Source organism: Hydra viridissima, unplaced genomic scaffold (genome assembly GCF_058129835.1).
Source record: "Hydra viridissima isolate aposymbiotic clone 2 unplaced genomic scaffold, HvirCarnegie_v1 scaffold_10, whole genome shotgun sequence".
NCBI classification, from domain to species: domain Eukaryota; kingdom Metazoa; phylum Cnidaria; class Hydrozoa; order Anthoathecata; family Hydridae; genus Hydra; species Hydra viridissima.
This window is the reverse complement of record NW_028324309.1, coordinates 14,504,041-14,605,502: the sequence shown is the minus strand read 5'-3', so window position 1 is coordinate 14,605,502 and position 101,462 is coordinate 14,504,041. Positions and strand designations below refer to the sequence as shown.

Sequence of the window (101,462 nt, the reverse complement as noted above, 5' to 3'; positions counted from 1 at the left end):
ACACAGATATATATATATATATATATATATATATATATATATATATATATATATATATATATATATATATATATATATATATATATATATATATATATATATGTATATATACACATAGAGTCTAACGTGATTCTTCAGGTCAAACTATATAGGATGGAATTTTCTATAGACCCAATTGAAAAATTTTGATGCAAGATATTTCCTTTATCGTAATAACTTTGGTTTAACTAACGTTAAAAAATGTACTTTTTTTTAGGTAAAATATGCCGTAAAAAGTTTCGGTATGCCGTTTTACTCAAGTTCGATTTATTATACTTCCTGTCCTTATCTATATTTATTTACGACGCTATCTGTTCACTTTTCAATAAATTGTTTGTTTTACCGTTAATTTTGTTGATCTATTTTTGCGTCAAACTTCTTCGGTAGAATTTCTAACAAAATCCGTCAAAACTTATATCTAGTACCACGATAACTTCCATAATCTATTTTTGGTATTTTTGAAGGAAAAGTTGGTCTAGTATTTTCCCCTCTGCTATCCCATCTATTTCGCCACTTTTTCACAAAGAAATTTGGATGTTCTAAGTATTGAAACAGTTTTGTGTTGAATATAGGAATACTCCACTCATCAACGTAATTCAATTTACTTCTGGATTTTATAAAATGATTCTCCAGAAAACAATAAACTTTACATAATTTGCAAGTAAATAATAAATGTAACTCTCAACTACTTAAACGTTCGAGAAAAACAAAGTACAGGTAAAATATACTTTGATAAATATTGACTCACAAAAAAGATGAATTTACAAACCGGGAAGCTGTGGATAAAGAAAACAAATATTTTTTAACAAACCTGGAGAAATCTTCACGTTTTTAACTTAATGATGCTTAATTGGCTTTCGTAACATCGATTTGTTCAATCAATCTTTTTTTGTTTTGGAATAAATAATGTTTTATCTACTCAGTATTTTTAATGATGAGAAAATCATTAAAATAACATTTGAAATTGGAATTTGACTTGAAGTCTCCGTTTAGAAATCTATGATTACAGAGGGAGGAGCTTTTCTTCATCTCTATACCCCCAATAACTTACTGAAGAGCAAGTTTCCGATCCGTTTCCGATCCGATCTTGCATTGATAGACTTCTGATATATTCAACCGTTTAAAAATGAGAAAAGACAAATAGTACATATTTAGTATCAGGGTTCCAAAAGAACTTGTCGTGGGATAATTTTTTTTGCAGCGGAAAAAACTATTCCAGCGGAAGTCTTTTTTCAAATTTCATGAAATTGTTTACTTTTTTTGTTTATCTTTTAAAAATATCAAAAATATTTAATATTTAAAAGGGTTTTTACAAATTTGAAAAATGTTTGCAAAAGTTTGTAATTGAAACCATGATACAATAAGATTGGAATATCAACTTATTTAAAACAATTTCGGTTTAAATTTCGCTTTAAAATGCTGCTTCTAAATCAGAAGTCTTCTAAGTTAGAAGTCTTTCTAAGTTAGAAGTGTTCTGGTAACTGTACTCTAGTATAACAGATGCACTGGCTTTCCTATATAAGTATATCTACTTTGCTCTTTTAAAGCGTATCGTAAGTATATCGTTCTCGTTAAGAGCCCATCTAAAATCAGCAAGTTTTGAAAAAAATATGAAAAAATAAAATGAAATACTTCAGTGGAATACATTACGGCTACAATTACTATATAAACCTAGAGATTTTTTTTTTCTTTCTTTCTTTCTTTCAATATTAGAATAAATATTTATCTCCTCGTTAAAAACTTTTGAAATGACGTTATTGTTTTATGTGTGTTGTTGTTCGCTATTTGTATCGTTTTAAAATATAAGAGTTCTGACGCTTTTTTATGAATAAACGCAAATCTTTGCTTAGATAACGATTTTTGTCACAATCATATTCAACCCCTTAAAATCTTTATACGTCATAAAAATTATGATCTGTATTTTATTTTAAACATTTTGTAAAAATATTTTTCTCTATAATTTAGTTTTTAATATTTTCTTTTGATGATCAATTAGCTTGACGCAAAGACACGTAGTGTAAGTAAAATAAAAAAAGTAAATAGCTGTTTTAATGTCTCGATGGTTACAAGAATTAATGTGGAGAGTTTAAAGTTAGAGAGAAATGCAGTTATGGGCTAAGGAGATTTATAGCTTTTGACGTCACAAGGTCATTGAGACCTATGGCTTTTTTTTACATCAGAATTATTTTTTCCTCTAACTGCATTTCTCTTGTTCAGCCGTTTATTTTAATAACTTAAATATTTTTAATTCTCCGTTTGTAAACTGTCAATCTTCGTTGTTGTCTGTAACACTCCTTCTTTTATCTATACTGAGAGTAGAATGTTTGAATTTTGGAAATATGGAATGTTGGAGAGGTAGAATGGTGGAATGGTGAATGGAGGAGTTGTGAAAATTTAGGGAACTAAAGAAATGCAATGAATAAATGAATTTTGATCATCTTTAATCATCTTTAGAAAAATTGAACGCGGTTGACATGTAACTGATTGAATCTTTTCTCTCTCAACGTAATTTATGGTAAATCTTCATTCGTCGTGCAAAAATTAGAATATTTGGAGTGAATTTAACCCTTATCCGATCCTTAACTGCGCCCTTCTGAGAACTACGTCTCCTAAAATCATAAATTTTTAATTTTGTTCTATCGTAAACTAAATTAAATTTATCAAAAGATTTTAAATATCATCAAAAAATCTCATTTTGTTTAAAATTTATAATCATGTAAAGATTAGAACTCCTATCTTTGTATTTTAGACAAAAAGCGGTGTCGAATATTTTTTTGAAAAAGGCGATATTTTTTTTTTGCTGTAACATGGCTCTTTAACTTGAACTGATTGCACAAACGTCTTCTAATTTTATCCCTTTTTTTGGTGCAACACCAAAAAAACTTCAGATAAATGTTTAGAAGCACTAGCAAACGGATATGCTTTTGCATAACGGTAAATTCGATTATTGACCCTTGGGAGTAGTCACCTCAGGTCGTGCAATTCGCCGTTTGCATTTAACGTTTTTCAGATTATTTCACGTTATGAGCACGTTATTTCACGTTCTGAGTACGTTTTTCGATTATTAATTCGTTAGTTTTTCTCATAATTAATTTTTGAATTTTTGTTCATCTAAAAAAATATTTTTGAATAAACTTTTTAAACTTTCTGCAAATTTTTTTAAATGTTTTTAACTTTTGATTGTACTTTTTCAGCTTTGCCTGACCTTATCTCCTAACTTTCAGAAAGTTGACCAACTAAACTTTAGAATCTTCGGGCAAATTGTTTAACGATTGGATGGCTGATGGTGCAAAGTTAAAAAAAAAAGCAAAAACGTACACAAACGTTCATCCCTCTTTATTAACAAGGAACAAAAAAAAAATACCAGAAACCTGTAAAATTTCCTGGTCTACACATACTGTCAGATGTTGTTTACAAAATTTTAAAAGAGATTAAAAAAATCTTGTTTGAAAATAAGGAGTGTGGGTTGTTGCTTATCAACCGATATCTGTCTAAGATAAACATATGCGGAGTATTGCATCGTTGGAAAGGTAATGCTTGTAGTAAGTTGCTTAAAGACATATACAGCTTACAGCTGTTTTTTCAAGTGTCTAGACTTAGAGTTCTTGTTGAAGAATGCAAGAATGTGCTTAGAGATTTTTAAAAAATAGTTGTAGGCTGTTTTGGGAAATCATTAAACTCCACATATGTCAAAGATTTAGAGTAATTCTCTATTAGCTACAGAAATCTAAGGTCTACACTTTGAAGGTACACATTTTTGATAATCATATTATTGAGTTTATCGGAAAAATGGTTTAAATGAAAAGTGGAAACTTCAGTTTGATAGATAAATTTTAAATTTGATAAAAGATAAATTAGTAAAATGTAAAACTTGCATAAATTATGATGATTATTCATGAAACAAACGTGTTTTTCTTTTGTTTTTTCTTACATTCTGTTTGCTTAACTGAATAAATTCTCGAATCCGATCATCAGTTGGCAATCGAGAAAAGTTGGAGAGCACAATTCAAACTATATTGTAGCGCTAAAAAACGCAGTTGTTACTTACAACTAAAAGCACTTTTAAAGTAGCTTTTTATTTGCAGATATGTAGTTAATAAAAAGTAAAATACAACTATTCACAAAAGTTTAAACGATTACAGAATTTTAAGATCTAATCTTCAGTTTTTCTTGAATAAAAATATAACGGAAATAGATTTCAAAATAGTTTTTTTTTCTAATTTGGTATATAGGTTATTTGTTAATAAAATTAAAAAAATTAGGTTTCGACTCATCACTGTTTACTCAGAAATTTCATGAAAAGGTAAGTGATACAAATTAAGAGGTGTCAAAAGTTTTAAACGATTTTATTTAGGATCAATTATTTGCTAATTAATTGATAAATCCGGGGCGAAAATTTTTTTTATTTTTAAATAATGTCAAAAAATTTATCGCAACATCATCAGGCAGCTTTTAAATTTTAAAAAATCAACTTGAAATATTGTAAATTTCAAATTATTTTCAATTGCGTGCAAATGGGTTGCAAAGCAGTTTCTAGTGAGATCAAGTGGCAAGTTATTGATATGGCGAGGACAAATAATCACAAAAACGTTCAAATAGGCAAAATACTTCACGTTTCTGAATCTTGCGTTCGAAAAACCATCAAAACCTGGGAACTTACCAAGGGCATCTACGACATGCAGCGTACTGGGAGACCATCCAAACTCAGCAACCGTGACAAAAGTGGTATATTCAGAATGAGCAGAGAAAACCCCAGACTCAGCTACAAAAAGCTTGCACAAATCTTCAACGACTCAAAAAATAATCCAAATGTTAGCAGAGAGCTCGTGAGACGAACATTGTTGGACAAAGGTAATGGAACATAAACAGCTGGTAGAAAACCTATTCTTTCAATCACGGATAAACGTAAACGACGAGTGTGGTCCGAAGAAAGGCTGGACTGGTCTGTAGAACAGTGGGCAAATGTTATTTGGAGTGATGAAGCTAATTTTCAAGTCGTAAAACGCAAGCGAAGAATGTGAAAAGATTTGCAACTAAGAAATATTCAGACAGGTTTTTGCAACATCGTCGACAAGGCGGTGGAGGTTTGGTTGGCATCTGGGGATGTTTTTCTCACAAAGGTATAGGCTTCTGTGAGCTGTACAAAGGCCGAATTAATCAATACAACTATAAGAATACATTGGAAACTTTTTTAAATCCATCAATCAGACACTTGTATGGCAAAAGCAAGCAGTTCATCTTTCAACAAGACGGGGCTTTAGCTCTCACAGCTCACTCAATCAAAGAATATTTTTGAAAAAAAAGTTCAATGTGATGCCCAGGTGCCCTAGATCACTAGATCTCAACCCAATCAAAAATATTTGGTCTTGGATCAGCAATCAACTGACATACTATGAAGTTCAATCAGCTCAGCATTTGAAACAACTTTTGAATGAGTACTGGCTGAAGGTACCTCGCGTGATGTGCATGAAATTAGTTTAATCAATACATAAACGAGTTTATCTTTGCTATAAAAACAAAGGAGGACACTTTAAATATTAATTTTGCTTTTTTTTTTAATTTTTTGTTCGAATGTTGCAATTCGTTTAAACTTTTGTGCTTCTTATTTTTCCTAAAAGATTTTTTGTAATTGTTTTTTTCTAACTAAATATTAAAATTTTTATAATATGTTAATACTCATTTTAAAGCTAATTACTTTTTCTTTAATAAATAAAAAAAATTAAGTTGATATCATTTTACAGTTTTTTTTTATTAAACAAAAACCAAACATACTTGATAAAAATTCTGCAATCGTTTAAACTTTCGTGAATAGCTGTATTAAAGTTCCTTTGAACAAACATCCTCTTTCAACTTCAGTATCAACAGGCTAGACGTTTGAGTAAGCCACATGCCCTCTTAGTTACCAATCTTGAACTACAAAATTCATGGGTATTCCTCTATAATACATGACTTCTCCTTCGGTCCCCAGTGAAAAAAAAAAAAATTTTTGGAATGAAGACATGTTTTTCTGATAATAATAATAATAGTAATAGTAACAATAATAATAATAATAATAATAATAATAACAATAATAATAATAATAATAATAATAATAATAATAATAATAATAATAATAATAATAATAATAATAATAATAATAATAATAATAATAATAATAATAATAATAATAATAATAATAATAATAATAATAATAATAATAATAATAATAATAATAACAACAACAACAAATAATGATAATAAAAAAAATAATAATAATAGTAATAATAATAGTAACAATAACAATAATAATAACAATAATAATGATAAAAGAGAGATCTGGAAATATGTTGCATGGTCTTCGAGCGTGTTCTTGTGCCCCGCGAAATTTATAGAGACATTTTATTAGTGGAAAGCTCCTTCATTGAGCCCATTTCTTTCGGTAAAACGGGAAAAATGATTTTTTGATTATGTTTACTCCGATTTCACTTTCATTTTACTTTCAATATTTACAATATTTACAATATTTTAGCTCGTGACAAAATAAGCATAAACAATGTTGTTTCCTTTTATATTGAATTTAGAATTATTATATAATGCCTCATTGCATTTTACAAGGCGGTTATTTCAATAACACTTTGCGTTCTTGGCAATCAAGCTCATCAGGCCTTTCTGCTTATTCACTTATCTATCCAATTTTTATCAGGTTAAATTACACTTTATTGCTTTGTCTTGTGTGCATATATGTTTCTATATACTTAAGCGCACACGCACACAAACATAAACAAACAAACAAACAAACAAACAAACAAACAAACAAACAAACAAAAAAGCAAAAAGACAAAAAAACAGACACACTAAAACACACAAACAAACAAACAAACAAACAAACAAACAAACAAGAAAAAAACAAAAAAACAAATATACTTGCACACTAAAACAAACTAACAAACAAACAAACAAAAAAACACACTAAAAAAAACAAACACACACACTAAAAAAACAAACACACACACTAAAACAAACACACACACATATCTGCTGTGAATGTATTATCTTTTATGTTGCATTGTAGTACATCCTGTATTAAAATTATGGAAAGGAAATAGTTTTTAAAAATTACAAAAATTTTTATAAATATGATACAAATTAAAACAATTATTTGGTTAGGCTTCAATGTTTGTAAAATTTTAAGAATCATTATTAAAGTCTCTTAGTTTACAAAAAAATCCCTCTAAAATTATAAAAAATATTATTGTTTTTAGTTGAAAATTGTATACTTTTTGCTCCAAAAATAATTATTTATTATGCTCAAGTTTAGACATTTTAAGTTTTAAATTGTAGTGGGATAAAGTAAAAAAAATCCTGATTTATTGTTAGAAATACTCACACATTTTTATCTTAAACATTAAATTTACTCATAAAATTACAAAGTGTCAGGTTTCTGTTTCATGCTCTTTTAACTTGCTTTTCATATCTTTACTAAAGTTTTAAGTTTAATGCAAAGTACTTATTTATTAATAAAAGTGACTTTTACAGTTGTTTTTTTTCCATTTAGTCTGTTCCATCTACCTTTTTTGATAAAATTCATAAATATATCAGTTAAGATAGGTCATTAAGAATGGTTGGTTATGATATTTATTTTTTTTTTTTAGAAAATGGATGCATTTAAAAGTTAATATAACTTTTAGTCTAATTATTTTTCTAGTTATTTAGTTATATACCATTTAAATACAGCTCAATTTAGTATAAAAAAATGAAAAGTGGAGTTTGATAATTTTTTCTAAGTGGTCTTCATATCTTTTGCCATTCATACATACTCTGCTACCCAGCAAGCACACAACGTTGAAACAACATTGAAATAACGTTGATCGACGTTGATCAACGTTATTTCAACGTTGTTTCAACGTTGTGTGCTTGCTGGGTAATTTTGTGGGGTCATTCTGTGTCAAATCAGCAAGTCACCCTATGTTTTTGAATTTACTAGTTTTCACATATGTTAAAAACTTATGTAAGTTTGAAAAACTTGACTATCAATAAAACTTTGAGTATCTTCCTATGGCTCCTAAAATATTTAAATTTTTGCTAATATATGCTGAAAATTTTTTTTTAGACCAACCCTTATATTAAATAGCAATATTAAATGAATCAAATGAGGTATCAACATAAAACTAGCTACCTAGGCAGTTTTACTTGAGAATTTCCAATACACACTTAAATTTTCTGTATAACAATATAAATATATGTAAACTGATTAGCAAAAAAAAAAAGTGAGGTTTATGATTTAAGACACTTTTGATAGTCAAAATGATGATGTGACTTTAAAGATTTTCTTTTTTAGTGTTTTGCAAAAAACTAAGGTATCATGTTTTTTAAAGACGTTTTTTAGCTTCTTTGCAAGTGTGTGTGGTAGCTCCATGCTACTAAAACATGATTTTTGAGCACTTTATTTTGCTTTGCAAGTGTGTGTGGTAGCTCCATGCTACTAAAACATGATTTTTGAGTACTTTATTTTGCTTTCAACTTTTGATTAAGTGATTGATAAGTACTTTATGATAGCTGTCACTATTTATGTTGTCTTCAAAGAGGCTCCAAAAGGAATCCTGCTGTTATTCTTATTCCCATTATCAGTTTTAATATATGCATTTACTCACTTGGATTAGCTTTAACCTAAACCACACAATTGTGGACATTATTGGATCCATTAACGTAAAAATTTACTTCATCAGTGAACAAAATCCAATCTGAGCTTACATGGATAGAGTTTCAAATATTTATGCATAGACAGCATGGGTTTTTTTTTTCTTTTCCATTAGATTTTAATTGACTTCCTGAACAACTTCTTAGTAGTAACTTCAGGTTTCCAGAACCTGAGCATCTTGAACTGAGTCTGTTTACTCAAAATTTTAAATAATTTGCTGCTCTGTTAAGAGTTTTATGGGTTTCTTGTGCCAGCCTTTCAAAGTTTGGAATCTTATCACTATAGCAAAGCATGTTGACTTTTTTTCAGAACATTTATATAATAAATGTTCTGAAAAAATACAATAAACACGCTATATATAATAAACACACTGTATATAATAAAGTAATACATACATAAGTTATTTTTAAAGTTTATTTTAAATAACATACCAAAATAAAAATAACTATTCTATAGGATTTTGACTGGAACAATGTGAATACATGAATTTGATTTCATAACCTGCTTTGCTTCTCTTTTTTTGTTCCAACCTATCAAAAGTTATTGTATTTGCAAGTTACATAATCTATATGATAACAAACATGTCACACAACTAATTGATTTAGTATCTGTACAAGGTTAAATATCTGGACATCTGTTTGCTGATTATCTCTTAAAAAGAAATTGTATATTTGGTAATGAGAATTCTGGGGAAGATTCTTTCCCCAGAAAGCCTAGGTTCTCAAACTTTTCTTGATGTTGTTTTTAGAAGCATTACAAATTAATTGTTTATTATATTGGTGTCACAAAATTTACAAATCCTAAATGTGTTCACTTACTGCTCTTTTTTTTTAACTACCTAGTGCAGTTAATCTTTTGACTGTGCAGCCATCACAAGAAGATTTACCATAACTTTTAGCAAAAAATACCAATTCAACATCAATATTACAGTTTTATTTGTCATGGCAAATATTAATAAGGTTTTACTTTGTGCAGCACAGCCATCAGAAAAGTTTAAGTTGTCTTTATGTAATTAGTAACATGCTTTTGCTATTTACATACTAAGTACAAACTGTGCTCATTGTCCTCAGAAAGGAATCAAAATGATTAAGATATCAGTCCATCATTTGATTTATAGTATATAACATTAGCATGAAGCATACATTTAGCCTTGTTCCAATGATAGCTTTGCACCTCATCCTATATAAGAAATCAGAAGTTTACTGCAAAATTGCCCACAATTATAAAATACTGTGCATTCTGTATTATTCCTGTTGCAAATTATTATTACCATCAGATATTCATGGACTTAAGCAATTTTAAGAGCATCAATAACTTCCATAATGACTTTTGTCTTTCATCATAATGTTGATTTAAAAGACCTTGTTTTCTTGTTAAACCATCACATCATGGCTTGTATCAGCCAACATATTTTAATCCAATAAAACTTTTTTCCATTATTTAAAATTTTGCTAACTTTTTTTGATCTCCAAAAAATATCAGTTTTACTAAACATTTAAAAACAATGTTAATACACATCTTTTTTTATGTGTGTGATGTTTTGTGACTTCCTGTTACAAATTGCAACTAGTAATCTGATTAACAGGTACAGAAAAGTGAAAGCTACTATTGTGATGGTTGCCAAAATATACGTAAAAAGAATTTTTATGCCAAAACATTATTTAGAAGAGACATTTTTAAAGCATAAGGTCCAATAGGTTTCTTTTAAAATGTTTGATACCTTTTTATATAAAAGGGCCACAAAAAATACTTGAGGTGATATAATTTTTTCATCAAAAATCCTTTAAGTTAAATCTCAGTCTGTTTTTATTTATAGATTTACATATTTATCATATATACCATATATTTATAGTATAGCATATGTATACTATGGGATATCTAGGACCATAAGGAGTTTGGTACTCAAGTTTTAAAGTTTTCCATTCAAATGCCCTTTAGCATGTTAAAACTAGAATTTTCTAAAACATATTGTGATAATTTTTTGTATTTCTTGCTGTTATTATGTTATCCTTTACTGTTATTAGTATTGTTTATTATTTTATATTTATTCAGCCATAATGATGATGCATTGGATGAAATTAAGTCATTACCTGGTCAATTTAGGTAGATTTATTCATATATTATACAGTGTTTTATTTTTCCTTTTATGTATCAGTTATATAGATATAATGTTTATGTGTGGTATATTCATTTTAGGGTTGGTAAAAATAGGATTTTAAGTTACTTAAAGCCATTAATTGAAAATGGGCTAAAGACAGTTCTGCTATTTGGTGTTGTGAAAGATGAGCATAAGGTATTGAAAGCAATATATTACACAGATTTTTCATCCACATGTATCTATGTAAAGTCATACAAAATCTAAAAAAGAGGATATGCTTGTGGTGAAACTAACAAAACCCTTAATGCAATTTTTAGTTGCTCCACCTGAAAACAAATCAATTTTTATAAAATGAAATAAAAGTGAACAGGTAGCATAAATTAAATCTCACAAGTTTCTATTTTATATAAAGTATGTAAATTTTGTTGTCATTATGAAATGTAGAATGAGGTTCTAGTGCTATATATATATATATGTAAAGTTTCATAAAGTTATATCTTATATTAAACTCATGACTTTTTAAAGAATGGTAAGGGTGATGCTATCTATGATACACAGTTTAATCCTGTTATAAGCGCTATCAGCTTGCTAAAAGAATCATTTGACAGTTTGCTCATTGCATGTGATGTATGTCTTTGTGCTTACACTGATCATGGTCATTGTGGTAAAAATAACATTTTTTCTTTACTTTCTTGATTAATTCATATTTTGTGGTTTGTAATTTACATTTTTTTGAAAATATTTAGGCGTGCTGGATAATGAAGGTGCTATTAACAATAAAGCAAGTGTAAATGCTATTGCTCAAGCATCGCTTGTTTATGCTAAAGCAGGTGAAATTCATTTTAAAATACAGAATTTTATTGTTGTTCATTGAATTTTAGAATTATTATATTTATATAATTAGTTTGAATAGCTCTTATTAACATTTAGATTTTTTAAAATATTTTTATGACAGGTTGTCATATTATTGCTCCTTCAGATATGATGGATGGAAGGATTTTAGCAGTGGATCAAATCCTGAAAGAAAACTTCCTGAGAAATAAAGTAAAATTGCTTCGAATTTTTAGTTTTCGCTTCTTTTTCCTAATTTAAGATAAAATTGACATTAGTATTAGTTTAATGATTTACATAAATGTTTGATAATCAGTTTGTTTTAATAGTGTGCATAATAATTACTATTTTGCCTGAATGAAATAAACTTTTTTTTATTGAAATTAATCAAAAAGAACAAATGAGGATTAATTTTCTGAAAAAATTTAAAAAAAAACTTTTCATAAAGTTTTGATTTTTGTTTAATCCTTTTTTTTTTAATGTTTAAGATTTTTAGTTGTTCCACCTGAAAACAAATCAGTTTTTATAAAATGAAATAAAAATGAACATCAATTAAATCTCACAAATGTCCATTTTATATAAATTTTGTTATCATTATGAAATATAGAATGAGGTTCTAGTGAGGTTTTAGGCAGAATATATTTCTCATCATTCATTCTTATTGTTTAAATATTTGATAGGTTGCAATAATGAGCTACTCAGCCAAGTTTGCATCTTGTTTTTATGGTCCATTCAGGTATCATTTGAAGTAAAAAATAAATACTTAAGCTGTTAAAACCTTGTGTAACTATTTTTATCTTTGATTTTTCATCTGTTGTTTTGAAAAATCTGAAATTTTTATATGGTGCTTTTATTAAAGTCTAGTATTTTATATTTTATTATATAAATTTTTATATAATATTTTTTTAACATTTTCATGAACTTTTTAAAATGTAGCACAAAAACATTTAACTATTTTCTTTTAATTTATTTCATAATAAAATATTATAACAAAATATAATATACAATATAATTTAAAAAAATGAAAACTGTGTTACTGTTATCTATGTGATGTTTGTTTAACAAACTAATGTGTCTTAAGGGATGCAGCAGGTTCAGCTCCTGCATTTGGTGATCGTAGATGCTACCAACTGCCTCCTCAAGCTGCCGGACTAGCTAATAGAGCAGTGGCATGTTTTTTATTCTTTTTTTTTTTTTTAAATTGCATACATAATTGCATAGTCAGGGGGAAAATACAATAATTACAATAGTAGTATTGATAACAATAACCATGATAAAAATACTTCAAAGAGTAAGGAAGATTTTAAAAGGCTACCAGTGTTAATAGTAAAATTGTTACTTTCTAATTATAATATTTATGAAGGTGTGTTAAGAACTCTAATTTATTCTTCTTATTGTTGTTTAATTCTAAGATTTATTTGTCTGCTTAACTGACCACGTTGATGGAGGACAATTCACTTTTAATATTTTAGTCTCGTGATGTTGAGGAAGGAGCTGATATTTTGATGGTCAAGCCAGGAATGGCTTATCTTGATGTTGTAAAAGAAATAAAAAACAGAGTAATAATATGAAATGTTTTTGTTTTTTTAAGTTTTTTAATTTTTTTGTATTCTAGTGTTCAATAGGGTTTTTTTGCTTGATTTTAAATTTTTTTAGCATCCTGATTATCCTTTAGCTGTATATCAAGTAAGGATTGTTTCAACATTTCAACTGATCTTAATTTAAAAGCTATAGTCTTATAGCAGTAGTAGCTTGAACTAACAACTAATTATTGCAGTAAAAACTGTGCACATTTAGCAGAATTATCAGGTTTTTAAGTGGAATCTTTATTGAGACATGATCACTATTAAAAAACCATTTTGCGAAACCACTAATGCATAGCTTTTATAATGGCAAAATCTTTATGACCTCTAATTATTAATATCACTTAAAATATTACTCAAAAGAGCTGATATTCTTTGTGTAGTACCATAAGGTATTATAGTGAAACATTCTGGGGGGACTGCATAACAATATTAAAATTTTTAAAAATTTACTTTATACCCTGGTACACCCTAAAGCCGATGCATAAAATTTTTTTTACAATTTGCTTTTTGAACAAAAAAATTTTTTATTGTTTTGTTTTTGTTTTTTTTTTTGTTTATTTGTTGTTGTTTTTTTTGTTTGTTTTTTTTAACTCAATTACATGATTTTTATTTATAAAAAAAACGTTAAAACCAAAAAAGTTTGCCTCGAAGGTTAAAGAAAGTTCTGAATAAAAGCGGCAGCATAAAAAGAAATCAAAAACTACTGCCATGCTCTTGGTGCTCATTCACTACTACCGTCTGTTTATGCAGTTGAGATTCTAGTTCATCCAAAAATATTGCTTTTATAGACATATTTACTTCTATTTTATCCATTTTTTCAGGTATCAGGTGAATACGCCATGTTATATCATGCAAGTCAACAAGGTGCGTTTGACATGCAGCGTGCAGTTATGGAATCATTTGATTGCATGATGAGAGCCGGTAAAAAAAATAGAATTTAACTGTTGTTGTTGTTTTTAATAGACTCAGAATATAAGATTATTTTTTAAAATTAATTGTGCAACAATATTTTAATCTTGAGTTATAAATTTTTTCCCATTTTATGTTATATTCTTGACTTCCTATATTCATTTAGGTGCGACGATTTTAATTTCATATTTCACACCACAAGTATTAAAATGGTTAAAAGAATAGATAGTGAACTTTTATTATTTATTAAATATGATTTAAAATGTGTGCAAAAGTGGAAAATTGTGATAATAATGACATTTTAAATGAAAAATTGTGATAATTATGACCTTTCAAATGAAAAATTGTGATAATTATGACCTTTCAAATGGAAAATAGTGATAATTATGACCTTTCAAATGGAAAATAGTGATAATTATGACCTTTCAAATGAAAAATAGTGGTACAAGCTATTATTGCAGGTAAGTAAATTTAAATTTATTCAAGTATAAAACTTTTTACTTTTTTTTGCTATTTTTAAATTAGTCACACTTTATGTAAAAAAATATTCTTAGGTTCAGCAGAGTTAAAAAAGCCCATCAGGCTTGTCAGTAGTTTAACGCTTCCAAATTTGTCAAAATTACGAAAGGACCAAACAAAATTTATTTCTTTTCGATTAAAGTGATAACTTTATATGGATCTAAATCCTTTATACCAAACGCTCTACCTTCTTCAGGACCAATGAAGTTTTGGAAGAGATACAGACTAAGGGTCTGCGTATCGTTTCATTTCTGTATCGTTATCATTCCGATATGATAGCGGAAAAAAAAGTGTCATCGGATTGAAGAGAGTTTTGGTATATACCGAGATTTAAGCTAACTACATTACCGAATAAAATTTTTTTACAGATTTTTTGTCGTAATTATTCCGATGACACTTTTTTTTTCCGCTATCATATCGGCATGATAACAATACGGAATTGAAACGTTACGCAGACCCTTAACACAGACAACCTCAGTTAAAGATTTTGAGTGAAAATTTTAAACTTAAAAAAGGAGAATAGATAGACTGTTTATCTACTGTAAAGACATTCAAAGTTTAGTTGAAAAACTTGTAAGTAAATTAGGAGAAGTATTGATGCTGATTTCACTGTCAAGAGTATATTTGATAGAGGCTGCAACTGTCAGATAGGGACTGCAATTTTTTATTAAAGCATGAATGTCTTTTCATTTAATATAGTGAATCTGATTAGAAAGCAGATCAAAGTATTCAGACGCAGAAAACCCGTAACACTATTTTGTTAATGGTAGGGGTGCGGATTTTCTCTATCTTTCTCAACATGGTTAATCGAGCTGATTGACTTCAAGAGCCGAATTTAAAATCTTACGTGAGCCGAAGAGCCGCATTTTAAAAGCGCATCTTGAGAAGTTTTTATTAAGTCTCGTTTTTGTTGTAAAGGTTTACAAAAAAAAAAGTTGTTGAAAAAAAGAAAAAAAAAATGTACTTGAAACTTAAAAAGCTGCTTGGAGCATTTAAAAAATTAAGACTAGGCTAAACTATGCATATGAGACTTAGAATATTAGGTTGATGGTAAAAAAAACTTAGTATCACATATCGCATAGAGTGAATTTTAACAAATCATTTTTGCCTTCCTATAATTTATGACAAGAAAACAAACGAAAGTTTTTGTTTAAATTTATTTCTGTTTTGTTTCCAGCAAAAGATGTTTGTTTCAGTAGTAATATATTCTAGAGTACTTTTAATTGCAATGCACGTCAATTCAACAAATCTAGCCCACTTTGACAAAGAGCCATATAATGGAGAGCCATTTTTATATTTATTTAAAAAAAATTTGCTACAATAAATCTCAAAATCAAAATCTCAAACTTTGATAACAGGGGCCTAAGTTTAAGAAGATCAATCAGACCCTTTTTTCTTTTTTTCTTTTTCGTTATTTTGCTTCATCATTCTTTGTTTTCACTAACTTCATTCAGAAAATAAACATTAAAACAGTTGAGAAATTTTCAGTCATTTATAAATTATGAAATAAAGAAAGTTTAAAACTTTGTGTTTCTTGGCAATCAAAACAAGCTAATGTATATAATTAAAAATCTATCAAAATATGTTCTATCTCAATGTAGCAGTATGGCAGAAAATGAAACATTTTTGAAGGAAAATCCATTAAATTCATAACTGGAAATGTCGACAAACGACTTCATTATCCCAAGAAAATTGTGTGAAAACATTTAGTTAAAAGTATTCCGTTATATAAAATATTCCGTTATGCAAAATATATCGGATGGAACATTTATGGTAGTATGAGTGTGAATTGTTCACTGGTAAAATTTGGTACTATGAATTGACTAATTTCAATGTGAAAATAAAGATTCATATGTTAAACCAAAGCTGAAATTGTATTTTCTTCAGCCGGAGATTTTTAATTTCAGTCACATATTCGGCGTTTTGTACAACTGAGGCTACTGAGACTTAGTTTTCTACAATGAAGTTATTCTTATCAACTTTGCTTGTAGTTCCAAAGAAAGTGGTATAATGATCAAGTGATCCTCTGCAAAAATGGCGAGAAGATAGCTGTTTAACATTTAAATGTTTAATTGACTAGTTAATTATAGGTACCGAGTTTTTAATTAAAACGTTTTGACCAAAGTATTTTTTACCATCATCGTTTTCACACTATAAGAAAAATACCAAAATTCAGCACAAAATGAATGTGAACAAGAAAAAGTGATTTGATACTGGAAAGATCAGCTTTTTCTTTAGTCAATGTTTTGCAATTAACGTATATGGAGTAGAGACAAAAAAGGGCAATTAAGTTTGATAATGGGTATCTGTGTTAAAAATACCTATAAACTTTTACAAAAATAGCATCATTACTTTATGTATGAAATATTACAAACTCAAATTTTATTACTTTGATTCCTAAAATATGAATCTTTGACTTCTCATATTTTCATATTTTACTTCAGAAAATATGAATCTTTGAGAGAATATTTTACTTCAAACCAGAAAATCATTCAAAGTTGCAATTTTGAATTTCTCAACGATTTTTTCAACAGTTTGCTGCTTATAATGTGTCTTTAATTGGTAAAGTTTTGGTTTAGTAAGGGTTGTTAAAGTATGTTTCATAATCAACTGACGGAATGGATGGCCTGTTTTCTTTGTAACGAGTGCTATTTAAAAGATCAGTATCTGAATTAGCGGAATTAAAGAACGTCGGCACGGGACCACCGTTTGTTAAATGGACTTTTGAAAGATAATCGCCTGTATAGTTCTGTTTTAACATGTGAGGTAAGGGATTTACTTTAGTAATAGGGCCGTCGTTTATTCTGACATTATTTCTGGAGTTCGGAAAATCTGCAACGAAGTTTTCATTGTAACCCTAAACAAATTAACATTTAAAATTCTTTTAAGAAAAAAATGAAATGCAAAGCAAAATTTGATAACTATAAATAAACAGCTTTATAAACAGTTAGCAATTTTTTAAGAAAGTTTATAGCTCCTGTTACAAGAAAGTTACATTTAAAAATGATATATTAATACAAACTAACATCACGGTAGAACGATTCTGTTAATCAAGTGTAATAATTTTTTGCACTAAATGAGGGAAAAAAATTGTTACACTCAAGAACAAAAAAATGGAAAAGATGATAAAAGCTTCGATTGAAGGTATGAAGTCTGAGTTCTATAGTTGATAATATAATTTTTTTGATTAATTTGATTAATTAAATTTAGTTAATTTTTTAATTGAACTCAATAAATATTTTCATTAATTTAAAGAACTGAGCCTTCATAACTCAATCGAAGCAGTTCTTATCGTCTTTTCTATTTTTCGAATTTGCTACATAGAACTGTTTGCTACTCAGCCTTTAATGTTAATTATGCCATATTCAGCCTTTGATTAACTTCAGTTATGTTATATTCAGCCTTCCATTGAAATTATTAGGCATTTCTTTTTCTTAAAATGTTATTTTTCAGTAAGTCGTAACTGGATTGGATTCATTTCCAACCGACTCAACTCATGAAATCCTTCAATATTTAAGAAAATTATAATCATACTTACGTTATTACCTTCGTAACAAAAAAAAAGGTTAAACTTACTATGTTATTTTTCATTGGATGGTTATAGATTTGTCCGTTTGGTCCCAAGTAGTTCGGATTGACGCCGCTTGGTTCGTTAGGTTGTACTATAACTCGTTTATTTTGCTTATGTTTGTTTGGGCTATGGATAGATGTTTCAAGTCTATATAAGTCAGTTTGTTGGTTTATTGCATTCTCTTCTTGAAAAGCAGGATTTTTATACTCGTTTTGAATCCTGGAATCGTTTAAATGTTGAGTTTTTTTCTTTTTATCTCTTTTGTTTGATTCATAAAGATCCGTGTCGTAGTCGTCATTTATAAACAAAAGAACAGCCACGTGTATTAGCGCCATAAATAAACATGCTGCAGCAGCGCAAGCAACATAAAACATGATTGCATGATCTAGATTGCCAGTCAAAGGTGTGATCCACGCGGGAATGAGTGTACTAGGATCTCTGTTGTCAGATGCGTATGCGATTGTTAAGCCAAATACAATTGCTTCAAAAAAGAACAATAAAGCTGCATCAATTGTTTTTGATTACCAGAAATGCACAAAACGGTGGGTTATAAATTGTGTAAAAAATGTGCAATGTGATAAGGTTCTTATCAAAATTATTTCATAAAAATACTGTTTTTTCAGAAAACTCAATAATATTTGCAGACCAGATCAATAGAAATTATTTACCTGCTCCTAATGTAAAAATTCCACAAATGTAAATTAAAAATCTGACGACTCTCGGGTATTTCGTAAGTCCAAAACCAACGACAACAATAACTAATAACGCAGCTCCTGATGATGAGATGCCGGCAATCATGCAGTACTGTAGCACTTTGATATCTTAACAAAGTATTTTCATTTCTTTCATAAAATTTCAGTTTTTACATAAAAACATTGAAGTGAAACGAAAATTATTTTTTAAAAAACGTTTTACAAAGAAGAAAGGTGTTAGAGATGAAGAAAAAAGTTTTGAACGAGATCCATGAAATGTTTAATACAATTTGTATTCAGAGGGGAACGGTGCTCCCTTTTCTGAAGCCCTCTTCAAATTTTACAATTTTTTTTTTTTTTTTCACCATTTCATAATAGTGAAACTTTATGAGTTCCCTGATTTTACCGGAAGTCACAGTTTTAAGCAACCGTTTCCATCCACCGTTGAAGGTAAGCCTAATCATTTCGATTTATTTTTAAAAATTTATGTCATACCTTTATATCGGATTTCGTTTGTGGTATTTGAGTAAGTTCGGCACTCCCAACTTGTAGCTGGTGGGAAATTTGTGCATGTTTCCCATAATCCAACACTCAACAATTGAGTATTTTCTGCATATATAAATAAAATCAGTTGTCAATTTATTAAATGAACGAAATATTCACTTTTTCATTAAAATTGAAGCACGCAATTTAAGAATAACGTGCAGCTCTTTATTTCTCAACTCGAATAAAAAAATCCTCTGAAAATATTTCCTTAATCTTTGGAATTGTAAACTGGCATATAAATACCTGTTTTCGTCCACCAAGGCGCTTTAATACACGAAGCTATACCTGTTGCAATACCTCCACACAAAAAGATAATTTTAAAAACAATAATACAGAGCTTAGATTTATTTCTAGTTTTTGGTTGTGGTAAATCGGTTTTGCCAATATTATTATCATTGTAATCTACTCTATTGTTTGGGTTAATATCATAATGAACTTTCCTATTGTTGGGTTGTTCATATTTGTCAAAAGGTTGAATTTCTTCAGTAGAGTAGTTTCCAGTTGTCTGAAATATTAGTTGTCGTTGTAAAGGAGTGGATTGCTCATAGTTATCAAAAATGTCGTCATTCCGTCTCAGATCTCTTCGATTATGGCGATCATATGTAGAATCGCTAAATCTTCTTTGTCGAAACCGACGATCTTTAGGCGGCATATTTCTATGCCTATTGTGTGCCGGAGTTTCATATCTCTTATCTCTATACTCGTATCTTTCTTTCGACGATCTTTCATTACGGTGCTTTCTCCTTGTATGGTCATTTCTATAAAATTCCTGCGAAAAGTAGTTTGCATTTGGCTCCCTATAAAAAGCTTCGTTTCTTCCATTCACTGGATAACGATTTTGTACAATGCTGAACCCGTTATGAACAGGTGCCGAATCACTAAAATAAGGATGTTCATACATGTGATATTTGGACGAGTTACCATTCATATGATGATAGTTGCGGGGCATTAGATTTTCATGTCTACGGTTGTGTTTGGATATGTTTTCGCCGTAATAGCTTTCTTCATCTTCATAACTATACATTCTTATAGTTTTTATGCCTCTTTAGCACAAGATCAAGTTCTTTACTTCTCGGCCATCTCCGCAAATAGACTTCTTTCAAATTAAAAAACAGTAAAAAAAAAAAGTTTTGGTTCACCAATTTTGTTGTTTATATTATAATCCAACAAGCTATTGATTTAATTTTCTGAGAACAATTCTATGAGAGATTAACTTTGCATACTTCTATTATAAGCGATGTAAAGCCCATTTGTGGAGCTTATAGATTTCAATACTGTCATTGTACTGGTTTTATACGTATTTATATTAAGTTTTTTTTAGCCAATTGCAAGAGTAAAAAAAAGACTGGCGCTTTTTGAATTATGAGTAAAAAAAACTCGGGGAAATGAAAATATGAAAATTTCCGTATTTTTGTGACTACGTTTGTGTTATGAAACGTGTGCATATCTGCAACTAGTGAATTTGAAACAAATTTTATTCTGTTTATTTATCTCTTAGAATGAGAAAATAATTTTGGAACGTTTTTTCGTTTTTCATCTAACGTAAATGTATATATGTAAATTTAATGCATGACGTTTATATAAAGTATATAATATGCGTAACTTATATATATTAGAATGTACATGAGTTTTACTTCGATTTATACAACGAAGCGTAAATGTTGAACTTGGCTTATAAAAATTATTTCCAGATTTAATTTCTTCAATTTGATAAAATTTTATTACATATTGAGCCTCTTGAAAAGTTTTAAGAGGTTTATTTACGGTTTTCTTTTCTTTAAGAACTTTCTCTAAGAATTTAACTAAAGAAAAAAGTTGAAAATTATCACCTCAAAGAATAAAAGTAAAAACACTTCGAGTCCTATGAAAAAAACTATCGCTTAGTCTGATAAGAAAAAAAAATTCTATTATGAGAGCTCATCCCCAATTTACAACTCTCAAATACACAGCTTAACATGAAGTAATCAACCAAGCATTTTGGATTAATATATCAATTGTAGATTAATCCACTTTGCACAATGACTAATCGGCATAATAACTTTGTGTAATCGGAATGTTTAAATTAGAAGTGTAATTTGCTTATAAAAAGCCATTTATATTTTATTTCGAATGTTTTTTTAAGTGCTAGTTAAAAAAAAAAAATTTAAAAATTTAAGAACCAATAACCTGATTTATAATGAATGTAAATGTTTAGACGCGTTTTTAAACATTCCAGTATCATAATGAAATATAGTTTTAATGGGTTTTTAACGATTCCTGAATCATCCAATGAGTAATATTTTACTTAAACATGTTACCTGGCAACTAAATTTCTTCAAAAAATCCACGTGAATATTAGATATTTATATCCTTTTAAGGAGAGATAAAATGACACAAATGTTCAATTTTTTATACAATATAATAAATGAAAAATGGTAAAGATGCCCTCAATTGACCCTCTCATTAACCAAGTTAATTAACTTTATTAAACAAAAAGTGGAGAAATAAAATGACATGCATAGTTTTCATTTAAAATTCTCTTTAAAGTATAAAGTTAAAGAAGTATTTTTTTAGTGTTAGTTCATAAGCTCTCTAGTATTGTTAGAGAGTTGATAATGAATATTCAAATTTCCGAAAAACACTCAAATTAGAAGAAAAAATATTTCTGCTTGCCTTAAACCTTTAATCTTAAATTTTACATTCTTTTTTCACCCACTAAAAAGCCCCTTAATGTTAAGGAAAGACGCTGGCATGACGAAAACTGTGACGATATTAAAAAGATGAAGATAAATTTGACGAATTAATATTATAATGTGTATATAATGCACCTCTATACACCAAGGGGAATGAGCTTAAATTAAATACAAAAGTTACAAAAAAAAATAATTTGGTTTATTTTATTTTTATAGTACTTTAATTCGTTTTATATAAAAGAGAAAGAAAAGCAATTTTGCTAACGTAATATAAACAACTTCCGGCATCAATGAATAAACAACACGCTATTGCTATAGAAAAATGCTCAAAAAATTAAACGCTTCACCGTTTCTTGGAAAAAACAAAAGTAATAGCATTTCTTTTTTAATGTTTCAGTTTGCTATCTGATCCTTCAGATGTTTTTTCTTTAAAGACCTGGGCATGTTAATTTAGAATTACTAAAAAAAAGGCTGAAAAAAAACTTTTTTCGTATCAGTCAAAAGAATACCTATCTAAGAATTTTAAAGAATTCTAAACAAAAAGATATTTTACAAGCATATGGCTTATGGAAGCCAATCTGCTTTTGTTACACAGTGGGGCTATTACAAGCAATTAGGTGGTAGAAATTATTTATAAGGAGATTTATTTTTTTGTTTTCGACACAAGCAAAGAAAAAATGAACTTAATAGATGACGCCGAGGTTTAATTTTGGGAAGAGGAACCTGAATTGAATAGCCTCCCTTCCTTCTCCTTCCTTCATCCCCCTTTCTCTCCTGGATCATTAAGGATAACTGTCTCTAATTATTTAAAGTAATTTAGTTATAATATGTAAACATTATATATTATATAAATAATAAATAAAAGTTGTTTTTTGGGGGAGAGGGTCAGGGATTTTTTAGGGATGTCACCACCTCAATAAACCCCCAAAACCTTTTTTTGCTTTTTATTTTTCGTTTCGTTTTTTTGTTAATAGCGAATAATAACAAATAATAGCGTCAGTAAACAAATGACCAAATCTTCTACAGTTCAATTTACTAAAGTTTTAGGGTCACCAACCAGAGGCATCTTAATACCCAATCCAACAATAACAAAAAGTATACGCGTGCTTCAAAATTTGTCTTAAACGTTAATAAGCCCACTTTTAAGGTATTTAAACATAAGGCCAGAACAGATTTATCAAAAATATTTATTATTATTTGAAAATAATGCAGCTTTATAACTCCAATTTCCCAATAAAGAATATCATGTTTTATTTAAAAAAGAAATCGCATTTTTAAACAAAGTTTTTGAATTTTAGGGACCTTCAGATTCCAAAGTGTAAAATAATTAAGCTGAAATTTTGAATTACTTTGATAAAAGTGTTAAAAAAACTACGGCTTTCCGGATTTTTTTTTTTCCACCTTCTGAACTTTATTCCACCATTTCCCCAGTTGTGCGTTAAAACATTTAATGAAAACAATTTTTCTCATTGAAATATTCCTCATAACTCAGCAGGTTTTGAACTGGCAAAAAGTGAACTGGTAACTGGCAAAAAGTGAACTGGTAACTGGCAAAAAGTGAACTGGTAACTGGCAAAAAGTGAACTGGTAACTGGCAAAAAAAGAAAAAAATTAAATTTCAACTTTAACAGAAAAAAAAAAAAAAAAACTTTTAATAACAATTGACTTATATCAAAAACCATGTTTGTTTCCATTCCCCATGAAATTTTGTTCAGAAAGGAATAGTTTGTCAACGTCTGTCAATGACACCAACTAATGATCTGGAGGAGAAAATTAACACACTGGATAAGTATCGTAATTAGGTTGATAAAAATTTATTTTTAATCTTAATGTAAAATAATAGTTTCCAACAAAAAGTAAATTCCTTAAAATTAATATAATAAAATACTCCTTAAAATTAACGTAATAAAATATTCCGTAAGTGAAGGCTTGATAATGGAGTTAATAGTTCTAATGGCAAATGAACAATTTTAGTGTAAATTGTTACTGCTTTTATTGTAAATAGTATTAAAGAATATTAAACATTATGTCTAACAATAAATACGGCAAAATTATTTATTGGGTAAGACTTTATTTATTGTGTAAGGACTTTATTTGGAGCATTAGGTTGTTTTCATAAGGTAAGTAAAATTAAATAACAAAAATTAAAATTAAGTTAGGTTTATTTTAAACTTTTTGGGTGAAATAAACTGAACTTGATTATAATTAATTAAAAAAATTAATTATAAAAGTTATACAATTCTTAAGTTTTTATATATAATGCCTTTTAAAAAAAGTAGTAAATAATGAAAAAGCTCACATTAAATGAAATAATGAACAAAATTTGAATATTTTTAAAATTTTTATGTTAAAAAACTACAATAATTACCGGAAAATTTATTCAACTTTAAGCAATAAAAATCAGCTGTTTACTGTTTCATATAGAAGTGATTTTCTTAAACTGATCATGTTGAAAAAAATGGCGAAAAAAAGCGTTTCGGAAGGCTTCTTGTTTTTCTTTAACTTAAAATTAGAATGCTTTGCATTAGTCAAAGAACAAAGAGGATACCAATTATCTTTATTTTAAGCGATTAACTTTCATAATCTGCAACAATAAATAACAAAAAAAGATGTGGAAGTGTGTGGGTGTGTAGGGGGGGGGGGGGGAAGGGGAGGAGCATTAAAGTGTACTAAAGCCACTATAAATATACTTCACTTACATAAAACCTAAGCTTAACACCTTCATATCCTTCACCTTGTAAATTTTTACCAGTTTTATTTTCTTTCACCTTTTAATTTGTCACCAGTTTTATTTTACTGATAACAGGTCACAATAACTAGTTCTTCTTCCTACTTCAAGACATTTAGGATCCTTAAAGCTTACATGTTGCCTTAATGATCAAGGCTGACATGTTACCTTTAAAAACTCATTATTTTTGGATTATAATTTCAATTTTGCAGAAACAGTATTCTTTTTACCATTTTTTATTTGCTATGTTTAGGTCATAATACTTTCTAGATTATCCCCGCTTTAAAACGGTAATGAAAAAAATACGAAATAAAACGGTAATGAAAATAAAACGGTGAAATAAAAAAAAAATAAAACAAAATAAAACGGTAATGAAAGAAGTACTCCCGGTTAAGCAGGATAATTAAATTACATAGAAAAAAATTGTGCGGCCTCGCCTGGAAACTCGATTGTTCAAAAAAAAAAAAGAAAAGAAAAAGTAGTCCCGTTTGACCTGGACGGGTCTATTCTCTCATGTAATCAAAATATCTTCTAATAAGAAAGACAGCCCCATTCAAAACAATACCGTCCAGCATTAACGGGACTATTTCATTCACTTATTTAGATGTCATTGAAACTTACATTATCTTAACCCGTATGTACAAGAAAGGGTTCTTACATGCAGTACTTCTTTGGATCTACAACTAATTGGGAAGAAGGTTTGAAGGGATTTCCTTCAGTAAATTCTATTTTACAGATTTTTAAGGTTTTGGGGAGGCATAATCATTTTATAGATTTTTTTAATTAGATAACTCATACAAGTATTCGAGGAATGTCTTAGGTCATTATTTTCTAGAAAAAGGAATGGTAATCCAACTTCCCGAAGAAACAGCATGACTTTTAAAGTATCCAAATGTTTTAGTCTATTCATCTTATTTTAGTATATCACAAGCAATATTTCAGCTAAAAAAACCCGCACCATAAGAAAAAACTCGCTTTTTCAAGACTTTTTTTAAGGAAATAATTTTTTTTTCCTAGAGAAGTCTTATTCTGGCCCACTGTACAACATTTCATTAAAAAATTCGAATAAAACATAAACGATGTAAAAAGTAAACAGAGGAGATTCTTTAATCAACTTTCTAATGAGTGAGCTGATAAAACATGTTCGTTTTTATTTTACGGAGAAGGAAGACGAGAAAAAAACAAAACAATAAATTTAAAATAAATTAATTTAAAACCTCTATGGTATATATTACATTTTCAAATAACATATTAATATACAACACAAAAAATGATAAAATACAGTTACAAAAGGTGATTTATTTAAGACTTGGTTAGCAACTTGTTTGCTCCGTTAAGGTCGCACGCTGGTTGTGTTACTATAGCTGGATCTTTTTTATCGTAAAGTATTTTCTATAAATGAAAACGGAACAGATTACAACGATAACAGAAATTGTGATGGTTTATTTATCAACATTCTTACTTATACCGTTTATAGATTATATCATCCGCAGATAGATCGGTATATAGATTTCTATTTTACTAGCGATCGTAAGATAACATAAAAAATATGTGATTATCATTTAAAAAAGCAAGTTAATAACCTTTTTACACTGTGCATTTTTGCTTCCATTTAAGCCTAACTTATCAGCATTAGTAGTTTTACTTGCAGCAGGAACAAAACCGAGATCTCCTGCTCTGTAATGTGAAAATGAGGGAGGAGAATTTAAAGATGCGGTTGTTAGGGACGATAACATAATAAAACTGTTCGGTACGGAAGATTGCCGATAATTCAGCAATTAGTAATAAGCATATGTGATTAACTGCTATATACAACTGATTAATTGCTTAACGATTAATCAGTTGTTTATAGCATTTTTAACGATTAATTAGTTTTATGTAGCAATATTTTAAAAATAGATTCCTAAGCAACTTATCTGGTAATGTTTGATGATAAATTCAAAATTTAACCTGCAGCAAAGAAAATGTTAGAAGCTTGCATGAAAAAACTTATATACTGTTCATTGAAAAAAATAAACCTCCTCATAGATTGTGATGTAAAGAACTGTTTTGCTTTTATGCACTTTCTATTTTTAGACAGGTCAGGCAGCTCAAACCCAAACCCCAATTTAGCAGCTAAATTAAGAATCTCAATTAAGTTAAATAACACATTGGCTCTCAATTGTTCATCTGTTGTATAGGTACCATCTTCAAGTGAATCATGCTAGAAATTTATTAAGAGTAAAAGAAAAAATATTTTCAATTGATAAAATTAACAAGCATTTGATAAGTTGATATTTTTTTAAATTATAGAAAACAAAAGAAAAAAAAAAACAGACATCTGCTAAGTATTTTCTAACCTGAAGAGAATGCTTGATAACCTCACAAGCATTGGTCAGCACACCAACTAAATATTCTTTATCTTCAGTCAAACATTTGTTATCTGATTGTAACTTTTCTTGTTTTTCCATCAAAACTGTATTATCTTTGAGCAACAAAGTAAACTGATTCTTTTGATTCTCCAACTGCTCAATTAACTCCTTATATTTAGTTTTAAGTTCTATATGCTCTTTCTCTGTGAAGTCAAACTGTTGTAACAAAACATCTTGTTCTTTAGCTTTTTCAGTCAGTATACGAATAACCTGTAGCAGAGTACAATAGCAATCTAGCTTTATGTAGTAAATCTATACAAGCATACACATGCACATACATAGAAGAATAAAGTCCCAAAAAAGACCTTGTTATAAAAAAAAATGAAAAAGGTTTTTAAAAAAGAACACCTTTAAGTTTGAAATATTCTTTGTAATCAGCTCCTTCTCTGTATTCTCAAATATATTTAGCTGCTCTTTCTGCTTTTTTAATCTTAGTTTCAAATCATCATTTTCTGAAATAAGTTCTACAGCTTGATCTGACATTTTAACTAGCTGAGAATTTATTACCACATTCTCACGAATAGTTCGTTTTGTTGTGTCAGCCATTTGTTTGTTAGACACTTCACGAAACTCTGACGCAACATTGTTAACTCGTAAAACCATCTCTTTTTTTAACCTAGAAAGATTTGAAAAGAAAAAGAAAAAGAAAAAGAAACAATTATTTTTATCAACTTTTCAAAGAAATATTAACATCAATTTACAAGAACAAGCAACACAGATGCTGCTATGCTTTACAAAATGAATGGTGTATTGTACATAACAAACTTTGAATAAGCAGCTTTTTTGAGAGACAATAAGAATACACAAAAAAATGCAAAATATAAATTATTTTTTATAATATAGTATGATTACCTATCTTTATCCATAACTGCTTTTCGTTCAATTTGATATAATTCTTCGTTGTATTTTTGTTCTTGCATGCGAATTAATTCATCTTTTTCTGCAATGCTTTTAAGAATATCTTCTTTTTGCACTCTAAAATCATCTAAGGCAGCAAGCTTTCCAGTAAGAATCATGTTTTCTGAAATTAATTGATCCTTAACATCTTGCATAGTTTCTTTTAAATTCAACAAATTTTGCTCATAATTTTGTTTTTCTAAAACTGCCTGCTTTTCTAAGAATTCTATTTTTTTTTTAAAACCTTCTAGTTCTGCAGATTTTTCCTCTAGCTGTATTTTTAAGAAAGACACTATATCTTCTTTATCTTGAGTTTGTTTTACAAAATTTTCTTCAACTTCTTTATTGCGTAAATCTAAAGTATCACATTTTTCTTGGTAACGAGAAATCTTCTTTTCTAAATCACAAATCTGTACCAAAAAGAACTCCTTTGAAATATCACGGAAAACACTTTCAAGTTTGGCTGAGGATGGCTTAGGAACATTACTTGCTGCAATCTTTTTTGCATTTTTCTTTTTCTCACTACCTTTTTTTTTAACCATTTCGTATCAGTGAACTTTTAAATGTTCAATGTAACATTCAATATTATGTAAATGCATAATCTTGACCAATGCAGATACCAGTATTTTCTTTTAAAAGATAGGTATTATATATACATATATATATATATATATATATATATATATATATATATATACATATATATATATATATCTGTGTGTGTCACATCTATTACTTTAAGAAAGATAAAGGGAAGATATAGCTTAGCATTTAGATATTTTTACTATATATGCAGACATGTAAAGATTATTCTATTTCATAAATTACCATCCAAAATATCATAGAGAATTAGATATTTTAATAGTAGCAATCGTTAAATACAATTAAGTTATATCTGACTTTGGTTTTATGGCAAGAAAAAAGGTAAATGAGTAAAATGGAAAATTCAATAAACATTTCTTACAAATTATATTTTTAGATAAACAGTTTAATAAAATATTTCATCGAGTCATCAAGTTTTGTCTAATAAAATAAAACTGTTATAAACTGCCATCACATTTTGAACCATATTTATTTACAATCATCTCGCGGTCCCGCACAAAGGTTAGTCTCGCTGGCTCCTAAACTCAAGAGCGTTTTTTTGTGCATAAATCCTTACTTAATGTACAAATTCTTAGATAAAACGTGCTCCCAAGAATAATTATTAAAATATGATTAATTCGATTGTGAAATTATCGTTTACCAAAGATCTAAGAGAGCATTCTTATAAGGAAATAAGGATCGGAACGAAGTAAATGATTACACACACACACACACAAAAAAAGAAATTTAAAAACACTCATATTTAAAAAAATGATAATGATTAAAAAACCATATAAATTTAAGATCTCTGTAAAATTTCCCCGAAAAACTTCCTCATATTGATGATTGTACAAAAATATTTTTTAAGTCACAAAGAGTATTACCTCAAAACTTTATCTGATGTTAACGAATAGATAACATTGAGTTAATAGTTGTGGGCTACAGTGGGCCCCAGCAACGGACCAAACTGGAGAAAACAAATCGCGCTCAATCAGTCAAAAGATTTTCCGAAACATTCCCAATGTCCTAATTAACCGGATTTAAGGCATCTGATTTTTTTCAAATCTGCGTATAAAGAAACGCATGAAATTTTACATGGTTGATACTGTGCAAGATTTTAACAAACCAAAAATATCATTTTCTAAAACATCAAAAACTGGAAATAATCCAAGTTTTCTTAATTTTACGTCTTTAAAATTGTGTTTAACAATTGAAGTTCTAAAAAGTAAAAGACTGCCATTTTAGAGAACAACAATTAAATTGATAAAATTACCTTCAAAAGGTCTCTTGTAAATTTTACACGTGAAATGAGGTGTCCAGGGCTTCGCTTGATAGGCATTCCGAAATAAACTTTATAATTCACACGCGTTGACAGATGCGGCTACTAAATGTCACTGATCAGTGATAACAACACGGATATTTTGGTTTAAAGCAGCGATACTTTTATATCTCTATAGATAATAAGTAAATAGTTCAAAAAGATTCCAAAAAGTTCTAGAAAAATCTAGAACATTTTAAATGCTTTCGGAGAGTTCTCACAATTCCAAAAAATAATATGGAATTTTAATCAGCACTGCATTTGAATCACTAACATTTTAGAAAAAAAAAAAATTTCAAAATTTCTTTTTCAAAATCAAAGGGTTTTTTTGAACAGTGGTCTTTTTCTATTCACTTTAGGAATAAGCATGGCTGCCGAGAGGGGTGGGGGTGGGGTGGGTGGGTGGGATGGGTGGGTAAGGAAATAGGAAAACAACTTAAAACTAACGATGTAATTTGCTTCAGAAAACTGTAGAGAAATATTTTGCAGGTCTTCAATATGGTTTGCCTCAATTTCACTCTTGAATTAGAGTAATCGAGTACTGCTTGCATTCATCCTATAAGTTGAATGTAAGTTAAGTATTACTCATTATGAAAAAATGCATACAAGAGGAGATCAAAAATTGTTTTGGTGAATTTATCGATGAAATTAAGATTAAAGTACTAAATCTTGTAGTCCTGGTATTTTAAACGATGGTAAAACAACTTGCATATTTTAAACGATGGTAAAACAACTTGCATACTATTTTCAGTCTGAAATAATTATGGCTGAAATTTCAGCCACAACTATATCAGACCATTAGCTTTTGAAAAAAACAAGTTACTTTCCAAGCATTTTCTTCAATTAAAGCTGATGTTTTTGAAAAGTAGTTTTGAAGTAATATATTATTGTTCATTTTAATTTATTTTTAATTCATTTTTTACTGTGCGTGTAAAATCTCGAGAATTGAAAACTGTTCCTCTTACTTTGAAGAGATTCTTTGGAGAGACTATAGGCCGGGTGAATAAAAATGAGCAATTGCTTTTACTCAGTAATTGGTCAGCTTTACGTGAATAAAAACTTCAACAACTTTTCTTTAGTTTTTATTCACGTAAAATTGAGCAATTACTGAGTAAATTGCTTACCTTTACGCGAATAAAAGTATGAGGAAAACTGCTTAAGTGTTTTATTCACGTAAACCAGACCAATTACTGAGAAAAGTAATTGCTCATTTTTATTCATCCGGCCTTATATATTTAAACTTGTACAAAATAGAAGAGTAGTGCCTAATCTGCTCCACAAACAGAATATATAATATAAAAGAGGTCTGTGGAGAGCACGCATCAATAAGCTAACCATTAACAACAATAACAATAGTTAAGTTACAAATTAAGCATGGGAATTTCGGCCTTCGAAATCGACGAAATTAAACGAAATTCGTGTTTCAATTTCGGATCGAAATTGAGAACGAAATTTCGATTTTTTGGATTGTTTAATTTCGCGAAAAAATTTCGTATAATTTTGGGTCATTGAAAGTAACGAAATTGACACGAAATTAAACATAAGTTTTAATTTCGAAATTCGTGAATTTGTAATGTTTAAAAATTTCGTCTTTCGAAATTCAATATAAATTTCGATACGAAATTGAAACACGAATTTCGTTTAATTTCGTCGATTTCGAAGGCCGAAATTCCCATGCTTATTATAAATACCACATTTAACTGAACCCACTTACAATAATTAGATAATTATTGTCACTTTCAACATGCTCTTTTACAATAATCAAGTTATTACTGTCACTTTTAACAGTGCGAATTTCTAACAATAACTATGTTTGTTGAAGTTAGCTCATTTGCTTTTCAAATTTTTATCTGAGGCACTGCATGCCACATGTGGCATGCCACATGTATGCATAACCTTTTGGGCATCAGATTGTTGACATAACAACATCGCCCATCGGAACGCTTTCTGATAACTCACAAGAAACTTGCCAAAAAGATTTCAAACGTTATTGTGAAAATTTTACTCGTAAATGTAATCTTACCAAGTCGTATAAAATCATACAAAGTCGTACAAAGTCCAATTACGACTAACAATGTATAAATAATGCTTATTTGACCCAACTGTTGGTATATTGGGTAGATCAACAAGACCAATAACAAAAAAAAAAAAAAATTACTAGGTAATCATGAAATTCTCCAAGAATCAACAGAGCTGAAGATTAATATTACTATTTTCATAATTATTATCCTTGACTAAGATATATGTGCAATTTTCTAATTAATTTTTGTGAGGTATGAAACATCGCAGTACAACAGTTTATAACTGTACAAAATGCACTGCTGCTATACAATTCAGGTGTACCTAGCAACTGAAAAAAAAATCAGTTACACCGCTAGATGTGCAATAAGTCAGTAAAAAAAAGTGAAGCGATGGATAACGTTATAGCATTTGTAGTGTCCTCCAGGAACTTATTTGCGTAGACTATTTTTAAGACGGCCCGAATTTACGGCTTCTTGTTGTTAAGTGTAAATATGTCGAACAAGCTTATAATTATTTTGAGTAATAGCGTTGATAAGCATCGCATTTTATATTTTATAAAATCTTTAGCTAAATAAATCACTTTTAAGATTCTGTAGCGTTGTAAAAATTGAACAGAAGTTTTATTTTTATATGAAAACTGATGCTCTTGGAGTACGGCATAATTATGCCGTTAATAATTATAATTAATTATCATAATTATGCCTAAACGTTAATCTACAGTTAATTTACTCAAAGTTATAGTGGACCTCAAAATGTTTTTCATCATAAAAATAAAAAAGTAAAAAAAAAAAAAAAGCGCGTAGGTGTTTACACTTTTGAAGTTACTATCCAAGTAAAGATTGGATAGTAACTTTAAAAGTGTAAACACCTGTATTTCACAGTTGTTACGTTTTATCCAAGTAACCAAGCAACAACACGTGAAATCAAATTATGTAAATCAGGGAACGACAATTGACTGAAAAAAAGACTGCATGCAAAATGATTGCCAAAGCGTTTAACGTTTTTATTAACTATTTTTATTATTTTATTATAATAAGATAAGACACTTTCAGTTTTCTTTGTTTTTAAGTAGAAAACTAGTAACGAAATTCTCCGGTGTCCTTTTGATATAAATTGAAGAACGCATTTTCACGTCCACAAAAATGTCTACCTGGCTGTAAGCTTTCCGTTTGCTTCCCTTTTCGCTTCACGTATTTTTTTTTCTTTTGTCCCATAATCCTAAACTTAAGCAACTAGTTCTGGAATACTCCTCCTTCAAAAGACAAAACGTGTGAAAAAAGAAACACGTAGATCAATAAACATAAGATTAAATAATGAAGTTCCATAAAAAAAAAATATTAAAAAAATTCATAACTAGCGCAATAGAATTAAGTCAAATAAACATTTATCGTGAAAACTGAAGTTCATCATGTGATATTCTGAAGTAAAACAAGCATCTATCGGATTCACGTGTTTTTACATAGGAGAGAGAATGGTCTTAAGCTTGGTTTCCAATAGTTGTAGAAATGTCGTACAAAAGTCGTGCAGCGTTCGTTTGATTTGTTGTGCGGTAAATTGTTGTGCAACGCAATGTTTCCATTGCATTGAATTAACGCAAAAATCTTTAAAAAAAAACAGTGTAAACAAACAAAAAAAAGCCGTCATAAAAAAAAATCTCACTCTAAATTATCGACTTTTTCTTAAACTTTTAATTTTAAGACGCCGAAAAAGCGTAAAGAAAAGAAAGCAAAAGGTTTGGGTCAGAGAACTATCTAAAATTCGCGTTTAGTTATTTGGTGCAAGAAATGATGCTATTTGATTGGGAACTTTTTTATCGATACTTAAGAATGTCTCCTGACAGACTTGAACACCTTTACTCATTAATTGGATCTACATTAACGAAAAAGTATTGTCCCAGTGGAGAGTCTCTATGTCCATTGCAAAGATTAATTATTACAATTTGATACCTGGCTACAGGAGAATCACAACAAACTCAGTCCTTTTATTTTCGAGTTGGGAGAGCTACAGTTTGTAATATAATCTAAGAAACTTGTTGTGCTATATGGGAAGTTCTCAAAAAAATATTTCTAAGAGCCCCAAATGACATAAAAGAATGGCAAAACATCATTAAAGAGTTTAATCAGAATTGGAACTTTCCACAATGCATAGGAGCTATTGATGGAAAACATGTACGCATTGAGGCTCCTGCAAAATCAGGTTCTTTTTACAGCTACAAAGGATTTTACAGAATGTGTAGTTTTTCACATCAGTTGGTTAATGATAAGCTAGAATGTAATATTTACATTTTTTATTCACATTAGTAGGTTAAACAGAGAGGCTCGATTGTTTCATCTTTATCCGAAAACTCTAATTTGAGAAGAAGTGCTTGTATTTGAACTTCAGCCGAGGCTTTGGAATAGTTTTCTAATCGCTTTAGCTGTGGAATTAATGGTTTCATAAATAATCTTCATCCTGCTCTTCTTCAGTCGGATTTTCAATATTTGAGTAAATCATTTCTAATGTTTTCACTAAAGTTTTGTCAAGTAAATCATCAGAATCTAATTTTTTTCTTTTTCTTTTAGTTATGTTATTAGTATGAATTGTCAATTCACTTGATTCTATTTGCACACAAGAACTAACATAATCGTTTTTTTCAGTCACATCTTCAGATAAATGATTATTTAGCTCCTTGTTCAATGGATGATGAATATTTTCAACTTGCTCACAAACCACCTCAACGTTTTTTCTTCAAATTCGTTGTTTCTAATCTAGAATCATAAGGTGAACAAATATTCGATGTTCTATAAAAGTATTTAGTCAATCGAGCTGAAGAAACTGAGGTGGAACTGAATTCCTTCCAGAACCTGATGGGATATTTCATTTTGATTTCAGCCACCTTTCATAACTACTTCGAATGCTTTTATACTTTTCTTCTGCTTGATTAGCAGAGAAGTTTGACAGACGACCAATTTCCTCCCATGTATTTTTCATTTTCCATTTGTCTTTAAATTCCTTATCAAACTTGTCATACAAAACTGGAAACTTTTGAACTTCATTCATAAATTCTGCATTAGAGATTTTTTTGAACACACAAGATGGAGCCGTCGCCATGCTTTGTAAATTATGGTGTTGTGAATAACGTCTTCAAGATGCAATTAGCGTGTGTGTAGGTGTTAATGTATGTAGTTGTTAATGCATGTATGGTTTTAATGTATTCAATGTGTTAAAATAAGGCGGTTGTACTACTGTGTAAAAGGGGAGTGGGGTTTGTAAATTGTATGATTCGCAGTCGGATGGGAAAAATATTGTCAAGTTCATAAAGAAAGTAATGACTCATTAGTGTCTCAGGGGAGGTTAAAATAATTCCTCACAATGGCGATATTTTGTAAACTTTATTGTTGTACGACAGTTATTGTGTGGTTTCCATTAAAAAATAAGCTGCGCGTTTTAATGGATACCGCAGTGTAAGTTGTAAACATTTTCTAGTGTAAGTTGCGTTGTGCAACTTACACTAGAAAATGTTTCCATTATAAAACAAAGTTGTTGTGCAACTGTTGTACGACATTCCTACAACTATTGGAAACCAAGCTTTAGAATAAGTGGAATCCAAATATATTATTTGTAAATGAAAAACTAGTTCAAATTCATTACATCTTTATTATTTATTGAACATAATACCGTTTATACCGACAGAGACAATTTGAAAATTTTAAGTGACTTTTTAATTGTTTGATCGATTTGATGCTTTTTTTTTTTAAATTATGATAACGACGCATTTCCCTAAATAAACAAATAATTGATAAAAATTTTAGCAACAATTTTAAAATAGCCTGTAGAAGTTTTCCCACGCAGAACGTTAGAGATAACAGTTAATTTCTTCCGGAAACTATATTATATTTTGCCACAAAAATGGCAATTGCGTTTTTTACAAACTTCAATCCACACCTTTGTAGTGGATAAAAATTCTGTGCAGCAATGAGAGCAGATTATTGTTTGTAGGAACTAATGCGGTTAAGTTTGACGATCCGTTTTCAAAAGCAAAAAAATCTGACTTTTATAATGGAAGTCTTAAAGTCCTAACCTGATTGACAAACTAAAATCCGAAAACCCAAGAATAACGACGAACTTTTTGCATAAACTTAACGTTGCTTAGTCCAACATCACTCCGGACGTTATTTTAATTCATGTCAACCGCAATCTCTTACATTTTGCTAAAAGGACTACAACTTAGAGCCACCCAACAAACAAAAAGTATTCACTTCAAGTTAAGATCAAAAATTTATTCCTAAGTTACTAAGTAATTGATAAGAAATACATCATCAAAGAAAAATATTTAACATTTGATATATTCATTTTTCAAAATTATTCGTTTTACACATATATAATTTACATCGCTAAAGTCTCCAAAGGAGTCATGAAGCATATATGGCAACATTGATGTAACAAAAAATAAAAAATAAAAAAATTACGCTCAAAATTAGGCTGACAATCTTACAGATTTTTTGAACATCATAACCGCAATGGAAATTCCCACTCAGCACAATCCATAATATTAATTTAATAATATTACATTATGAACACTCTATCCATAATAGTAGCTAATTCATGGTTAATTCAGAGTATTTGAAAGGTATTATAAAAAATATTAAAAAGTTAAAATTGATCAACTAGAAGATTTGTAAGGATATCAGCTACACCATCACGAGAGGATCGTATAGTTATTCGGTACATCTAAACATCAATTTTATACTTGGCTCAAAAGAAATGCAATTTAATGAAAAAAAAAAAAGAAAATATTTGAAGTTATATTTGTAGTCTCACCTTCGCCTGAATATTTGGTTCTAAACGTAATAAATAACCAATCTGTGCGTTCCTAGTGTTCAATATTCCGGCCGTAACAAAGTTGTCTGGATTAGGATCAACCCCCTCCAGCAGTCCCATATTACACCCCAGAAGCTGAAACATTTTAAAACAAAAATTTATCTATGCAGTGACTAAAAAACGATTTGTTAATTGAAAATCTACCACAAAATACCTTTAACTTTGAGGATTCTGTATCGATAGGATAGTTTGCACTAAAGACCTTTTGACTTTCTTGCCCAGGGCTAAATACCATAAATACCAAAGATCATAATACTAAATCATCTTCGTCTTAGTGGCAGCATTATAAGAACCCCCAAAAGCAACTGAATGAGTATAAACTAGTTATAGAAAATACCTGGACAGACTTTTCCATCTCGTAAAGAAATCAGCAACTGACATCTCCGCAGGAGTAGAGAACTTTATTAAGAAAACTGGCAGTTTAACTTGAAGCAGCTCTGGGTGACCGTTAATACTGTAAACGAAAGAACTCGATAATAATACAGAGAAAAAAAAATTAAAGTAAAGCATTCAGGCGATACAAATATGCGTCCTTACACAAATGAAAAGTCGAGAGTCGGGACACACGAGAAATCTTGTATAACTTCGATTTTTATCACTTGCTGAATTTGTGCTCCACCGTCAATCACGTTACTTATTGGCTGCAACTCAATTATTAAACCTAATAAAACGACTCAAGGAAAATTAAATTGTGTAATGCTACAAAGATTTATTAAAAAATTAAAATAAGATGCGAAATAAATATATTTAGCTTGTGCATATTTACTTTAACTTGTAAAATTTTTGTACCGAGCGCTACTTTAACTTGTAAAATTTTTGTACCAACATGCTATTTTACAGAACAATTGCAATATCTTAAAAACATTTATCAATGAGGATGACTTTTTTAACATTCTTGTAAAAATATTGCTTTCAGATAAAACCACAAATATATTACATTCCATATATATATATATATATATATATATATATATATATATATATATATATATATATATATATATATATATATATATATGCATAAAAAAGATACGTTCCTTTTGTTCTTCCATATTAACTTTAGCACTAAAGTTGGTCATTGGGAAAGAAGTCTTGTTGCCATAAAATACACTTAGACGCCCTTAAAATACAAACTTTGTTAATAAATTCTATGAACCATTATTCTTATTGCTTATCCTTACAAACATAAAAAGAGGTAATCCTCCTCCTTATTGTCATTGTAATCATCTTCATCATCATCATCATCATCAAAAACAATAGAAAAAATAGTGGTTGTATATATATGTACAACTTACCAACATTTAACCGATATTCTGACTTAACACCAACTTGCAAGATATCATTTTCAAACAAAATCCCATTATTTTTGCAAACAAATCTGTTAACAAAATGTTATTTATATTTATAATATAAACAAAATAACCAAAGTAACTTTTTTTCAAAAGTCCACCTAAAATTTTGTTTCGATGTTTGAATTTAAGGGGTTAAAATCAACACAAGATTTTTTTATTTTTTAAAAAAATAAAACTTAAATGAGATTTTTTTTTACCTTTACACATTTTCATTAGTTTTTACGCATTTTCATTAGTTTTTACACATTTTCATTAGCTTTTTACACATTTTCATTAGCTTTTTATTGCAAAATGGAAAGAGTTTGGTGAACACAATTCTGGAAATTTACATCAGACTAGCAAAACTTTATCTAACTAAATTTTAAGCGATCAAAGGTACATTTATAACAGCTAAATTTGATTGTGGGAAATTAAAAGCAACAATTTCTTAAGTAGCCTATTTCAAAAGAGATTAGCAGAGAATAGTAGAGAATGTTAATTTAAAAAAAGTTAAAACAACTTTAACTGCAGGCAAGAACTACAAAAAAAAAATTTTTCTTTTTTTTTTCAATTTAAAATTATTTTTAAAAAAGATATTAAAATTCTTAAAACATACTTGTCTAAATTATTTGTAATTGGTGATGTGGAAGGGAAGCTTAAAGATACTTCATGATTAGGATCAGAAATATCCAATAGTGTAGCAGTTGATGATGGGGATACTGCTGATAATCTACTGATAGTACCTATTTATGTATAAAAAAAAAAAAAAAAAAAAAAAAAAAAAAAAAATTAAAAAACTGAGCAAAAAGATAATGACAAATTTGGTAAAAAGTAGAAAGATTCTTGTAAAAACAAAAACCAACCAAGTAATAATAATGATCCTTACTCTGAGGAGGTGTAATTGACATTGTTACTGGTGGAGGTTCTGAGACCTACAGAAAATATTAAGATTAAACATAAAAAAAAACAGAATAATCAAAAACTTAAAAGATAAACTGCGCTAATTGAAAAAAAAAGCCAAGAAATATATATTAGTAATTAATAATTAAACTTAATGCCATCGAATGATTTGCTGTAGTTGTTAAAGGTTGCTCAATATCTTCTTTTTCAACACCACCCTTCTTCTTTTTCAATTTTGCTAATAGAGATGATTCACGTTCTGGAAAAGGAGGCATCTCCTCAAGTACTAAAAGAAAATATAATTAAAGCAAAAGGATTGAAACCAACGATACAACAAGCAGCATAAAATGATCAAATTTTATTATTACAATTTATCAACTTCTGATGAAACTTTAAAAGATTTAAACTGATTTACTTTTAAAGTAACATGTCAAAAAAGTTATTACATAACTATAAACAAGCCTAGTAATACTTTTTTAAATATAAGTTTATAAAACTGGAGAGCACCTGTAATAATAACTGAGTCATATTTAGAAAGATATTTAAGCAATGACTAAAAACACAATTATTTTTAGCCCTATAAAGATGGGGATTGTTTTATGAAATTAAAAATCTTAAAATTTAAACAAAAAAGAGTTTGCCTCAGTTATATTTTAATTTAGTCATTTGATTTTAACTTTTTAAGTTAAACTTTTTAAGCTTTATGTTTTTTTTTTTTGTTTTTTTTTTAATTGTTTAAGTTATTAAAATTTTTTGTCAAGATATTCTGAGACAAAAACTTTAATCTATAGAGCATTAGTAGCAGATTAACTCTAAACTATGAAATGTAAACTGGGTTTATGATTAAATTTCACACTAAAATCTTTATCCGTGCTTAGTTTAATATAAAAAAAAAAGTTGACATAAAATGAAGCTTACCTGTTGCTAAAACATCCTGTGATGCAATACTACTTAGCTGCAAGTATTCTACTGCTCGCTGTTGGAGCTCAGTGTCTGCATTGCACACATTAACATTAGAACCCAATACCTAAAAACAGATGTTGAACAATTTTTTGTCATAATCATACTACAATATGAAATAGACAAACTTACAAGTCAAACTTGATGTTGCACCCTTATTTTAGAAATATATTTACATCTGTAATTTTAAAGATTTAGCCACAATTATTTCTTAAGACTAAGGAAATATTATGTGTTGAAATTTTGTGAACACAAAAATGTGCAGTTGTGTGGAAAAACTTAAAGTGATACCAAAGCATGAAAACAAAAGAGGCTTGATTTGTAGATTCTAAAAGAGTATAAATAATTTTTATTTCATAAAAAAAATCTTTTGCGTTTTAAAGATACACAATACTCAAGGTAAGTATTTAAGTCCAAAATTTGAAAGTATAAAACTTGTTTGTATTTTTAATGATGGTCTTCAAAAATTATGACACCACAAACGAATATTATAACATCCCATTGTCATATTGTAAACTTTATTTTCTTTAAGAAGGAACATGATCTAAAACTTTTTCAACTTTCTCTCATTGTTTTGAGTTTTGATGGAACTTACGATAAAAATATCACATCAAATATACTATACAAAAACTTATATGAAAAAATAAATACTTCTTGAATAGTTGCTTTAATCTCAGGAAACAAATTGATAAGCTTAATGTAGGCTGACAAAAGCAGTGCTTTAGTTGACACAGATGAAAGGGGGAACTTGCGATGAAGTAGTTGAAACTGAACAATTGGACTTAAAAATAAGCAAAAAAAAGTTTAATGAGAAAACAAGGTCTATAATCATTAAAAAAGAGAAAACATAAAAATGCAACTAAAAAAAGATTTCCATTTTCAATAAGTATTTTACAAAGAAAAATTAATGCTAAAAAAAATGGATAATAGACAAAGATTGACAAGCAAAAACCAACTTATTACAATAGTAATTTTTTAAAAAACTTATTTATATGCTTATTTATAAGTAGAAGCACATCTTGTATTTGACTTTATTTTTTTGTATTGCAACAATATAAAACTATCAGTGACTGGTTTATTAGCATTTAAATTTATAACAACAAATAAATTATAAACATTTAAAAACAAGATTAAAAAAAAAAAAAGTTAAATTTTTAACTAACGATGATCTAGGATCGCCTGCTATTAAGTTTCCAAATTCTCCTAATATATAACCTCCCACTTTTATCATATTTTCATGACAGTCTTGTGCTTGAATTGCTTCAAAAACAGTTTTGGCAGCATAACCTTGGATATCATCACGATTTATAATGACTTGTATTACACGATACCAAACCTTTACAAAAACACCAATTCCAAAAAATTTGCAAATCATTTATGAAAGATATAAAAGTTAAGTTAATGTTATAGCAAAATATAGAAAGAATAAATAGTACAAACCTCCTCTCCCACAAAATCACCTCCAATACGGATTAGCTCTAATATTGTGTCAACATACCATGAATAATCAGTTGCATACTTCTCAGCAAGGATAGCAATTTTTAAAACCTGTAAAGCATTATATTAAAAAAGATGTAATCATAAATTGGATAGAACCTTAAGACTAACTTTTTACATCTGAAGAAGACAGCTTTGTAAACAACATCAATCTTACCAACTCTTCACGAATGGAAAAATCAGCTTGTTTTAAGTAGGTTAACATTTCAGAAACAACTTCAGATGCATTACTGCTGTCGCACATTACATATAACAGATCAACAGCTCTCTGACGAACACTTACATCACGCTCAGTCTAAAGAAAAAAAATAGATATACTTTGAATAACTTCTTTCTTCTTTGAAAAAGCTATAAATGAGTTACAAGATAATTAAGATCGAATTATTTCACTAAGTGCTTTAAATTGAACTGAATAAAATACATTTACCCTTTGTTCTACATACAATTAAGTGTGATGTAGAGGAGAAAATTGAAAATCAGAAAATGAGTTTAGTAAGCAAAATATATTATCAAATTCAGAAAATGGCAAAAAAAAATTGCATAATTAGTTATAGATTGATTAAAACCTGTCTTCCATTTTATAGGAAATTTATTTTCAAAAATGTTAAATTTACACCTTTAGTGCAGTTATAACTGTTTCTTGATGTTTCCTTACTGCTTCTGCAGAAGACTCAGAGTTTGCCATGGTGCATAAACTTTCTAATGCAAGATATCTATAGACAATGAAACATTTTATTAATGAGAATAAAAAACGAATTTGAATATGCGTGTGTGCGTGTATTTGGTGCAATAAACTAAGATAAGAGATTATTTTCAGGCTAATAATGATTATCAGAATTTATTATTGAATGTATAGAAAATGATTAAATAATGGCCAAAATATGATGTAAATTATATCAATATCATCAAAATGTCATATACAACATTAACCCCCTAAAATGTTTTTCCTTTTTTACACCGACTTAAAATGTTATTACTATTCTAGTAACTTTCATTTTGAAAAAAAAAACAAGAATTCTATATAGGTCAATTACTTTCATAAATGTTTGTGCAGAAACAACCTTGGTGCAAAAGTTTTTGTTTTTTTTTAAACAATAACAAAGATTTTAGGATGTTGCAAACTCTAGTAAAGCAAAAAATTGAATTTTAAAGTTCCAGCTATAAAAAAAAAAATAATAACTTTTAATTTAACCTGAGTAAAAATAAATGAATGTAATTAGATAAATGCAATCAAATGAAAATATTTAGATGAATATAAGACATATGACCATTAAAATTATATTCTTTCTTTTTTCAAGAGTACAAAACAAATATATATTTAGTTTTTTTGTGGTCAACAACTTGATTCTTTAAAGTCATGTTTTCAGTAGCTGCCATGTTTTCAGTAGCTACCATGCTGAACTTTTCTATTCTCTTCACCAACCTTTTCATTCTATTTTTATATCTTTTGTATGAATAGTTATATCAACATCTTCTGAATAAATTATATAATGTAATACTATGGTATATACTTCTATACTATAGTAGGTAAAGTGGCAAATATAGGCTTTTTCAATAAAGTTGTTAACAGAGATTTATACTTATTAAAAAAGTTACTCTAACTGCTCAACTCACAAAATTAGAACTGGAAAGTGTGAACATTACATAATTCATGTTTAAACTTTACTATATTTGCATGCTAACATTAACTTAAAAAAAAGGTATATATTAAGTGGAATTACTAAAAAAATTACTGTAAATAAGCTACATGCCATAGCAAAGTATATTTCAAGCCTTCAAAAATACAAGTACCTTAAATTAGTCTCACGATGTGTTAAGTACAATCCGAGCTGGTTGCATGCTCTGATTAATAAATGTTGGTCACTAAATAATTTAAAAGGAAATTTTGGTTAACACAGTTAATGCAATTATACTCATGTTAAAAAAAACAAATGAATACCTGTCCAAGTGAATAATAAGGTTGATAGCTTCAAACAAAATAGCGTTCTTTGAATTTGGATGTTGAACTTTTTTAGACTTTGGTGGCTCCTGAAAAAACAAGACATAAAGTCATATAAACCAATGCTAAAGATAGACAATAGATTTTGTACTTTATTAAATAAAAATACTTTATTAACTATTAGTGAGAAAAATTAAAAAAATAAGTGTTAGTAATTTAAATATAAATTTTTCTCAATATTGCTTAAAAAATTATTTTTCAAAAACAAAACCACAAAAGATTGCAAAATACTCACTTGAGCTTTATTTAAAATTGTCTCTAGACAATCGGTGAGTTTTCCTAACTGCGTAGCATCATCTAAAATAAAATATCACAAAATTAATGTTGAAAAAGTGAGTGATGTTGCAAATTTTTATGCTATATTTTTATTTGGATAAATTTAAAAGTCTAAGTGATAACTTAAGTTTAAAGTGATACAGGGTGATTCAGGTAAATTTATACCAGCTAATATGTTAACCACAAGAAAATGACAAGAAACAAAAATCTATTAATAATAAAAGATTTCTGCATAATGCATGGATAATTTACAGAAAATTTTCAATCAAAACACCTTTCTCTTTAATCAATAAAGTCAGGCTTTTTGAAAATGAGCCTACATTGACATTTTGATCAAGGTTTTGCCACGCATATAGCAGTCTTTAATAGCTCACTGATAGATAGTTTTTGAAGCACACAATCTGCTCTGACCAAATCACAATAGAAAAAAATCACTAAGGCTGTTGTCTGGAAACACAGCTTGCCACTTTTCCTTAGGAATCAAATCATGGAAATTTTCCCTGCAGAGAGCCTGGGTACTCCTTGCAGTATTCCTGGTTGCACCATCCTGCTGGAAGAAATATGGTTCACCTCCAAATGTTGCTTTTGCTTTAAGCAGGACTATAATACAACTCCCAAACACACAGTGGTTTTGGGAGTTAAATTATTCCTCAACCATAAAAAGCTTCTATCTCTAATAATGATATTCTTCTGATTGAATCTTGTGTGTCAATAAAGCTTATTCTTTTGACATTTGAATGCATTTTTAATGAGATGAATGGTAGTTAGTGACAAATTATGATTATGGGCTAGTATTTATCTGAAATAAGTTGGATTTCAACAAATTTTCTCCCTAATCAACTTAGATTCATTCTTTTAAGTTTCTGATATAGAAGTTCCCCTCTATATTCTTTCGATAGATCCAGTCTAGAGGAACCTATCTTTCGATAGATACAGTCTAGTAGAATCTGTGGTAATCTGTGGTAGGCTGTACACAGTCTTGTGTGTGTTTTTTTGTGAGCCCAAGCTTCTGTATAACAGTTGAAGGTTGATCTCCTTGTTAAAACAAAGCAACAATTGTGATACAACAGTCACTCTAATTCATCCCTGCAGTCTGAGGAAAAGAGAATAAAGAAAATATGGCTGCAAATAATCAATTTATCTTTAACAGACATTTAAATCATTATATAAAAGCAATTGGTACATATGCAGTACCTATAAATAACATCTTAGGCTGGTGTAAATTAAACTGAACCAACTTGTAAAAGTAAAATGTCAGTGCAGAGATTAGATAACACTAGATGGTTTTAGGTCAGCAGTCAGAAAGGCGCAAGTAGCACATTGCCAAGAAAAAAATCCACATCAAAGATGCTGGATGGAAAACAAATATATAAAACATAAAACTAAAATGTTTACCAGGAGCTGGGTAAACTTGGAGTAATCTTAACAATTTAACAGTAAGCCATGGAGCAGGTACAAAATAATATGTATAGTCTTTCAAATCATTAGAAGTAACAATCTAAAAATGTATAAAAAAAAAATAATAATAAGATAAATTAAAAAGATCAATAAGTAATCTTTTTACACCTTAAAATATGGAAAATCCAGATTTTATAGCAAAAACAATTATCGCTTATGAAATACAGTATAGCTACTTAAGATATTTGATACTGCCAACTACCAAAATACTTAGATTCTGCAGAACAGCCTAAAATTTAACTCAAAATTGTTGGTGGTTAGCCTCTGAATATAATCAATCGTTGCCCATCAATAATTTTTTTCAATTAAACAATTATATATAATTTTGTGATATTAATATGAAAGCACATAAATGTTCATAATGGTGTTAATAAATAATATAGGTGTTAATGGATACATGATAACTATCATCAATGCACCTGATTGGATAGTAATTAAAGGTTACACAATGTATTATTTAATTATTTTTACATTAACATTTTTTTAATTTATCATGTTTTACATTTAAAAACTACTCTATTATAACTAGAATGGAAAGACATTAAAATCAAATTAATATTTCATGTGGTGAAGTGTATGCTATCATTTAAAATCTGTTTCTGTGATGATGTTTGTAAACAATAATGTTAGTATTTTCATGATAGTATTATCTTTTATTATAATTAGGTACTTGCTTTGAACAAATATTCAAGCTGTGATTTAAATAAAATTGTGTTTTGATTAAATCTATGTAGAATGGCTTAGTAGTAGTAGTATACTCACTGGGTAAAAGAATGAATATACTTATTGAATGGTTTATATTCAAACTAATCTGTTGTAACATTATACTTCATTTAATTTAAAAAAATAGAAACTAAACCAAGTACATTTTAAGAATGCCTAAGTGATTTGATAACTTGGTAATGACAATTTATGTTATTTTCTAATCTTTTTTTACCAACAATAACTGAGATTACTCAGCAATTAAAAATGATCACTGATGAATAACTGAGACCTTTCAGCAATGAAGAATATTTAAAAAATTCTAAAGGATTAAGTAATTGAATATAAAAAACCTTTGACAATCTGTTAATTGCCAAGCTAACACATCCTTTATAGTCATCAGGAGACTTCTGTACTATCTCTAAAATTAGGCTTACAGCTGAAGTAACCACACCCTTAAAAACAAAATTGTTTTCTGTAAAGAAAAACTTATGTAACCAATATATACATTATTCATTATAAAGAAAATTGATTACCACTGCACTTTCAAAAGAAAAAACTTACCAAATTTGCATCATTTATCATTTGACAAATCCTGGAAGCCATTTCTGGAGTACATGGTAGAACAGAAGAATTGATACGAAATAATTTTACTAAACACAAAGCTGCAGATTGTTTCACACTTTCAGTTGTTTCCCTTTGAAATAGAAAATTGCACTCATTTCGTACATTTAAATTATCAAATAGCAATTAGCTATCAGATGACAAATTAGCTATCAGATGATATATAAGCTGATCATAAATTAATCAACTCTCAAATTATACCCTGAAATAAGTATTTTAGGAATATCTTGTCCAACCCCCTCCACCATTTCTTGACTACCAATATTTGCAATACATTGAAGGGCGAGAGAAACAAAGATTGGATTACTGCTATTTAAGTCATTCTTTATATTTTGGATGATTAGTTTAATTAATTCACTATTTGCACCAATAAGCACTGAGATAAACAGATAACCCTAGAAATCAACAACAACTAAAACAATAGAAGAAAGTTATAATAATTAACTAGAAACAACTAAAAAAATATTAACATCAAAAAACTAAAAAGAAATTAAAATTAAAATCTCACATCTAATACTGACAACATTTTGAAAACTATTCTCTTTAATTGCAACAGAAATTAAATCATTTTTAAATATGACATAATTATGCTGTTTTTTTTTATATATATGGGTCAGATCATTATATTTCAACCAATTTTAAGAAAACTTTTAGGGGTACCATCTCTGATTTTCCTGGTTTTTACATATCATTATCTACACAATGTAAATAGGTTAAATGTGCAATTTCAGAGTTCCAAGTGCAACGGTTTAGAAATTATAGCCTTACAAACACTCTCAGGTAGCCCCCCTCGGCTCCTCGAATGGTAAAAATAGACAACTTTAAGGCCTTATAACTTTTTTCTAGCTTTCAACAAGTGGCTCATTTTTTCTAGAACTATTTTCTAGATAGTTCTGTCTTAAAAATAATGATTTTCATTAGCTTGTATCATGTTAGAAAAAAACTACAGCCTCCTCAACTTTTGTAAAATTCTGAAAAATGCTAAAAAAAGGCAAAATGAAGTTAACCGTAGTATTTTTCTATTCATCAACAAGTCCTTACATGTTAGTTTTCTGATTAGCTACAATTGTCTGCAACAAGTGGGCAAAATATAAGCAGCTTGTTACACTTTAGAAATCAGTTTTTATCTAAAAATATATAGTCCACTTTACTAAAAAGTCCCATTTTCAGCCATTTGGGGATAGCTCGTTAATTTTTCTAACACTTTGTATTGATCTGATATTAACAGCAATTAAGGCCATTAGATCTAACTATATAAAAATGTAAACATCACAAACTTGTCATGTTCACAACAAAAATGGCAGCATTTTTTAATAACCCTATTTTTCAATTATCAGGGTTGAATAGCGTTTTTGGAAACCAGTGCCCCTTCAACCTGCCTCCCGGCCCATGTGAGAGATGTAACCCACTGTCTGTTATTTGTTTTAAAAAATTCTATATAATTGTTATAAAAAACATTTCTAGCCCAACATTGTTATTTATGTCAAAAGCATAGTTATCTTTTTTTCAAAATTCTTGTATACTCCCTTAATAATGGCAATACATAATAATGTAGTTGAAAACAATTATATGTGATAATTCATTTCATCTTTTTTTTAATAAGATAAGAGTAAAACCCTTTAGTGATTTTGAGCTCAGGCTCATGTAATTTGGCAATAATGTCACTAACTGGATACTAATGCATATATGTGGTTGTTGGATACTTGAAATAATTGCCTGCTTTTTGTAAACAGCTAACACAAACTGTGTCACCTTTAAGATCAGTTATCTTACTAGGAAAAAATTCACCAAAATAATTCACTAATACCCAATCAGTAATATTAATATCAGTATTTATCGATTTTTGTGTGTTAACCCAAGTATCTTCCAGCATGTGAAAAGAGTCAAATGTACTGCTCATTGATGTTACATAAGCTTTTATACAGCATGATTGAGGTGAAAAATAATATGAGCAAGTTCCTTTAATAGCAGGAACATTCTCAAATCGTTTAGCAAGCACTTCTTGTGTAATAGCAGCTGTTTCGGCTTCAGAAATGTAGATAAATCTGAAAAAAAGTTAACATAAATCATAATACTTTTTCCAATTACCTATTCTAAACAAACTGAAAACAGTTTGTTTAGAATAGGTAATTGTTATCAAATTTTTTTTTAAATATTCATTTGGGTTCATGTTTTCTTTGAGCTGCTTTGAAAAGCATGTTTGGGATTTGCTGACATAATGATGTTTCGTGAGGTTATATAACTTGTTTGTTAACTCTTCTAAAAACTCATCAGGACTTTTAACTATAGTTTCTAAGGAGCATCTATCAGTTTTCAACCCATTGCTTATAAGTTATTTCATTTGCTGAATCCCCTAACAGTTCATTTAACTTTTTTTCAATTCTCTCTTTTCCAGGACACTTCTCACACTCATGAAACATACATGGTTTATTTTCTATTGAACATACAGCTAAGGTCATTAGATCTTTTGACTTTAATTCTTTTTTTAATAATTTAACCATAAGATTTGGATTTTGATGGTCAATACAAACACAGACTGTGTGCGTGCCAGATTTTCCTGCAACAATACAATGTTGTGGCCTTAAAAGAGCAAATGATGTCAGTCCCACCTTTACTATACCATTGGATTTTGATTCTTCTAACCAATTCTGGTAAAGTTCTGAAAGATTGCATAGTATGAGTCGCTTTTGAATGTGCTGTCTACCATCGACTGACTTTATGCTAATGCAATTCTTTGCTCCTGGCAATAACCTGCTGTTACTATCATCCTCATAAAAGTTGACAATTTGATTTACAACTTTAGTAGTCAATTTTTTATGATTTTTTATGTCTGTTGATCTCTCACCAAGGATTCCTTTAACATCCTGCAAAGCTCTTGCTTGCTTCACCATATATTGTGTTGTTTTAAATTCATTTGTTTCCTGAATAGTCCAATGGACTGGAACTAAAGTGAGCAATTTTATTTTTTGTGAAATGTTGATCTCATTATGAAACTTTTGTTTAAGCTGTTCTACAATGAAATCTAAAGAGGAACTTTTGAGCATACTAATTTGTAGTTCATCTTGTTCAGATGCATTTAAAGATTCATTTAGCAACTTAACTTTCTTTTTTATTTTATTGTCTATTTGTAGCATTCTCATGCTGGATGATCTTTTAATAGGAGACACACCAAATTTAATAAGACAAGGATTTATAGTATCAATTTGGATGACAGAGTTATCAGGTGATATATAATCTGGGTCATGTCTCTTGTCAACTTCTTCAACACTCTTGATTTTTCTTACACAACCAAAACATATCTTTTTCCCAGGAATTAAATTAGAATTCAGTTGATTATGTTCCAGAGTGACGGTTGTCAAGTTTCCTTTAACAATCTTTGAATGAATTGAGAAAGGGTCACAACATGATTTATGGTATGTTAAATAGTAATTAATAAATTGTAGCCTGTGGTGAGTGCAAATTGGATGCAGATAAATATTTTTTATTCCAGTTCTTAAGGTCAGCAAGTATGTATCTTGATTTAATATTTCTGAAATTTCAGACTGAGTGCAGTATGTATTTTTATGACAATCTAACTTTAGCTCAATACCAATAGAACAAGTATTCATGTTTATCTAATAAGTTTAATCAAGATGAAATATTATTGAACCTTCTTCTGTATAAATTTAAATGAAGTTATATAGGAGAAGTAGGTTCAATAATGAATTGATTCTACATACATACATACATACATACATACATACATACATACATACATACATACATACATACATACATACATACATACATACATAAGATCCAACAATTAATAACAAAGTTTATAAAACAGAAAAATATCAAGGTAAGTAATTTTGAGTTATAAATGATTATATATTTACATTTGCAAAAGGGTATATTATATAGAATCATTGGATTTTTAGATAAATAGTTAAAATTAACTAATAAAATTGAAACTCATACTTTGTAAAAAAAATTTATTTATTTAAACAAAACATCAAATCAATATTATAATGGCTTGATTAGTCTTGTTCTGCTTCTTATTGTCAGTAATGTATGAACCCACTGTCCTACTTTTGCCTTAAGTTATTAGCAATTCAATCAACTGTAAAAAAATCAACATAATAAAGATTAAATTGCAATTTTATGATTAACTAAATTTTTTGTTGAGTATCACCTTTGAACAATAATGCAGGCTCTATATAGTTATTACCCCTTTAGTTGTGCTCCTATCCAGTATAAAGTCCAGATTAGGAAGAAAGTAACCAACCATATCTTTTTTTTTTAGGAAATGACTTATGATAGGTTATATCTCTCATGGGCCAGGAGGCAAGTTGAAAGGGCACTGGTTTCCAAAAAGGCTATTCAACCCTGATAATTGAAAAATAGGGCTATTAAAAAATGCTGCCATTTTTGTTGTGAACATGACAAGTTTGTGATGTTTACATTTTTAGCATTTTTCAGAATTTTACAAAAGTTGAGGAGGCTGTAGTTTTTTTCTAACATGATACAAGCTAATGAAAATCATTATTTTTAAGACAGAACTATCTAGAAAATAGTTCTAGAAAAAATGAGCCACTTGTTGAAAGCTAGAAAAAAGTTATAAGGCCTTAAAGTTGTCTATTTTTACCATTCGAGGAGCCGAGGGGGGCTACCTGAGAGTGTTTGTAAGGCTATAATTTCTAAACCGTTGCACTTGGAACTCTGAAATTGCACATTTAACCTATTTACATTGTGTAGATAATGATATGTAAAAACCAGGAAAATCACCCATATATGACACAATTTCTTCACTTTTCACTCTTGTTGACAATATTCCAGTCACTATATATGTCATCTTTCTGCTTCCATAATTTTCCTTACATATTTTCTGTATGACAAAGTTTTGAAATCTAAATCTTTATATTTAAGGATTAAATAACTGCTAAAAATGTTTCAGTCGCAAAAAATGAATTTCTAAATGCTCACTATTTGTTTCTCTGAATACTTGTTGGAAGAAAGAAGATTGACAGCTTCCATATGACCAAAATCAATGTCATTTCCCAGCAGAAAAATAAACAGCAGTTTACAGACATACTTCTTTTTCTGGTACCCATCCATTTGTTTGTCTCCTACATAGAGCAAAACTTTATTTAAAAGTTACTTTAAGGAATACAGAGACTTTACTCTTATAAATATCTGCATATAAATGTCTTATAAATTCCAAATATATAATTTCAAAGTTAAAACTAAAAAATTATGTAACCTTTAAATTTGGACCTAATATTTGCTAACTCTTTGTTTATTCGCTTCATCTCTGCTTCCTTGGATTTACCTGAAAGTAAAAAAACAAGTCTAAATAAATCAAATCTTAAGGAAAGTGTCATTTAATCAGAAATATTTTTTGATAACACAAGCAAGAAAAATGAAAATTCTGAATTCTGCATGAATAACCATTAAAGGCCCATAGGAACCAGGTAGAGTGGGGTGGTAAAACACTTAAAAGCATTAAAATATGGCCACTCATAACTATTAAGATGTAAATATATAAATATGGATAAAAATAAAAACTTTTTTAAGCTTAATATACTATGGCATTTTAAATGAAACAGTTTTAAAAACACTTAAGATAAGAATCTTGATTTTGTTTAATGTAAGGAAGAGAGGAAGGGGAGGGGGTGTGACCAAAAGTCTTAGGATCTTTTAGTTAACTTAAATAACTTCTAAGCGTTAGATCAAAAGATCTAGATATATTTGTTTTATATTTTTAACTTGAATGGGCGAATCACAAGCACAAAAACTCGTACAAAAAACCTTAGGTTTATCAGACATTTTCTGTAAGATTTTAGGAAAGTAAATTTGAAGATATTAACACTTACAAGCTCTAATATCTGAGATAAATACTTGAAGCCCTCTCATTCCTTCACCTTTAACAGCCGGCATTTTGATCTATGGAACAAACCTATGTACAAAATAAATAAGGAATCCTCAAACTTGTGATACAAATACGCACTAATCGGAATTCATCGCCTAATAGATAAACTTATCGCCATTTATAATTGTATATTTGATCACGTGATAATTTTTAAAAAAGGTCTGGAAATATAAACATTTTATTGGCGCGAAAATTCGAAAAGTGAACTTTAAAGATATATTTCTGTTTTTTGGTTTGTTTACACTCTCCGTTAGGTAGAATTAACCGAAACATAAACCGCTGTTTCATGATTAAACATTGTTTGCAACACTTTCAATATCTTTAGGTTGCAATAGACGTATTCCATGGAAAACCAAGAAGTAAACGTTGAAAACAAGTCAAAAAGACAGAGATTGTGTAAGAATTCTTTTGTAAATAAGTTGTAAAGTGTACAGGCACCTGTAAAATTTAAAGTTATTTTAAATTGATGGTAATCAAATAATTTTTTTTCCCTTTGATTTAGCTAAAAAATATAAAGACCTGGAAGAAAATGTTTATAGTCTCAGGTCATCAATATGTCGTTATATGAAATGTCGTAAACGCACAGCTAAGCCATGTGTTGAAGGTAAACAGCTCAACCATTTACCAGAAACATCATCGAAGAGAGGTTCATTTGCACCACTTCCTTTGGAGGTAATGACTATAATGAGCTGTTTAGATCACTAAAATGCTACTTTTTTTTAAATAATGCTGATATTTTTAAAATAGTCTTTAAGAGTTTTAAAAAACGTTTTAAGATAACATTTTTAGAATCTTATCAGTTTTATTTGAATATAAATCTCAAAGTCATCAATTTTGTTACAGAGTTTACCTTTTACAGTTTTTATTTAACATAGCTTCATGCTTGCTTGAGGTAACATACAATATTTTTATATTTATATTCAGTATAATAGATTAAACCATCTATTTACTATCTAATATACTCTTGAATTTTTTTGTCCAGGTCATTTTGCGAATTATGAGCTACACATCATTAAACTCTCTTGGCATATTAACACTTTCATCAAAAGAAATGCGAAATTTAGTATTGATGTATGTTTACAGTAAAGAAGGTTATAGAAGGGTTGTGCCTTCTATTACCACTGCAGCAGATGCTGAAGAACTTAATTCTCAAGAGTTTAAAGAAGAATCAAAGCAATGCCAAAAACACTACTGTCTACTTGGTATTTAACTTTCTCTAATTATTTATCTTGTTAAAAGTATATGAATTATTAATATTTGATAATAATATAATGTAATAATAGATAATATAAATGTAAAATATTCATTTTTCACCTAAAATATCGATTAACTTATATTTTCAAATAATCTGAATTTAAGTAACTAAAAAGTTATTTTTAAAATAAGAGTCTTTTTTAACTAAGATTTATATGTACTTATGAATTACTTTTTAATTTGTATTATGTTGCTCTTCAAGGTATCATGTTAAAAAGATCTACTTGTTTATTTTCTACTCGAGAGAGACTTTCCCAAGTAGGAAAAATTCTTGACCAGGTATATTCTTAACAATTTTTCTCAATGATAAAAAAAACTATTATAAATTTCTTATCCCATTTGCTTTATTGATATGCTTAAATAAAATATTAGAGGGTTACTGAAAAACTAACTTTGTAAAAAAATTTTCCCTTTTAATCAATAACTTGATTTAAAAAGTTTACACTTGATTATCGATTTTGTGTAAAATAACAACATAGAATTTGTCATCAAAATTAGTTGTATTTTATAGTTATAAACTGTTGTGCACTCTATGAAATTATTTTTTAGCTTCGTGATTCACATGTAAAAATATGCACTGAACTTGGAAGTGATCTTGCATACAGTTGTTATGGCATTTTTTTACATGCTTTTATTGCTGGCTGGGAGGATGATGAAAAGGTGAAAGCATTTCAAGCCATAAAAGGTTGTTTGTTCTAAGATAAATTTTTTTGTTTTCACAATAAAATTTTTTTATTTTCACAATAATCTTTTTTCCGTTTCTTTTTCTAATCATGATCATTATTATGAAAATTCTTAGCCTAAATAAACTCTTCTGTTAATCTATGTTTATGCTTGTGAACAGGTGCATCTCTTCTTGAAGAAAGAATTGGACATGTTATGAAAGCAAAACCAGCAAGTTTATCAGGATATGAACGGTAATTAAAATATAGTTTTAAACTTTTGCAGACACTATGATCTTTGGTATTCTTACTTAATGTGCAATTTTAGATATGTTAGAGTCTTTTGTAAGGAGATATTTCTTAACAAGTCACCTGTTGTAGACAAGTCATTTTGGTTGGCACAGATATTAAAACCATACCCAATTTGTTATCAAGCCAGGCTTATGTTTATCTTATTTGGACCAACAGAACCTGATGGAGGTAAGAAGCTTATGTCTTGTCACATGCAACTTTTTAATAAACTTTTTTCAGAATGTTTTTATATGTTAAATTGGTATTTTTTATAATGTTTTTAATTTTTAAAAAGCAAAAACAAGAACTTGCAGTCCAAGTTAGTAAGACTGCATTTGCAATTCCTCAAATAAGGTTTAATAAAAATGTTTGAGGCTTTATTCACTTTGTTTTTTTGTAGAAAACATTATGTGGAGTCAAATGGCAATGACTTCAACTTCAGTATCTCAAGATTTAATGGAACTTTCTAATGCATTTCAAATTTTTCAATCTGATACTAGAGGACTTTGGAGTTCTGATGATATAATTAGTATTTTTGATGAAATCACTGGTAAAGGATATTTATTCTGATTTTTTTTTTAAATATTCAACCTTGTTAAAAAATTTTTTAAGGTTCTATATATTCTTTAGCATTTGTTTAGTTTTTGTTAAATTCAAGCAATTTATTTTAAATGTCAATTACTTTCTTAGTCATATCAACCGAGTGGGACATTGAGAATGTTGCAGTATTTTTAAAACTCTGTGGAGACTCTATGTGTTGTGAGGTTTTAGGGAATAAAGCAATAAATGGAAGGCTATCAGAGCTCTCTTATATTATGTACTACATGTGGCAGGTAAATGTTATAAACATATATATATTATTTTTTACTTTTTTTAATTTTCGATGTATATTTTTTTACAATAAAATGTTTGTTTTTTTTACTAATGCAACTTTAAGATGTTTGTTTTTATTTTGTTAATGTAACTATATATGTTAATTTAGATCAGGTAGTAAATATTTTTCCTCTTTAGTATTGCAGCCGGACAAATTTAACTGCAGTTCAGTTAAAAAAAGAGCAAGAGTGGTTTGTTGCTCTAATGCAACACCTTGGAAAACTTCTTCCACGTTGTAAGGATCATAGGGACTTTGTTCAGCAAATTTTTGCAATATGGGAAGATTACATGATGGAGACATTGGAAGATCATGGGGATAATGGTATCTTAAGATTTGTGTATTTTTTCATCTTCATTTTCAATGGAAAATAATTAATTTTGTGAAATTTCATTTTATTGAATTTAACATTTTATATCTCAAGTAATGATGCAATAAAATCTATGAATTTATTGATTATTGTTCATTTAGTATTACTTTTAAAAACTGATTACTAAGTTTTAGGTTTTTAATGACTAGTTTAGAATATTTTGATTATTTTACAAAACTTTTAAAGTCAAAGGTATTACAATAATTTCACAAAATTACTCTATAGGGCTTGCTATTCCAGAAGTATTTTTCAATCTTGGGATTTCAGAATTGATAATCTGAAATCCCAAGATTAAAAAATACTTCTGGAATAGCAAGCCCTATAGAGTAATAAATTTTAAGTAAGTAAATTTTAACAAACAATAGATGTAGGTGTTGTATGGTTCATTCTAACCAATCACATTTTGTGTATCTCAATATTTCGGGTTTTTGGGGATTTATAAGCCATTTTGTGAGCAAAAAGCTTTTGGAGTTAGTTGGCACAATGATCGCGTGGCTAGTTGGCAACATGTACCAACTTACAACTTTTCGCATTAGCCATAAATTCACTTAAATTATATAACACTACAGATCTACAGACATGATAATCCACATAAATGAGCTATGATAAAATATACTTTTTAGATAATAACAAACTTTACTTACTATTTTAAAGGAAATAAGAAAATACATTATTTTTGTTGTGTTTTGAAACATGATTTTAAGGAGCACAAGACACCCTAGATTTACAGTCATTAAAAGTAAATGAGCTCTGTAATTATAGGTAGCAAGTTTTAACTTGCTATCATATTATTGGTAAGTTTCTCAGTAAAAAGGTATTGCAATTCAAATAATTCATAAACTAAATTATGGCTTTATAATATAAATAATTTTAAAAAAATTCAATAAATATCAGTTTTTCAAGTAGTCGCATTAAAAATAATGGTAAAAGTTGAATGAACTGTCTTATTCTGTCTGTATACAACTGTCTTTTCTGTCTATATTAAGTTATAAAAATTATTAGATAGATCTTCTCAGAATTTATTTTTAACTTTTTTCCTGTCAAAACCTTAAAAAAGTTTTTAACAAAACAATAGATTTTTTAAAAAATGGCTTCTTCTTGTACATCAACTTATAGTTCAAGCATCTCTTAATCTTTCTCTCATTCATAGATTCGCAAGTTTCGCTGCAAGATGATGAAAGGACTCGTTTCAAAGAGAGCTTGCAGTCAATTACATCTTTAACAACAACTTTGTTAACAAGAGAGATGAGGCTTAAGTGAAGTTTTTGAAATTGGATGAAAAATGAAAAGCACATTTACAGAAAGTATCAACCAGCCAACTTTACTATCTGTAGATGTTGAACCTTTTGGTATATTGCAACTATTTATTCCAGATTAATGGCATTATGGCATACTTAAATGGTACTAAGTTTTAGGTAAAGTAAGTTGAAGCAAAATTAAAAAGATCCGTTAATTTTCTAGATGAAGTTTCAACTTTTTGAAGTTAGTGAACTGGGATGTTAATCTTCTTTCTAAGTTAAATATTGTTACTGTTGGCTGAGTTGAGTCTTAAATTGTTTAGCTAAATCATAAATTAATTTAAAAAGGTGCATTTTTAGGAATATTATTATCAAAATATTTAACATAGTGTTTCTATTGCGTTTATTTATTCATTTTTTTTATTCATGCCATTTTATTTATGACTTTCATAAATCGTTGTAAATATTTGTTTTAGTGTAAATATTTTATTGAATAATTTTAATTATATATTTTTATGCCAGCATATTTATTTAGATATAGAGAAAGTTACGTTTCTTGTTATTCAGTTGTACACTTAGATTAACTATGTAACTGAAACATATGAAGGGGGGAATTATGGGAAAAGAGGGGGGAACGTAGAACAACTATCGAAGGGTTATATACTAATTGCATTTATATAGCCAATTGCTGTTCTATTTCTTTTTTATTTTATTATTGCCATCATTAATTTAATGATTACTTTCCTTGAATCAAATATTGCAGTTTTTATTGTGCAATTGTTTGAAGGCCATTTAATCTGCTTGTAAATTGTTGAGTTTTTATAGCGTTGAAATAAATGTAAAAGTGCATGCTTAATTTCTCCGTTTTTTATTCATATTCTACTTTTAAGACTTTAGTTCTCCTAAAAACTGAGGGTGCGTATTGAGTATTTAACTCTTAAACAATTTAAGAAAGCCATTAAATTTTTTATTCTTAACGATTGATGTTTGCAGGAAAAAAGACTGAAAAGCAAGCGAGTTGCTGCTCTAATAGGAGCTTTGGTATTGTTTCTTTATCCAGACGGTTAAGCTCAAGTGGTTCGATTGCATTAAAATCTTAATGGAGTAGATAAAAACTTATCTTAAAAGTTACTTTTGTGTTCACTTTTGTTATACAAGCCTCTACGATGGTTATTTAATATTCTGATGCTTCCTCAGTTGTATTCTTCTGTGTTTTTTGTAACTTTAAATGGAATAAATTTGTAGGGGAGACCCGGGCTAGTTGGCTACAGGGTATGTTGACACACTGTGTTTAACTTTGGAGTTTTCCACCAGAATTTTCCGAAATTCACATAGAAACTTCCCTCTTAACTAATTCATCTTTTAAGGTAGTATCATGGCTATATTCGCATGCGCATAAAAGTTATAGCGAATTTTGTGTTTTTTTACTAATCTTGTAACTTTTGTGACTATATTACCTTTTCAATTTTAACAAAAAATAGATGTAGGTGTTGTATGGTTCATTCTAACCAATCACATTTTGTGTATCTCAATATTTCGGGTTTTTGGGGATTTATAAGCCCTTTTGTGAGCAAAAAGCTTTTGGAGTTAGTTGGCACAATGATCGCGTGGCTAGTTGGCAACATGTACCAACTTACAACTTTTCGCATTAGCCATAAATTCACTTAAATTATATAACACTACAGATCTACAGACATGAGAATTATAAAAGAAAAGTAAACAGACCTGTAAATTCTAAAAATGCTGTTGATGCAGTTTTTATAGAAGAAAAGTATATTCGGTTGACTGAAAGGGAATAAAAGTTAATGTCAAAAAATATTGTTGGATAAAAGTTATCAAGAGTTTTCATGAAAAAGATGCGCTTGAAATATATGCTTAATGTTGCCAAACTTGTCTCTTTTTATATGGTGTGCCAACTTACCCTGAGAGTATAGGCAACTTACCCCGGGCTTACAACTTACCCGGAGTTAGTTGGCACATATTTTTTTCTTTTTTGGAGGCCTTTTTTGAGCCACCAGTTATTTTTTTTCTAATGTTTGACACTTGAACGTGCTTGCCAAAATCATATTTTTTTGAAGTTGATCTCCTCGAAAAAGTTCACGCAGAAATGCACAGAGTGAGTAAACTAAAATTGTAGCCAAATAGCTCCGGTCTCCCGTAAGTGTTTAAACATATTCTGCTATAAATTGGGAAACTAAGTTATTAATAATTAGCAGCAGGTCAACGCAAGCATTTCAACAAACGTATAATCGTGCCTACTTTGAAATTAGGCTAAGAGATTTGGACAAAATTTGAACAATACGCAAAGTGTGTTGTACTGGTGTTGAGATAACGTAAACGGTAAGAAAGTCACTAAATATCCACGGCTTTTATCAACTATGCAAATAGCATGAATGTGTAAGAGATGGACGTGCAACGCTTTTTTTTTTGCAAACCATACTTGTTGTGCATTGTTACAAACAGGGCTGTGGAGTCGGAGTCGTGGAGTCGGAGTCGGAGCTCATTTTGGCTGGAGTCGGAGTCGGAGTAGGAGTCGGAGTCGGAGTCGGAAAAATTGTACCCACTCCGACTCCGGTTTAAAAAAAATCTTTCAAAGTTTCATAATTTTCATAAGGATTTTATAGATATAACAAAACTACAAGTCCCAGGATGCTCTGAAAGCTGTAGGATATCCAGACACAATGGGAATTGTAGTTTGCAACAACTGGAGGACAAGGAGTTTTTACATGTTATTTATAAGGCCTTTAAAACAGTGATAAGCAATAGGGTATTTTGCTGCTTATCACTGAGAATCATATATCGCCTCCTTTGCGCTCTCCTCTACCTTCTCTTAAACTATATAACTTCATGATCCCCTAACTCCCGACTTAAATTGTCTGGCACTGTGCTACATATTCTTAGTAGAAAGCTAGGCGTGCCACCACAAAGCACCAAAGAGTTGCTCCACAAACAGAAAGACTGTGAGTATTCAATTAACTTTGTTACTCTGGAGAGAGAGTATTAGAAAATAAGTGATTGAAGAAGCTGTTAAACAAAAAGAAGAACTTAATGAATGTCTCAAGGGACGCTTTGTGTTTCTTAACAGAGTGAACTATTTTGCAATCAATGTTTAATTCTTTTTTGAAAAAAATGAAGCAGTTTCCAAGACATTGGCAGTAAAAGACGCCAAAACTAATCACATAAGCGAATTTCTCCAGGTCTTAGTAGAAAAGATTCTTAAAGAATATGAACTTAAAGAAGAACAAGTTCTTTCTGTCCAACTGACAATATTTCAAACATAATTTTGACAAATTCATAATGTTATTAGCGACTGCAGAGTTTATTGCATAACAAGTTGTTTGTTCAGAAATTGTTTTCTTATAAATATTGTTTAAAGCACTAAGTGGTTGGATTATTTGTATCATAGTGATGAAATAGCCAATGTTAACATTTTACAACAGTTATTTGTTGTTACAAACAAATAACTGTAGTAAAACAAACAACTATTTGTTGTTACAAATTGGTTACTTATAAAGGAGTCGGAGTCGGAGTCGGGAGTCGGGAGTCGGAGTCTGTCCATGATAAAATCAAGGAGTCGGAGTCGGAGTCGGAACAGCAGCTTACCGACTCCACAGCCCTGGTTACAAATCTTTTGTTTTAAACAATAGAAGTTAAATTGAATTAAAGTTTGTCGGATTCGTCGAAAATTTTTGGTCTCTTCTTACCAGTCACATCAACTTCCTTTTAGTTATTAAAGATAACAGCAATAGAACCAAGTTTTAAGCTTAACTTTCTAGACTTTATAAATATTTTAAGAAATGACGCTGATGATGATAAAGAAATTGTGAGCATTTACTTGACTACTTTATAACTAGAAACATAATGAATAATACAAAATATCAACTAGTTTTGTAGCTACCGAAAGCACAATGGTTTCATGTCCAGGGAACTACTCCATCTGCTACATTGCTTCCAAAATTCTATAATATTCATAAACTTCCAGTTTATGAATATTATAGAATTTTCTTCTTTTATACTTAACAACAGAATTATATACAGTTAAGGATAAATAACTTATACATAAAATGAATGTAAATACAATAAAGAAAAAAATAATCTGTCACAGTTTTAAAGAATTTAGCAAAGCCAATTTATGGCAAACCACAAGAATAACTAAGTATTTAATATTAACATAACATGATTTACCAGCTATATATAAACTAATTTTTATTTGACAAAAAAAAAAAGAGTTATTATGTGCTTTTTATGATAAATTGAATAATATATGAGATATGAAAAACGAAAACATGAAATATCTGGCCGCATTTTGCAAAATAATTATAAATTTTAATAACTTTTTAAAAGGTTTTGTTTTATCAAATGAATTACCGTGGTGTGACCTAACAAAGTCCTATGCTTTAAGAAAGTCCTAATTTAAGAAAGTCCTAATTTAAGAAATGACAAACTTCGTATACATAAAAAAAACATTAAGAAAAAAAAATTTAGTTTTTTTATCTAACTAGATATCTAGTTAAAACAAGAAAGTTATTTTCCGCAAATGTTTCTTTTATATATACGAATTTTGTCATTTTATAAATTAGGACATTCTTAAAGCATAGGACTTTGTTAGGTCACACCACGGTATAAAAAAGCCCATTAAAAAATACACCTTCTAAAAAAGTAATACGTAGTGGAATATATATTATGGAGCCTATAGAGTGGTCGAGGCAAAAAATGGCGACATCGGAAAAAATACTAAAAAAAAATACAAAAAATTAAGGCTGGTGAATGAAGGACCAAGGAATTGATTGAAACCAGATCATGACAAAAAATTTTATTCAAGCTTTTTTATATTTCGCTATACTTTTTTTAGTCATTTAAAAATTATTCTTACAGATCTATTTTATCATCGACAGACTTTGTTTACACGAAAAAAGTCCCCAAATTTACAAATGTTTATCTTGGAAAAATGATAAAAATCCATGGTAAATAGCTATTCAATTTGCATAACGAAGAAAAATGCATTTGGTAGGTTATTGAGCATTTTAACATTCTACCTGTAATTACGTTTTCGTTCATGCTCAAACTTTAATCTTTAAGATGGCTTTCATCAATTCTTTAAGATTATTTACTAATTGCTAGCTCTGATAACTAAACAAGAAATATGAATAACATTGATGATTTACAGTGATTTGAAAGTGACTGGTAAGTCTAAAAATCCAGTTTTATATTTGTAATTAAATTTATTATTTTGAAAATATGGGTTTAATTGTAACGACAATAATAATAACAATAATGATAATAATAGTAATAAAGATAATAATAATGTGTGACATGCAGAGTTGTTACGGCATATTATGTCTGGCAGATCTGTCGACATATTTTTAGACATATTTTACACAGACATAAAATATGTCAGAATTATTTTTCTGTCCTCTTACTTTGACATAACTTTATGTCTGAAACATTTTCTGCCGACATAAAATATGTCAGAAATATTTTTCTGTCCACTTACTTTGACATAACTTTATGTCTGAAACATTTTCTGCCGACATAAAATATGTCAGAATTATTTTTCTGTCCTCTTACTTTGACATAACTTTATGTCTGAAACATTTTCTGCCGACATAAAATATGTCCAAAATATTTTTCTGCCTACCAACTATGACATAATTTTATGTCTAAAACATTTTCTGCCGACATAAAATATGTCAGAGACATTTTTCTGTCCACTTACTTTGACATAATTTTATGTCAGAGACATTTTCTGCCGACATAAATTATGTCAGAAACATTTTTCTGTCCACTTACTTTGACATAATTTTATGTCAGAGACATTTTCTGCCGACATAAATTATGTCAGAAACATTTTTCTGTCCACTTACTTTGACATAACTTTATGTCTGAAACATTTTCTGCCGACATAAAATATGTCAGAATTATTTTTCTGTCCTCTTACTTTGACATAACTTTATGTCTGAAACATTTTCTGCCGACATAAAATATGTCCAAAATATTTTTCTGCCTACCAACTATGACATAATTTTATGTCTAAAACATTTTCTGCCGACATAAAATATGTCAGAGACATTTTTCTGTCCACTTACTTTGACATAATTTTATGTCAGAGACATTTTCTGCCGACATAAATTATGTCAGAAACATTTTTCTGTCCACTTACTTTGACATAATTTTATGTCAGAGACATTTTCTGCCGACATAAATTATGTCAGAAACATTTTTCTGTCCACTTATTTTGACATAATTTTATGTCTAAAACATTTTCTGCCGACATAAAATATGTCCAAAATATTTTTCTGCCTACCAACTATGACATAATTTTATGTCTAAAACATTTTCTGCCGACATAAAATATGTCAGAGACATTTTTCTGTCCACTTACTTTGACATAATTTTATGTCAGAGACATTTTCTGCCGACATAAATTATGTCAGAAACATTTTTCTGTCCACTTACTTTGACATAATTTTATGTCAGAGACATTTTCTGCCGACATAAATTATGTCAGAAACATTTTTCTGTCCACTTACTTTGACATAATTTTAGGCCTGAGACCTTTTCCGCCCGACAAATTATGTCAGAAATATTTTCTATCCACATATTTTAACATAATTTTATGTCTGAGACATTTGCTGTTTCTTATTTTAGAAGAAAAAATCGTACAACTTTATTGCTCATTTTAGATTAATTTGACGAGTAAAACAAAAGTTTCGATTTCCCCTTGTTAGAATGTAAAAACTTAGTCTCAAACTTAGTTTTTATTATTGAATGTGGTTTTTATTATATGGCGTCCTGTGCCGCACTAGAAATTATGTTAAGTAGAAAGGAAAGTAGAACTTTTAAAGGGTCGAACCATTTACAGCACAAAATTCTACGATCTAATCGTCTGCAACATAATAAAAATAGAAAATAATTCTTTTTCAGAATATTTATATCCGTTCCATGATAGGTCGAATAATTTATGGTCGAAGCAAACCTTATTAAAAATATAGTTTTTCACCAGCGCAGCGTTTCAGGTTAAAATAGATTAACCACAGGACGAACGACAATTTAAAGCAGCGGTTAGAATACAATTTTAGCCGTAAGAAAATATCTGGCCAACGTTTATCTTTTAATTTAATCGAACCGTCAGAATCGTGGAGTCCTTTGACCCAAATGCAATTCAGTTGTAGATTTTTATATCACGGCCGTTTAATCTATTCTCAAAATTAACTTTGACTTTTTGTGCTAGAATTTTGTCAAGTACTTTGCTAACACAAAATCTAAAAGAACTTTATTACGTTATAAAAAAATTTTTTTTTTGTTTCGACTCTAAAAAGGTTTTCAGAACTCGATTCTTGCACTGGGGCGCCATAAAAAATTGACTAATAGAAAATGTGAAACGTTTAGTTTTTTAAACAAATTTTATTTTATCAATCAAATCTAGATTATTTTTTACCACCATGATGGAGTCTAAGAAATCATTTGAAATGCGAGTACGTAGATGGCTATAAACCAAAGCGAATCCAGAGAAATCACGTTCAACTTTTACGCTGGAGAACGCTGCACCGTAAACTACTTGCGAGATTTCATAAAGCCGATTCCATTTTGTTTTCTGGTTTTTCTTCCAGTACGCAAGAATGTTGAATTCAACGTCTAATGACACTCGCGGTTCATTAAGAGTCCATTTTAAAATTAATTGACGAATATCTTGATCTGACTCTAAAGCTGCATTAGCAACATCTTGTCTGGTTCCTCCTCCAGTATATTCAATAAAACGGCGTACTTTTTCAGCATAAATTTCTTCTGAGTTCATAGGAATCATCTCTTCAGAAGTATTTGAGGAATATGACGCATTTAATTGTATGGATTCTTCTGTTGATGAAAAACTTGATTGTTCTCGTTGAGTACAAAGTTTTTGATGAACTTTGATTAGCTGTATAATTCTTCTATTCAACATTTCTGTATTAAACAGTTGATGACCCGATGTAAAGCAAAATCTAGGATCCATAACTAAAGCAGCAATAAATGCTTCACATTTAAAAAAAACTTGTTCTCGTGTATTGATTGCGTTGGTCAGTAGCATTTTTAATCCCAAATCACCTGCTGGAACGTCCTCAATTCCTATTTTCATTTGAATCCATCGAACGTAGAATTCACTAATTGATAATTTTGCGGATTGAAAATCCATCATAGCCGAATGTATTGGTAAAAATGCATCGAAATATTCATCTATTAAACTCCATGAAGCATCATTTAATTTTAATTGGTCGTGTCTTAGCCTTTGATATGCTTCTGCGTTGGTATGGAAATCTTCTATCATCAAAAACGTGGAATCCCAGCGTGGTTCAATGTCTACACGAGGTTTTTTTAGATTTTTAAATGTTTGAATATATGCTACTTTCTTGGATTCGATAGCAACTTTTCTGATGTTATTTAATGCATCTTCAAACATTGATGTCACGTCCTTAGCAGCTAGCTGACACACATGTGCGCCACAAAACATGGCTGAACAGAACGATCCAACTGATTTTTCAACACAAACAGTTTGGGCTTCACTATAATTCCCTTCTTCATTCTCTAAAGCGCCAATATCAATTTCCTCGTCTTCGAAATCTATAAATTCGTCACCATAAATTTCAAGGATCACTTTCATTTGAACTTGTGCATTTTGAAGAATTTTTGAAGCCTTCGTCATGTTTTTTCCTTGATCTGTGCAAGTTGCGTAGATATCATTAGCACATTTTCCAATTTTTCCAATTACATTTTCTAACTGAGCAGCTAAAATTTCGCCAAACTGTCGACTTTCTTGAGTAAGTATGCCTAAGGTTCTGTCAGCTATTTGCCCGTCCTTCACATATCTACAGCTAACTCCAAACACGTTTCTTCCATATCGCGACGCACTATCAAACATCAACGAGACAAGAACATTTTCAGTTTCTTCTCTTATGAGCGAAAAAATATTTTCACACGCAAGTTGAATGTAGCGTTTCATGCTGTGACGATTTATAACAATTTTGAATTCTTTGAGTGCATTTTTCACTAAAGACAATTGTCCGATTTCATCAGCTGACGCGAAAGACAAGTTACGGTTCATCATTAACTTAATCATTTCTCTAATTAATTGATTTACATCAACATCCAGCTTGATTCGTTTAATTAATTGAATCTCATCGTTATTTCGATTCCTTGTAGCCGAAGTAGTTTCAACTAAGTCAATTTCGCCAGCTTTTTCTTTGTGTTTTCGAAGAAGGTGATCTTTGAGGTTACTTAACTTGCCTTTGTAAAATTTTTTGCACATTTTACACTTTCCTCCTTCTTTACTAATTTCAAATTGACTTTTCACTTGTTTGTGCAATAAATTATTCTCCATATTTGTCTTTAAATCTTAAGGAAAACAAAAACAGTGACAAGAAAATAGTTATTCCAAGATCTATTTATACCACAGGACAATCGTTTAAACCGCGAAAAATGAATAATTAGATTAATAATCGTTTTTTAATGCGGCTGGGAAAATCGTTTTAATGTCTCAAACGTAGAAGCGAGCATTCCAAGTCGTCATATTTTAGTCGTTTTAATTGACAATTAAATTCAGAGTTGCCAACATTTTTTACATGTGAAATGCCAGAAGCGTGAATGTAAAATGCCATAATAATGCCCTTTTTCATATCGCGGCTGTTTCAAAATGATTCCGTCACTTTATTTTGAACAAATTTCATCAATGAAATCAACTAGTTAATCTTCGGATCGGAAGTCAAAAGTTGTTTTTAATTATCCTTAAAAATTCTTGAGGGGCAAAAATTAATTTCAACTTTTTTTCCAAAATAAATTCTTTTTCGAGAACTTAAATTTTTCTGTGTCAAAATGCCAAAATAAAGGTAAATGGCCATAAAGTACCATTGGATAAAAAAAAAATGCCAATTTTCCAAATATTAGCAACCTATAATGCCATGTGGTTTGATTGAGGAGAGCAGACACATAAATATTTGATTCTAAGGCATTTAATTGCCATTTAATTTGTTTGAGTTGTATCATTTACAATCTGAAAAGGGATATTTTCTCTTTAAAAAACGTGCAAGAGAAAAAAAAATTTTAACAACCAAACATTATCATTGATATTTGTTTTATTTGGAATAAATTTTCGGTTAAGATCACTACTCTTCAAAAAACGATTCTGACGGTTCGGTTAAATTAAAAGATAAATTTTGGCCAGAATTTATGCTGTAAATGGTTCGATCCTTTACAAGTTCTACTTTTCTTTCTACTTAACATAATTTCTAATGTGGCACAGGACGCCATATAATAAAAACCACATTCAGTAATAAAAACTAAGTTTGAGACTAAGTTTTTACATTCTAATAAGGGGAAATCGAGACTTTTGTTTTACTCGTTAAATTAATCTGAAATGAGCAATAAAGTTGTACAATTTTTTCTTCTAAAATAAGAAACAGCAAATGTCTCAGACATGAAATTATGTCAAAATATGTGGATTGAAAATATTTCTGACATAATTTATGTCGGCAGAAAATGTCTCAGATATAAAGTTATGTCAAAATATGTGGACAGAAAAATGTTTCTGACATAATTTATGTCGGCAGAAAATGTCTCAGATATAAAGTTATGTCAAAATATGTGGACAGAAAAATGTTTCTGACATAATTTATGTCGACAGAAAATGTCTCAGACATAAAATTATGTCAAAATATGTGGACAGAAAAATGTTTCTGACATAATTTATGTCGACAGAAAATGTCTCAGACATAAAATTATGTCAAAGTAAGTTCGCAGAAAAATATTTCGGAAATATTTTATGTCGGCAGAAAATGTTTTAGACATAAAATTATGTCATAGTTGGTAGGCAGAAAAATATTTTGGACATATTTTATGTCGGAAGAAAATGTTTTAGACATAAAATTATGTCAAAGTAAGTGGACAGAAAAATGTTTCTGACATTTTTATGTCGGCAGAAAATGTCTCAGACATAAAATTATGTCAAAGTAAGTTCGCAGAAAAATATTTCGGACATATTTTATGTCGGCAGAAAATGTTTTAGACATAATATTATGTCATAGTTGGTAGGCAGAAAAATATTTCGGACATATTTTATGTCGGCAGAAAATTTGTCTTGGACATATTGGACAGATAACAACTCTGGTGACATGTATATATGTCTGTGTATATACACATACAGACTTACATAATTAAAGATATATAATGACATGTATTTTTTACAAAATTCTAAAACCCTGTACTAAACAATACAATATTATACTTATTCTATTATATCTGTTGTTGCTACAAAGACTATTTCGATCTTCAATCAAGTTGAAGATCGAAATAGGACTAGGAAAAAAGGACAAAAAGTGGGCTTTATATACTGTGTGCTAACTTTTACAATACCATGGCAACAACAGACCATGCAACTGACTACTATTTGTCACTACTAATTATAAGGCTCCTTTTATCTGTTAGATCAATTCCAAATTTTGAAGAGATTGTGTTCCAAACTTTTAAGGTTTCTTTCCTCAGACGAATGCTTTAAATCTGTTACTGAAGAGATAACATCACCTTATAAATATTCTTTATTTAAAAAACATTCAAAAGATCCTCAGAGATTATCAGATGGAACTGAATGACTTAGTACATTTACTAAGTCATTTGGCACTTTACAAGAAACCATCAACAACTGGATCATGTTCTTTGCTAAAACTGGGTAAAATTTCTATATTTTGCAGCAGTATAAAATATAAAATTGCGAAAAATCTGTAGCATGGCAAAAAAAAAACCTGAATGCAAGTTTGAATTCAGCATGGCTAAATATGAAAAATAACAAGTTCCAGAAACAATGTAACACAGAAATGTTACACAAGGGAAAAAATCCTTAGTGTAACCTGTTTGAACTTATTAACTAAAAAAAACAGCAATAACTTCATAACTTGAAGTTCATGATTGAGAACCATAGCAAAAATTTTACTTACCAAAAACACACAGTTTCAAAGTTATTTTTTGAGCATATTATCAAAGAGGATTCTCCAATATTAGGCTAAATTGTTAAAAATGGACAAAAGTCTTAAATTTCTAGAGCCCATTATGTAAAGAGAAAATTGCAGCTTTAAAGATTTTCAGGAAAAATTAATGATAAACTTCTTTAAAAAATATTAAGTCTTCTTTAATTTTTCAGAACCTATTTTTTATATATTATTAGAATTATTATATATGAAGCAATATCATAAAAGATGATAGATGCATGAAGCTTTCATACAGAACATGAGGTATGAAAAAATTTAAGTTCAGAAAGATAAAATTAATTGTAAATTACTGATCATCTGCTTTATAATTCCTTTTTAAACATGTTTCTTTTAAAAAATTTTGAATAACTGATAGCATAAATATTTCTAGTAAAACAGGATTTGCCTTAAAAATTGTATACCATTTACTTCATTTGAGAAAGACAACTTTGAATTGACCATGTCAAAATGCATAATTTAAAATCAAAATAACAAAATTTCTATAGAATATACATTTATTAACATCATATTGCTAAACTAAGCACCAGAATTCTATTACAAAAAGTTTCTTGAAATTATAATTGGGAAAAGAAAAAAAAAGTCAAACTATAAGTTAAAAATACTATTTATCTTTTAATACAGTTCCTTTAACTTCACCATTATGTCTCATTTCATCAAGATCTTTTTTTGTTTGTTCTTCAAGAACACGAATATCTTCAATTGTCATACCATGCCATTTATCAATCCAACAAAAGACCTGGCGATGAAAATTAAACAACAAATTTCTTACTGATTTCATAATTATACTTTCAACATGTGTTTGAAGTCCCATCCATTTAAACTTCACATCATATAACTTATAACAACACATCACAGGATTTTGTTTTTTTTCCCAACCAACTCCAATAAGTGGGCCTCGTCCAGTTTTGACAGATTTTATTTTAGATGGATCTTCTTCTGCTTTATAATCATTAGGTCGGCAAGGATCATTCACAATATCAATTACATCAACAGTTCTTTTATCTAGCTTTTTTTTCGATAAATGGTGCACATTTTCTATCTCCCCTGTGCCAGGTTCATGACGTGACTCAATTACAATAAAGAAATTATCAGCCATATAATCATTTGTGTACACAGTCCTGCAGTATGGATAAGCATTCCAAGCTCTTTCTATAATTTCTAAGCTCCCTTTTGGTGCTAACGCCCGAATAATCCTTGGAACCTTTTGTGACAAATGGATTACTTTGTGAGTATATTGTCCTTTAAAAACTTGACCACTGCATTCACCTTCAATTACTGACTCAAATGGTTCGTTCTTTAAAACTTCTATACCTTCCCCACCGCCCGTTTCATTTTTACTTGCTTCAGCAACTCCATAAAGCTGCCCAACCTGATACTCTTCAACAGATATGGGTAAAATTACTCTATATTCCCTAACAATATTACCAATTATTTCATTACCCTCCGCCATTAAATAGTACTTTTGTAGCGGCTTCCGCTCAGAAGGATGCTTTAAAAAAAGTCATCAATTTTTTTAAGTTACAGAACGTGAACTGCTAACGGCATTCTGGTCACACGTCTTATTTTGAAAATCAAGAAGCCCATATAGTGTAGTTATTAGTGTATTGGACCAGTTATATAAATGACGTCAGGACACTCCTTCGCAACAAATTTAAAATAGTCAGCTGATATCGAAATTCAATGCTCTCCTTGTAATCTTTTAGTGACCTGTAGCTTATAAATATATAGCAATATTTAAAAGAAACATGTCATGATTATATCATGTAAATCAGTCCTCATAAGATCATTTCCTTCAAAAAAAAAGTTTTTTATTTCTTCAAAGAATAAGTTAATGATGAGTATTTTTTTTTTTACATCATAATTAATTTTACATAAAAATTCAGTACAAGAAACTAGAAAGCAAAAAGCGGGAAAATATACCGCAATTTGACTTGTAAGTGGCAAAATTGCGCAAAATTTTGATTTTAGATTTAAATTTTTTGATTTTACTTATTCATTTCAATTTAAATTTTTTTTTTTCTTTATTAACACATGCACTTCAATAGAATATTTCATTTCCTTAATGTTTGGTTCTAAAAAAGGTAATCTTGATATATTATTCGCATGAGTTTAGTGGATGATGGACCTTTTCTTTTTAAGTATTTATATAAAAGTTTCTTGCTGTAAGTTTGAATATAAATACTTCGTACAAATATGTTAATTGATTGAGTCGTGTTTATCAAAAGGATCAACAAGGCCTGGGCAACTTACTCCGGTCGGCTTCACAAGTCCAGTGACGGCTGGAGAAGGAGGGGGGGAGGTTCAGTCGCCACCCCTCCTGCAGAAAGATAGGTCATATGTAAAGTCATTATATAGTTCTTTATCATATTTTTAAAAAGTTTAGAATTTTATCTACAAAAATACTCAAAGCTCTTGTAAAAATAAAATGCTTGAAAATCATCCTCACCTAGCATGAGTTCTAGAGCGAAATTCCCCCCAGTCCAACCCAACCTTCACCCCCCCCTTCCCTCCCACCCTCTCGACGATCCGTATGAATGGTTACCATTTTTTAATATAGCTTTTATATCTATTAAAGTGATGATGATTTCCGTTTATTATTAAATGTGGCATTTTTTTCATTTGGAAATTTTACAGTGGCAGCGGGGGAGAGGGTGAGGCTAAACTTTCTTTCTGAACACGTTTATGTGGTAATAAAGACATTGGGCAATGATATAATGCGTTGTGTGTAATGCTAAAAAAGACGTTAAGACTTTACAGGAACTGGAGCCAATTCCCGTCAATAAAGCAGTTTTCTTTCCGCCCACTCCCCAAATCTTGTTCATTTAATGATTAAATTTTAATCTTTCTTTTCAAGATCAGAAATGAAAACACGAAAATTTGTTATTCTCGTTACGAACTGTCATAATTAACATAATTAACATAGAGTAAAAATATATTCTGTCAACTGGGGTGGCTTTGGCCACGAATTGTAATTTATTTTGAAAAAAAAGATTTGAAATATTTGAACTTAAAAGTAAAATGATTTCTTTTGTTATAGTGATTAGTTCTTTTAGTTAACTCCTAATGCAACAATCGAACTTGAAAGTTCAAACCTGAAGTTCGGTTTCAAAATAGGTTAGTACTAGCCTTGAGTCCAAAAAACAAGTTTGAAGTATGAGTTGCGCTTTATAGTTTGATTATTGCACTCAGCTTTAATTTAGCTTCCTAAAATTAATTTTGTTTACCAAAGTTAATTTAGTTTACAAAAATTAGTTTAATTTACTAAAATTCATTGCAATTGAGTTAGACAGTAAAACCTCTGAATGTTGTTATTGAAATTTATTTACATACTTGCAAATATTTGCACTGTATTTATATGGTATATTCTTTCAAAGAAGTGTTTAAATCAAAATTGAGTCAGCAATATTGAAAGGAAGGGGAAGAAAAACAAACTTAATAAAATTGTTCATCAAAAATTCTTCACAAAGAGCAGTTTAAATTATATAAATGACCTTAATGAGTACACTAAAAGAAAACGCACCGACGTGTTCTCTCTAGGTTTGTTGAAGACAAAAGTATTGATGACCCAACGCATTTGTGTAAAGAAGATTGTGAGAAACATAGCCTCTTATTGAAGCAAAAAAAAAAAAATCAGATTACAGCGATGCATTATAAAATTAGCTTATGTTTTTATCCCGGAAACACGATAAGAAAACTCAGCAACCAAAAACAATGCGCTTTGTAAATTTAATATACTCTCCTTGCTTTATTTATTTAAACTACTTTGAATAACGTTGAAGATAAAAAATCTATCCATGGCTCACCTTACCTCGCTTCACCCTACCTACAGCCACCCAACCATCCACCTACACATATGCGTTCATGCATAACGAGGTCCTATCTATGACCGGATGGCCAGATTATTCTCACATGCCACAATTTGTTTAAAAATAGAAAAAAACAATTTATTAACATTCATAACATAGACAAAAAATTAAATTCGACATTTTAACACATTTACATTGCATGCCTAACTAATTAAATTCGATTTTTCAAAAACGTTCGTGGGTGTTGCATTGTTGTCTAAGTACTTTTTTCATATCAGACATTTTAAATTGTACATTCGTATGCACAAAACTGTTAATTGGAGAACTTTTTTTCTTGGTAAGCAATTATGTTTAAGTGACTATTGACGTCACGAAACTGCCACGACTGATGATGTTGGGTCCTTGCTTTTTTTTTTTTCACTTCTACCAAATATAATTCAGTGCATAAAAATAGTCTTTATATTAAGAAATTTGTTAACACTCTGTTAAGATTTGATTCTTTAATGCCCCCTAGATCTTTGCGAATCACACTATAGAACTGCTCTATTGTACGATCAAACATTATTTATCTGGGCGATCGAATAAACAAAAGGAATAAAGAAATATATATTTTATATCATGTACGATAGAAATTACTGCTATCATATGCAGTAGAAACTAAAAGCTGTATATAAACTATCGGTGCTGTTTTTTTGCGGTGATTCCCAAAAATAATTAAACTGGTCAGACACGTATTTGACGGAGGATTTAATCGGAATGTATATAGAATGTTAAAAATGCACGGTGGCTTCGAATATGTTTGTATTTAAAAAATTGCAAAGCATGATTTCCATTGATAATTTCCCCAAGGCTTCAAATCAAAGAAAACCTAATGCGAATACGTTACTAAAAAAAAAAATAAAAGCATCGCGTGAGTTATGAAATTGTAAGTATGCACGATTATTATTATTCATATGTTGGCTCAAATTATAGATTAAGAAGCTTTTTTTTTTTAAAATGAACACTTTTTGAAGGAAAAAGGTTGCGTTGAGAATTTTTAACATTGTTTCTTAGATACAAATAGACACAAACTTTGTTTTTTCAGTTACTTGTGAAAGTAAATGCTGTAAACAGCTTCTGAACAGAAATCGCAAAATAAAATTTTTTTCTTTATGAAAATCACTTTCGAAGTGGTTAAAAATTTTTTACAACTTTATTGCACCTGATAAAAAATAAGAAATAAAAATAAAAGTGAAAAACACAAACGCCTGAAAGTTTACATTTTAAAAACCACAAAAAGTGCGGTTTTAAGTACGGTGTCTAATTAAGTAAAGCGATCGCTACATTTTATAATAGTTAGATAGTTGGTTAACAGGAACATATAATCTAATTCACATTCTTTCGATAGCCGAAAATGTATCTATAATTGAAAATAGTTTCTCTGTAGTTGCTAATTTAACTGACGCTGGTTCAATTCCTATTAGTTGTTAAGGGGAATATATTTCATTCCTAAAAAACAATTTGTTCCAGAAATTAATGTAAAAACGTCGAAGAAAAGTAATTTAGTTAAAAAAAAGGTTGGCAATTTTTAAAGTGGGTTTTTAAGTAAATTTTTCTTTTTTTATATCAAATTGTTAATTTAAAATGTTGGTTTTTTTAGTCGGTCATAGTTTATAAAAAGATATCGTGGAAATAATACAAAATTTCAAAATATTTACCTAGATTATTAATAGATTTATTTTTTCATTCTTAATAAATACGAAGTTGATTCGTTCGTTAAATAATGGCTTTATTTGTTTAATCGTAGCGACAGGCCGCTGTTTTTATACGAAAAAATGGATTAAAATTTAGGTTATAATTCTCATGAAAAGACTTCAGTCCCAGCTAGTTGAAATCCTTCTGCTAATATACCCAATTTTCTTCTCTTAGTTTATTTGTGGGATTGTTTTTCTTTGGAAGTATGCCGCTAAACTTTGTGGGTCCAAACTTCGTTGGTCCAAACATCAGATTAGAAATTTGATTACTGAGATTGTTTCAGCGGATAAACATTGAGGTTAACAAGATGAAAGGTTCAATCGTTCTAATATGTCTAAGAGCATTTTAACTTTCTTCTTTTTTGTTTTAAAAGAACTCTAAGCTTGTTTGAGATCAGGCCAGCTTCTGTTGTCACTTATAACATTAATAAATTACTAATCAACAGGCTTTCATGTAGCCAGCGCATTAAGCAAATAAAGTTGATGCTGTTGTAAAATCGTAACTCTGGTATTGACAATAAGTTTCTTAAATTTGTTTGTCACGCTTAAATTTTAAAAAGTTTAAAAAATTCGAACGGAGTGGTTAAAAAAATTTTTTTTAAGTATTTATTCGAACAACAGTGTTTTCAAATTTTTTGAATGAAGGTTTCTGCGCAGACGCCGTTATTATGCTTTTGCGCCGGCATCACGTGAGGTTCGTCGCTAGGCTTTTTTTTATTTTTTAGTTCTAATAAACCTTTTATCAATATTTTCGTTTCCTTTGAGACATTTTTACAAGAGCAAAAAATATAAAATGAATTTCAGCAAAAGTTAAACTTAGTTGTTTTCTTTTCCTCGCCATCTTCTACCAACACAAATTATATGTAAAATAGTAAGAAAAAAGCAAAGTTGTGCAAAGAATATCCTTAACTACAGTAAACAAAATGCAGTTGGATAAGAAGAAAAGTAACGCAAAGAACTACGAGAATAAAAATACTTCTAACTGGATGAAATTGTTATGAAAAAATTACTTTCGTTTTTTTGTAAACTTTAAAACGTGTTATACGAGTATAGAAAATTCACTAGCGTCATTTTTTAATTGTTTTTTTTTTCAAGATTTTTTAATTTAATGTCTGTTTTAGTTGTGTCTTGAATCGTTTTACATGAATTGTTTTAAATTATTGAATTGTTATTCTTAACTTTCCACTATTATTCTTAACTTTCTGTTTCTTTGTTAAGTTTTTTTAGAAAACGGTTTTTGAAAATTTTTTCTTACAACCATTTTGATAGTTCTAACTTTTTAATTAGATTAATCTTTGTATAACTGCAATAGTTATATTCTACTATAGGAATAATTAAAGTTCCCTGCAAATATCACGATCAAATTTTGTTCTATTTAAACGCTGTCTTTCATTAAAAGCAAAACAATAAACTTTGTGGAAACTAAAAATGGTTTGCGACAGAATTTCGGCATTTTCATAACCATTCTTCCTGATTTTGTAACAAAGGACTCGGGTGAAATTTAGGGGAAAAGGGATTTTTGTAAAAATTTAAAAAACTAAATTTTCTACCTGTTTATGTAACTAAAAAATAAAAAGCGAAGAATTCGGAGTAATAAACTTGACTTCTATTTTCTTATAAAATATGTAATAGCTTACTAAATATGTAATGCAGTTGTTTGTGTGTGTGTGTTTGTGTAAAGTGTTTTTCGAACTGGATTTTCCGTTTATGTGTCAATTTTCAAAACCGTTTTCATAAATTATATTAGCAGTGTGGTGTATTCACATTCATTGCATTCATCTCCTTTTAGAAAGCTTAAAAATTTATAAAAGAAGTTGAATCGTACAATGAATAATACAAAATCAATGAAAGTTTCGGTGAATGGAAAAAAGTATTTTATATCGGGAATTCAGAAATATACTTCGCACAAAGAAATATTGTGTGCGATAGCCAAAGTTACTCGATCAGCTTACAATAATACTGAAAGGGCGGAAGGAAAGTCTTCTAAAAATCTCTATAGTGCGAACACCATTCAAAACGATGTTAATACAAATAAGCTTAATCAATTAAAACGCGATTGCAAAACTAATCGAAATAAACCTATTGAATTTTTTAATACCTCTACAACAGATACGCGCATTATATCAAAAGAATGCAAGAAAAAGCGATACAAGGAAAGTTCGATTAAAAGCAGTCAAAATAAACACCTAAAGACAGAAGAAAAACATTCGAGGCTAAACAACCAAACCGAAAACGATAACAAACCTGCTGGAGAACGAAAACATAAAAAATCAAAAAATAAAAGTGGGGAAAACTCCAACTCAGTGTATATTGTAAAAGTAGCTGATAATTTCCAAAACAAAAATTTGAAGCGTAACAAGCTGCGACGTAGACGTAAACTTCGTAAAAAGTCTCTTGAGAAAAACGAAGAAAATTATACTCCAATTCTATCTGCGATTGACCACTCTCAGAAGTGCGACCCATCAAAAGCTTGCTTAAAACCGAAAAAGAAGACAGATTGGATGAACGATTTCATAAACTCGACGCACGTTTATTACGTTGATGGAAAAGATTACCTGGAAGGAGAACAAACTATGACAGCCGACGCTTTTTTAAACGGTGGAACAGAAAAAGACAGTGGTTTACCGTCGCCTGATTTTAATTCCTCTGAATCACAAGATACAGATAATGTAAAACGAAAAAGTTTAGTCGTGTCTCATATCAACATTGAACAATTATTTTTAGATCAACTAGCTAGAATTGAAAAAGAGCTGATTAAATCTACGGACATCGACAAACAGAACTCCAATCAAAACAAAACGTTTCTTAAAAATACCAACGGCGATGAAAAAACAGAAAGTTTACAAAATGTTAACTCCGAGCAGAATGTTAATCAAACGAACTTTGTAGAGTTAGGTTCACAGATTAACACTGATAATACTTTTGATCAGAGGAATCAAAGAGAGAGAGCAAACATTTCAAGCAAATATCAAAGTTTTGAACAATCGGTGGCCAGAGATTCTTTGGTAGATGATCCGTGTGAAGACTACTTGTCAAATATAGAACCTTCGTTTAATTTGCAGAAAAGTTTAGATAATTTATTAGACTTTAATAAAAACATTGTTGGCCACACTGACCAAACCAAAAACACATTAATTAACAGCCAACCTTTTTCAGAAAAAATAACATTAACGGAGAAACATAAAAATTACGATCGAAAAAGGATTATTAAGACAGATATATCACCGCCAATTTTAATGAGCCCTGGAGCAATCCGAAAACAAAAAAGCCTGAGGAAGCTTCAAGCTGTCCTTGGAGAAGATGTAGCGAGTATGGTATTTCAAACGGCTGATACGTCAAGGTTAAAAGATACAAAAAACAACGAAAAAACAAACAAGAAAAAGTTAAAAGAAAAACGAGTCAAAAAATCAAAACCAGCAAAAGAGAAATGCAACGAGCCTGAGTATATATCTAAAGATTTATTTTTTGAAAAACCTACAGAACTTTTAGAGTACAACGTTTTTCGAAAGAAAGAAAAACCAAAGAAACTCTTAATAAATAAAATATCCAAGCCTCAAATTGTGGCTAAACTTAAAAAAGATTTCATAAAAGTGGAATCAACAAAGGAACTTTCAATCGCTAGTAAAGACGTCGAAGGTGTTAGCGATTGTTTAGATAACGCAAAAGAGCATTTTTTGACGTCTCAAACTCATCAAAACCAAACATCCGACGAACGCAAAGAAAATATTATTTTTGACACCTGTTCAAATAAAAGCGAAGAAAACGCGAGCGCAAGCAAAAGCGAAGAAATGTGCGTAGAAAGTAATTGCAGTAACGCAAACGATTCTGATAAACCATCGATCGGTATAGATAATCCTGTTTCAATGTCATTTGAAGAATCTATAGATGAAAGAAGTATTCTTGAACAACAGTTTATAGAAATTAGTTTTTCTTTGCTTTACATCGAAGAGCAAAATTTAGATTTAAATTTGATAATATCCCACCTTACGGAAGAGTTAGAATTGATAAACGAAATCGAAGAACAAAATCTAGATGAAATAGAAGGAACCATTCTTAAAGAGTTAAAAGACGTAATAAGTTTGCTCAGGTCTGTCACTGATTTAACAACTTATCAACGACAAGAAATGGTCAACAACATAAACTTATTAGACCAGTTAGACCAAGATCTAAAGACAAAAAAAGCAGCTCTTGAGAACTTGAAAAGTGGTAGCTGGAGGACTAACGCCTACTGCGCTCCTAGATCGCTGATTAAGCGTTCAAAGCAAAAAATGGGGCCAGGATTATACGACAAAAAATTTAGCTTTGTTTAAAGTTGATGGTTATTTTTTAGAAAGTTTTGAATTTTTATCTTGCCTCTGTTTGACAGATTTTATATTTATACTTTAAGTTTGTTCATATCTTTCCATTTTTTTAACAAAATTTTCTTAACCTTTGATTTACTTGCTTGTGCTTTCTGAAGAAACCATTCTAATGAATCGCGCATTGCAACGTCTTTTTATATTTCGGTTCTTTTAAAAAGTTTTTGCTATTAAAATCTTTTTTTCAGTACGAAAAATGAAATAAGAACTTATTTTATAGCTAGAATTGCATATATTCTTTACAAAGTATCGCAAAGCGATTTCATATGATTTTTTTTAAGTCCCAAATTTGTGCATTTTCCAAAAAAGATAAATATTCAGTATGATATTTTAAATTGTGAAACGTTATTTATGAGAAAGTTATTTGTAAATGGTGTATATATTTCATACAAAAGCATTTTTATTCTAGAAAACATAAATGAAACATCTACGCTGGAATTGCAGCGTTGTAATTCAACTTGAGACGAAAAGTAGCAAAATAAAAAAAGGATGTCTTTTTTTTTTCTGTTTTAAATACGTTGTCTGTTTTCAATTGATGAAGAATTTAGTTTCGATATAGGTCTTCTTGCGCACCGATCTTGAAACTAAACTAGATGAGTTGAATTCGAATTTAGGATTGGTGGTGATAGTGGTGGTAGTGATGGTAGTGGTGGGGGAAGGGGGGGGGACTTTAACCCAATGATTAAACAAAACTTGAACTCCTTAAATATTTTTATGATAACATCATAAAATGAAACAATCATACTTAAGCCTACAAAACTTTTACAACATAGTAACTTTATAATACCATCAACCCACTATTTTGCAAAAATGTTGCTTCAAAGGTTGATAAGCTGTTTCTTAATTTAATAGGCAAGGATTTTTCATCATAGCATAAGCTAAACATGATTTTAAATAGAAACACTTTAAAAGTTAGCTACAGCTACATGCCGGACTTGAAATCTATAGTAAACTAAAACAGCCACAAAAATTATCAAGTTGCCGACCCAAATAAGAAATCCTGCTGTTGTATCAATATTCAGCAATACCCCCTTAACCGACTTTTCCTAATTAAAAGCACTCTATGCAAAGCCATTATTTCTTCCAACCTTCCGATCTTTATAGAATCACCATTTAAGCTCCGTTAAGAGAACCACTTCAAGACTTTTAACATAACGACATACAAAAATGATACCGAGTTCTCTAAGGAAGAGTGGCGTGTAAAAAAAAAAAGGAAAACCATCCTTTATCAACTAAACCGTTTAACATCAACATCAGCAATTACCACCCATAGAGACACTAGTTTATCGAATAAAGAATAAGAGCTGGAAGTGTAGACATAAACAAGTACATGGTTGCGTCGTTCAACAGTAAGACTGAATTAATGAGTTGGGCCAAGAAAAATAGAAAGAAAGAGATTCTAAATGCTATAAATCTTTTCACTGACAGTAAACATACTTTAGATAATAGTATTTATTATTCTATGTAATATCTCTTATAAGCAATACTTTCATTTAAAAAGTTAATCATTATTTTATGAATGTCGAAGAGTAAAAAAGCCAGCTTGGTAAGAGCGAAATAATATCTGGTGATGAATATTGTATTCTTGGCAGTAGACTATGCATCACACCAGGGGCGTGTCTAGGGGATGTCTGCTACGTCGCTGGACATACCCAAAATATGTATATATACATATTTTTTCACAACTTCAATATTTCGTTAAGTAAATATGATGCGTCGGTAGATAAAAGCAAACAGAGCGAATAATTATAATAAACTAAAGCAATAATTAAGCAAACTATACAAGGTTAACTGTTCGAACGGATGGTAAGAAGTTATTAATCCGGGATAACAGTTAGATTTACGGTTTAGTATTTTATTATACGCCAAGTTAGAATTATTTTGTTCTATCTCCAAGTTTAAATGTTGGGAGAAAGTTTTTGATTTTTTTCTTAAAGTAATAATTATTTAAAAACTTAGTCTTAATTTTTAAAGAAATAATAACTTATGCTTTAAATAATTTATGTTTAAACAAATTAGAAAAAAACTTGTAAAATAGAGCGCATTTTAGAAGTAATCATTACTTACTAAAATTAATAACTCATTTTCTCCCAACTTTTAAAATAGGAGATAGAATTAAATAATTCTAACCTCGCGCATAGTGCTTGTCAAATCGAGAACGGTCTAAAGTTTATTAAAAAAAAAAAAAAACGATTTATATATTTAAACGGAGGTTGTTTTAATTTTTGACTTAAACAAATTAATAAGAAACTTGAATGGACATACCTTTTTTTATTAAGTTATAAGGTACTTCATTTTTTAAATATTTTCTTTTGTTAATTTAAAAAAAATAAAAGTAATTATTTCTTAGAGAACAAATTCCGGACTTCCCTTTTCAATTACACCCTGAGTAAAGTTTTAGTCAAATTCTATTGATATTTATCATCAGGAGGAGAAGACTGTAATTAACAACAAGCATATATTAAAATATATCAATGGACATCCCCAACTATTTTATACAAAGCTGTGTATCTTTTTAATTACTTGCATTTTAAAAAATATAAAAAGAAAGAAAGGGTTTTAAACATTAAAAATAAAATTTGGACTTCCCTTGGTACATACACCCTGTTTAGTGAGTATTTATTAAACATTTCTTAAACATAAAGTTTAGACTGTTTTTCAACAATTTTTTTTTGCTTCATATAAGAATAGGTCGTGTGCAATTGTTAAGCGTTGGTGCTGACTATGGTTATCATCATTTTCTTCTAAAAATAGATAGCGTGCGAAGCGATGATGTTTGATAATGGTTAGCATCATGTGCGATAAAATATCGGGCGATTGCTAAGCCGTCTTACCTCATATATGCGTTTGTGAATGAGGAAGGGGAGGGGGATGCTAAAATTTAACTTTTTTTTTTTTTTTTTTGGGGGGGGGGGGGGTTAAAACTGCGACTTACCCAAAAAAATTCCTGTACACGCCCCTGCATCACACACTTGTCCGAAAATGAGAATAACTACTCTGAAAAGCACCGGAAAAACTCTTTGGTGGGAACAATATACACACCTTCCTGATAAGAAAAATCCAAAAATTGAAATCTTTTATGACCGTCCGAGAAAAAAAATTCAATTTGAATTTTTCGGCATTGTCCAAAAGTTTGCAAAATGGTACAATATGTATCTTTGGAATAAAAATCATAAAAATAACTCAGAAATTGTATTAAAAACATTCTGTTATTATTACAAAGCCCTAGTGAGTAATATTTTATTCTAAGCAAGTTTTTGTAATTTTAGGAAAAAACAGTTTTTATCAAGTGTTAAATTCTGCATGACAATTTTTTTTTAACTTCAAAGCAAAAATGCCAAATTCTGTTAAAAAACATGATGACTGTAGGAAAACAGTTTGTTTCCTATGTTTGAACAAATGTACTCGAGAATTGACCATTTAGACCAATTGAGAATTTAAAAGTTTTTTGATTGAACAAATCAAGAAATCAGTTTCATTCACACTTGACTTTTCTGACTCACGAGTTCCAAGTGGAATGTGCAATACCTGCAGGGTTCTTTTAGGAAAAAAGTGCAAAGGTGAAAATGTGGCTTTCCCAAAACTTTATGATTTCACAAAAGTCCTGGTTAGACCAGAGACACGTGGTCAGCCTTGTGATTGCATTATTTATCGAATTGGTCATTTAAAAGCACCTCAAAAGCACCCTTTGGACAAATCAGAATTTTCAGGAGCTTCACAAAATCAAAGAAGATGTTCAGACTGTCTCACACTTGTTGCAAGAGGAGTGTCACATTAGTGCAATCAATACACCTTCAGAGAAAATCTTAAAGAACTTGCTTCAAAGGATCCATAAGCCAGTGAACAGATTGCAACAACTATTATCTCAGCAAAACAGTCCTCACCTCATGGAACTGTCAGAATTGTGCAAAGTGGTGGAGGCCGTCCCATGCCAATTACTCCTGGTAAAGGGAATCTTGTTTAATACTTCAACAGTAAAAGTACTACATAAAACGTTTTGCATTTTAATAAGGCTACTGCTTTTTAAGTATCTCAAGTTGGTGCTTTTCAAATTTCTTTCCTAAAGGTCCTTCAAACCCCAAGAGACTATTTGGTGATGTGCCACTTCTACGAGCTCAAGATCTTGTCTGCATACAAAACAACACTGAACTGTCAAACAACAACATCAAAAAACTTTACATTAACGTCTACATTAAACCAACTCACAAATACAAAAATTGTCGAGCCAAGATTTAAAGAAAAGTTTCTTGATATTGGAAAGCAATTGGCAGACCACTTCTCACACATATACATATCCTTTTCAAATGACAAGCAGCAGTCCAGAAAATAACTTGTGGTTCACTGCAAAAATCTGTCTGAGCTACTTAATGATGTCTTGTTGCAACGTCATGTTCAAGGTGACTGCTTGGTGAAGTTGGGCATTGATGGTGGAGGTGGTTTCCTTAAAGTCAGTCTTGGTATTCAAGAAGAAGAAACAAGACTTCCATCCATTTCACCACCAGGCAAAAAGGCTGTGTTATTTCAAACACTCAGAGACAGTGGAGTTAAGCGCCAACTTCTCGTTGCAGTTGCTAAGGATGTTCCTGAAAATTATGATAACCTCAAAAGCATCTTGTCTTTAATTTGTCCAAGTGGAGTAGATTTTTCTTTCTCCTGTGCATGAAGTTAGCAAACCTTGTTTGCGGGCTTTAATCCAATGCCAGCTCTCATCCATGTACTTGGTGTGATGCGGATCACCATAACTTGTCACAATGTGGAAAACTCCACACTTTTGGCTCAAAAGGAAGTGCTTTGCTTCATTTAAAGATTCAGGTCTGGACCACAAGAAGGCCAAGCAGTTTCAAAATGTTGTTCATGATCCACTTTTAGATGTGCATGACTCTACTTTTGTTCTTGACAAGATCCCACCCATGGAACTTCATCTTTTACTTGGTGTGGTGAACTATTTGTTTAAAACACTGAAAGAAACCTGGGATAAAGCTGATGAATGGCCAAAAGCACTTCACATCAAGTTTCAGCCGTTTCATGGAGGCCAGTTTGCTGGCAATGAGTGCCGAAAACTTTTTAAACATGTTGATCTTCTTCAAAGACTTGCTGAAGAAGACTCAGCATTCCAAGTTTTTCCATGGATTAATACACTCAGAAAGTTTGATGCAGTTGTGTCCTCTTGTTTTCGAAATCAGTTGCAGAGTAACTATGTTGAAAAAATCACACAGTTCAAAAATTCCTTCCTTTCTTTGCCAAAGGCAAGTGTGACCTCTAAAGTCCACGCCGTTTTCTTTCATGTCAAGGAATTCATTGATTGCAGGAAGGAATCTCTTGGCAAGTACAGTGAGCATGCCACAGAGGCATTGCATCACAACTTCAGGACACATTGGGAAAGATACAAGAGGCCAATAGACCATCCAGAATATTTGCGAAACCTACAAAATTGTCTTGATTTCAACAGCAAGAACTTGTGAAAGCACTGGCTCCTCTTGAAAACCTGTTGAAACTTTTCAAGAAAATCATCATTTTGAATTTAAAATTTTGAATAAAATTAAAGGAATGCACTGTTTGTTTTTTGAATTTAATATGTGGAAAGTGCTGTGAAGAAATTTTTGATTACATAAGAAAAAATAACCTTGCATTTATTAAGAAAAAAATGTTCAGAAAAGCAAAAACTGTTTTATTATGATTCTCTAAGCAGACAACATACAACTTCTGACTTATTGATATGTTTTTTATTACAAAGATAAAAAATGTTACATTTCCAGCATTTTTCAACTTTTTTGACTATGCCGAAAACTTCAAAGTGAATTTTTTTTCTCGGACGGTCATAAAAGATATCAATTTTTGGATTTTTCATATCAGGAAAGTGTGTATATTGTTCCCACCAAATGGTTTTTCCGGTGCTTTTCGGAGTAATTATTCTCATTTTCGGACAAGTGTGATCAGTCCTTGACTAAATTTTATGACGTGGATAAAATTTTGTGCATTATATTTTGAAAAAAAAAAAGGAAAAAAAGAAAAGAGAATGCAAGACTCAAAAAAAAAAAAAAAAAAAATTCATTGAATCATACAAGAAAGCATGATTCTTAGTAAAAGAGCGCAGCCACATTAACAAAATAACTGAAGATTAAAAAAAAAACAACTTTTCTTTTTAGATTTTAAATGAGATCAAACCTGAGACGAAAAAAAGGAAAGAACGTTCATTCTACAATGCTACTACAGATAAGTGTCGCGCCCAAGTCGGTTTTGGAAGTGCATTTCAATTGTTGTGAACAAAATCATTTATTGGTTCTGAAATTTTTAGATTTGCATAAACAAATTGAAAAAGAGATGGGTAAACATTTACAAAATTAATTCCCTTTGCTTCAGATAAGTAATACGAGTACCCAATAAATACAACCGTCATAATGTGCCGAGGTTTTTTTAACACAAGATTTTTATAAAATATTAATCCATGCGTCAAAGAAGGTAAAAAAACGTTTAAGATGGGGCTTTGCAAAACGCGGAAATAGTTTAGCAATCTAATTAGAAGTTCAAACAAAAAAGCAAAACCTAATTAACAATAATTTTACTATGCTTTTGGGAAGAAGAGATAAGTTTATTTAAAGGTGTTTCAATAGAGAATATCTATCGTTGGTTTAGAGGTTGCAGATTTTTTTACAAACTAAACAAATTTACTAAAAACTTCATGGGGTTTGTTCAGGATATTAAATATTAAAAAAACAACAACAACAACTGCTGACATTTACATATTATGGTCGTGCAAGACCAAAGACAGAATATCCTTCTTGTGGCAAGTAGATTTTTATTCTTTTAAGAATAAACTTAGTATTTAAAAAGAAGTTCTCAGAAGAAGAAGAAAAAACAAGGAACAAATCTTTAAAAAAATGTCGTGCAAAGAGACAACTTTTGTTAAACAACTTTATAGAAAAGATGGCGGAAAACTATAACAAACGCATGAGTAAATTTATTAACACTAATTCAATTTTGTCTGTGACTTTTTTTATGAAAACATAAAGAAAAAACAATGTTATAAATAATTTCAAGCGACGAAGCATTTTTTCATTGATCTTTTTTTATTGTTGAAAAAAAAAAAAAAAACCTTTAAGTTAAAGAGGGGGTCTGATCAATTTTTAGGAACCTCCTCTTTAATTAAATCAACAATTCGTAGAACCTTTTGCACGTTTTTTTTTTTTCGTGCGAAACTATTTTCAGTAAATAGATCGGTTACAACTACGTTTAGTTTGAAAATATTTTTCTAAATTGACAATGTTTTTAACCTTTTAGTTTATCAACCTTTTTTTATGTTTTTAAATCTTTTTTTTTTAATTATGTTTACTACATAGGGAAAATACTTTTCAATTTCTTTATTAATATTGCTCTCGAGTAATTTATCTGAGATTTAATGGGAAAATAAAAAAATCATCAAAAATTGGTTTAAAAGAGCGTAACACGCGTTAGAACGATTGATTTAACACGTGTTTCAGGAAGATGAACAAAATCCCTTTCAATAAAAATTGATTTAAAAAAAAAATTGAATTAACGGAAGTTCTTCTATTTTTTGATGATTAAATGAGAGGCAAAAGCATGTTGAATTAGAGAAGTTTGTCAGCGATTATCTCTTTATATTTTTTTTTTTTAAAAAAAACTTAGCTCATTTACTATAGTTTGAGTTTTTTTTTAAAAAAAAAAAAACGTGTTCAACTGGCGCTAATTTGTATTGCAATCCATAAAAAATCGTTAAAAAGAAAAAAGTCCGAAGAAAAATCTTTCAAAAGAAATCTTAATCATTTTAAGTTTCAGACTTCGTCAAGTAAAATTTTGAAGAAGTTTTTTTTTTCAGTCTTTTTTTTTCGACAGGTGCTTCGAGAAGTGGTTGTACTTTTTTTATTGATATAACATAAACGCATAACAAACTTCTAGGTATAGTTCTTGAGATTAAGTATGATTATGGTGACGTACTTTCTTTATGATTGCTTACAAATTATTTTGATACATAGACGCTCAATACAATTCACAATAAAATATGAAAACAAGTATTTAAAGGTTTCATCTCCTTTTTACTATTCGGGGTGATACTAACAAATAAACGAAAAAAATTGAATTTCAATTCACTGCTCTTTTTAAACTAAAAGTTAGCTTTCTAACAATTAAACTTAGCAAAGTGTAAACTTTTTAAAACCAAAATTGCAAACGTCGAATGGTTTTTGTGAATATTTTTTCATCTGTTTTTAATTTTAACCGATTTTTTTTAATTTGCAGCTCTTTAAGATTGTTTAAGATGAACATTACCGTAATCGCATCGAATGTACATTCAAACCATGTAAGCTTTCAGTCCTTTTACAAAATTGGAAGTATTACTGTGGTTGCAATAATTTCAGTTTTAGTATGTTTTGCGAACTTCATACAGTTTAAAAGGCTACGGAAAGAACGTTTTTCAAGTTCAAGCCGAAGATACTACTACTCTTCATACCTTCTGAACTTGAACATAGTTGCTCTGGTGTGTTCTGTTATTTTGGCACCTGGAACAGTTACCTTTAAATTAGTCTTGAATAATGCAGAATTTACGATTGGACTTCGAAAATTATTTTCATCCATACAAACGCTGTTAACTGGAGTCTGCGTATGGACTATTGTCTTCATGATTCGAAACTTAAAGCAAAATATGTACAAAAAGATTCCTCTACATAGAATTAAGTACAGCTTATATTTTATCTGGTTGTTTTGTTTAATTTTATCAATACCAAGATTGTCATTCGATCAACACGTGTACTGGTTGGATGTGTTGAATTGCAGTCCTAGCCTCCCTTTCAAGATTTATTTTGCAGCAACATTTGTCATGCTCTTCAAGTTACCCTTGGCAATTGTAGCTTACAGCAAATTTAAAATATCGAGACAAGCTTCAGGCTCAGCGCTGTTGCTGCACCAAAGGAGAATGTATGCCACTATTACGTCATTTACAGTATGGATTCTTTTCGTATACTTGATTTGTAACTTACCTATTTTTTTAACGGAATCAGTTCACTCGCTTTTTTTGGCTGATAGAAAAGTAAATAATCTTGAAAAACTGTACGAGCCGTTGCTATATTTTTCATGGATTGGACATTTGATGTTTCCGCTAATATACCACCTGATGTTCTCAAGAAAGAGAAAACGGTTGGATATTCATCAAAAACAACATTGTCAGAATCGAATGTCAAACTCGAACTTATTTAAAAGAGAAGATGATTTAATATTATTTTTCAAATCTTATTGCAATCATTTGCTGATTGACACAAACTATCCCTCTGAGAATGTAAGCACAAAATATCCAGAGGTTTTTAAAGACAATGTCATCGAACAGACGCAGAAAGCAGGCGCTGCAGTTCTGCCATACAACGGTGCTGGTGCAAAAGTTGAAAGAATTGATGTCATCAATGCGTCATTAAAAAAAAAGATTTTTCATATGACGTTTAAAAATACTAGTAGGAAGGAAAGAAATACGTTGCAACTTGGAGTGGCTCTCATTTGAGCTTAAAAATGAGCGTTAAAATAAATTCTTTTTCACTAAATTTGAGAAAATTTTTAAATATTGTTAACATATTAGTAACAATAAAATAACATATTTTAGTTAATGCAAATATTTTGCAAATAGAGAATCATTCTGACAAACTCATTGGTTATTTGCTAACCAGCAGTATTCTGTTTTACCAGATAATTGCCGGTTAGCAAATAGCCGATAGATTTAAAAAAGTCCATTAGACAAACAAAAAATGAGAAACATTTATTTTGGAAGTATCTATTTAACGCAAAAAATACAACATTTTTTAAAAAGGTATTCGCTTTAATTTACTAAGATAACGTTGCTGGCGCGGAAACAGGAGTTTGTAACTGTGTGGCGAAATTTTATTTTCATGGTTGAAATTTCGATAAAAGATCGATATTTTAATAATTTTTCACAGCATTTATTGATTGAATAAAACTTCGGTAACGTATGATAAGAACGTTGTTGCCATGCAGGAATCTCTATAGCCGAAATCCGTAAATTAGGGCAGACAAATTTAAATTGTTAGAGATATTCCTTAAAACCCAAACAATCCGTGGCCATTTAAACTATGTGGCGATTGCCACAATGGCCACCCCTTATCCGCAACAGCGTTGCGCTCTATAGCTGTACAGAGATTTTCACTTTGCAAAAAAAAAAAAAAAAAAAAAAGAAATATTTCAGACTAATTTACCATCTCACATGTGTCACATAGTTTATCACGTGTCGAGCCTGTGATAAACTATGCTTAATACTAAAAACATTTTCCATTATAACGTCGATATTCATAAGTTCGATGTTGTATCGATACACGTTTTCATAACTTAGATTCGATAATTTTTAACAGCAAAATAAAGTCATGCTAAGATAACCGGTAGTAAGAAGCAAAACGTGGTTGCGAAAGCAGTCAAACAAAAGACCACAGCGGTAATCGAAACTCGATGTATTAAAGAATAGACAGGTGTTGTAGAGTTGTAGTCGATGTATCAAGATTAGAAAGGCGTTATGTACGTATAAAAAATACTTTTAAAGAAAAGATTTTTCATAAAAACACAATCTGATAAACGGCATGCTGAAATAATACAAACTTATTAGAGGAGACTGGAGCACAGCGGGAAACAGGTACTGTTTAATATATGCTGCTTTTGGGGTACACTTCATTTATTTTATGTTCTAAAGATGATTCCTTTTTACTATATCTTAAAAAACATTTTTCAAGTAGAAAAATCATGTCTCACGATTATAAAAATAATAAATCAGAATAAAAATTTTTCGGGAGTTTGTAAAATCTTCACTTTTTCTCTTTTTTTTTAAATTAAAAAAGTCACAAAAGTTCACTTTTTATTTTAAATTTATTAAACTTTTATTATCTTCTTTAAAATCTCATTCACTTAACAGTTTGAGAATATAACAAAATAAACAGTTTGAGTGTATAAATACTGTTTCGATCACCATGAAGTCGCGAATTTGATGCAAAAAATTTTTCGACCAAATATGCATATTTACGTTATTAGTTTTACTCCAATTTGATAAGATATTTATAGGAGATGAATTATAGATTCACGACTATAAACAATGTGAAACGTCATTTGCAAAAATTATATTTTTACTCAAAATCTTTATTTCTGTGCATTATCATAAAATTGTATCATGGTAATGAGAGCCAACGTGAAATTTCAAGAATAGTTTCCAAACTGCCAATTAACAAAAATTAATTCTTTCAACACTTTTAAATAACTGCTTCAGTACTCACCAAAAAAGATCAGACTGACCATCATAGGTTAACTAGCTGGGTTAAAAAAAACCATAACTTCAAAGTCAAAGTAAATCCGTATTTCTGCAACGAAAACCGAAGTGAATAGTCAAGTCAAAGAATACAAACTTTCGAAATGTTTTGAAAACAGTGGTTATCATAGCCATAAAAAACTTTGTTCGGTCAGATTATACGAAGTGAATCGAATCATGCAAATAAACCACGATCGTTTTTGAATAAAGTAAATAGTCATATAAAAGCGAACCCGAAGGATTTATGAAAAAATATTGAGTCCATGTGTGGTGCACGCCAGATACAGCGCTTAAGCCAAGAGATTAACGGCGACACTAAAAATCACAATTAAAATTTCAGGGAGTTCCGTGATAGTATGGGTATATGGGGGTATACAATGGTATATTATATATAGTCAAAAGGCGGTTCCAGGACATCGACCCTTCCCATACTTCAGGATGCATAAAAAATGGTGAACACTTCATATCATGTTCTTGGACAAAACCAATACTTAAGAGTCGTCTTTAAAAATCAAGAAGAAGTATAAAAATAATCATGTTATTTCTATACCAGTTCTTCAAGATGCCTGTTCTTCTTTATTGCCTTGTTTTGTAATGTCCGATGGCCAAGGTGTGAATTCCGTCTTCTAAGATGAATCTTTTGTCGTCGTTAGCGCTGAGTGCTACTTTGTTGATTTCTTCGGTGTAGACATCGTGATGACGTGATCGGAAGACGTTCATGGTGGTGAGTTTTTCTGTCTTGTTCATTAAGCAGTCGTAGTAGTCTTGATGAGTGATGTGATTTTTAACAATGCACTTCTTAACACCTTTGCATTTTTTATGTTCTTGATCATCTATTTCTTCAGGGATGTAGTAAGAGTAGAGTTTAGGTCGAAGACCAACAAACTGCGTGATTTGCTTTCCACCGGTTTCATCTTTGAACTTGCCAATGATCTTTTTATTTTCGCCTACTTTGAATCCAACGTTTTGAATGGCAGGATGATCTTTAGGAAAGTCGCTCGTGTCAAATTTTTCAAGTACATCGTCAGCAATGTCCTGATAAAAATCATCCGTTTTGATTTCGTAAATGAGCGAGTCAGTATCAGTCATGAGTAGTTTTGCACGATCGTCGTATTTAGGCTTGATGTAGTCATAGTGGTGTTCAAACATGAGTGTTTTGCTGATGTCAAGGATGCTCATTCCCAAGTAAACGGGTTTGTCGTAAAAGCATTGTGTTTTCTTCATATGAATTGCGATGAGTTTTTCATCAAAAATGGCGTACCGATCATATCGAGGGCTTTTGGATAATTTTAAGGCTTCTTTTTTAGAGGTGACCAGTTTAATATCGACATGCTTTAGAATATTCTCCATGGTTTTTCCAAAGACGGAGTTGTTCATGAGTTTAAAGAATTCTTTTTCAAAGTCGTTTTTAGCGACTTTTCTTTTATTGGTGTTGAGGTCAATGTATTTTTTCATGAAGGGTTCTTCTTCAAAGGTGATTCCTCGATGAATTTTGGTGATGACTAAACCCAATCGTTCATAGAGTTTTAGGTTTTCGTGATGAACGACGTATTTTTCTTTGTTGTTTAAATTGGGAACGAGCTTATCCACTTTTCCAATGGTTAGTCTTTCAGGAGCTAAAGGGTAATCGTTATGTGTATCGTGAAGCTCTTCAGGATAATCTAAATCAACTTCGAGAATACAAGGCATGGATTTCCAATTTAAAAGTTCCTCTTCAGTCATCCATCTAAATCCTCTAACAGGAAGAGGTTTGCTCATTGCCCAACCATAAAGATTATTAGCGTCTAAGTACTGAATGAATTTGGATGGTTGTGAAGGATCATAGTTTTTCATGTATTTGTTATTAGCGTTTCCAAGTCGGTTTGAGATCATGCATATTCCACCGCGTATCCCTCTTTGAACCATGAGAAGCATATCAATATCGGTTATTAAGTCCAATTTAATTTTAGTTTCCTTTAACATAGCGTCCCAAGCCAAACCAGGAGAGGTGTAATACCAAAGAGGGTCTAGACCGTAATTTTCTATGCAAGTGTCTCTGAAATTTTCAAAGACATCAGCTAAAATGAGCACGTCTGAGATGTTGTACAGCTCGTGGTAATCTTTAAACGTTTTGCATCCAAATACGTTCCAAACGTTTTGCGCATGCGCGTAGTCTTCATCGCTGATGTGTTTATCGTCTAGTTTAGAGAAAAAGGCTTCAATAGGAGGTAATTGTGTTTCAGAGAATTTTTCAATGGAGTCGACCCAATCGTAGGGGTAAACACCTTTTCTTAATAGCAAATCTCGTTTTGCTCCGCTGTGGAATGAATCTAAGTTTTTGCACATGTCTCCTTTTTTAGATCTTCTATGAGCGCAATCTTCACAATTGTCTTTACATTTGCATTTTTTACCTTTCTTAACCATACAGTCCTTTTTGCATGTTTTTGGATCTAATTTTGAGCACTCCTCACACAAATCTTTAACAAGGTTGTCAGTTAAATCTTTTAAAGGGCTTGACATAAACCTGTAGCTGTCAACGAACCGTAAATCTCTATACACTATTTTTGGTTTACCTTTCTTATCAATAGAATCTCTCACTTTGATGCTTTTTGAGAAGCTGATGTATTTTTCTTCGTTATTAGGTATACAAGTGATCTTTCCTTTTTTTCCACCTAATCTCTTGATGAACAAATGGCTGTCATAGCCAGACAAGTTATGAAAGACAACGGGAATAAATTTTGGAATTTTATAATCCAAGTTGCATTTCTTATGAGCAGCACCACGGTACTTTCCAGTCAAATGGCAGTGATCCCATACTTTATCACCGTTAAGATCTTTTTTGCAAATATGACATTGGGTAGCAGCCTCAAAATTCTTTTCATCCTCATCAGTCTCTATTCTCTTATTTTTCCATTGTTTTTGTAGTAAATCGCTATCGTTCCAAATCTTTATAAAGTTAGCTTCAAGCATGGTAACAAATTTTTGAGCAACGTCGTCATCATCACTTTCTGCTGTATACGTTTCAAGCTTTCCCTTGTAAATGGTTTCGTCGTAGCATTTGATATAATAGCAGAAGGAGCTTGGAACATTATTTTGACATTTTTTGGTATATGACTCTTTATTATTATACTCAGTGTTGTCATCGATAGGTTTGATGAAACTTTCAAAGTCGGCATAGACGCATTACGGAACTCTCATACTATTGTTGTAGTTTTTAAACTCAAGGGTCGACCCTTCTTTTGGAAGATCGATTCTCATAGGCGCGTTATCATAGCAGTATTTTCGATGAATTTGAAGCTTTTCTTCTTGGTCATAGCCATACATGCACCTTCTGCAAAAATATTGTTTGTGTTGATTCTTTGATGATGAAGAACGAGCAAACCGACTGAAATTTTTAATGAGGCAATAATGGCTGTTTTCTTCGTTTGAAATATACAACAAATCAACACAGTGCTTTCGATCATGAAATTCAGATATTTGCATAGGTTGAGGTTTATTCATTTCGTAGTGAAAGACGTTCACGCTGATGTCAGGATTATTTTTCTCAAACTTTTCGACTTGAGTCACCTTTAAAGGAAACTCCATTCCTTCCCAATGGAGCTCTTCTGATTTTAGAATCAAGTCATCATCAATTCGTTCGTTATGAGTATTTTTCATGTTAAGCGCTCTGGTGACGCACCACTTGAAACATTGATCGTCATCGTTTTTCATGTTGATGATGGCATTTTTGCCTTTTAGCTTTTTAGACAGCTCCATGTAGGAAGAACCCTTGAAAGGTTCATAATCGATAAATCCGATATCCATTTTTAAAATCTTAGACAAGACGCAATTGGATCCCATCTTGTTGTAATTAGCGCTTCGCTCCAAGATTTTTTCTTCCATTTGACTCACAACCGTTCTTACATCTGTACCCTCCAATATAATTTTCAAGTTGGATGAAAAGTGAGCCATCTGAGTAGTCTCTTCACCTGTTAAGATGCTTACGCGAGTCATTTCACAGATTAAAACAATTCTTACCTTTGTGTTTCTTTCTCCTTCCATGGTTTGAATGACCGACTCTCTCACCAAGTTTAAAAAAGGAACAATGTCTTGGTATCGAGAAGAAGGTGTGTAAGAAAATAGTCTAGCAGCACGCTCTGCTGAATGTTCATTCAACTTGAATTCTATTTTATAAGGTTTTGACACTGGCTGTTTATACACTGTTTTTAATACAAGTGATTTGATAGACTTTACCTTTTCATTGATTTGTTCCACTGATTCGCTTACCTTATTCTTGACTACTTCAGGAACGTAAGGATCTATCCATTCTTTAATATCATTAAACTTATTTGCAACATAGGACGTCACACTTTTTGCAACTGCCTCCAGTCTTGAAAATAAAGGTCTTGGTGCTGGAACCGGTCTAGGTGTAATGACGCTTGTTGAATCGATAACTGGTGTGTTAAGAATAGAGGGCTCATCTCTTGTCACCCGATTTTGCAAGAGAGCAGAAGGTTCGAATGAAATCAAGTCGTCAGACCTTGGTCTTGGAGCAGGTACAGGTCTTTGAATATTAGGATTTTGCAAATGAATTGGTTTCGGAGCAATAGGAGGTTTTACCACAGGTCTTGGTGGAATGAACAATGGTTTAGGAGCAGTAGGAGGTTTCGGAGCGATGGGTGGTTTTATCGCTGCGGAAGGTTTGACAACAAACTGCACTTTTGTCGGCTTTATTGAAACTTTTGTCGGTTTTACAGAAACTTTTACAGGTGGTTGAACAAGCCTTACTTTTGTCGGTTTTACAGAAACTTTTACAGGTGGTTTAACAAACCTAACCACGGTAGGTCTTTCATTAACAGGCAACGGTCTTGCCTCAGTCGTTCGTCTACGAAGAGCAGCAGGAGCAGAGACAGCTCTACGAGGAGCAGGTCCATAACCAATGACAGGTCTTGTTGTTTTAATAGCCTCAACAAGCTCTTCCCTGGTCATTCTGGTATAGCCTTTTATAGCTCTTTCTTTAGCATCCCTTCTTGATGATGCCATTGATACTTTTCGATCTTTAACAGTTTTACTTTCCATTTTTATTACGGAAAGATTTTTCTTTATGTCACTTTCAATTTTTCGCTCTTTGGCGGTAGTTTTTGCTTTTTGCTTTTTAGCATCAGTTTTATCACCCATTTTATTAATGGAAAGAAAATTTTTTTCGATGCATTCAAGTTTTCGCTCTTTAGCAATTAATTCCGGTTTTGAAGAATAGATACTCATTTTTATTATACTAAGATTTTCTTTAAGTCAATTCAATTTTTTTTTAAATCTTGGCACACTTTCCAGCATATTTTCTTCTTCGAAAAGTTTTTACCGTTTTTTTAATTCCCCGCGAAAAGAATTAAAAAATTATTTGGAAAGACGTGAATACATATTTTTAATCTCTCTAATATGTTCAGTGATTTTACGACAATTATTACGTCCGCTAGCATTTAGTTTCCAATTTGTTCCAATCAGGAATTTATTACGCAGATAAATGTCTTCTTTTATATTTCTGATCACTTCTTCAAAAGGTGCTACTTCAACCATTTCTTTGAAAATGATTCGATGTTCCTTTGGAAGTTTTCTTACGTTTTTTAGAAATTTAAGCAAACTTTTTGATTTAGCCGTATCAGAAGTTGACTCAAAGCTATCATCAAGGGCATTTAAAAGATCATCCTTTTGCATGCTTTCCATCTTTTTATTTATGCCAAGAATTTTATTTAAGTCAATTTTTTAACATGACAAAAGTTAAAAAATCAATTTTGCTGCTTTTTACGTTTTTCAAGCTTTTCAGAATTTAAAAATTCAATCTTGATTCCATTATCCACCTTTCCATCTCGACGCTCTAAATATCTCCATCCACGTCCAGTTCCTGCCATCGCTTTGTAAAGAGACTTGTATTCTACCACCTCACCCGTTTCAATGTTGGTTATTCTCACAGTGATGGGCTTTTTCTTAACTAAACTAAGCCATTCCCATTTTGGATCAACAGGTTTTTTTTCTTTTGGAGGAGGCTTTACTTTTTTTTCTTTTGCTCTTTCCAAAATCTCATCTTTACTGATCAAATTATTTTCAACCGCAAGCATCATCAACGTTATTAAATCATCTGCTGTTTTACTAACACCGTTTTCATTCAACAAATTTTTCAAATACGATGTTGTATATCTCATTTTATTATACCAAGATTTTTTTTAAGTCAATTCAATTTTTCCTGAAAAGACATCTTAATAAATTTAATAAACAGCAGTCATGTTGGTTCCGTCTGAAACAAATTTAAGCAATTTATCAGAGATCACCACTGCAAAAATAACGGTATTTGCAATAGTTGAAGTTCGAAATTTAAGGTTTACCACTAATTCAGCTGTTTCCGACGCCACTCTTTCTTTTTGCTTGCTGATATCCACAAAGAACAACGGATATAATTTTATATATTCAAGCAAGCTTAACCCAGATTGACAAACAAGTTCATTTGTGCCGTAATATTTTTCATCAAAAGAGAACGCATCTGAATAAGCCATGAACACTCTCTTTTCTCCAAAATTCAAGTCGTAATTGTAATTTGGATACTTTATTCCATTAACAGTCACGTAAAAATTGCTAACATCACAATGGTCGAATAGTGATGGATTAACTGTTTGACTGGAATTTCTGTTTGTCTGAAGTCCGAACAAGATAAATCTTGGAATGCTTTTGTCAGTGACTCTTCCAAGCGACCAGGTAAATTCTGTTTGACCGGCTGGAATAAGCTGTCTTTCACATTTGTTTGATTTATAAGCCACTTGAATGGGGATTTTTTGAGCTATTAAATTCATGAAATCAGTCTTTTTCGAAATATCCAATTCAACGCGAGGCATATAAAGTCTGAATTTTTTAAGGTTGATCATTCCTGCACTAACACTTTCCGCTCTATAAATTGCATCATCGCATTCTTTCTTTGTAAAGGTGATGGTATGTCTAAACCCATAAACAACTTTGTCATAGGTTTCGCAAAATCCAAAAATGTGTTTCAACGGAATTTTAAACGAAAAAGCTCCAACGGATGTAGTGTCTGCAAACAAGTGGTCTCGTCTAACATTGAATCCTGAATTTCCAACAAGATTTGACGTATCTATATACCACATCTGTTTTAATCCATCAGCAAACTGAAATCCATAAGGATATTTCATCAATCCAAGTATGGTGGTGGCTGGACCTGGATACATCACTCTTTCCACTTGCTCTCCCGACAAGTCATAAGTCACATCATTAAACAAATACATCAAAGCGTTGTTCACCAGTGCAATGTTGTCTTTAGCATCATAAAAGGTTCCATCGCTCTTTTTCAACACTCCTTCAATAAGAATGTAAGCCTCTGATGGTACTGTTTGAATCGATTGACAGTCAATCTCAAAAGTAATCGTGCCTGAAGAATTTAAATCGAGATTGGTTGGAAGGTACTCAAAAAAATCATTTTTTTCAATACCAATATCATACTCTGGGTTCTCAGTAACTCTTAATCGCTCAGTACTTATCATTTTTTTATATAATAAAAAAATTATTTAATTCATTTAAATGTCTCTCATTGCAAGTCATCGCAACAAAATGCTATCTTCATATTATTTTCATGCCCTGTCCCATTTTCACCAGGTCTTGGATTCGAATCGCGTTCTTTTTAGACATTTTCTTAATTTGAATAGATGAACCAGTCTTTAATTTCTCAATGGTCTTTTTACCTTTATCAATAGCTACATCTTTAGCAGCGGAAATGGCTGAAAGGGCTAACTCTGTCCCAGCAGATTTTGCAGCTGTAATCGCTTCTTGTCCAATTTTACTTGTTGCAGCATTTTTAAGCAAATTCACTGTTGCTTTTGTTGCACTTGACGCAGCTGCTCTTTTTATGAAATTTTTAATCATGTCCACAATACCACCTCCTCCAACAACGTTCTTTTTCACATATCTTCTTTTGTTCACAATGAGCATTTTTTAAATAAAAACAATTTTTTAAATAATTTTATCAATAGTCCTCATTAACGATTTATATTCCTCTTTATTAATCTCTCCTTGTCTCAACAGCTCATCGCAAATAGCAACAGCCACATTTCTTGACTCTTTATTCCCAGCATGCCATGCAGCAATACTCAATTCAAGCTTTTCCACCAACGCATTAGGATCGCTTGGAAGAATAATGACACCACTACCTTTTTTACCTTTTTCAATACGCATCATTTTTTCCCAAATAGGAGCAATAAGTTGCTGATACTTTGGTCTTCTTGATGATTTCGGTTTATGCGGTTGCGAATCAGATCTTATAGCATCACTATCCATTAAAATTTTTTCATAATTTTGCAAATCTTCATCGGTATAGCTCTTTGGTATTGTTAATTCACTCATCAGTTCCCAAAGGCCTTTTGTTCCATTATACTTTTCATCACCAACAATGATATCATTTCCATCTATTTCAACCTCCATTTTTCTAATGTACATTTTATCTCCAACTTTGTTCACTTCGAAAGGCCTTTTCTTTTTTTGATCGACTGACAGGCTCTTGATCATCTTTTCATTGCTCTCGATGATCGGCTTGAACAGCTTGCTCAAATCAGCTTGAAAATTAACATCTGAAATGTTGTCGTTGATGCTGTTCTGATAAATTCTCTTTCTTCTGTCATTAATTTGTTTCACAATTTCATCCCTTTTATTCAGATCTTGTATTTTAAAGAAAAACATCTTTTTAAAATACGTGGAAAAAAAACATAAATTGGTTTTTACGACTACGTTGATCCTTTTTTAAACAAATTGTTAAACGTTTGAATCGCGTCTTCTCGACCTTTTTGGATCAAGTTTTCTGTAGTAACTTCATCTATTCCCTTTTTGGTTTTGGTTCGTATTTCCTCCATCAAGGATTTAAATTTTTGAAGCTCCCCAAGAATCAATTGAAACTCTGAATCGCTTATTTTCCCATCCATCAACGCTTTGGAAATGTGTTCGCTGATCGTGTTCAATTTCGACTCAGCCAACACTTTGATCTTCTCATGCTTTTCCGCTTTTAATACCATCTTTTTATTCACTTGACCTCCTACAATCGATAAAAAACCCATGCCAATAGCCACACCTTCACACGCAATCGCTACTGGACTGGCAATAATCGTAGACAAAAGCCCTATTCCAGTCGCACCCAATGCTATACATAATCCTTGCATCACATTGTCCACATTCGAAATGATCCCAAAGACACGATGGTACTTTTTGCTCAGATGAACTCGCTTTGCTTTTTCACTCTCTATCTCTTTCTGAATTTCGCTTATTTTATGAAGACGGTAAACATGCCCTCCTTCTTCTATAGGAGCTGATGGAAGAACTGGATAAAGTTTTTCATTCAATATTTCCATTTTTATTAAGCGAAAAAAACTATTTTAAATCAATGTAGTTAATCTTACAAAGTTTTTCTCCTTTTTTAACAATCACGTCCTGTTTGCTGTTACTATTCACGTCCATAATAACATCATCTACAGACTCTGAAATAATAACTTCGTTTTTTCTATAATTCAATTGATCAGTAATTTTATTCATTAATGTTATCACTGCAACACCTTTCTCCAAATTCAGCCCAATGGATAAAGCTATCATTGTATGTGAGAGAGCAGCAAATTTAATGTCTTTCTGGGCAAAAATCTCATATTGTTCGTTAACGTTGAAATAAGGTGGATGATCTAACGTTTTCGTAGACACAATAATGTTGTTTGGTCTTCTTTCCTCCAACTCTCTAACCCTCTCTTCCAAAATTTTTAATTGCAAATCCAAACTGTGAACTTCTGCTGAGGCAACATTTCTAAAAAACTTGTGAGGAGCATGCATTTTACATATTAAAAATAAATTTTTAGATCATTTTTGCAAACTTAACAATTCATTATTATCTACCCATGAATTAAACGAGTCTGGATATCCCAACCATTTGACTAACGACTTGCTTTTGGTTTTGCGAATGATTTTTTCAATTCTGAATATGTCTTGATGCGTCTTTTGCATCTCCTGCTCGTAAAAAGTGCCTTGAATTTCTTCACCGTTAGCGTCAGCGATTTTATACGTGGGTGGATTCGTATGCTTAACATTTGACACTGTAAAAACCTCTTCAGTCCATCTCGGCGTATACCCTTTTTCAAAATGAGACTTCTTTTTTGCAATCCGCACTTGATCACCCATTAAGAATTTTGGTTTTGCTGGTAATGTTTGATCCTTTCCATACAGATTCCACCATACCCTACCTTTATTCTTTTCATCGTTAGCTTCCACTGGTGTCATTTTGATAGAAGAGTGCTTTGTGTTGTTGTAATTTTTCACCATCTCATCTAATACGTCAATGTATTTATTGGTATTGTTGGCTGAAAAATATTTAAACATTCTCTCTTTCATCGTTCTGTTCCATCGCTCGACAAAACAACTTTTTTCCTCGTTTTCAGTGGAGTATAATTGCACACCCAACGCTCTCACGTGCTTGTTGTAAAACTCTTTTCCTTTATCTACCCACAATTTGACGCATTTTCTTTCACCAAAAATCTTTTTCAACGATTCTGCCACTTCAAGACCCGTTTTGCTTTTTAACGGAACGATCCATCCATACTTTGAAAACACGTCGATCACCATGAGTAAATATTTTACTCCGTTGTTGAATTTGAAAACGATTTCATATCAACCAAATCAGCAGCCCATATTTCATCAATGTCGTTTACAATCACCCTTCTTCTTTTAAAATGATGAATCACCGGTTTATGAAGCTCCTCTGCAAGCTGATCCGTCCATTTCAAATCACTCACACCAAATCCTTTTGTTTCTGAAGATGATCCATGCGATGAAACAAACTTGCATTTGGTTGTCCCGCAAGAGTCGCAAATCCCTTTCAACATATGTCTGTTGTTTTTTGTGATCTCGTTTTTCAAGTGAATGGTTTCAGTCTCTCTTCTACACTTAACGCAGTACATTTTAACATATATAAAAAAG

General features: G+C 30.2%; 8 protein-coding genes, 1 long non-coding RNA gene and 1 pseudogene across 13 annotated transcripts; 4 read left to right on the top strand and 6 right to left on the bottom strand.

Annotated features, from left to right (window-relative positions):
* The first annotated feature begins 6,540 nt into the window (after nt 1-6,540).
* On the top strand, nt 6,541-14,494 carry LOC145181413 (delta-aminolevulinic acid dehydratase-like). Of its 3 annotated transcripts, none has more exons than XM_090101297.1 (12): nt 6,541-6,721; nt 10,769-10,819; nt 10,913-11,009; nt 11,340-11,478; nt 11,561-11,644; nt 11,794-11,858; nt 12,326-12,381; nt 12,727-12,814; nt 13,118-13,204; nt 13,302-13,331; nt 14,053-14,152; nt 14,307-14,494. In XM_090101297.1, the coding sequence occupies exons 1-12, from the start codon at nt 6,612-6,614 to the stop codon at nt 14,363-14,365; spliced, it is 966 nt and encodes a 321-aa protein (XP_089957423.1). In that variant the 5' UTR covers nt 6,541-6,611; the 3' UTR covers nt 14,366-14,494. The 3 variants fall into 3 exon arrangements, with proteins under 3 accessions (XP_089957423.1, XP_089957424.1, XP_089957422.1); XM_090101296.1 differs by having other exon boundaries at nt 6,546-6,721; nt 11,770-11,858; XM_090101298.1 differs by lacking the exon at nt 13,302-13,331 and having other exon boundaries at nt 6,542-6,721; nt 11,770-11,858.
* A 2,451-nt stretch (nt 14,495-16,945) lies between these two features.
* On the bottom strand, nt 16,946-20,649 carry LOC145181707 (uncharacterized). The gene is made up of 5 exons (XM_090100796.1): nt 19,712-20,649; nt 19,418-19,531; nt 18,899-19,051; nt 18,236-18,711; nt 16,946-17,516 (listed from the first exon to the last, which is right to left on the bottom strand). Exons 1-5 carry the CDS (start codon nt 20,490-20,492, stop codon nt 17,235-17,237), a joined length of 1,806 nt encoding a protein of 601 aa, XP_089956922.1. The 5' UTR covers nt 20,493-20,649; the 3' UTR covers nt 16,946-17,234.
* A 5,411-nt stretch (nt 20,650-26,060) lies between these two features.
* On the bottom strand, nt 26,061-34,340 carry LOC145181873 (cilia- and flagella-associated protein 157-like). Of its 2 annotated transcripts, XM_090100387.1 has the most exons (9): nt 33,249-34,340; nt 30,032-30,209; nt 29,643-29,823; nt 28,132-28,805; nt 27,628-27,895; nt 27,208-27,489; nt 26,887-27,071; nt 26,452-26,596; nt 26,061-26,260 (listed from the first exon to the last, which is right to left on the bottom strand). In XM_090100387.1, exons 4-9 carry the CDS (start codon nt 28,716-28,718, stop codon nt 26,171-26,173), a joined length of 1,557 nt encoding a protein of 518 aa, XP_089956513.1. In that variant the 5' UTR covers nt 28,719-28,805; nt 29,643-29,823; nt 30,032-30,209; nt 33,249-34,340; the 3' UTR covers nt 26,061-26,170. The 2 variants fall into 2 exon arrangements, with proteins under 2 accessions (XP_089956513.1, XP_089956514.1); XM_090100388.1 differs by lacking the exons at nt 29,643-29,823; nt 30,032-30,209; nt 33,249-34,340 and adding an exon at nt 29,141-29,579.
* A 1,996-nt stretch (nt 34,341-36,336) lies between these two features.
* LOC145181609 (AP-2 complex subunit alpha-2-like) lies at nt 36,337-52,761 on the bottom strand. 2 transcript variants are annotated; one of them, XM_090100385.1, is made up of 26 exons: nt 52,561-52,761; nt 51,948-52,016; nt 51,671-51,813; nt 46,907-47,100; nt 46,646-46,778; nt 46,435-46,536; nt 45,317-45,419; nt 43,881-43,942; nt 43,586-43,674; nt 43,438-43,509; nt 42,263-42,359; nt 41,804-41,941; nt 41,590-41,697; nt 41,313-41,485; nt 40,801-40,930; nt 40,108-40,216; nt 39,345-39,475; nt 39,176-39,221; nt 38,906-39,032; nt 38,254-38,336; nt 37,992-38,078; nt 37,496-37,619; nt 37,296-37,412; nt 37,113-37,182; nt 36,899-37,033; nt 36,337-36,808 (listed from the first exon to the last, which is right to left on the bottom strand). In XM_090100385.1, the coding sequence occupies exons 1-26, from the start codon at nt 52,622-52,624 to the stop codon at nt 36,731-36,733; spliced, it is 2,784 nt and encodes a 927-aa protein (XP_089956511.1). In that variant the 5' UTR covers nt 52,625-52,761; the 3' UTR covers nt 36,337-36,730. The 2 variants fall into 2 exon arrangements, with proteins under 2 accessions (XP_089956511.1, XP_089956512.1); XM_090100386.1 differs by having other exon boundaries at nt 39,348-39,475.
* On the bottom strand, nt 48,158-50,419 carry LOC149883258 (uncharacterized; annotated as a pseudogene).
* A 35-nt stretch (nt 52,762-52,796) lies between the features above and the next one.
* On the top strand, nt 52,797-58,158 carry LOC145181584 (F-box only protein 47-like). The gene is made up of 11 exons (XM_080056711.2): nt 52,797-53,012; nt 53,119-53,288; nt 53,599-53,818; nt 54,073-54,149; nt 54,420-54,555; nt 54,715-54,787; nt 54,861-55,012; nt 55,224-55,373; nt 55,514-55,656; nt 55,835-56,018; nt 57,215-58,158. Exons 1-11 carry the CDS (start codon nt 52,961-52,963, stop codon nt 57,322-57,324), a joined length of 1,467 nt encoding a protein of 488 aa, XP_079912837.2. The 5' UTR covers nt 52,797-52,960; the 3' UTR covers nt 57,325-58,158.
* Nucleotides 58,159-64,686: 6,528 nt separating this feature from the next.
* LOC149883257 (uncharacterized) lies at nt 64,687-67,370 on the bottom strand. The gene has a single exon (XM_090099347.1). The coding sequence runs from the start codon at nt 66,652-66,654 to the stop codon at nt 64,696-64,698; it is 1,959 nt and encodes a 652-aa protein (XP_089955473.1). The 5' UTR covers nt 66,655-67,370; the 3' UTR covers nt 64,687-64,695.
* A 2,416-nt stretch (nt 67,371-69,786) lies between these two features.
* LOC145181087 (phosphatidylinositol transfer protein alpha isoform-like) lies at nt 69,787-70,865 on the bottom strand. Its single transcript, XM_080056085.2, has one exon. It carries the CDS (start codon nt 70,758-70,760, stop codon nt 69,912-69,914), a length of 849 nt encoding a protein of 282 aa, XP_079912211.2. The 5' UTR covers nt 70,761-70,865; the 3' UTR covers nt 69,787-69,911.
* A 2,948-nt stretch (nt 70,866-73,813) lies between these two features.
* On the top strand, nt 73,814-79,527 carry LOC145181061 (uncharacterized). The gene is made up of 2 exons (XM_080056045.2): nt 73,814-74,041; nt 76,639-79,527. The coding sequence occupies exon 2, from the start codon at nt 76,676-76,678 to the stop codon at nt 79,157-79,159; it is 2,484 nt and encodes an 827-aa protein (XP_079912171.2). The 5' UTR covers nt 73,814-74,041; nt 76,639-76,675; the 3' UTR covers nt 79,160-79,527.
* Nucleotides 79,528-86,583: 7,056 nt separating this feature from the next.
* LOC149883256 (uncharacterized) lies at nt 86,584-88,805 on the top strand. The gene is made up of 2 exons (XR_016444635.1): nt 86,584-87,121; nt 87,461-88,805. It is a non-coding gene; the product is annotated as an uncharacterized LOC149883256 (long non-coding RNA).
* Nucleotides 88,806-101,462: the final 12,657 nt, after the last annotated feature.

Bases quoted from the DNA above. Each gene is read 5' to 3' on its own strand.
- LOC145181413 (XM_090101296.1), top strand. From the start codon at position 6,612: ATGCCTCATTGCATTTTACAAGGCGGTTATTTCAATAACACTTTGCGT. The intron at 11,479-11,560 runs GTAAAAATAACA...GAAAATATTTAG, and splicing joins CACTGATCATGGTCATTGTG to GCGTGCTGGATAATGAAGGT. The intron at 12,815-13,117 runs GCATGTTTTTTA...TTAATATTTTAG, and splicing joins GACTAGCTAATAGAGCAGTG to TCTCGTGATGTTGAGGAAGG.
- LOC145181707 (XM_090100796.1), bottom strand. From the start codon at position 20,492: ATGTATAGTTATGAAGATGAAGAAAGCTATTACGGCGAAAACATATCC. The intron at 19,052-19,417 runs GTATGACATAAA...TACTTTGTTAAG, and splicing joins AAACGAAATCCGATATAAAG to ATATCAAAGTGCTACAGTAC. The intron at 18,712-18,898 runs GTAAATAATTTC...TCTTTTTTGAAG, and splicing joins AATTTTTACATTAGGAGCAG to CAATTGTATTTGGCTTAACA.
- LOC145181873 (XM_090100387.1), bottom strand. From the start codon at position 28,718: ATGGTTAAAAAAAAAGGTAGTGAGAAAAAGAAAAATGCAAAAAAGATT. The intron at 26,597-26,886 runs GTTTATTTTTTT...TATTATGTTATC, and splicing joins ACATCACAATCTATGAGGAG to GTCCCTAACAACCGCATCTT. The intron at 26,261-26,451 runs GTTATTAACTTG...TTTCATTTATAG, and splicing joins AAAATGCACAGTGTAAAAAG to AAAATACTTTACGATAAAAA.
- LOC145181609 (XM_090100385.1), bottom strand. From the start codon at position 52,624: ATGCCGGCTGTTAAAGGTGAAGGAATGAGAGGGCTTCAAGTATTTATC. The intron at 41,698-41,803 runs GTAAGATTGATG...AATGCTTTACAG, and splicing joins TTTCCATTCGTGAAGAGTTG to GTTTTAAAAATTGCTATCCT. The intron at 37,034-37,112 runs GTATTTTGTGGT...AAAATGTTTCAG, and splicing joins CAGAATCCTCAAAGTTAAAG to CTTCTGGGGTGTAATATGGG.
- LOC145181584 (XM_080056711.2), top strand. From the start codon at position 52,961: ATGGAAAACCAAGAAGTAAACGTTGAAAACAAGTCAAAAAGACAGAGA. The intron at 54,150-54,419 runs GTATATTCTTAA...ATTATTTTTTAG, and splicing joins TAGGAAAAATTCTTGACCAG to CTTCGTGATTCACATGTAAA. The intron at 55,013-55,223 runs GTAAGAAGCTTA...GTTTTTTTGTAG, and splicing joins ACCAACAGAACCTGATGGAG to AAAACATTATGTGGAGTCAA.
- LOC149883257 (XM_090099347.1), bottom strand. From the start codon at position 66,654: ATGGAGAATAATTTATTGCACAAACAAGTGAAAAGTCAATTTGAAATT.
- LOC145181087 (XM_080056085.2), bottom strand. From the start codon at position 70,760: ATGGCGGAGGGTAATGAAATAATTGGTAATATTGTTAGGGAATATAGA.
- LOC145181061 (XM_080056045.2), top strand. From the start codon at position 76,676: ATGAATAATACAAAATCAATGAAAGTTTCGGTGAATGGAAAAAAGTAT.